Source organism: Rutidosis leptorrhynchoides, chromosome 11, assembly GCF_046630445.1.
Source record: "Rutidosis leptorrhynchoides isolate AG116_Rl617_1_P2 chromosome 11, CSIRO_AGI_Rlap_v1, whole genome shotgun sequence".
NCBI classification, from domain to species: domain Eukaryota; kingdom Viridiplantae; phylum Streptophyta; class Magnoliopsida; order Asterales; family Asteraceae; genus Rutidosis; species Rutidosis leptorrhynchoides.
The window spans coordinates 402,934,514-403,078,692 of NC_092343.1; the positions used below are offsets into that span (position 1 = coordinate 402,934,514).

Consider the following 144,179-nt stretch of genomic DNA (forward strand, 5'->3'; position numbering starts at 1 on the left):
CTCGCAGAATTACCAACACTTACCGCGCCAGTGACAGGAGAAACGCTTACGCTGTACCTTGCGGCATCGAAAGAGGCTATCAGCTCAGTTCTTATCGCAGATCGGGGAAAGGTAATCTACTTTTATTTACATACATTATTTATTTCGCAGAAAATTAACGCTGAGGTTTTCTCAGACGCAAATGCCAGTCTACTTCGTAAGCAAGACGCTGACATCAAGCGAAGTAAACTATTCACCAATAGAAAAGCTAGTATATGCGCTAGTCCACACGGCGCGGCGTTTGCGCCGATACTTTCAAGCACATCCAATTGTGGTTCTAACTGATCAACCGATCAAACAGGTTGGTAAATGCCTAATTTGCGGCAATGTCCGGGGTTACCGCATTGACTAACGCAATCATTTTTTTCAGGTGTTATACAAGCCTGAGATTTCTGGCCTAATGGCTAAATGGCCAGTTGAGTTAGGAGAACATGAAATAAATTTTTCCTCGCGAAGCGCGGTTAAGGGTCAAATACTTGCGGATTACCTTGCAGAGTTACCTGCGGATGTTGAAGCATCTGCAGAACATCAGGATACGCCTGTGCCACCTTTGTCACCATGGGAGTTATACACCGATGGTGCCTGCAGTGCAGCCAGCGCGGGTGCAGGTGTAATTTTAACTGGCCCAGATGGCGAAGAGCATACATATGCGCTGCGGTTTAATTTTGCTGTTACGAACAACGAAGCAGAATATGAGGCTTTGTTAGCAGGCATGCGTATTGTGCATAAATTAAATGTTAAAATTCTGCACGCTTACGTGGATTCAAAGCTGGTATGCAGTCAGGTCAGCGGAGACTTCGAAGCGCATGACATAGCCATGCAGCAGTATTTATCGCTTGTTCATAACCTCGCTGACCAGTTTGAGGCTTTTCAAATCTCCCACGTCATGCGGGGGCAAAATAAAAAGGCGGATGCGCTTAGCAAATTGGCTGCTTTGGCCTTTGATCATCTGGGGAAGAAAGTTCTTATAGAAGAACTGCATGCGAAATCTATTGTTATGATGCCTTTAGTGGCACCTGTTGAGGAATCCAGCTCAACATGGATGACACCTATTATTGCTTTCCTGCGGGAGGGCACCTCACCTGCGGATTCCGTTGATGCAAAGAAAGTCCGCACTAAGGCACCACTGTACGCCCTTGAGGGTGACGTCCTATATCGAAAAAATTATTTAGGGCCGCACCTAAGGTGTATTGGTCCGAAAGAGGCAGAGGAGGTTATACGCGAGGTGCATGAAGGTGCATGCGCTCTTCATTCGGGGCACAGGTCTATTGTGTCAAAAATTATGCGGCTAGGTTATTATTGGCCCACTATGTACGCAGATACCGCGCGAATAGTTAAGCAATGCAAATCTTGCCAAATACATGCACCTATCAGCAGGGCACCTGCGCATCCAATGATACCAGTCTCCTCACCATGGCCATTCTGCAAGGCCATTCTGCAAATGGGCGATTGACATAGTCGGACCATTTCCTAAGGGGCGAGGAAACATCAAATTCTTGATTGTTGCAATCGACTATTTCACGAAATGGGTTGAAGCACGACCGCTGGCAACAATATCAGGAAAAAGGGTGCGTAATTTTGTATGGGAAGACATAGTTTGTCGATTCGGTATACCAAACGAAATTGTTAGTGATAACGGTACGCAGTTTGCAGGAGATCCTTTCCGCAGATGGTGCGCGGAGCTTAATATTAAGCAAACTTTTACATCCGTCGCGCATCCGCAGGTGAACGGCCAGTGCGAAGTCACCAAACGGGACATAGTGGCTGGAATCAAAGCTAGGTTGGGCCATGGTAGAGTTGGTTGGGTGGACGAACTGCCAAAGGTTTTATGGGCGCATAGAACAACACCAAAAGCAAGCACTGGTGAAACTCCGTTCAGTTTGGTCTACGGGTCAGAGGCTGTTGTGCCCGCAGAAATTGGGGTACCAACGTTCCGCATACAGAATTTTGACGAGCAAAATAACTCAGAAGCTTTGCGGGAAAATCTTAACTTGCTGGAAGAACGCAGACTCTCTGCGGCGATAAACGAAGCCAATAACAAGCAGAAAATTGCAAAGTACTAAAATCAGCGTGTGCGTTCGCGCTCTTATAAGTGCGGGGACTTAGTTTGGCGTCAGAACGACGCAAGTCATGTGGAGGATACTGGGAAATTGGGCCCCCGTTGGGAAGGTCCATACAGGGTAGCAAAAGCAAGCAACACCGGGGCATACCATCTCGAGACATTAGATGGAAAACCTGTGAAACGCACTTGGCACGCGACATTGTTGAAAAAATGTTATATGTAGGTGGATGGACCTGATCACTCCTATTTATTTTAGCACATTATTTTTTCTATGCATTTTCCGTCCGTTTGGATGTGTCGCGGTTGTAATCATGATTAATGCCAATTAAATATTTACTCGCGCATACTTTTATTGTTTATTTCTTTTTGTATGCGGTTCCTGCCTACTTAAGGGGTGTCCTCTAGCCCCCGTGCGGCAGAAGCCTGTTTGGTTACAAGGCTAGACATTAACGGCAGGCGAAGGGAATTGGTTTTCCCCTAGCCAAGCGCCACGCAGACTAGATGGCTGCCAAGTCGACTTAAAAATACAAGCATTGGTTTGCTTGTGCGTAATTACTCTCGCATTGGTTTGCGTGAGGAACTCTTAAGCATAAAAGCATTGGTTTGTTTTTAGTTGCGTTGCTTACCATACAGCTAAAGTGCACCCCTAGTACATGACAAAGCAATAACGCAGTAGCTTTTGAGTCTAAGTTGTTCAAGGTACAATCGCTAAAGTATTGGTTTATTTTACGCAGTACTTGAGCATATGCATCAGTTTTGGTTAACTATGCGCATTGGCATGCGGTTAATTCTTTGTTTTGATTCGCAATATATAAACAAATTAATACACTACGCATGCATAACACGATAATATATACATAAAGTAAAGTTATTACATATGATAATTGTTTCAAACGCCTGCCCATCACGGGACTTAAGGCCCAAAAATTATATTTACAATTTCCTGCCTAAGCATAGGACTTACGGCGCAAACTATTACAACAACCTAATAATCCTCCTTGAGGAACCCATCAATCGACATGTTAGGGTCTGCCGCAAACGCATTAATTAGGGGGATCGGGATGGCAGTGATGGCTTCTTCCGCTTCCATGAGCACCGCAGCCGTACCCTCCTTCAATTTTTTCTGCACGACGTCGGGGTACGGCGGTGTGAGACCGCAGGCTTGGATCACCTCTAGCACGGCCTTGTTGATTTCGTGGTCTTTAACTGCGTCAACATAGGCGTTGAACTTGTCCGACACGGGTCCGGAATCCATCACCTTCTGCGCAATGGTAGGAAGGGCGGTGCGAAGCTTTGTCAAGTCCGCCTCTGCTAGCTCGCGGCCAGTCACCGCGTCATCCTTCTCCCTAGTAATCTTTTCTAGCTCCATCCGCAGGCGCTCCGCCTCCCCCTTGGACTGGTCAACCGCCCCAACCAGCTCGCGGTTTTTCTTTCTCTCTTCAATCAATGCGGTTTTGATTTCCGCCGCAGTTAACTCTACAGCCTTGCGCGCTTCTTCCGCGGCGTCCCTGTCTTTCTTAACCTGATCAACCCCCGCTTGCAGCAGCCCTGGTTCTGTTTCTTTGCACAGGGCCAGCTGGTACATATTTGTAGAGCGGCGGGCTTGATCCGCAAACATACCGAAGAACACCAAGCCGTTCTGGATAAAGGTATTGTGCGCCTGGTTGAACGGCAGCGCGGCTAGCTGCTCGCGGAATTCAGCAGGAAAAATTTGTTGCAGAAACTCTGACTGCTCTGCGGCGTTTTCGGCAGAGGATTGAGTGAGTTGGTTGAGGTTGGCAAGGCGGAAGCTACCGCGGGGAGGAGTTAGTGTGGAGTCCGAATCCAGATGTATCGCCTTATCTCTCGATGTGGCGGTGGCTTCGAGCTCTGGATTGACCCGCGGTGGGGTGTGATGCGTCTCCTCAACGTGCTCTGCGTATTAGTAAATGGTTAAATAAATGCAAACTTAAGTATGTGGTATGCGCGCAGGGGAACGCTTACCAGAGGGTGGGGGAGGTAGATCCGCAGAACGGGGTTCGATGGGAACGAAGTTGTCGTTCCGCCTGTCTTCCCTCTGTTTGGGAGTGAGTTTCTTCTTCTTCTGTTGGGGTTGGGAGGCTTCGGCGGCCTTGCGCTTATTACCGGAGGTGGCAGGTGCGTGCTCCACATTCTCGACAGTTTTCTCCTGCTCCAACTGCTGATTCACATCCTGCTTGCGGAAGGAGATGCTCGCGATCTCCTCCGCAGTCAGTACTTTCATCTTCATCTCTGCAAACATGCACGCATGCGTTAGAATATATAAATAGCAAATTGTTATGTTAGTACGTGATTATACTATTCCTACCCTTTCCATCCGGTCCGACTATGGTTGGACGCACATCTTCATTCGGGGCAGAGGAGGTTATACGCGAGGTGCATGAAGGTGCATGCGCTCTTCATTCGGGGCACAGGTCTATTGTGTCAAAAATTATGCGGCTAGGTTATTATTGGCCCACTATGTACGCAGATACCGCGCGAATAGTTAAGCAATGCAAATCTTGCCAAATACATGCACCTATCAGCAGGGCACCTGCGCATCCAATGATACCAGTCTCCTCACCATGGCCATTCTGCAAGGCCATTCTGCAAATGGGCGATTGACATAGTCGAACCATTTCCTAAGGGGCGAGGAAACATCAAATTCTTGATTGTTGCAATCGACTATTTCACGAAATGGGTTGAAGCACGACCGCTGGCAACAATATCAGGAAAAAGGGTGCGTAATTTTGTATGGGAAGACATAGTTTGTTAATTCGGTATATCAAACGAAATTGTTAGTGATAACGGTACGCAGTTTGCGGGAGATCCTTTCCGCAGCTGGTGCGCGGAGCTTAATATTAAGCAAACTTTTACATCCGTCGCGCATCCGCAGGCGAACGGCCAGTGCGAAGTCACCAAACGGGACATAGTGGCTGGAATCAAAGCTAGGTTGGGCCATGGTAGAGTTGGTTGGGTGGACGAACTACCAAAGGTTTTATGGGCGCATAGAACAACACCAAAAGCAAGCACTGGTGAAACTCCGTTCAGTTTGGTCTACGGGTCAGAGGCTGTTGTGCCCGCAGAAATTGGGGTACCAACGTTCCGCATACAGAATTTTGACGAGCAAAATAACTCAAAAGCTTTGCGGGAAAATCTTAACTTGCTGGAAGAACGCAGACTCTCTGCGGCGATAAACGAAGCCAATAACAAGCAGAAAATTGCAAAGTACTAAAATCAGCGTGTGCGTTCGCGCTCTTATAAGTGCGGGGACTTAGTTTGGCGTCAGAACGACGCAAGTCATGTGGAGGATACTGGAAAATTGGGCCCCCGTTGGGAAGGTCCATACAGGGTAGCAAAAGCAAGCAACACCGGGGCATACCATCTCGAGACATTAGATGAAAAACCTGTGAAACGCACTTGGCACGCGACATTGTTGAAAAAATGTTATATGTAGGTGGATGGACCTGATCACTCCTATTTATTTTAGCACATTATTTTTTCTATGCATTTTCCGTCCGTTTGGATGTGTCGCGGTTGTAATCATGATTAATGCCAATTAAGTATTTACTCGCGCATACTTTTATTGTTTATTTCTTTTTGTATGCGGTTCCTGCCTACTTAAGGGGTGTCCTCTAGCCCCCGTGCGGCAGAAGCCTGTTTGGTTACAAGGCTAGACATTAACGGCAGGCGAAAGGAATTGGTTTTCCCCTAGCCAAGCGCCACGCAGACTAGATGGCTTCCAAGTCGACTTAAAAATACAAGCATTGGTTTGCTTGTGCGTAATTACTCTCGCATTGGTTTGCGTGAGAAACTCTTAAGCATAAAAGCATTGGTTTGTTTTTAGTTGCGTTGCTTACCATACAGCTAAAGTGCACCCCTAGTACATGACAAAGCAATAACGCAGTAGCTTTTGAGTCTAAGTTGTTCAAGGTAAAATCGTTAAAGTATTGGTTTATTTTACGCAGTACTTGAGCATACGCATCAGTTTTGGTTAACTATGCGCATGGGCATGCGGTTAATTCTTTGTTTTGATTCGCAATATATAAACAAATTAATACACTACGCATGCATAACACGATAATATATACATAAAGTAAAGTTATTACATATGATAATTGTTTCAAACGCCTGCCCATCACGGGACTTAAGGCCCAAAAATTATATTTACAATTTCCTACCTAAGCATAGGACTTACAGCGCAAACTATTACAACCTCCTAATAATCCTCCTTGAGGAACCCATCAATCGACATGTTAGGGTCCGCCGCAAACGCATTAATTAGGAGGATCGGGATGGCAGTGATGGCTTCTTCCGCTTCCATGAGCACCGCAGCCGTACCCTCCTTCAATTTTTTCTGCACGACGTCGGGGTACGGCGGTGTGAGACCGCAGGCTTGGATCACCTCTAGCACGGCCTTGTTGATTTCGTGGTCTTTAACTGCGCCAACATAGGCGTTGAACTTGTCCGACACGGGTCCGGAATCCATCACCTTCTGCGCAATGGTAGGAAGGGCGGTGCGAAGCTTTGTCAAGTCCGCCTCTGCTAGCTCGCGGCCAGTCACCGCGTCTTCCTTCTCCCTAGTAACCTTTTCTAGCTCCATCCGCAGGCGCTCCGCCTCCCCCTTGGACTGGTCAACCGCCCCAACCAGCTCGCGGTTTTTCTTTCTCTCTTCAATCAATGCGGTTTTGATTTCCGCCGCAGTTAACTCTACCGCCTTGCGCGCTTCTTCCGCGGCGTCCCTGTCTTTCTTAACCTGATCAACCCGTGCTTGCAGCAGCCCTAGTTCTGTTTCTTTGCGCAGGGCCAGCTGGTACATATTTGTGGAGCGGCGGGCTTGATCCGCAAACATACCGAAGAACACCAGGCCGTTCTGGATAAAGGTATTGTGCGCCTGGTTGAACGGCAGCGCGGCTAGCTGCTCGCGGAATTCAGCAGGGAAAATTTGTTGCAGAAACTCTGACTGCTCTTCGGCGTTTTCGGCAGAGGATTGAGTGAGTTGGTTGAGGTTGGCAAGGCGGAAGCTACCGCGGGGAGGAGTTGGTGTGGAGTCCGAATCCAGATGTATCGCCTTATCTCTCGATGTGGCGGTGGCTTCGAGCTCTGGATTGACCCGCGGTGGGGTGTGATGCGTCTCCTCAACGTGCTCTGCGTATTAGTAAATGGTTAAATAAATGCAAACTTAAGTATGTGGTATGCGCGCAGGGGAACGCTTACCAGAGGGTGGGGGAGGTAGATCCGCAGAACGGGGTTCGATGGGAACGAAGTTGTCGTTTCGCCTGTCTTCCCTCTGTTTGGGAGTGAGTTTCTTCTTCTTCTGTTGGGGTTGGGAGGCTTCGGCGGCCTTGCGCTTATTACCGGAGGTGGCAGGTGCGTGCTCCACATTCTCGCCAGTTTTCTCCTGCTCCAACTGCTGATTCACATCCTGCTTGCGGAAGGAGATGCCCGCGATCTCCTCCGCAGTCAGTACTTTCTTCATCTTCATCTCTGCAAACATGCACGCATGCGTTAGAATATATAAATAGCAAATTGTTATGTTAGTACGTGATTATACTATTCCTACCCTTTCCATCCGGTCCGACTATGGGTGGACGCACATCTTCCCATGGCCAGTGCGCGGATATCTTCCCTAACCGCAACATCACGTTCCCGTATGACCGGTGCACTAGCTGTGCGTTGGCGCACTCCGCCAATAGCTTTGTTTCCTCGTCATCAAGGGCCGGGGTTTTGTTCACATCCTTCTCCACCTTCTCGCACCATATAAGCGTTTGCGAAAAATTGGTACCAACTACAGTTTGGTCAATGTAAAAGAAAGTTTCTTTCCAGTTACCCGCATTCGACTTTGGGGTTTTGGTGAAATTTTGTCGGGCGAAGAAGGTGAACCAGGATTTGTGGTGATTGGTTAAGCGGTATAGATGACAGAAAACTTTAACCAACGGTACCTTGTTGAGTGCAACGCACCACATCTCGAACAGTACTATTTTACCTATGGCATAAGGGTGTAGTTGCCCTAATCCCACTCTGAAGTGATCTAGTACGCCGAGGAAGAAGTCGGAGGGGGGAACCCTAAAGTTGCCATGCTTGAACGCATGTTCGTAGATGGCCACCTTCTTCTCTGGTGGCTCGTGAGCACGCTGATTAGACAGGGGTGGCACCGGATTGTACTTTGCTAACGGTGGGTATTGTTTAACTAGGTAATCAATGTGTTTCTGCTCTATAATAGATCTAACACTATCTACATAGGTCTCGTTAGCCTTAGTCATTTTCTATAAGAGTGATTGGAGAATAACTAACCTTTAGACGGTGGCCGGAGTATTTAGGATTTGATCGGAATTGAAAATAGCAGCGTATTGGGAAAGCTTGAAGCAGAAAAGTGGAAATGTGTGTGATTTGGGGCTATTTATAGTGAAGATTGGGAGTCATGGGGTGGAATGGTGTGATCGTGGCTGTACACGTGTAACGCAATCAACGGGTAGCATTTTCTGTACGCGCGTGGATGTCAGTTGGGTATGGTTACCTATGAGCGCGTGGCTGACACGCGCCTGCCAACTGCCACTTTACGTCTTGTCAGCCGAATGGGCTTCTGCGACAGTGACAGGCATTAAATGACCTCGAAACGCACGCGAAAAATTAAATGCTAGCCGTTTTCTTGTTTTTTCGCTTAATAGTTTGATATCATATGTCTTGCGCCATACAACATCAAACTGGGGGGACATAATGATACCGCAACCCGCATGCGCACCCCATATGTATGCGGGCACTCACTAGTGTGCGTATGCGTGTGCTTATGCGCGTTATGCGGTATGCGGATTCGTATCTAATGCCTTTGTTCCCGGTACAGCGATTACTTGGCTATCAAGTAAATATCTTTTCCATAATTACATCCGTGATTCGGGGGAGTTTGTTATGGAAAGGATTGCCATTATCTCGGATGATTCTAGAATTAGGGTTTGCCTATATATACAAACCCTAACTATCATTCTAAACACACAATCACATTACGTAACCATCATCTAATACACGTCTTACGTAACCAGCATCGTCTAGCATCTTCTAAAGGTTAACAGGTTAGTTTCTTGATTAACTAGTACCTACGACCTTATTTGGGGCCTTCTAATCGACGATCGTCATTAAAGGTGGACTTAATCACTTGGCCACCCCGCCGACATCATCATGTCGGCCAGGGTTATTCACGGTAGCCGGACCGGAGAGCCTTGTTCTAAGATCCTTAAACTCCACCCTTTTAACGTGTTGAGCAGGCATATTAAACCCCGTGGTAAAATATGCATGATCAAATAATCATAGGTTTTAGTGAAGGTTGTAAAACTCGCGACTCGGGGAGTACTTTGCAAGAGGTTTTTGAGGAAATCTCGGCGACTCGGGGAGAACTTGGGGGAGAACTCGGATGTTGACTTTCGTTGGCTTTTTAGTTTTTATATATATATATATATATATATATATATATATATATATATATATATATATATATATATATATATATATATATATTAAAATTATATAATGATTATGTCATTATTAGGCTAATTTCTTTGTTAAGAAAAAATCAAAAAAAAAAGAAAAAAAATCTAAACCCTTAAGGTGATGTCATTAATCTAATTAATGACTAATTAAATTAAATCTACTTATTTATTTATTTCATGTTTTTTGGAAAAAAATTCACTCTCATTAATTATTATTATATTTTTATTCAAATTTAAATATGAGTTCCCTTTACGAAATTAATTACGTTATATATGTATGCGAAATACACGTCTCAATATAAGGTTCTATGTATACTTTTATGGCAGAAAATAGTAATTGTGATGAAAATTGGAAGATGATGGTGAGAGAATATATGTAATTCATTTATTCCAACCAAATTAAGTACATCAATGTGTCTGTAAAAACAACAAGAAGTTTCTTAATCGGAATCTGTCGGGTCATTAAACTAAATGACTTTAGCGTTTAAATTCACTTAATACCTAAAATATATAATTAAACTGTTTCGTTTAAACAAATCCGTGACTTCACGAGTCATTTCACTAGTATATATATATATATATATATATATATATATATATATATATATATATATATATATATAAGTTTATAATAATGATTTATTACCTTATAGAGCCCATATATTTAATCTCATCCCATTTATTTATATTTTTAACTTTTTCTTCCTTAACTCAAATTTCGGCCACTAACTTCCAATATCAGCCATAAAATTCCATTTTCCAGCCCCCGGGAATATGAAAAAGGTGAGAAACAATAAAAAATGAAACTTTTGCAGGTTTGACCGGCGTTGACCATGGTTGACCGAGTTTTGACCGAGTATGTGGCCGATTTCTCATTTTCTCCATTCTACCGATTTCTCCCCGAGTACTCGGCCGAGTTTTGCAACCATGTTTTTAGTTAGGATAAAGTAAGCGTTAGTCACTTGTTAGTATTAATGTTAGTTTAAATATTGAAGGTTGAATTGGTCATGTACACCACCGAATGTTATGATCAAGTTAGTAGATAAATTAAAAGGCATGTGTTGCTAGAAAATAAGTAGTGGCAAGTGGGGGGTTGTTGCACACACGTTTTAAATCCTTAGCTATTTAAATAGCTAATATCATATGTGAATAAAAGCAGAGAAACCATTAGCAATGTAGTCCCTTTGTTTTTTATGTCTCACATATTCAATAGTTGTGTATTTTTTACTATGTTTCAATAATTAAGAATGAGAGCAAAGTTATGGAACTATATGTTATGTTCCAACAGATGGTTGAAAAGGTTCAAGTGAAGGGTTTAAACTCTTTGTAGATCTCGTGTCATACTCACTTAACATTGAGCAACATACCTAGTATGGGGTTCAAGTTAGTTATATATATATATATATATATATATATATATATATATATATATATATACTATGGCACATAGGGACATAGTTGAGTCTAAATTTATCCATTTTATTCTAGTCTATAAGGTTAAGGGACCCGTTGTGCAAGTCGATGGAAATTTCCGAGTGCAAACTGATTATTCTTTAGTTTATATCGTTTTGTACAAATAGTCTAAAATTAGGGTTTGGTTAATTAATTCTATCCATTCCAGTTTTTTTGGTGTGTGGTTTTGTACAGATAACCATTCACACTTCGTTTACATTAACACAAATTTTAAAAAAGTTTATGTTTTACAATGGTATTTTTGAGGGTATATAGCCAATATTGGAACAACCGAAAGTATATCACATATTTGTAGCTATAATTCTTATATTTAACCTTTACGTTCGAAGTTTACATTTAATAGTTTAAGTCAATTATTATATTGTTATTTTTATTTCATTTAATTCAAACAAATGATAACTTTGGGGGTATATAGCAATAATTATAACAAAACTGGAACTATATCACCTATTTTGTATCTTTAATCCTTATATTTAACCTTTAAGTTCAAAGTCTACATTTAATAGTTTAAGTCAATTGTTATATTGTTATTTTTATTTTATTTAATTTAATTCAATTACCTTCCAGCGTTCGGACACTGTTCCTTCAACTTCAGCTTCAGCAACAACTGTCGACTGTTCCTATAAATTTAAATTGACAATAATGAAAGGTAAGTTTATATAGGCATCGATTATTGACCTACACTATAGATAAAAACAACACAAAAACAAAGAAGCTAAGCTCACAAGTTTCAATTGAAGCTGCAATGCTTTCTCAAGTGCAATGAGAATTTGATCGATATGCGGGCGTTGTGCTCGTTGGTCCTTCAAACAGCAGTAAGCTGTTTCTGAGAACACTTTGTATGATTCCTGGTCCATTTGTTTACGTAGGCTCTGATCAATCATATCATCAAGCGTTCCGTTTTCAAAATGGGATTTGACCAAATCAGATAGCATTATTCCTGACCCTTCGGTCTCCATAAAAGCCCTCCTTCCACATAAGACTTCGAATAATACAACACCGAAGGAATACACATCTGACTTGTGAGTCACACTACTAGATTCAATATATTTAGGATCAACATACCCTTTCATGCCACATGGATGAGCAAAAACATAAAGATCCCTTCCAGCTTTTGTGCTTCTCATGGAAAGTTCAAACCCAGCTAACTTGGGTTGCCAGCTGTCATCTAGTAAGATTTTTGAGCTCCTGACGTTACGATGTACGATGCTAAAATCACGTGCCTCATCATAATGAATATAACTGATTGCACGCGCAATGCCAACACATATTTGCAATCTCTGCATCCACGTAAGAGTAATTGGGTCACCTATGTACCTGTCAAGACTTCCATTGGCCTCATACTTATTTACTAAAATCATCTCATTATTCTCGTAACAAAACCCAACAAAATGTACCAGATTTTGATGTCTGAGACTAGAAAGCATCGAAATCACTCTCCAAAACTCTTTGCTTCCCAACCCATCTAACTTCCGTGCAACGATATCGATCAAATGCTCATGATGATAAAGTTTTGATTGAAACCACACACACAGACTAATTTTAATTGAAACCACCTCACACTATGTAAATTCAGCACTTAGTAATTCATACTTGCAGATTCATCTTCAAACCTACAGCATATCAGTCATCATCTTCATCATACATATACAATAATCACATATACATACAAAACATGGATTGGAGATTAAATCATACCTTTCATGTGGTATCAGAGCAGAAGAAGCTCTCCTTCATCGATCCAGCAGCTGATTTCGTAATCGTAATCTCTGTTCTTCGCAGTTTGACCGTAGTTGACCTTTAGAGCAAGCGTTTGATTCAGCTGATTTTAGATCGAAGTGAAAGTTGGTACAGGTTCACAATCGTTCACTTAAGCTTCGTCAATCAATAAATCACAGCTGGAATTCGAAATCTTGCCAGAATCTGGAATTATTTGATCGAAAAGTGAAAAGAAACAGGTTGAGATTCACAGAGAGTTTCAGATCGATTCACAGGATTCTGTAACTGTAAATGTCTTGAAAATCATCACGTTACCGTACCTGGAGCATCAATTTAATCTGAAAACTCATTTAGATCAGAAGCACAAAGTTGAATCAATTTGTGGCGCTAAACTGCTCTTCGTTTAATTCACTGATATTGTGTGCTTCTTTTGTTGATTGTTATTAGAATTAGATTAGATAGATTCGTACTCGGTAAATCACAGAGATTACTTAGCTTGATTTTCAGCAATAATGTAACAACCCATTTTTATTTTATTTTTTTTTAAGTATATCCGTGAAATCACGGGTTTGTTTAAACGAAACAGTTTAATAATATGTTTAATGTATTAAGAGAATGTAAATGCTAAAGTCATTTAGTTTAATGACCCGTGGAACAACGAATTTCGACTAAGAAACTTGTCGTTGTTTTTACAAATATATTGATTGATATACTTAACTTTGTCAGAATAAATGAACTACCTTGATGTACTTAACTTTGTCAAAAGTCTACATTACAACTTTTTATTGAGACATGTATTTCGCATACATATGTAATGTAATTAATCTCATAAAAGTCAACCATATTTGAATAATAATAATAATATAACTATAATTATAATTATAATAAATAATAATAAAGTTTGTTTAAAAATTGAGTATTTATATTTTTAATAATAATAGTTATATGTAATAGCAAATGTCTCTTGGTAAATTTTTAAAAATTAAAGACAAAATTACACGGGGGTCCCTGTGGTATGTTCTAAATTACAACTGGAGTCCAAAAGAATTTTTTTGACTTGGAAGGTCATTGTGGTATGCACTTGTTTCATGGAGAGTCCAATTCAATAACAGACGTTAACTTTTCTGTTAATTCCCATCACATGCTAGACATGTGAGGGTAAAATCATCAATTTACTCTTTTGCATCCCCAATTTCATCTTCTTCCCTAATTTTAAAGCCTACATTTCTCATCCTCAATTTCCATGTTCTTCCCTAATTATAAAGCCTAAATTTCACATCCTTTTCTTCACCATATTCATAAACATTTCAATTCAATTTTAGGTATAATAATTTGTAACTCAAGATCTTTTCACGATTTGTAAAACTCATTTGTGTGAATTGAATCCGACATCAATATCATAGTTCATCAAACTGAGTATGGAATATTAATTAAAACCAAAATGAGTTCAAGTAAAGCGATACAGTTGGTGACTGACTTTCGAGCAAATAATTACAGATTAGAAGTGGTCCGAGTTTTCCATAGCAACAAGTTTTGGAGGTAAGCACATAAGATCCTGTAACGACCCGTCAAAATCGCTATTGACGCGGCACGTTAATCATTGATTCCACAGTGAGGTTTTGACCTCTATATGATACGTTTTGATAAAATATTGCATTCATTAAAATAAGTGACTTTCTAAACATAGAAAGTTATAAACATATGGGTGAGTGCTTAGGTATAAGCAAATCCTCAAAATACATAAGTTTTTATCATACAGTTTGACATCACAGCCAAATTATTTATTACACAACGTAGTTTTATTTCGAATGCAATAAAATTTATACAAAGCATGAGAGACTCCATGCAGGCAACAAGCACATCACATCGGAAGCAGTCTAAGGACCTGAGAATAAAACATGCTAAAAAGTCAACACGAATGTTGGTGAGTTATAGGTTTAATTGCTCGAGTCATAATTATATATAAAGATAGACCACAAGATTTCATCAAAAGTTTATCAATAGATTCTACGTAACAGAGCACCCTGGTAACTAAACTTTAACGTTATAATGATAATTACCCCATTCGTTTTAATACACGCAAACCAATGTGTCATAAACTCAAATAACATACGTCCGTTAAAAGGCTAGCGCTCTAGCTCGGACGGGGATGTCAAGCCCTATGGATCCATATACAATTATTCGCGCCCCCCAGTCCATATCCTATGTACTGGCAGCTACTAGTTACCAAAGCTAAGAGATTTTCGGTTTAACTCAGTGTAGAATTTAGTATGTACTTGTGTCTTATTGCGTTTAAAATAAATTGCATGTATTCTCAGCGCAAAAATATTTAAAGTATTTAAAAAGGAAGACTATAAACTCACGGTTCAATATTGAGGTTCAATATTGTAGGCAAATTACGTAGACGTAAAGATAGTGGATGACTGTATGGTTGGTCTTGGATTCAAGAACAATACCCCGAACAATACCCAATATTCCTTAGTTTTAAAACGGTTTGAAACTCGAATTAAAAACACCCTCGTATATACCTTATTATTATTAAACTTAAATTATAAATTATAGATTATAATTATAGTTTACAGAAGAAGAAAAGAAAATAAGTGTGTATAACTCGTCGAGCAAGCTGGCCTTTTATAGGCATATTTCCAAAAACTGTAGCCCATGCGATCGCATGGGTTTTCAGTGCTTTTGCCATGCAATCGCATGGCCGCCTGATCAGCCTTTGTTTGCTAGTTCGTCGACATAAAAATACTGTAGCAAATAGTGTTTAATGTAGCAAATAGTGTTACTGTAGCAAAGTCGTTTTCACTGTAGCACTGTAGCAAAGTCGTTTTTTACTGTAGCAAATAGTGTTTTACTGTAGCAAAGTCGTTTTTACTGTAGCAAATAGTGTTTTACTGTAGCAAAGTCGTTTTTACTTGTACATCTTATAATATATATATACATACATATAATTGTTCGTGAATCGTCGAGAGTAGTCAAAAGTAATTGAATATATGAAACAATACTAAAATTTTGAGACTCAATCTAACAGACTTTGTTTAACGTGTCAAACTAATAAATCGTATAGAGAATTGGTTTAAATAAGTCGAAATTTTTCGGGTCATTACAGATCCTCACGAAAAATCTGGCAAATTTCAACAGAGAATGTATACTTATAATTGTAGGTCATGTTTTTTGAATTTCGAGACACAAGTTGCTTGTCATTTCAGCTCTTAATTGCGGCAACTTTCTGCACAAACTCAACAAACTTAAGAGGAAGACAAACGTATCATTACCAAAAACCCACTAAATTATCGAACCACCATCACGACCAATGTCACTACAAAAGCACCATTTCATCTTTATGTCAACTTTCGATTTTGCTCAATAATAAAACTCTAAGTCACTTACTGAATGCTTCTCCTTTTCTTCCCTGCACCGTTCATCTCTCGATTTCAAATCCTAAAGTTTCCCCAAATTTGTACCACCTATTGAATGCTAACTTCAGATCTGGTGTTCTGGTAATACAAAAAATTGATTAATTGATGTATAAGGACAAATCCACTACAACATCAACACTTACAACATCAATTATATACTTGTATAAGTTTATGAAAAAGACAATTGTATATATATAACACTAAATGTTAAAGTTTAAATCTACAAAGCTTTTCGGCAGCAACTTCATATCTCATGTTCATATATGAAACAATCACACCGCTGCTATAAACTATAAATTCTTCGTAATTCGTATTGATCTTGGAAAATAATTTAGAGGCCTAAAAATAAATTAGAGGAGTTTGAAATGATGCAAGTTTGAGATGTATATTTGATCTCAAATTAGGGTATAGAAGACGTAGAGGGATTAATGAAGAATGGGTGCAAGTAATACTTAAAAAAGGGGGTAAAGGAGAAAAATACCAATGTACCCTCATGTGCAACTCATGTACAGCCCTCTACCGTTAAGATATCACGGAAGTTAGGCAAATGGACTCCCCATGAAACAAAGGCATACCACAGTGACCCCCAAGTCAAAAAAAAAAAAAAAATTTGGACTCCAGTTGTAATTTTGAACATACCACAGGGACCCCAGTGCAATTTTGTCAAAATTAAAATATAATTATTATATGAAGGTTGTATAATATACTTCAGAGTTTGTACACATGTTTATAAGGTGATTTGTAAAAGATTGTACAATTTATTTTAAAGTTTATACATCTGGTCATGTGAGTGTTTTATCATAAGGTTTTAGATAATGTTTCAAATATTGTACATATGGTCCTGAGGGTGTTTTACCATAAGGTTGTACATAATGTTTCAAATATTGTATATTTGTAATTAGAGTGTTTTATCATAAGGTTGTACATAATGTTACATATATTATAAAATTAACATGTTAATATTTTTACTAAATACAATTAATTATTTTAATGACATCATCATGAGGGCTTAGAATTTTTTTCTTTATTTTTGAATTTTTTTAAGCTTATATAATCCTTATTTATGATATCATTAAGTAGATTTAATTTAATTTTAAAAATAATTCTATTTATAATATCACCTACATGTCCTCATAATTTTTTGTAACAACCCAAACCAACCCTCGACCAAACCCCGTGAAAATACAAACAAAAAAAAAAAAATTGCTGTACAGTGACCCCGCGCGCCGCGCCCCCTATCTGGCGCGCCGCGCCAAAACGGCCTGTCCCCGGGCTTTTTAAATGCGAAAAAGATAGACTCGTTCCCGACACTTTCAGACGAAACGCTTTTTACAACACATTAATATAAGTAAAACTAACATGATTAATTAATTAAAACGAGTTTTACATCGCGGGGCCCACATATGCCCAAAATACCCCTTTTAATACAAAATACAACTTCGACCCAATGAGTTTAAGTTCCAACAAACTACGAGCATGATGTTGGGAATAAACTACCCAATCCTAGGTCGAATCCAAGCAAGCATCAAAATGGGAAAATCATCTAATCCCGAGCATACCCTTGCCACGTCCGCCTTCGAACCTAAAAATGTAAACAACGAGAGGGTAAGCTAATGCTTAGTGAATGCAATACTTATACGCATACATACATAATCCAATTACTTGCATACACCTACACAACAACACAATAACATTAGCAAACCGCAATAACAAATAAACGATTAATCGTACGTACAACAAGTCAACATCATTAGCATAGAGATCTCAACAATAATACATGCCAAAAACGAATACGTACAATGCTAATAAAATTACACATCCCAATATACCCAATGTCGACATTCGACTCGATGGTGGCCGACGAAGAGTAGTAGGTCAAAATCGTTAACTACTCACCACCCATCGCACGCGTAAGTGGCCAACGAAGAGTAGTAGGTCAAAATCGTTAACTACTCACCACTACGCACCATGAGGCCGACGAAAAGTGCAACCGAAACGTTAACACTTACCTCAATCACAAGGATGGCCGACGAAAAGCGGAACCGCTTACCATCCCACGATAAGTGGCCAACGAAGAGCGGATCCCCAAACGGATAACACTCACCACTTACCCCAACACACATATGTGGCCGACGAAGAGCGATAGGCCAAAATTAATCACTCACCACATATCTAAACATACACATGTAGCCGACGAAGAGTGATAGGTCAAACGTTAATCACTCGCTACATGCCCAAACACACACATGTGACCGACGAAGAGCGATAGGTCAAACGTTTATCACTCGCCACATACGCAAAACAAATATAGTCAACGAAGAGCTATCCACGCGGATATCACTCACTATATTTTCCAACCCCATTTGTGGTCCCCGAAAAGTGAGTCCTAACGGATGTCACTTACCACACCGCACACAAGCAACCAAATTATATACATAAGCGTATAAATATTCCACTCACCTCGATTACTTAAAAAGAAATCCCGCTTGAGCTCCTAATTGTCCAAATGCAATTACCTAAGTAATTCACAAATAAATAAGCTAAACACTCTAGCTTATGCCCAAAACACCAATAAGTGCAATTTCGACCCATTAGCACTTACTTCCACTTTGACTAAGTCAAATCTCGCCCAAAACACCCATAATCACCATTAACTAGTGATTATGTTCCAACAACCTATTTTACTCAAAGTTTCATCATCAAAACATCCTACTTGCATCAATTTATACAAAAACCCATTTTGACCAAATTTCAAGTCAAACACCCATTTGCAAGTTTTCACTAATAATCACTTTTCATTAAGTTAACTAGTGATATTAACACCCGAAAATGATTATTAACTAACCAATTTCATCATCCACCCAAAACCCACCAACAATGGTCTTCAACACCATTTGCTAGCTTAAACATCCATTCACCAACTAGTGGGTCTTATTCAAGAACACATAATCAAAACCCTAACTTTGAATATCAAATCCAATCAATGAAAATCGGAGTTAGAGCTTACCACAACAACCACGACGTAGCCGTGAACGAGAGGAACAACTTTAACACTCGGGCCTTTGATCGATTCAAGCTCCTTCTTCCCTTTCCCAAGCTTTCTCACTCTTCTCTCTCTCTAGAACTTGAGGTTGAAGATGAGAGTGTTTGTGGACTTGAAAATGATCCAAAAGTGGATCTAAAACTGATCTAAAAGCCACAAATCCGTCCACAAGTGAATGGACTATAATACCCTTCATTTAGACACTTAAAATGCTGAAAAAAATGCATCAGACCCATTCGGCGCGCCGCGCCAAAAGGTCGCGCGCCGCTCCACACTGCAGGTCAGATTTCAGAAACTTGTTTTGGCCATAACTTTTTGACCGTAGCTCCGTTTTTGATGAACCAAATATCGTTGGAAACGTAATAAGATATTCTTTCCAATGGTAAGGCTTTGAAATATCAACTCAAACTTTATTTGGGGTTGAAAAGATACGTACACACTTTGTACCTCAAACAACGTCCAGTTTTCTTCGACGTTCGAGCAAGCAACACGTACCTGCTTCGTACACTTCGTATACGCATCGTACACCATAAATACATTATGTACAATAAATATTTGGGTCTTACAACTCTCCCCCACTTAGAATCGATCACGTCCTCGTGATCCTCGTCACTTAAATTAGCAAGTACCAAAATCCATGGTCCTTCGACATACGTCCAAACTCGATGTCCACAACATTTCCCCCAAATTCGAAGATTTCATACAAATCCTTTAGGCGACCTTACACAAGGTTACCTTTCCGTTTAGAATCATCATCCGTGATTCACCAATTCTACCAAACCGAGCACTAAGTCTCGCTTCGTCCCCGAACCGGTACAAACTCATGCCTCGACCGCATGACATAAACAAGCTAACATTCCGTATCCTCGTACCAAGTTAGCAATCCCTTTAGCGTACCCTTATCACGTACATCGCTAAAGTAACAACACACCAATAACATGGCCAATAAACAACACAATGGAGCCGACGAAAAGTGAACCCTCACGATTGGATACCACTTGCCCCACATCCTTACGCGTACGTGGCCGATGAAAAGCGGTAGATCAAACGTTAACCACTTACCACTACGCAACAAGAGGCCAACAAAAAGCGCATCCTTACGGATCACACTTACCTCTACCCACACATGGCCAAACAAAAGCGATCCCTAACGGAAAACGCATTCCACACACCAATAAGTAGCCGACGAAAAGTGAATCTTAACGGATAACACTTACTACTTATCACACTTCAACCGTGGCCAACGAAAAGTGAACCCTCACAATTGGATGACACTTGCCACAATACATATAAACAAATTAAGTATATGTGCATACTTGGAATCATTCCACACATCTAGGAATTTTCGCACACGAAATATCCGCACGCGCGAATATCGCCATCACAACCGAGCAAGAACCACCTATATCGCACATAGGCACAAAACAATAATTCTCTAGAAGAGAATCCGACACACACATCCCTTAACCGAGGGATTTCACCTTGCTCGTCAAACACGTCCATTACCTCTCAACGAGATTTACCACATTACCACCTCGGTGATAATTTAAGTCCAAAATCATAAGTACAATTTTAACCGAATTTGTACTCTACCGCAAACCGACCAAATCTAGGTCCCTACACAAATTTCAGATCCACTATGAGCATCATCCGAAATCTCACACTAAAAACCTATCCTCAAACACTTCGAACGAAAAGTGTACCATAATTTACCCAAACTTTAACCTTGCAAATTCTCCGATTGCCGTAACTAATCAAAGTTTCACCTAGTCACTCATGTACCTAAGGGTTTATCTTTGGTACCCTAAGTACAACATAACCGCATCACCATCGGAGTCGAACACTACGCTTGTAGGTATGGAAAAAGGCACCTAACGTCGCGTCATGTAGACTCCTTCACCAATACACGTCGAGATCAACACTAGATCTCTCGGGTTTTACCCACCCGACGAACCTCACGGTTTAACAACCTCTACACGAGAGCGAACACGCTCTATCATTCGAACACCAAAACCCACCCATGTGGCTTGGTATAAACATTTTCCAAATATCAAGGAATGCTTGGTTGCACCAAGTCTTATGCCCTTCGCCCGACAACCGGATCAACAACATAGGGTAATTCCATGAGGAACACTACCCCTCATTACACTACGCACTAACACAAAATGCAACAAACAACATCATAAGTACGTTTCAATAAGATAGTCGAAAAATTACCTGAACACCATCGTCAGGTTCTCATGCATCACTAACTAAATCCGGACACGTCGACCTTCGGTGTCCCTCCTTTTGACAATTAAAACACATAACCTTGTTAGACTTTGCATTCGTACACTCGCACGACAAATGACCTCGTTCGCCACAATTATAACACGTGGGCACAAAACCACCGGTGCCACTCCTTTTCATGCTCCCGCGGCCCTCGGAAATACTCTTACTTTTCTTGTTCGAATGCATCGTAGTCTCGGACTTCCGTTTACTAACATCAAACACACTTGGCTTCGACACTTCCGGTTCGAAACCCCGAGCCAATTCGAATAGCTCCTCAAAAGACTTAGCCATTCCCCGACTAATTTTACCCTTCAATTCATCATTCATCGTACGGTAAAAATCTTTCATCAACTTGTGATCGTCACCAACGTACTCCGGACAAAAACGAGTCTTTGCTAAAAAGGTAGACTTGAGAGTAACCAAGTCCATCGAACCCTGTCGCAAATTGTGTAACTCGTCCCGGATTTAATCAAGATCGGAAGAAGTTCGGTATTCATCAAAGAACTCCTTTTTGAACTCATCCCATGACAAGCTCATACATTGTTCCTCGCCATACAATTGAATCTTGTCATCCCACCACAACTTGGCTTCTTCACGTAACATACTAGAACCGTACCTCGTTTTCTTCTCGAGAGGACATTCACTAGTACGGAAAGCCCCCTCGATGTCGGAAACCCAACATGTACTCTTCAACGGATCCCTTACCCCATTAAAGATAGGAGGTTGTGCATCCTTGAAGTTTTTGTAATGGAAGCCCCGCCTCCCATTTCCTTCACTCCCTTCACCTCGGGGATAAATATTTCTAGCATCAAGCGCTTCCTCGATTGCGACCTTCACCCTTTCATCAATTAGATCGGTTATTTTCCCATCAACCGATTCCCGGAAAACCTTTCTAACATCCTCGAGAAACTCCGCTTTTTGACGTTTAAAGATGGCCTCAACCTTAGCCGTGAACTCAACGTCTTCGTCTTGATCTTCGTTGGCTTGTTTGCTCCTTGTCGTCATTCTAAGAAATGAACTCGGTTAGGAACACAACATGAATAACTTACACACACCACCACGATCAATCGTTCACAAACATATAATATGCCACCGTTCGTACATCCCATCTAGTTCAACACTTGTTGTACATCACTTGCATGATTTGGCTTGCAACCGTAATAATGTTCGCGACGCATTATTACGCTCACACGCCATGCCGAGCTCATGAATACAACAACCATCTCGCTAGATATTCAACACAAAACCACACGGTTAGTAACAACATAAACCGTACATAGCTAGTTCACCTACAATCTAAGGCACTAGCTAAAACCCGAACCGACCCGTAATCCTACAAGTCCCGCATAATAGCATACACAAAAGTCTAAGTCTAGGCACCTATCTCAAGTCGCCTAAATCCCTTAGACCATGCTCTGATACCACTTGTAACAACTCAAACCAACCCTCGACCAAACCCCGTGAAAATACAAACAAAAACAAAAAATTTGCTGTACAGTGACCCCGCGCGCCGCGCCCCCTATCTGGCGCGCCGCGCCAAAACGGCCTGTCCCCGGGCTTTTTAAATGCGAAAAAGATAGACTCGTTCCCGACACTTTCAGACGAAACGCTTTTTACAACACATTAATATAAGTAAAACTAACATGATTAATTAATTAAAACGAGTTTTACATCGCGGGGCCCACATATGCCCAAAATACCCCTTTTAATACAAAATACAACTTCGACCCAATGAGTTTAAGTTCCAACAAACTACGAGCATGATGTTGGGAATAAACTACCCAATCCTAGGTCGAATCCAAGCAAGCATCAAAATGGGAAAATCATCTAATCCCGAGCATACCCTTGCCACGTCCGCCTTCGAACCTAAAAATGTAAACAACGAGAGGGTAAGCTAATGCTTAGTGAATGCAATACTTATACGCATACATACATAATCCAATTACTTGCATACACCTACACAACAACACAATAACATTAGCAAACCGCAATAACAAATAAACGATTAATCGTACGTACAACAAGTCAACATCATTAGCATAGAGATCTCAACAATAATACATGCCAAAAACGAATACGTACAATGCTAATAAAATTACACATCCCAATATACCCAATGTCGACATTCGACTCGATGGTGGCCGACGAAGAGTAGTAGGTCAAAATCGTTAACTACTCACCACCCATCGCACGCGTAAGTGGCCGACGAAGAGTAGTAGGTCAAAATCGTTAACTACTCACCACTACGCACCATGAGGCCGACGAAAAGTGCAACCGAAACGTTAACACTTACCTCAATCACAAGGATGGCCGACGAAAAGCGGAACCGCTTACCATCCCACGATAAGTGGCCAACGAAGAGCGGATCCCCAAACGGATAACACTCACCACTTACCCCAACACACATATGTGGCCGACGAAGAGCGATAGGTCAAACATTAATCACTCACCACATATCTAAACATACACATGTAGCCGACGAAGAGTGATAGGTCAAACGTTAATCACTCGCTACATGCCCAAACACACACATGTGACCGATGAAGAGCGATAGGTCAAACGTTTATCACTCGCCACATACGCAAAACAAATATAGTCAACGAAGAGCTATCCACGCGGATATCACTCACTATATTTTCTAACCCCATTTGTGGTCCCCGAAAAGTGAGTCCTAACGGATGTCACTTACCACACCGCACACAAGCAACCAAATTATATACATAAGCGTATAAATATTCCACTCACCTCGATTACTTGAAAAGCAATCCCGCTTGAGCTCCTAATTGTCCAAATGCAATTACCCAGTTGCTATTCATAACATTTGTCTGTTAGTTAGTATGTAAATAAATACCCATTTGGATAAAAATTGGGCAGTAACCCCTTCTTCTCATTTCTGGAAGTTTCAAGAAAATTTTAGAGAGAGGAGTAGAGAGAGAGAGAGAGAGAGGGGCGACGGGTTGGAGGTGATCAAACAAGAAAACTTCAAATTTCTTCAACCAATTTAGTTTTTGGGTGTAATCAATCATCCTAACACTAGCTAGGATCATTAGAGTTCAAAATTTCTTCATGTTCTTCATCTCCTTGGTGATTTTGGGGGGTTTTGTAACCCTAGACTTGAGGTATGAGTTTTATTGTTTTAAAGTTGATTTTATGTGTTTAGATGATGTTGTTAGTGTTAAAATGAAATTTATAACTTCATATAAACCCTAACTCGAATTTGTAAATTGAGGTTTTTGTGGGTTAAAAGTTGGGGATGTGATGAACTAGTGAAATTGTGGGTTAAATGGGTTGTGCTCAAAATACTAAAATTTTTGATGAAGTATTGTAAATTCAAGAGGTTTGATTAAATATGGATTTTTGGTTAGTAAGATGATGATTTTGTAAAGAAATGAATTGAAAGTTGATAAAGGGTGACTAGTTGATTTAAGTCAAGAAACTAATTTCACTATGTTGTCTATGAGAAACTTGTGGTTAATGATTTGTTGATTAAGTCTAGAAATATGATTTTTTTACTAAGTGTGACTAAGATGACTTTTAAGTATGAAAGTAAAAAAAAATTATGTTAGGGTATGGTTTGGTAAGACTTGTAGTAATAAGTCTTAGACCATATTTAACGCTGCCGTGTTAGGCTTCAAGTGCTCCCAACACGCCTCCAGCACATGGATAATGGGGTGTGTTGGGGTGTGTGTTAGAGGTGTGCTTCAACCTGGCACGGAGAAACAATGAAGCGTGCAACCATTTTTTCCCCACCCAACTTCCAATTAGATTTTAACACATCACTCAACACGTCAATTACACAGCAGTCTCGCAGCACGCTCATCAAGCACCCCACCCCCACCCAGCAACACGTCAAAACGCCCTTCAGGGATAAAGATGGTCTTAAGATTTGCTAAATGTTGTCAAAAGTGTGTTTTGTGGAGTTTAAAAGATAAACCTTGAGTACATTTGACTTTTTTGACTAAATGGGTTTAGTGAATTAAAATGGGTGAACCCTAGTATGGTTAGACTTGTTGACCTAATGTGATGAATTATGATGAAATTGAGTTTGATAAAGAATTGAGAAGACTTATGAATATTAAGTCTTGTGTTTTGTTAAAGAAGTCAAAATGGGTTTTGTGGGTCAATTTGAGTTGGTGAAATGAGCAGATTTATTTTACTGAGATTAGATGGTTGAGTTTTGGTTCTTTTTTGTTCTTGCAGGCCGTTCCGTTGTTGGAGTTGATTGTTTGGTTGTCTGCGGTTTCAAGTTATTGTTTTTGTATTATTTTTATATACTCTGTATATAATATATAGTACTCCGTATATAGTATAATATATAATATAATATATAATATTTAAAAGAAGACAAGGAAGAATAGATTTGTTGTATATTAAAAGAAATGAGATTTACTTATTTTGTGCTCCCGAATTGACAATTGATATAGTTGTACAACTTGTCTTTTTTTGTTAAAAAAAAAAAAAAAGAAGAAAACTGATGCAAGAGAAACAATACAAACAAACTGAAACAACACCTAAAGCGTCAATTGCTCTAGGGTCCGAGTTCCAAGCCGTCCATTCCAGCCACTAAAACATCTGCCATCGGCTCACTGAACACAGTAACACCAACAACATTAGCTACAACTACCACCACTCACGTTATCCTCAACATCGTTGCCCTGAAAATAGTTTACATAAGCATTAAAACACTTGATCACTTAACAACAAAGTAATAATACCATCTTTCTATAAAAGTAAGTATTACCTGATCAACTGCAACATCAGCTACTATTGGCGCATGATCGTCACCTAATTTCACTAGTGGCTCCTCATCATCCACTCCAAAGTACATCTTGTTTGACTTTTGCATAATGACATAAGAGATGTTATTAGGTTGCAAATGGAGAGCACTAAAAGGCATGAAAATACATGATAAAATGTGAATTGACCTCAAGGGATGAATTCAAGGATCACAACTGCAAGAAAATTGTGGTATAAAAATCTTACTCTGGCCGAAACTCGAGTCCATTGACAATAAGGCCGGGCATGGTTCCTTCATAACTTATGAATTTTAAATTCACAAGAAGACAATCATCTTGATCAAGTTCACGATTCAAGTCAAATTTCGACACATGAACCTCCATCCATCCATCTTCCCTTTCTTTTGGAACCCGAGTAACATCATCATGTATATTCCATGTTTTTTGGGATGTAAAATAAATAATTTCAGGCTCTTTGTTTTCTCGGTGAAGTAGATCTAGTACTTTGACAGGAAATTGCATCCCTTGAGATTCTTCCGAGAGTTTGAACACAAGGAAGCAAATATACTCTGTATCGTGTGACAACTTTTGACTTTCAATTGCGCAGTTGATATAAAAAACCTTTTGTGGCATCAGCTCAATTATCTCTTGAAATCTGCATATATGATGTATCATGTGATTACAAACTTATTAGAAATGAAAAATCACAACTTTTACAAATCATCTGTTGACACATAATGAACTTTTATCACGAGTATAAATTAATGAGGAATGTGGAAGGAAATTAGTAATGGTTAGAATGCGAACATGGATTCCGATGATGGTTTTGACTCATAAAGCTTCATATCAGAAAAGCTATTGAAAGCCGCCATTGCTGAAAGCATGAGATGTTTCTTTCCATTCACTTCGCTAAGCGAGAATAACTATACAATATTTAAATGTGTACTGTTACATAACCACAAATAATGTTATAGTTCTGGTACCGATAGAATTGAAATACAGACCTTTTCATTTTCAGTTTGCAGTATTGGTTGCACGTTCCAATTTGATTTGACGACTTCTTTTACCTTATCCTTATCTTCATTCTCCATGCTATTATTAGAAGTGTAATCTTGATCATTATAGTAATTAAAATGCATTAACCTCCATTACTAAATATAAACAAAAGAAATCAGAAAATGAGCTAAAGAATATATCCAAACTTGCTTTTTTAAGTGCTCGAAACTCAATTCCCTCAATGTATATAGCATAATGATCTCCACAGTAGTAGAATGGGGAAAGACACTGTATTAGACACGTGAACTCAACGTTATCCTTTTCATTCAAGAATCGGTACAGCTCAATCATCATCCACTCGTGGTCTCTTTTTGTTGCAAAATATGAATGTAAGGTTTCGTCCCCCATTTTGTACTTAAGATTAACATATATGGGTTTAATTGAACAGTCTCGTGGTTCACAAAATTTGAAGACTAAATGGACCCCATAAACAACATCCGGTGATAAAAACTGAGGTTTTGTCTCGATTTTGATCAAGTTTGAAATATCCAACATCTCTGCTACTTTATGAAACCTGCGATAAGAGTAGAAATCTCAGTTACTTATAGCCTATATTCTACAAATATACACTTCCATTTCTTAATTAAGTATTTCTTTTAACCTAATTGTTTCATATTTCATTCACTATATTAGTTACAAGAGTTTAAACATAAATATAATTTAGGGTTAAGGCTACTCAAGGGCCATATACTTTTTATTTTGTCCCGATGTAGTCCATATACCAAAAAAAAAAAAAAAATACTATTATAGGCCATAAACTTTAAAAAAATGTATTAATGTAAACCGTTGACCTGATAAATATGGTTGATCGATTTTGTAGGTTGATTTTCAAAAAAGTATAATTTTTTTTGTTCCAATGTAAGCTTTATACAAAAAAAAAGTACTAATGTAGTCCACATACTTTCAAAAAGTATATCGATGTAGGTCACATATTTTCAAAAAGTGTATCGATGTAAACAAAAGGTGACCTGTTTAGCCGGTAACAGGTTACCTTTTGTTTACATCGATACACTTTTTCAAAGTTTATGGCCTATAATAGTATTTTTTTGGGTATATGGACTACATCGGGACAAAACAAAAAGTATATGGCCCTTGAGTAGCCTTAACCCTATAATTTATTATATCCAATAACCATAAAAATGATTAATAAGATTTTTTTTTCATTATAAGAGGCCGAGTACTTTTTATGATTGACGCGTGAAAGGAATGCACACAGTTACCAACTTTTGGTGTTAGTAATTAGTAAATTATTATATATGCTATTAAGCAGCATAACATGTAATGTTTATAAACTCAAAAGGCACTCAGAGCAGAGGACCAAACAGGGGCGCACCAAACAGAATACTTATTGAAAAATAAATCAAGATATGGAATTCCAAGATTCTTGATCTCCCGACACAATAGTTTGAGAGTTTTCTACTTCAGTCATACTGAAGTGTATACATGTGTGTTTCAGTTAAGTAAACTTTGAATAACATCTAACAAAAAATGGACATAATGCAAGTGTAAAGTAACAACAGTGTATGTGAACATGCAGTTATGATTACACCAGGCCAATCAAAGAAACTATAGCAATAAGTACATGTAACAACAATGTATGTGGAAGTGCATGTAAGAATACACATATAGAGAAAGGAAAAGAACCTTGATTCTGTAAGAGACCGCCACTTATGTGGAGAATGGTTTATGCATATAAACTTTGTTGCAGATATCAATTCATTTCTTTCTCCATGACCTTCAAACGAGAGTACCTGTTGTACAACAATAAACCAAAACAAAACAAATCAAATACCGAATGAGAGTACATATGTAGTAGACTTGGAGGTTTTCATAATCATATGACGTGTTCACATGAACCAACCAAAATCTCATATCTCATATTTTAATGATTAAGAGAACGTATAGTCATTGAGAAAGGAAGTTTGGATTACTATGTTGCCCTGTTGAAGAAGGATTCCATTGGAGAAGATGTTGTGTTGTAAAGATCCTCTTTCTTTTTAGCAGAGTAGATTTCTGGTGAGTCTGAAATCTCAATTATTTCCTTGTAGTCTTTTGCCAATTTGGGCTCCCATATTTCAGAATCCATCTGTATAAACATATAAAAATTGAAAAAAAATATATTTTAGTGGATGTATAGTGCATTGTACCAACATTTCGTAAACCTGTTTTCATTTTCGAGTTTGAGTCTGACATCTCTGATTATTTATAAATATACATATACAAATATAATCATAAATATCCAAAAATAAGTTCACTTCAGAACTGTATCATCCTTATTTATCAATATAAAATTTTCTCATCGTTGTCATGTGAAACTTTAGTGTACTACTTGATAACATCTGATTTGTACACATGTCAGATTGTTCTATTTATGATTTTAGTATTTGAGAAGAGACTTGTCTAAGAAAATGAAAAACTTACTTGAAAATCGAGGGCTTCCTTAAGTTGTACTAACACCTCACGGGCTGTTGGCCGTTGTTCTCTCGTATCATTCAAGCATTGATAGGCAATTGCCAGAAATGTAGAAAGTGAATTTGGTACAATTTGTTCTTTTATACCTTCAAACACCAATTCATCAAATCTTCCTTCTTCATAGTGGCGTTTTAATACAGGGGTTTGAGTCTGACATTGTCCATCGATATCTTTGTATATAGTATTTCCACTCAAGTTCTCAAGCAAAACCACCCCATATGAATATATATATCAGATTCCTTTGTTAAGAAACCAAAATTATCATACAGTGTGTCAACATAACCAAATGTACCAACTATTTCCTCAAATTCGTGAATTATTGAACTTATTAGGCAAAACCCAAAATCAGAAACTTTCGCTTTCCAATCGTTCATTAGAAGAATGTTAGCGCTTTTTATGTCTCTATGTATCACCACCTCTTGTGTTGCAGCACCCTCCTGAAAGAACTCCAACACGGTTGCCACCTCAATGCATATTTCAAGCCGTTTCATCCAGGTTAGATGTACATTGTCTAAGTGATCACATAGACTTCCCCGGGACGCATACTCGTAAACGATAATTTTTTCATCTTTTTCATCACAATATCCTACAAGTCCAATGATATTTTCATGTTTATACTCTAAAAGAATTTCATGTTCTGCAAAAAAATGATGTTCTCCTTGACTGCTCAATGATGCTATATCCAACCGCTTTGCAGCAATGATGCTACATCCATTAGCATGAGTAACTTCTCCCCGGTATACTTTCCCAAAAGTTCCTATTCCAATGATATTGTCATTACTGAAGTTCTGTGTGGCCAATTTTATGTCTTCGAGGGAAATCTTTATGTTAGCCTTCTTGCTGTTTACCTGTAAAATATTACTGTAGTTATTAGTTACTTATAAAATAATGATGAATTCTTTTTGTAATCAATAACTTCAGTTACATAATCCCTAATCCGACAGTAAAATGATGGATTACAATTTACGATTGATCATGCAACGATATATATAATCAATTTTCAGTATTTTAGCTAAGTAACTATTTGCATAACACAAAACACAATCACAAACCCATAAGGCCATAACAACAAACCAATAATTAAAGCATAACACAAGGATTTTACGTTGTTATATCCCAACTCCAATCCCATGGAGAAGGTTTAGTCTACGGACGCTAAGCAGAAATTTTTCATTATATTTTTCGTGCACACAATTATAATGAGGCTAGGGGGTTATTTATAGTGATAGAACAAAACCTAACCCTATTAGGTTTACCAATTAGTTTCCTAATCTAACTCCTAAAGGCCCAAGCCTCTTGTTCAAGTCTTCACTAAGCCGAACAATAACGTCATTAATTTTCAATATACGGAGTATTTAATTCTTGTGAAATTAGTCAAAACACTTTTTGGGACTTCTATAACATTTTGGGTGAAAAATTTTACAAACAGTATGCGATCGAGCAATATTGTATGATGTAACGACGTCGGAATTTTCAATTACGAGCATGATTTCTTGGTCAACACACAACACATATACACTATATGCGGTGGCTTGCCTGCAGTGACCAAGAAATTTTTAACCCGAACTCTTTCAAGCACATTTAAACCAAGTTTAACTATTATTTGACACAACGGGTAATAATTAATGGGAAATAAGTCACTGTATTATAAAACACATGCATAAACAGACCTGCGTTTAACAACACTTTTCCAACCCGTCCTGTATAGCAAGTATATTGTATCTAAATACTCATATATTTTAACCATTTACATCTATATACTACCCAAACTAACAAATTTAACCAATTCGTTTATTAACCGAACCTAATGGTTAAATATTTTGATTAACCGGAATCTCGGCTATGGGGCCCTTTTCGTCCCTAATAGTACCTAACCGCCCAATGCACATAGGTGCTGTTCTATTAAGGAGCAACCGGGGTAGGTCGTCCTCAACGAACGAATTTTTTTTAATGTATTTATATATTAAAGTTAGACGTTTAATGTATCTCTATCTTAAAGTTCGGCCGTTTTGACCCGGTTTTTTGCATTTGTTTAATTTTTTAACGTTTTTCACCCGTCGAAAAAACTATCTGGCCGCCACTACATGCACACTTGATATTTCTCAAATCGTACATGTTTTCTATCGCAATATCAGTCCCATTCGTATTAGTTTCTTGCCTTTTATTTAGGTTTTATAGAGGTTATTGTCGATGATAACGCCTTTTGTGTCTAGGTGTTCCTTGAGGTATTTTTGGTGAAATATATGTGTTTTGAAGCTAAAACGTCACCTAGGTTGGTCCCGGTTCGAGTTGGGCATTAAGATATATTTTTGACATTTTTTCTGGGCCAAAATGAGTTTTCCAAAGCTCCCTTTCGCGAGGTTTATTTTTCAGTTCGCGAGAATGACATTGAGTGTTTTTCAAGTCGCGAAGAAAAGCAAAAACGAACGCGAATATGAGTTCTAGTTTCCTCGTGTTCACGAGGCTGTAGGCCATTGTGATTTCGTGTAATTGCATCAAGTGATCTTTGTAATTAGGACTTTATGTGAATTTAATCTAGGTTGAATCTCAACAGCTTAATCAATATATAGTCTGATCTTTTGTATGGGATTAATGTGAGTTGGTCGAATTTGATTGATTGGATTATAATTATCAAAAATTTAATCGGCTTTAATCGTTAAGAACAATCCACTGTAATTGTGAATCATCTGAGTGAAAATTGCTCTTTATCTCAGGTTAACGTTTATTTTATTTTATGCGTTTTAGTTTAATTAAAAATCTATTTTTTATAAAAGAAAGTTGTCGGCATCACCCAGAGGGGACTTGACCACCTTCGCGATCATTTTTCACGCATGCACGCGCTTTCGGGAGGAAACCCAAACCGTATTACAGGGATTCGAACCTTAAACCATCCTTAGGGGCAGGCGGGTCGGACATGGATCCTGAATACGGTCGTTACAACCTCCCTCGGGGCAACCCGGCTTCCAGAAGGTAAGCCTTCCACGAGTATTTTTAAGGAGAGGGACTCGAACTTTAGACCTCTTAGTATTTTTAAGGAGAGGACTGTAGCAGTCATAAAAACCTAATTTTTACAACCTTCTCTTATAACAATTATCAGTTATTTAGCACAGACAATACTAAGAGAGTTGTCGTGAGTGGCCAGCAAAAGTCTAAGACCAAGTTCTTAGAGTAGTTAACTAAATCTCCAACAAATTACCTATAATGATCACAAATACCTATGTCATCGTTTAATCTAAGTTAAGAGATTTTGCTTAAGAAAATAGTGTTTGTTTAAACCAAGTGTATGTAATTTATAAATGAAAATCTTTTGGGAAGCATTATCTCAATGTACTGTTTTTTAATATTTATTTCTTGAAAAAATTAATACAATGGTTTTATCCATGTACTCTATATTCTAATAAATATTGACAAAAAAATAGAAGTGTATACTCCTTCAGTCACGAAAATCCGAAAAGAATGTCCATCAACAATTTTTTTTTTCAATTTAAGATATGATGGTGAATTGTTCATTTTAACCTCCATTTAATAAGTATTCTAATTCTAATTTTAATTAAGTTAACTTTTCAAATAAAGTAACAAATCGATGAAATTAAAAAAAACAATGTTCGTTGAAATTTTCCTTTCCATATATAACGAAGGGTAAATTTGGTATTTCAATGACTTTTTAGTATTATTTCGAGTAAGCGACGATTATTTTGGAACATCTATAAATATTAATGTGAACTTTTTTTGAGACGGACGGAGAGAGTATTATATATAAATAGTTGATGTATGAGTGCATGAAAAGAGCAAATTAATTACTTACCACATATTACTAAAAAAGACTAGTTGCAAAATATAGAAGGCATAAATTTTAATATTGACTAACCTGAGCGTATAACGCTTTCTTGAGTTGATTGATGACAATTTCAATTGTTGGACGATGAGCTTGAGTTTCTGCAACACACTTGTATGCAATTTCTGCAAATGTGTCCAAAGAATCTTGATTGATTCCTTTAGTAAAAACGTTGTCATCATTTTCTTCCTTTATCTTAGGATCTACCATTTTATCTATTATTCTCTCCTCAAAATGACGTCGTGCAATGGATGTCGGTACTTAACAAAGAACCGCGCACAATCGACATCCGGTTCTTTGTTAAGTACCGACAACCGTGGTAGAAAATTTGAACGCAGTGAGAAGAAGGGTAGGAAGAAGTCTAAGAAGAGGCATCCATCGAAAGATAGAAGTGAAGTTACTTGTTGGGGTTGCAATCAAAAAGGGCACTTTCAAAGGAATTGCAAAAATGGTTCCACGAAAGGTGTAAACTTGGCCGAAGGGGAAAGTGATGATGCACTTTTGTGTAGTGTTGAAAATTCTATGGAGTCTTGGATCTTGGATTCGGGAGCTTCGTTTCATGCTACTCATATCAAAAGCATGATGAAGAATTTTCGTTCATATCAAGGCAAGGTGAGATTGGCGGACAACAAGCAACTCAACATAGAGGGCATTGGAGATGTTGTTTTGAAGACTACTCTTGGTTCTAATTGGACTTTGAAGAACGTAAGGTACATTCCTAAATTGAAAAGGAAACTTATTTCGGTTGGTCAATTAGATGATGAAGGTAACGCGGTTACTTTTGAAAACCGCCAATGGAAGGTGGTTAAGGGTAGTAGTATTGTGGCTCGTGGACATAAAAGGGGAACACTTTATATGGTTGAAGTGTTTGATGAAGACACGGTGGTTGCTACGGTTAATGTTGAGTCCGAATCAACTCTATGGCACCGAAGACTCGGGCATATGAGTGAGAAGGGTATGAAGATGCTTGTTTCGAGTGGGAGAATTCCGGATTTGAAGAAGGTAGAACTTGGATTTTGCGAACCATGTGTTTATGGGAAGCAAAAGAAGGTGACTTTTGGGAAATCAGGGAATGCACCTAAGTTAGAGAAATTGGAGCTCGTTCATACGGATGTGTTTGGTCCAACTAATGTAGAATCACATGGAGGTTCTCGTTATTATGTCACCTTCATTGACGACTCCACTCGGAAGGTATGGGTTTATTTTCTTAAATCTAAATTCGATGTATTTAATACTTTTGTGAAGTGGAAAGCTATGGTAGAAAATGAGACTAACTTGAAGGTTAAGTGCTTAAAGTCGGATAATGGAGGAGAATATGGTAGTCTTGAGTTTAAAGACCATTGTGCAAAGCTCGGTATTAGAATGTTGAAAACGGTACCGGAGACACCGCAACACAATGGGGTCGCCGAACGTATGAATCGTACGTTAAATGAAAGGGCTAAAAGTATGAGACTACATGCCGGTTTGCCTAAAATGTTTTGGGCGGATGCGGTTAACACGGCGGCTTATTTGATAAATAGGGGACCCTCAACACCGTTGGGTTTCCGAATTCCCGAGGAAGAATGGCAAGGCAAGAAGGTGAGTTATGGTCACCTTAGGATCTTTGGGTGTAATGCATATGTGAAGACCAAAGATGCGGATAAAGACAAGCTTGAAGCTAAGTCAAAGAAGTGTATTTTCATAGGGTACGGGTCGGATGAAATGGGCTATCGTTGTTGGGACAACGAAGCTAGAAAAGTAATTCGTTCGCGAGATGTTACTTTTGATGAAGATTCGGTCTATGGCAAACCGGAAACGGGGAGTCCTAAACCGAGTCAAGTTACTTTTGACGATGTTTCTATTGATGATCTTGCAGGTTCTAGTGGGAGTACGGGAAACAATGATTTGCCGAATGACAGTGAGGTGTCGGGAAATGCTAATGATGGGGATGATTCGGAAAGCGGTGATGATTCCGAACATAGTGCGAGTTCTAGTGATGAGGAGGTTACAAATGAAACCGGTCCAACCATTTCGGTTAATCCTACACTAAGACGCTCGACTAGAGTGCCCAAACCTAATCCTAGGTATTCTCCATCAGCAAACTACTTGCTCTATACCGAGAATGGTGAACCCGAAAGTTACTTTGAGGCAAGAAAAACAAAAGAATCCATACAATGGGAACTTGCCATGAAAGAAGAGATGGGATCACTTGAGAAGAACAAGACTTGGTCACTAGTGAAGTTACCTCATGATAAAAGGGCATTGCAAAGCAAATGGGTATATAGAATCAAGAATGAGATGGATGGCAAGAAAAGGTACAAGGCACGTTCCTTTAAAAAGAGACAATAATGAAAGGCACGTTTATATACATCGGTTATTGACATACAATTTAGAGAAAAGAAACACAAAGAAGCTGAGCTTACATCACTTTCACGTTTCAATTGAAACTCCAATGCATTCTCAAGTGCAACGAGAACTTGATCTATATGCGGGCGTTGTGATCGTTGGTCCTTCAAACAGCAGTAAGCTGTTTCTGAGAAGACTTTATATGATTCTGGGTCCATTTGTCTACGTAGGTCCCGATCAATCATATCATCCAATGTTCTGTTCTCATAATTTGATTTGGCCAAGTCAGCTAGAAACACTAACCCTTGCTTTGCAGTACGTGAGTATTCAAAATCGATCATGGTGAATATGACATTTTTGGGAGTAACTTCATTTGTGTGTGTACTTGTAGATGATGTCTGGTCGTCCATTTGTTTATTGAGATCTGGATCGACAATTTCATTCGCCTTTTTCTCATGCGAATGTTGTTTGCTCAACTGGGGTTCGCCTGAGATAAAAGCTCTCGTTCCACATAAGATTTCAAATAATACTATACCGAACGAATACACATCTGACTTGTGACTCACACTACCAGACACTTCATATTTAGGATCAACATACCCGATCGAGCCAGCTAAAGGAGCAAGGATTAGACTGCGCCTTCTAGCATTTGTGCATTTCAAAGAAAGCTCAAACCCAGATAACTTTGGTTGCCAGCTGTCATCTAGTAAGATTTTCGAGCTCTTGATGTTGCGGTGTACAACGCTAAAATCACGCGCCTCATCATAATGGATATAACTCAGTGCACGCGCTACGCCAACACATATTTTCAATCTCTGCGTCCACGTAAGGTTTGGGTCGCTTAAGTATCTGTCAAGACTTCCTTTCGCCTCATACTTGTTTACTATAATATACTCAATATTCTCATCACAATACCCAATAAAATCTACCAGATTCTGATGTCTGAGACTAGAAACAATCGAAATATATGTCCAAAACCCTTTGAATACTTCATCATACGTTCGATGTAACTTCCGTGCAACAATATTGATCATTTGCCCATGACGAAAAAGTTGTCCCTTGTATACATCCATATATCCACCTTGTCCAACTAAATTTTCATCAGCAAAGTTGTTGGTGGCGTTTTGTACATCTTCCAAAGGGATTTTAGAGTGACCAAAGACACTAGACATGATGATGTTTATATTACTAAACGTAACTCAAAAGTCAAATCCACAAGATTGAATATAAGTTTCAAAATCCAAGAAGATGGGTTGATCGTCAAACACAAGATTCAACTTTCTAAAGTAAATAACTCCTTTACAGCAACTTCACAACAAGAATCTTAAATTATCAATTTCTAAAATCGATAATTTATCATCATTATTGTGTTAACATCAAAGGCAACAACCATCACCGCCGTCACTGCAGCAACAATTGCATACACCCTTCAATTTTAGCAGTGACCGTAAATGCGGATGAAAACTTACACGTTAAAAAACGAGGGGAAACAAGTACGCCGGAAAAGTATGATTCCGGCGAGGTCTCGTCGGAACGCGTCAGAAGCTCGACAGGGATGAAAATTGTATTAGTGTGTTCGTCACGAGGTTTCGAGGTTAATGTTAGTGGAGGTGACGTTAATTTCGTACGGGATCGATGGTTACAAGACGATTAAAGATTGTGGTTGTTTCTTTGTTATGACGTTAATGTCAACTGGTTTATTTTATGTAATTCAACGGGTTTATTTTAGACCCCGGTCTTTTTAAGTTTTTTAAGGGTGTGATCGGATGAAACTAGCTGAAGCTGGAGCTTATAGTTGTAGCTGGAGCTTATGGTAGCTGGAGCTTACGGTAGCTGGAGCTTATTATTTTTTATAAGTGTTTGGTAAACTAACTGGAGCTTATTTTCCAGTTCACAAGCTCTATTTTTTTTCATAGGGTGTGTTTGGATGAAAGTAGCTAGAGCTGAAGCTTGTAGCTGGAGCTGGAGCTTATGAGATAGAGCTGGAGCTGGAGCTTATTTTTTAAGCTGGTAGCTGGAGCTTATTATTTTTTATAAGTGTTTGGTAAATTAGCTGGAGCTTATTTTCCAGTTCATAAGCTCTACTTTTTTTCATAAGCTACTAAAAGTAGCTTATTTTTTCAAAGCTTATGATTTTCATAAGCTCTACTTTTTTTCTCTACCAAACGAAGCTTATGACTTGAAGCTTATTAAAATCATAAGCTCAAGCTCCTATAAGCTCTCATAAGCTCCAACAAGCTCGTCATCCAAACACACCCATAAGCTACTAAAAGTAGCTTCTTTTTCTAGAGCTTATGATTTTCATAAGCTCTACTTTTTATGTCTACCAAACAAAGCTTATTACTTGAAACTTATTAAAATCATAAGCTCAAGCTCTCATAAGCTCCCATAAGCTCTTGTGCCAAACACACCCTAAGTCTATAAATATTTGAGGGTTGTTTAACTTTTCTATTTTTTATTTATTTATTTATTTATTTATTTATTTATTTTGTAACGGATGTCATCTGACCGGGTTTGGGGTTTGTTCCGAACGAGATGTATGAAGGCCGCGCTACGCAGCGGAAATTCCGAGGCATAAGCTCAATAGTTATCGATATTCGATTGGATAGTTACTTTACATATGTACATTGTTTAACGGTTTCAAAATAAAACGGGCGCAGTTTTATCGACAAAACTATACATAGCAATTGATAAGTCAGGCTCCACGAGCAAACTTGCCAAATGCAGGTAACCGTTCGTCATCATCTGCTACTATAAGCTCATAATCAAACAATGATGGCCTTTTAGCCAATATCTACACACAAAAAGACACCACTGTCAATGTACAATTACATGGTCACTAAGATTATTTCCGATAACATTTATTTAAATGATTTTGGAGCAATTACACATAAAATTGTACCACTATATTGGGAACCTTCGACTCATATGCCCCTGTTTTTCGTTGCTTCTCTTAATTTCCCGATTAACGTGTTCAACACATTCAACCTGTTTATCAAATCAACATGTAACAGATGAAACGTACATTGAATTGGCCCATTGATAAGTCAATGGATCGAAATAGGCTCTTATACTTTAATCATTCAGTTAAAAGACCATACCATGTTTTCATCTAGATAATGTAGTGCTATAGGCTCCGAGATGCTAATTATATATCTCACCTGCAGTTTGGTTGTTTTAATTATGTGACAGTGCTTGAAAAACCAAAAAACATTTACTACTAAGGGATGTGACTTGAAAAAAACTATAATGGTATAATCCATCTAAGAAGTAAGGCATGACCAATCCACCATGAAAATGTTAAAGAAAAGAGCATATTTCAAAAGCTCAACCTAAATTAATGAGCACTATAACCATAAATCGAAAATTCAACAAAGTTCAGGAGTAGCTAACATACCAGGAAGATATAAAAGTTATTGAGATACACGGAGTAATTAAAAAAGAGTAGGAAAAAAAATGAAAATTAGCAAAACATGAGGTTTGGAAAGTCTTTGTTAAATAAACATATTATCAAACGTCGACATGAAATCACTTTTATCTGTTACCTTGTGTTCCCTCTGTAGTACTTCATTTTTATCTGCACAATGTAACACATGGAACTCACTTTATTACAACCTTCAAGAAAATCACAGCCAAAGATATTGGACACATAAAATGAAACTTCGCATCCCAAAAGAACAACGATATTACCTAGAAGACGATTGGTCAACAGAGGCTACCACAACAGTCGAAGAATTAGGGAAAAACAAATAGCAATTAGGTGAACAAATATAGATTAAACACGGAATAAGAAGATGATGGTACCGTAGGATCGCAAAATTTGAATGTTTCACAAAAAGAATATGAAGCGAAGGATCTTGTGTGTTCACATAACCATATCTTGCAATATAGGTGTCAGACGTTAATAAAATATGCAGCATACCTTTCGACAGTAAAAAGAAATATTATTTGCAACAAATAAACATTCATTTTTTTTCAGTCTATGAATTCATAAGATGCAATTACAGTGTCGATGTTCGATCAAAACACACATATCAGCTACAATCGTTTATCGAGGAAACTGAAAGGCCATGTCCAAAAAGGGCAACTGACCTCATGTTAATAGCGGCAACCGGAAGAACAAAACGAACATCCAAACCGGAAGAACAAAACGAACATCCAAACCGGAACACAGCACCACCGCAAACGATAACCATATAAAAACAAAAACGAATAATTTCATTTAGCAAGTTGGTGAAGTCAGATACAAATATGCACCTCATGACATAAAATCAGGGCGTTAAAAAAATTTGTCAGAAGAATACGATTACCAGGTTCGTGCCGAAGATGGCGTCGCAGGCGATGCTAGCGGCAACGGGCAACAACCGCTACCTCACCGCATCACACAAAAGTCAATCGTATATAAAGGGTGTAACGGCACCTCTAATCGTAACCATTTTGTATTTGTAGATGGCGTTTTGACCTACTTCGTATATAAACATTCGTTTTTTATCGCCCAAAGTAACGTGAAGCAACCCTCATCACTGGCTCACTTCCCTAGGGTCTGCTAAAAAATGGTTCCCATTATGTATACACGGGTATCACATCAGATGTGGGCGATACTATAATAGCCAACTATTTTGTGTTCAATATAATGTTCTACTGTTATCTAAAGCCAAGGCAGCCAGTTTGCTTAGCGCATCCGCTTTCTTATTTTGCCCCCGCATTACGTGGGAGATTTGAAAAGTTTCAAACTGGTCAGCGAGGTTGTGAACAAGCGATAGATATTGCTGCATGGCTATGTCATGCGCTTCGAAATCTCCGCTGACTTGACTGCATACTAGCTTTGAATCCACATAAGCGTGCAAAATTTTAACATTTAACTTATGCGCAATGCGCATACCTGCTAACAGAGCCTCATACTCTGCTTCGTTGTTTGTAACAGCAAAATTAAACCGCAGTGCGTATGTATGCTCTTCGCCATCTGGGCCTGTTAAAATTATACCCGCACCTGCACCAGATGCGCTGCACGCACCATCGGTGTACAATTCCCATGGTGACAAAGTTGGTGCAGGTGGGTCCTGATGTTCTGCTGACGCCTCGACATCCGCAGGTAATTCTGCTAGGTAATCAGCAAGTATTTGACCCTTAACCGCACTGCGCAAAGAAAAATTTATCTCATGTTCACCTAATTCAACTGCCCACTTAGCCATTCGGCCAGAAATCTCAGGCTTGTATAACACCTGTTTGATTGGTTGATCAGTTAGGACCACGATTGGATGTGCTTGAAAATATCGGCGCAAACGCCGCGCCGTATGGACCAGCGCATATACAAGCTTTTCTATTGGTGAGTAGTTTACTTCGCTTGATGTCAGCGTCTTGCTTACGAAGTAGACCGGCATTTGCGTCTTTTCGCGATCCGCGATGAGGACTGAGCTGACAGCTTCCTTCGATGCCGCGAGGTACAGCGTTAGCATTTCTCCTGATACTGGCGCGGTAAGTGTTGTTAATTCTGCAAGCACCTTTTTCATCTCCTGAAAGGCTGATTCTGCTTCCTGAGTCCATACGAAGTCTTTTTTCTTCAAACAATTTTTCAAAGTATTGAAGAATGGTAACTGTCGTTCTGCGGCTTTCGACAGAAACCGTGTGATAGCCGCAAGCTTCCCCGTTAGACTCTGCACATCTTTCTTTGTCTTTGGAGATGGCAAATTATCAATGGCTTCAATCTTTTTGGGATTGGCCTTGATACCCCGCGCTGTCACCACATGACCTAAAAACTTGCCTTCCTCTTCCCCAAAACTACATTTAAGCGGGTTAAGCTTCATGTTGATCCTGCGCAGAGATGCAAACATTTCCAGGATGTCCGAAGAGCATGTCTTCTTCGGTGTTACTTTTAACTACCAAGTCGTCGACGTACGCTTCAAGATTTCTACCGATTTGGTGCTTGAATGCTGCGTCAATTACACGCTGATAGGTCGCGCCCGCATTCTTTAAACCGAAAGGCATCTTCGTGTAACAATAAATACCCTGCGGCGTATGAAAAGCAGTCTTGTCCTCATCTTCCGCAGCCATTAAGACTTGGTGATAACCCTTGTATGCGTCCAAAAAACACTTGTACCTAAATCCCGACAGTGATTCTACCTTCCAGTCTATCTCCGGGAGAGGGTAGTTGTCCTTAGGACATGCCTTATTAATGTCTTTGAAATCAAGGCACATTCGCCAGTTACCGTCGGCCTTTTTTACCAACACAGGATTTGCAACCCATGTTTGATAACGCACTTCCCGCAGAATGTTTGCTTTGACAAGGTTGTCCACCTCTGCGCACAACCAATCACTGAAGTCTAGAGCCATATGCCGCTTCTTTTGCCTAACGGGTGTCAATGATGGATTAACGTTTAACTTATGTTCCGCAATATCCCGCGGAACCCCGGTCATGTCTGACTCGCGCCATGCGAAAATATCTGCGTTAGCTGACAATATTCCATGCAACTTGCCCTTCGTTTCGGCTGACAAGCCTGCGCCGATTTTAATTCGCTTATCCGGATGCAAGCGATTAGCTATTACTGCACAGTTTGCAAGTTGCTCTTCTATGCTAGGAGCGCTTACAGAAGCGACAGAGCCACACAACTCGGTTGCTTGATGTGACGCAACTGTGGCGATGCCTCCTACTGTGGGAAACTTAATCAAACCATGCACTACCGATGGTATGATGTTGAAACGCCGTATGAAGTTTCTCCCTAGCAGTGCGTTATATCGTGAAGTTGAACGAACCACATAAAAATCGACCAATTCATGCCTGATCATCTGCGGGTTCCTGTCATCCGCAAGCTCTATCATTAATTCTATCCGACCTAGCGGCCACGAGTTTTCTCCGGAAAACCCTGATAGCCTAATATCAGGCTGGCGTAACTGCGCTTTGACTTCTGCCGGAAGGAAACGATAACAATGCTCATACATAATATCGACACCGCTGCCAGTGTCAACATGCATGCGCTTAATCTGGATTCCGCAATCAGGGATGCGACATTTGATGATAATGGGCTCATTAATAGAATCAATTGACATTACAGGAGGGAAAGTGATTGGGAGAAGCTCCCAATCCTGGTGATCATTGTACTTTCTTCGCTGGCTGATTTTCTCTGCGTCAACCATGTTAATGGTTAAGTCGGCATTTTTCGCTTTGTCAACTTTCTGCCACGCGAAAGTCTTAGACTTCGAAGCCTCTTCTGCGGCCTTTCCCTTATCCTTTTTAGGTGGTTTTAAATGATCCAATTTGCCCGCGCGAAGCGCTTCCAGAACCCGTTCCATCAAGTTTTTACACCGATTGGTATCGTGACCATAGTCGTCATGAAATTCACAATACTTTGTTTTGTCCTGCTTGCCAAATTCTGTAAGTGGAGTTGGAACCGCGAAGGTCGCGCATATTGGCTCCGTTGCCAAAATTTCCTTGGGCGTTTTGGACAAACTTTTGAGCAGCGCATAGTTCTGATTATTGATACCGCGCTGATTATTGTTTCGATAATTGCCACTGGACTTCCCCTTGTCACTCCTGATAGGACCGCCGCTGTGATATCTTCCGCGAGAGTTACTTTCGCGACTTTGATCACGCGATCGATCATCATCATCTTTTTTTCGTTTCGCGAGCTAGCGGTGGGAATATCGTTATCTTCGCCACTCCGCATATAATCATGGCATTCTTTAAGTGCTTCAGTATAAGTTGCTGGCACCGTATGGCGTAAACGCTTAACCAGCATCGGGTGACGCTATGAATTTATACCATGTATGAGCCCTGAAATCTGCTGCTCTGGCTTAAGATCTGGTATGCGCAGGCACTCATTAGTATACCTTGTGAGAAATTCGACCAAAGATTCCTTGGGCTTCTGCACGATGTCATGGCATTCAATGTGAGTGCGCTTGCGTGGTCTCTGATTCTGATATTGCAGTAAAAACTTTGTCCGCAGATCCATAAACCCGGCAATACTACCTGTGAAGACCCGTCCTAATCCATCCGGACGAAGTCCATATCGATTATAAACGAATCACAACAGTTGATTACATAGTGAGGTACTTGACCTCTACATGATACATTTTACAAACATTGCATTCGTTTTTGAAAAGGCAATATTTTATTACATCGAAAGTGGACGGCATGCATACCATTTTATAATATCTAACTATGATTGACTTAATAATAATCTTGATGAACTCAACAACTCGAATGCAACGTATTTTGAAATATGTCATGAATGACTCCAAGTAATATCTTTAAAATGAGTAATTACACAGCGGAAGTTTTCTTTCGTACCTGAGAATAAACATGCTTTAAAGTGTCAACCAAAAGGTTGGTGAGATCATTAGTTTAACATAAATAATCATTTCATAATTTTAATAGACCACAAGATTTTCATTTTCAGTTCTCATAAATATACGTCCCATGCATAGAGACAAAAATATCATTTATATGGATTGAACACCTGGTAACCGACATTCACAATATGCATATAAGAATATCCCCATCATTCCGGGATCCTCCTTCGGACATGATATAAATTTCGAAGTACTAAAACATCCGGTACTTTGGATGGGGCTTGTTGGGCCCGATAGATCTATCTTTAGGATTCGCGTCAATTAGAGTGTCTGTTCCCTAATTCTTAGATTACCAGACTAAAAAGGGGCATATTCGATTTCGATCATTCAACCATATAATGTAGTTTCGATTACTTTTGTCTATTACGTAAAACATTTATAAAAGTTGCGCATGTATTCTCAGCCCAAAAATATAAAAGGTAAAAAAGGCAAATGAAACTCACCATACAATATTTTGTAGTAAAAATATTCATACAACGAAACGGAACAATGCAGGGTTGGCCTCGGATTCACGAACCTATATCATTTGTATATATATATTAAAACCTATAATCGAAATCGAACAATTATATATATACTTTTTATTAGTGATTTTTATATCAATATCTTATATAATTTATATATCCATTGTGTACATTTTAGATAAACAAAGATGTTAATAATCTTACATTATGTATATTAATTATAATCTGTGTTTGCAATTTATTAGTTATAATAAAATTAGAGTAAGTATAATAATAGTAATAACTATTTTTAAATACTAATAATAATAATAATAGCAACAATAATAGTTTTAATAAAAACGGTAGATTTAAAGTAATGATTCTTTTGGTAATAATAATTATAGTAGTAATAATACTGATATTAATATTAACTACAATGATACTTTTATTGCTAGTGATAATAAGTTTAGTAATAACAACGCTAATAACTATGTTAATGATAATAATGTTAATAATACTTATCCTAATAATAATAAAGTGGAAAAATCACATTTGTTAATGATGTTAATAATATTAATTATAATTTTAGTTATGATTATTTTATTACTAATGAATGATTCTTAATACTCATTTTAGCATTTATCATAATATTACTTATAATACTTGTAGTAATAATAATAACTACTAATAACAATACTAATAACAATATAATAATAATTAGTGGTAATAATAATAACATAACAATAACAATAATAATAACATAACAATAACAATAAAAATGGCAATGACAATAATAATAATAATGTTAATAATAATAATAATAATAATAATAATAATAATAATAATAATAATAATAATAATAATAATAATAAAAGTAAGTTAATAAATGAACTACCTTAGTGAAATGGCTCAATAAAAAGGAAAAATAACTGCCATCCGCCGGGCTTGAACTTGAGACCTCTCGCTCACCCGACTACACCCTTAACCACCTCGCTGCTGCTTCTATTTCTGATTTATAACATAGCTAATTAAATATAACCTGTTTACTGTTATTCATCTTCTTCTCACTCACAAACCAAATCAACCAAGGATCGATTCAATCATCACCATAACATATTGGGCTCGTTTTTGTGTTTATAACCTTAACAGAAATCTTTGGTGGCTGTTGAAATTAATTAAAACAACGAAAATAAAAAAAAAGAAAAAAAAAAGACTGAAACAGGTACCGACGGGTCATATGATGTGATGACCCGGGAATTTCCGATCAAATTTAAACTTAATCTTTATATGTTTCCGACACGATAAATAAAATCTGTAATGTTGAGTCTCGAAAACTTTGGAACAATTTACATGAACGCATTTGCCCTTTTGACTATTCACGACGATTCACGAACAATGATTTATAAATAATTGTGTATATATATACATGTAAATGTAAGTATATATAATAAATTGAAATTTTAAAATATAAATTAAAACATTTAAAATTATATAAATATAAAATAAGATACACAATAATTTAGTTATAATGAATCTGTAAACATATATGGTTACAATGCATAATTAATATTATAAATGTTGTGTGTCAAAAATTTCAATATCTATTGCTAGTATAAATAACATAATATCATAAGTAACTATATGCTATTATATAAATAATTATTGAATATTATATATACTAAACTTACTTACAAGACTAGAATATAGTTGCTAAACTATTATTACTTTCATTTAAATAAATATTAATAGTAATATTAATATCAGTATTAACAATATAGTTATGAATAATATAAAATTTAATACATTTAATTTATTATATCATTATTAATGTTAACATTATTAATATCATTATTATTATAGATAGTAATAAAATTACAATTATTATGATTATTAAATATTCTTACTTTCATTACTATTAGAATAAATATCAACATTAATAATATTATGATATAAATATGAAATTCGATATGTGCAAACTAGTATAGTATTACTATTATCATTTTATATAAGTTATATTATTTAATAATACGAATTACTATCCTTATCAGTAGTAATATTAATTATGTCATTACAATTAACTTTATCATTAAAACAATACTAATATCAACAATTTTTTTTTAGTTTATCAGAAACATTATTATTTATTGTTATTAATAGTAGCATTATTATTATTAAGATAATTAAAATTAATACTATTATTAGAATTGTTAATATTATTATTAATATTATTATGTTATTATTAATAATATTCAGTATTGTTCTTATTATTTATTAATAGGATTATTATTATTAAAAATTAAGTTTTATATTTAAAAGTAAATCCAATCTGTTATACTTAGCTGTCTAACTGTTATATATGTGACTTATTATCTCTGATTGATTACAAATGATTCCCAAACACTGAGATAATCCAAAACCTGTCACAATTACACATATGCTTTATTTTTTTTTTTATTATTTATCTCTCTGATTATGATCCTGTCGTTTTTTTTAGACTATATGACTCAATCAAATTTAGAGTAAACAACACCAGACCACCTACAATATCAATTAACAACTTCAATTATCCTTTTACAGCTTTCAAATCGTCAGTTTTAATCAGAAAAATGGGAAGAACAGCAGTACCTGCTCTGTTCTTGTTCCATTTATTAAACAGCTCGAATTCGAAATAGATTTCAAAATGTGTAAACGTGGTTTTGTTAGGAATATTTTGTTTAAACTATCTGCAAAATATAAGCTCCCAATTCTTTTTGTTCACTTCGAATTTAGGGGTCAAAGTTTTAAAATCATAAAGTCAACGATTGTTCTTCAGCCAAATTCGGGCTTTCTGTTTAAATATAGATTAAACTGATAGTTCCAATAGTTTCCAGGAGAGTTTTGAAACATTTTTCATTTTATGATCGTGATCTAAAACAACCTCTAAACTTGAATTTGATTTTTGAGTTCAACGGGTCAGTTTCTTCACTGTTAGCAGTTTTTAATTAAATAAATCTGTTGTTTTAATTAATTTAATCAATCACTAATAGTTTATGAGTCTTAAACTAATCGTGTAAAGTGTTACTAGTGTGAATCGATCCCTGGTATGGTATATTGGAGATTGAGGTGAAGAAGAAAGGGAAATCAGTAATGTAGTGTTAAGTATAATTAGAATCCAACATATTTGAGAAAAAGAAAGAACAGACGGATGGTTAGGCAGGTGGTTGTGGAGCGAGAGGTCTCGGGTTCGAGTCCCGGCTTGGGCAGTTTTGTATATTTTTGAGCTTTTAAAGGTAGTTACTAGTATATTCATTTATTATTATTATTATTATTATTATTATTATTATTATTATTATTATTATTATTATTATTATTATTATTATTATTATTATTGTTGTTGTTGTTGTTGTTGTTGTTGTTGTTGTTGTTGTTGTTGTTGTTGTTGTTGTTGTTGTTGTTGTTGTTGTTGTTGTTATAATTGTTATCATTATTATTGTTAGTATTATTCTTGTTATTATGATTATTATGATTATGATTCATATTATGATTATAATTATTACCATATTTATATTTATAATTATTATAACTAGTAGTAGTTTTAGAATTATAATTATCACAACTATTAATATTATCATAATTATAATTATCATAATTATTATTATTATTATTATTATTATTATTATTATTATTATTATTATTATTATTATTATTGTTATAAACAATACTAATACGTTGATTATGGTTAATTTTATCATTTATGTATTATAACTATTATTACTAATGTATGTATTAATATCATTATGACTAGGGTTATTATTATTATTATTATGGAATATAATACAAGTTATTATTTTTTTTTTTCATTAATATTAGTACTAGTATCACTTTTACAACCATTAGTATTATTAATCTTATAATTAGATAAAAGTATCATTATTAACAATATCATTACTATTATTAAAATTATCATTTTTAATGAAGTTAGTATTAGCATTATTAATAGTATTAGTAAAACGTTGATATCAAAACTATCATTTTTAAACAAATAAATAATTTGAATATAAAAACATACTTATTATACATACTACAATTATATTAATAAACCATATAACTATATATAAAGCATAATAACCTTATAAAAACTTATATACAACAAATTAAGTAGTTTCTAGATATAGACATATTAATATAACTATATAAATAATAATCATTTTCAAATATATATATAAACAAAATATATAATATATGAGGTTATAAGATATGAAATTGCTCGATTACAAGTATATATTTTGATGTATATATACGAATGATATAGGTTCGTGAATCCGAGGTCAACCCTGCATTGTTCAAAGTCGTCATATGTATTTTTACTACAAAGTACAGTACTGTGAGTTTCATTATTCCCTTTTTAAATGCTTTCGCAATATATATTTTTGGGACTGAGAATACATGCGCTATTTTTATAACTGTTTTACGAAATAGACACAAGTAATTGAAACTACATTATATGGTTGAATGATCGAAATCGAATATGCCCCTTTTTATTAAGTCTGGTAATCTAAGAATTAGGGAACAGACACCCTAATTGACGCGAATCCTAAAGATAGATCTATTGGGCCTAACAAACCCCATCCAAAGTACCGGATGCTTTAGTACTTCGAAATTTATATCATATCCGAAGGGTGTCCCGGAATGATGGGGATATTCTTATATATGCATCTTGTTAATGTCGATTACCAGGTGTTCAATCCATATGAATGATATTTTGTCTCTATGTATGGGACGTATGTTTATGATAAATGAAAATCTTGTGGTCTATTAAAATGATGGAAATGATTATTTATGTTAAACTAATGAACTCACCAACCTTTTGGTTGACACTTGAAAGCATGTTTATTCTCAGGAAGGAAAGAAATCTTCCGCTGTGCATTTGCTCATATTAGAGACATTAATTGGAGTCATTCATGGCATATTTCAAAAGACGTTGCATTCGAGTCGTCGAGTTCATCAAGATTATTATTTAGATAATTATAATTAGATATGTTATGAAATGGTATGCATATCGTCAATTTTCGATGTAAGGAGGTTTGTCTTTTCAAAACTAATGCAATGTTTGTAAAATGTATCATATAGAGGTCAAGAACCTCGCGATGTAATCAACTATTGTGAATCGTTTGTAATCGATATGGACTTTGTCCGGATGGATTAGGACGGGTCCTTTCAGTTGGTATCAGAGCGGTGGTCTTAGCGAACCAAGTCTGCATTAGTGTGTCTAACTGATAAGTCGTTAGGATGCATTAGTGAGTCTGGACTTCGACCGTGTCTGCATGTCAAAAGTTTTGCTTATCATTTTGTGTCAAAAATTACCTGCTTATCATTCTTAGAGAATCACTTGCTTATCACTCTTAGTCTAGACACGTTTTACTGCATTGACTGTATGAATAGTGTATAGACAAAAAAAAATTTTCATATCTTAGCGCACCTGCTACTTCATATCTTAGCGTATCGGTTACTGTAACCTTGCCTGACAACTTCCGTAGATTCCTCCGTAACTTATGGGATATTAGTATTATATATGCATATGTAAATTATGTATTGCAGGGTACTAATCTACATCCTATAATCTATTTTTATCGAAATTCCTTCATCTGATCGTACGAGATGAATCCTGCAACCAGTTCGAGTCCCTCAGATTCCAATAGCTATTCCGATAGTTATTTCGACAGCTATTCCGACATAGATGTTCACCTAAGCTCCGAAAACAGCGTCATCGGCATGAATCAACCAATCAGCCATTATCTATTCATCTGATGGGTTCGTAGTCGACTTAATTAATGAAAACGCGTAGAAGGTAATTCCTTCCACCAACCGAATTCACCTCTTGACAATGAACCTGAAGCGTTTACCGGCGAACCTGTTCGAGACACCATTTTCAGTCCCATTTCCAGGGTAACTCGACAAGATTATATTCTATCCACAATTCTGAATCTTATTCATCCGCTCGTTCCAACCGACAATCATCCTAGAGTAATAAGTCAACTAATTTCGTGCTCGAATAATCAATTCGGAGAATATGGTGCAAAATGTACCAGCTTCAGCAACATCACCGGCACCAACAGTACAATCAATAACAGCACCAGTACCATCAACAATCCATTCTTCAATATCATCATATGTACTTTGAATATGATCTTCGTTCTACGTATCGTTCTACCTCATTTATCTTCGTTCGACATGGCGAATATGTAATCTCTAAAGTTTTAGAGATTATTTATTCTAGTTCCAACCGAAAAGCAAATGAGTTTAATATCATATTAACTCATTGAATCCATGAATACATCTGAAGAAAATATACATGTATATATGTTTTCATAAAGTTTGTAATTAAAAATTCTCTTGTATAAACTGTTAATGGTGAAAATATTTTAACGGGTAGGTAATACCCGAGGAATATTTAAATTTCACATTAATAAGTTACATTGTACGTTCTTCGAATCTGTTTCAACAGTCATATACTATCCTATTTACAACCACCCAGATACGTATCCGTTCATCAAATAATAACTATTTTCATTCAAATTCAATTTCATATTTGGATTTTGACCTATCAGAATCCAACAAGTGGCATAATGAAGAAATAATGGACACAATAAAAATTGATTAGAAACAGACTAATTAACAAGATTAAATTTTATTAAGAAACCACGCTAACAAAAATCCTAGCTAACTGTTCCTAGCTAACTGTTAATTCCGTATTACATTTTATTTATTGCAATTTAATTAACGCAATTTATTTTATCGCAATTTATATTCTCGCAATTTTATTTATTGTCATTTAATTTCTGTTATTACTTTATGCACTTTATTTATCGTCATTTAATTTCTGTTATTTATTTTACGCACTTTAAATATCGGGACACATATACAAGATTTTGACATATCATATCGACACATCTATATATATTATTTGGAATCACCATAGACACTCTATATGCAGTAATGATCGAGTTCTCTATACAGGGTTGAGGTTGATTCTATAATAATATATATACTTTGAGTTGTGATCGAGTCTGAGACATGTACACGGGTCACGATACGTATTAATTAATTCGAATATTATATAGTAAACTATATATGAATTATTACTTGTACACTGCTAACTGTGGACTATCAACTGAGGACTATCAACGTTGGACAATTAAAATGAATTAAAATATTGATTATAACATATGAAACTAAACAATTCTTCAAGTTTGCCACTTGATTTCATTCTAAACTTCATTAGTATCTTGACGATTACAATCTGCGTTCAAACCTTTCATGATTATTGAAAACACCTCAATCGATAGGATGAATCAACCGCACTTCATCTACGGAAGAAAAGATTTATGTATATAGTTATGCACCTGAGAAACTATCGGCAACTGAGTAAAAGTTTAACACGTAGCCGCGTCAGATCCTTTGGCATTTATTAGCAAAAATAACTTTGCGATCCCTTTTCAAAGTAGCCAATTTTGTCACAGCTTCAGCAAATCAACTTCGACTTTTCGTTCGAAACAACCTTATTATCACATTGATATATACGCATGCTCTTTTATTGTTACCAGGGAACCTTTCATATTTCACCATATTACCATCAGCGTTTAATCATCTAAAAACACAATTTTCCTGAAACCACCTCGGATTAATAACCGATGATTCGGATATCATTTCATTAAATGCAGAGGAAACAGAAAAATAGTAGATGGTCTAAACAACCAAAAGTTTGATGATAACGAAAGGAGTGTTAGGAACGCTCGATAGAAAATTGGGTATTGAAAAACAGATTGAGCTACCCATGAAGGAGACCAAGGACAAATACAAGGACCAAACCCTATATTCAAAGAATTCAGGTAATTCTGGATCCGTGGAAATCTTTAGAGAATATCTTGCTCAGAAGTCATGTTAAAATCTTGCGGAAAATCTTTCTCCATCAACCATCGAACTTAGAAATTCCAAAATATCATCATCAATATCTTCGATATTTCTGAGGATATTTTCATAAATATTCTCGTTCGAAATTATATACCTCCTCGTGCTTCCTGTGTATCATTATATTGGAAACATTCAATAAAAAAATTTAGTACCGAAAAGCGGATTATGCGAAACTATGAAAGAAGCCGTGGACAAATCACAAAGAATAAGTTTGACTTCAAAGAATCTAAATGATTCAATGTCTGTTGAAGTCCTTAGCGAATATTTTGCTCATTACTCTAAACCCTTGCGGATAATAGTCTTCATCATCCATCGATATTAGAAATTCCAATATATCATCGTATCTTTCATTATAAATATCCTCGATATTTCTGAATATATTTTTATAACTAATACTATCTGAAATCATTTATCTCTTCGTGCTATCAGTGTTACATCATATAGAAACTGTTAGTTTCTATATTCTGTAAACTTTCGAGCTTAAAAATATGAATGTTATTGAAGTAATGTTGAGAACTGATGCATGAGTTAGTATAATATAATGACACTTGATCAACGTGATTATATTACAGTAAGATATGCTGAGTTTCTAAATGGGATATGATGATTCACAGATTATAACGTCATCATGTGTCATGTTACATAACTCTTTCATTCTGATTAACCTCTGAATATATCAAGAAAATATATTCTTGATAGTTCTATTCTCAGCGATTCTGGTAATTTGACAAGTCAAATTGTGCTATTACCATTTCTTTCTCAGGACATTGACAATGTTCATTCTGAAACTTATATCTGCAAATTCTGTACCATTACAAGAGATGCCCAATCGTAAGAAGAAGAAGAAACGAAGGGACAAAGCTCCGAAGTAGAAATTGGGGTATAAATCGCAGCAAATAGGAGGGAGTATTAACTGTGGATGACAATGATTATAGGAAACAGAAAGGGGGACATTGAAATATAAGGAGAGATATAAAGCCCGATAACAACGCATAAATTACAAACCGTGTATATCAATGTTTATCGCAACATAAATACACGGGAGAATTAAAAACATTATAATCCCAAGGGCGAAGTAGAAGAAAGCAGATTCCTCTGGTGGAAGTTGGAAAAAGAGAATGATTGTTGTGATAGTAAGGATGAGGACAATGATCAGAACTGGATTAAACATTTTCAGAATCTTTTGGATGTATGAAACAAGAAGGAAGGTATAGGAATGGTGAGAATAATTGAACGGAAGAGTTTAACTTATAATGGAAATATCTGACAGAGTAATCGAAGCAGATCACCGTATTTAATTAGAAAGATCTTAATTTCCTCATTCGCCGAAGAATCAAATCTTTTAGATTTCGAAGATTTTCCTTAATCCCTTGAATTCTGGAATTCAACCCTCTACGTTAAAAGTTAAGATGCACCTCATTTTCTAAATTCAACCATGACTACGTCAAAAGTTAAGATGAATCCTTACTTTCCTATTTCACTATTTGGTGATAGCTTCATTCGTACTCTTCGAATAATTGAATTATTTTTATCTGTATTATTCAATAATGATAAACTCTATTTATCAGCTCATATTCGTCAGGAAAACATATTTATTGTTAGCCATGACGACCTCACTCAAATTTCGGGACGAAATTTCTTTAACGGGTAGGTACTGTGATGACCCGGGAATTTCCGATCAAATTTAAACTTAATCTTTATATGTTTCCGACACGATAAATAAAATCTGTAATGTTGAGTCTCGAAAACTTTGGAACAATTTACATGAACGCATTTGCCCTTTTGACTATTCACGACGATTCACGAACAATGATTTATAAATAATTGTGTATATATATACATGTAAATGTAAGTATATATAATAAATTGAAATTTTAAAATATAAATTAAAACATTTAAAATTATATAAATATAAAATAAGATACACAATAATTTAGTTATAATGAATCTGTAAACATATATGGTTACAATGCATAATTAATATTATAAATGTTGTGTGTCAAAAATTTCAATATCTATTGCTAGTATAAATAACAGAATATCATAAGTAACTATATGCTATTATATAAATAATTATTGAATATTATATATACTAAACTTACTTACAAGACTAGAATATAGTTGCTAAACTATTATTACTTTCATTTAAATAAATATTAATAGTAATATTAATATCAGTATTAACAATATAGTTATGAATAATATAAAATTTAATACATTTAATTTATTATATCATTATTAATGTTAACATTATTAATATCATTATTATTATAGATAGTAATAAAATTACAATTATTATGATTATTAAATATTCTTACTTTCATTACTATTAGAATAAATATCAACATTAATAATATTATGATATAAATATGAAATTCGATATGTGCAAACTAGTATAGTATTACTATTATCATTTTATATAAGTTATATTATTTAATAATACGAATTACTATCCTTATCAGTAGTAATATTAATTATGTCATTACAATTAACTTTATCATTAAAACAATACTAATATCAACAAATTTTTTTTAGTTTATCAGAAACATTATTATTTATTGTTATTAATAGTAGCATTATTATTATTAAGATAATTAAAATTAATACTATTATTAGAATTGTTAATATTATTATTAATATTATTATGTTATTATTAATAATATTCAGTATTGTTCTTATTATTTATTAATAGGATTATTATTATTAAAAATTAAGTTTTATATTTAAAAGTAAATCCAATCTGTTATACTTAGCTGTCTAACTGTTATATATGTGACTTATTATCTCTGATTGATTACAAATGATTCCCAAACACTGAGATAATCCAAAACCTGTCACAATTACACATATGCTTTATTTTTTTTTTATTATTTATCTCTCTGATTATGATCCTGTCGTTTTTTTTAGACTATATGACTCAATCAAATTTAGAGTAAACAACACCAGACCACCTACAATATCAATTAACAACTTCAATTATCCTTTTACAGCTTTCAAATCGTCAGTTTTAATCAGAAAAATGGGAAGAACAGCAGTACCTGCTCTGTTCTTGTTCCATTTATTAAACAGCTCGAATTCGAAATAGATTTCAAAATGTGTAAACGTGGTTTTGTTAGGAATATTTTGTTTAAACTATCTGCAAAATATAAGCTCCCAATTCTTTTTGTTCACTTCGAATTTAGGGGTCAAAGTTTTAAAATCATAAAGTCAACGATTGTTCTTCAGCCAAATTCGGGCTTTCTGTTTAAATATAGATTAAATTGATAGTTCCAATAGTTTCCAGGAGAGTTTTGAAACATTTTTCATTTTATGATCGTGACCTAAAACAACCTCTAAACTTGAATTTGATTTTTGAGTTCAACGGGTCAGTTTCTTCACTGTTAGCATTTTTTAATTTAATAAATCTGTTGTTTTAATTAATTTAATCAATCACTAATAGTTTATGAGTCTTAAACTAATCGTGTAAAGTGTTACTAGTGTGAATCGATCCCTGGTATGGTATATTGGAGATTGAGGTGAAGAAGAAAGGGAAATCAGTAATGTAGTGTTAAGTATAATTAGAATCCAACATATTTGAGAAAAAGAAAGAACAGACGGATGGTTAGGCAGGTGGTTGTGGAGCGAGAGGTCTCGGGTTCGAGTCCCGGCTTGGGCAGTTTTGTATATTTTTGAGCTTTTAAAGGTAGTTACTAGTATATTCATTTATTATTATTATTATTATTATTATTATTATTATTATTATTATTATTATTGTTGTTGTTGTTGTTGTTGTTGTTATAATTGTTATCATTATTATTGTTAGTATTATTCTTGTTATTATGATTATTATGATTATGATTCATATTATGATTATAATTATTACCATATTTATATTTATAATTATTATAACTAGTAGTAGTTTTAGAATTATAATTATCACAACTATTAATATTATCATAATTATAATTATCATAATTATTATTATTATTATTATTATTATTATTATTATTATTATTATTATTGTTATAAACAATACTAATACGTTGATTATGGTTAATTTTATCATTTATGTATTATAACTATTATTACTAATGTATGTATTAATATCATTATGACTAGGGTTATTATTATTATTATTATGGAATATAATACAAGTTATTATTTTTTTTTTTCATTAATATTAGTACTAGTATCACTTTTATAACCATTAGTATTATTAATCTTATAATTAGATAAAAGTATCATTATTAACAATATCATTACTATTATTAAAATTATCATTTTTAATGAAGTTAGTATTAGCATTATTAATAGTATTAGTAAAACGTTGATATCAAAACTATCATTTTTAAACAAATAAATAATTTGAATATAAAAACATACTTATTATACATACTACAATTATATTAATAAACCATATAACTATATATAAAGCATAATAACCTTATAAAAACTTATATACAACAAATTAAGTAGTTTCTAGATATAGACATATTAATATAACTATATAAATAATAATCATTTTCAAATATATATATAAACAAAATATATAATATATGAGGTTATAAGATATGAAATTGCTCGATTACAAGTATATATTTTGATGTATATATACGAATGATATAGGTTCGTGAATCCGAGGTCAACCCTGCATTGTTCAAAGTCGTCATATGTATTTTTACTACAAAGTACAGTACTGTGAGTTTCATTATTCCCTTTTTAAATGCTTTCGCAATATATATTTTTGGGACTGAGAATACATGCGCTATTTTTATAACTGTTTTACGAAATAGACACAAGTAATTGAAACTACATTATATGGTTGAATGATCGAAATCGAATATGCCCCTTTTTATTAAGTCTGGTAATCTAAGAATTAGGGAACAGACACCCTAATTGACGCGAATCCTAAAGATAGATCTATTGGGCCTAACAAACCCCATCCAAAGTACCGGATGCTTTAGTACTTCGAAATTTATATCATATCCGAAGGGTGTCCCGGAATGATGGGGATATTCTTATATATGCATCTTGTTAATGTCGATTACCAGGTGTTCAATCCATATGAATGATATTTTGTCTCTATGTATGGGACGTATGTTTATGAGAAATGAAAATCTTGTGGTCTATTAAAATGATGGAAATGATTATTTATGTTAAACTAATGAACTCACCAACCTTTTGGTTGACACTTGAAAGCATGTTTATTCTCAGGAACGAAAGAAATCTTCCGCTGTGCATTTGCTCATATTAGAGACATTAATTGGAGTCATTCATGGCATATTTCAAAAGACGTTGCATTCGAGTCGTCGAGTTCATCAAGATTATTATTTAGACAATTATAATTAGATATGTTATGAAATGGTATGCATATCGTCAATTTTCGATGTAAGGAGGTTTGTCTTTTCAAAACGAATGCAATGTTTGTAAAATGTATCATATAGAGGTCAAGAACCTCGCGATGTAATCAACTATTGTGAATCGTTTGTAATCGATATGGACTTTGTCCGGATGGATTAGGACGGGTCCTTTCATATGACCTCTAAATCAAAATCGAAATTTTCGAAGGTTTTAGACTATAATTATAATATGAAAAAGGTTTCATTTCAATCCTATAAACTTTCTATAGCTTCAATTTAACCTAAAACATCGAATTAGATTCGAATTTGGCGATGAACAATATCATTGACTTTTTATTTACAAACTTTGACTCGGAAATTAAAGCTCGATACAATGAATTGATATATGAGATTTTGCAGAAAGATTACATAAAGGATTTCTAACACAATTGTGTTATTACATTTTGAAGTTTCAATCGATTTCAAGCTTTTTATAAAATGGAGTAATAACAGGGGTACCGTAGGTTTTCTTCTGAAATTTTAGTTTGATTTTTCCTGTTTTTAATCGATTTGTTTTAACAAAGTTGTAAATAAAGGTTAACAGGCAATACTACAGCTACTTGACCCAATTGAATTTGTTTTGTAGTTGGATTCGTTCTACATCAAATATTTGTTCAGAATAAATAAATAAAAAGGTATAATGAATCCTGACTGGTTTTGTTGTTATTGAAGCATTTGGAATCAATCTGTACTAGATGATAGACACAAAACAAAATTGATATACAGTTGGAAAGTGATTGTAACAGAATATGAAATCTTTATATATATACATGTATTAAATTGTATTTATTTATTTATATAAAATATATGTAACAGTATTTGTATCTAAGCATGTATATACATCTATATGATTATAATCTGTAATATTCATATATCTGTATTTATACCAGTATTTATATATCTCTTTTATTTATAATGTAAATTTATTTATTAATCTTATTAATAATTAAAACCATAATAATAATTCTCATAATATTATAAATAATAGTATTATAATTTATAGTATAATAATAATATTACAAAGTACATATAGTAATTTCATGTTATAATTTTATTAATACTAATAACACTAATATTAATAATAATAATGAGTATAATAATAATGTAACAATTATAATTAAACTTGTAATCACATTTAATATATAAATATTAAAATTTATTAATTAGATAATATTATATGGTAACATTTATTGAATTTTTTAATATTTTAATATTTTATATCTATTGTACTATAATAATAATTATTAATAGAAGTCATATATATACATATAGATTCATAATAATATCATATATTTATATATATCTATTTATTTTAACTATAGCTTAATTATTCTAAGTATTATTTTATATTTTAGTTTTCAATTAAATAGAATATAATTTACTAATTCAAAATATTATATATATACTTATTTTTATTTATATAAAATATAAACATCCTTATTTACAACAAATGTTCGTGAATCGTCGGGAATAGTCAAAGTCAAATGTATTCATGAAAATAGTTCAAACATTATGAGACTCAGTTTAACAGACTTTGCTTATCGTGTCGAAATCATATAAGATTAAGTTTAAATTTGGTCAGAAATTCCCGGGTATCACAGTACCTACCCGTTAAAGAAATTTCGTCCCGAAATTTGAGTGAGGTGGTCATGGCTAACAATAAAAATGTTTTCATGACGAATATGAGTTGATAAATTGAGTTTTATTATTATTGAGTGATATGAATAAAAATAATTCGGTTATTCGAAGAGTACGAGTGAAGCTATTCACAAAAGAATGAAATGAGAAACAAAGATTTGTTTTTAACTTTTGACGTAGACAGGTTTGAATTTAGAAAATAAGGCGCGTCTTAACTTTCAACATTGTCTTGGTTGAATTCCGGAATTCAAGGGATTTAAAGAAAATCTTGAAGATCTATAAGATCTAATTCTTCGGAATTTATGGAAATTAAGATCTCTTTAATTAAATACGGTGATCTGCCCCGATTACTACGTCTGATATTTCCTTTATAAATTTATCTTTTCTGTTCCATTTATTTTCACCACTTCTATACTCAATTCCCAAATTCAAAGGATTTATGAAAATGCTTAACCCTGTTCTGATCTTTGTTCTTATTCTAACTATCGCAATGATCGTTCTTCTTTTCCAACTCCCACCTGAAGAATCTGTTTATTTCTATTATGCTCTAGGGATTATTGTATTTATAATCCTCCCGTGTCTTTATTTTGCTATACGTACTGATATCCACGGTTTGTAATTTCGGTGTTGTCATTGGGCTTTATATTTTCTCTTATATTTTGGATCTCTTTGCCTTTTTATTATTCTACCGACCTCTAGTAAAGCGAGTAATGGTCCAGAATTCGTAAGTATGGAATTTCGGATAAACATCATGTTCTAAATAAGAAAGAAGGTATTAACAAGATTTGATTTGTTAAATTATCAGAATCACTGAGTATAGAACTATCAAGAATATATTTTCTTGATATGTTCAGAAGTTAATCAGAATGAAAGAGTTATGTAACATGACACATGATGACGTTATAATCTGTGAATCATCATGTTCCATTTAGAAACTCATCATGACTTACTGTAATATAATCACGTTGATCAAGTGTCATTATATTATACTAACTCATGCATCAGTTCCCAACATTACTTCAATAACATTCATATTTTAAGCTCGAAAGTTTACAGAATATAGAAACTAACAGTTTCTATATGATGTAACACTAATATCATGAAGAGATTAATGATTTCAGCTAAAAATACTTATGAATATATCTTCAGACATATGGAGGATATTTATAATGAAAGATACGATGATATCTTGGAATTTCTACTATCGATGGATGATGAAGAAGATTTATCCGTAAGGGTTTAGATTCGGAAGCAAAGTATTCGCTAAAGATTTCATCAGAAACGGAATCATTTGGATTCTTTGAAGTCAAACTTATTCTTTGTGATTTGACCACGGCTTCCCTTATAGTTTCGCATAATCTGCTTTTCAGTACTAAATTTTCTATTGAATGTTTCCAATATAATGATACACAGGAAACACGAGGAGGTATATAATTTTGGACGAGAATATTTATGAAAATATCTTCAGAAATATCGAAGATATTGATGATGATATTTTGGAATTTCTAAGTTCGACGGTTGATGGAGAAAGATTTTTCGCAAGATTTTAACATGACTTCGGAGCAAGATATTCTCTAAAGATTTCAACGGATCCAGAATTACCTGAATTCTTTGAATATAGGGTATGATCCTTGTATTTGTCCTTGGTCTCCTTCATGGTTAACTCTATCCGTTTTCTAGTTCCAACGTTTCTGAGCTTTTCCAACATATTATTCTTTATCATCAAACTTCCGACGGTTAAGGTCGTGTACAGTTTTTTTTTTTTGCTGATGTATTCTGCTTTTTCATAATTTTGTGGTATTGATTTGTAGACTGAATGCTTTTCAGAATTTTGGAATGAAAGATCATAATTCTAAGAGATAAATGTTGTACATATAACTGTTGATGTAAGTATGCTGTGAGTTTTTTCAAGGTATTGATTGCTGATTCTCGGTATTTGGTACGGCAATTCTCGTTATCAGATGCAGATGAGTAGATGATAGGATTTCAATGAATATATTAACTTTTCATAAGGTCAAAGATCAATGATGTTGCTGGTAAATTTGTTGCTAATGTAGTGAGATATAAACGGTTTTCCGGTATTGATGACGAAAGGCATCTTTTATATCAGGGTTATAATAAGGTTGTTTCGAACGAAAAATTGAAGTTGACTTGTTGGAGCTGTGACAAAATTGGTTAATTTGAAGAAAGATTGTAAAGTTACTTTCGGTAATAATAACGCCAAGGAGTTAGCACAGATACGTGTTAAATGTTTACTCAGGTTGCGAGTGTTTTTAGGTGCATAACTATATGTATAAATCCTTCCTTTTGTAGCTGAAGTGTGGTTGGTTCATCCGATCGATTGAGGTGTTTTCAAGAATCATGAAAGGTTTGAACGCAGATTGTAATCGTCAAGATACAAATGAAGTTTAAGATGAGATCAAGTGGCAAACTTGAAGAAATGTTTAGTTTCATATGTTATAATCAATATTTTAATTCATTTTAATTGTCCAATGTCGACAGTCCATATTTGATAGTCCAAATTAACAGTCCGATAATACATATATAGCTTAATATATAATATTCGAATTAATTAATACGTATCGGGACCCGTGTACATGTCTCAGACTCGATCACAACTCAAAGTATATATATTATTATAGAATCAACCTCAACCCTGTATAGAGAACTCGATCATTACTGCATATAGAGTGTCTATGGTGATTCCAAATAATATATATAGATGCGTCGATATGATATGTCAAAACCTTGTATACGTGTCCCGATATTTAAAGTGCGTAAAATAAATAACAGGAATTAAATAACGATAAATAAAGTGCGTAAAGTAAATAACAGAAATTAGATGACAATAAATAAAATTGCGGGAATGTAAATTGCGATAATTAAATTGCGATAAATAAAATGCGATAAATAGAATGTAATCAGTTAGCTAGGAACAGTTAGCTGGAACAGTTAGCGTGGTTTCTTAACAAAATTCCATATTGTTAATTAGTCTGTTTCTTATCAATTTTTATTGTGTCCATTATTTCTTCCTTATGCCACTTGTTGGATTCTGGTAAGTAAAAATCCAAATATGAAATTGAATTTGAATGAAAATGGTTATTCTGTGGTGAACGGATTCGTATATCGATAGATGTAGGTAGGATGGTAATCGACCGTTGAATCAGATTCGAAGAATGTACAATGTAACTTATTAATGTGAAATCTTAAATATTTCTCGGGTATTACCTACCCGTTAAAATATTTTTATCATTAACAGTTTGTACGAAAGAATTTTTAATCACAATCTTTATGAAAATATATTTACATATATATTTTCTTCAGATGTAATTATGGATTTAATGAGTCAATGTGATATTAAACTCATCAGATTTACGATTAGAACTATGATACATAATCTCTAAAACATTAGAGTTTACATAATCGTCATGTCGAACGAAGATAAATGATGTAGAATGATTCGTGGAACGATAATTAAACTCTAGGTACATAATGAGATGTTGAGGCATGGATTGTTGAAACTTGGGTTGTTGGTGGTACTGGTGCCATTGGTGCTGAGGCTGGTGATGTTACTGGTGTTGGTGATACTGTTGATGATTGCAAATTGTATACCGTGCTCTCTAAAGTTAATACTAGAGCTCGGAGTTCTCTAACTTCTTCTACTAACCTTGGTTGTTTATCAATGTGAGGTAGAGATCGGATATCTTCTCTAGTTCCATTAATGGTAGTTTCAAGATGAAAAATTCTTGCAAATAGGGTATAAACGGTATTGCGAACGGGTTTGCCGGTGAGCGGGTCAAGTACTCCAAGGTTAGGTGGTAGATTTGATTCATGATATGGAGTACCTTCTTCCTTTCTCTGTAGGGTGAGTATGTCGCGAACCCACCCCCATTTTCTCCAGTAATCACAGTAGTTGATTGGTTGGTGTGCTCCTGTCACGCTGTCTTCGGAGTCAGAGGAACTTGGTCGATTCGTAGAGGCCATCTTACGCGATCTCAGGAAAGATTTTTGGTATGAAGAGTTTAGTGACAGCATCAATGTATAATTTGCATAGATATATATAGTACCAGGATCCCTTAAATTAAGGAGAAATTTACGAGAGATATCAGGCAAGGTCTACAGTAACAGATACACTAAGATATGAATTGTCAGATACGCTAAGATATGAATTTTGTCTATACACTATTCATGCAGTCAATGCAGTAAAATGTGTCTAGACTAAGAATAATGAGCAGGTAATTTCCTAAGGATGATAAGCAGATGATTTCCGATAAAAATGATAAGCAAAACTTTTGACATGCAGACACGGTCGAAGTCCAGACTCACTAATGCATCCTAACGACTAATCAGTTAGACACACTAATGCAGACCTGGTTCGCTAAGACCTCTGCTCTAATACCAACTGTGAAGACCCGTCCTAATCCATCCGGATGAAGTCCATATCGATTATAAACGAATCACAACAGTTGATTACATCGTGAGGTACTTGACCTCTACATGATACATTTTACAAACATTGCATTCGTTTTTGAAAAGGCAATATTTCATTACATCGAAAGTGGACGGCATGCATACCATTTTATAATATCTAACTATGATTGACTTAATAATAATCTTGATGAACTCAACGACTCGAATGCAACGTCTTTTGAAATATGTCATGAATGACTCCAAGTAATATCTTTAAAATGAGCAATTACACAACCGAAGATTTCTTTCGTACCTGAGAATAAAATGCTTTAAAGTGTCAACCAAAAGGTTGGTGAGTTCATTAGTTTAACATAAATAATCATTTCATAATTTTAATAGACCACAAGATTTTCATTTTCAGTTCTCATAAATATACGTCCATGCATAGAGACAAAAATATCATTCATATGGATTGAACACCTGGTAACCGACATTCACAATATGCATATAAGAATATCCCCATCATTCCGAGATCCTCCTTCGGACATGATATAAATTTTGAAGTACTAAAACATCCGGTACTTTGGATGGGGCTTGTTGGGCCCGATAGATCTATCTTTAGGATTCGCGTCAATTAGGGTGTCTGTTCCCTAATTCTTAGATTACCAGACTAAAAAGGGGCATATTCGATTTCGATCATTCAACCATATAATGTAGTTTCGATTACTTGTGTCTATTTCGTAAAACATTTATAAAAGTTGCGCATGTATTCTCAGCCCAAAAATATAAAGGGTAAAAAAGGCAAATGAAACTCACCATACAATATTTTGTAGTAAAAATATTCATACAACGAAACGGAACAATGCAGGGTTGGCCTCGGATTCACGAACCTATATCATTTGTATATATATATATTAAAACCTATAATCGAAATCGAACAATTATATATATACTTTTTATTAGTGATTTTTATATCAATATCTTATATAATTTATATATCCATTGTGTACATTTTAGAAAAACAAAGATGTTAATAATCTTACATTATGTATATTAATTATAATCTGTGTTTGCAATTTATTAGTTATAATAAAATTAGAGTAAGTATAATAATAGTAATAACTATTTTTAAATACTAATAATAATAATAATAGCAACAATAATAGTTTTAATAAAAACGGTAGATTTAAAGTAATGATTCTTTTGGTAATAATAATTATAGTAGTAATAATACTGATATTAATATTAACTACAATGATACTTTTATTGCTAGTGATAATAAGTTTAGTAATAACAACGCTAATAACTATGTTAATGATAATAATGTTAATAATACTTATCCTAATAATAATAAAGTGGAAAAATCACATTTGTTAATGATGTTAATAATATTAATTATAATTTTAGTTATGATTATTTTATTACTAATGAATGATTCTTAATACTCATTTTAGCATTTATCATAATATTACTTATAATACTTGTAGTAATAATAATAACTACTAATAACAATACTAATAACAATATAATAATAATTAGTGGTAATAATAATAACATAACAATAACAATAAAAATGGCAATGACAATAATAATAATAATAATAATAATAATAATAATAATAATAATAATAATAATAATAATAATAATAATAATAATAATAATAAAAGTAATAATAATAAATGAACTACCTTAGTGAAATGGCTCAATAAAAAGGAAAAATAACTGCCATCCGCCGGGCTTGAACTTGAGACCTCTCGCTCACCCGACTACACCCTTAACCACCTCGCTGCTGCTTCTATTTCTGATTTATAACATAGCTAATTAAATATAACCCGTTTACTATTATTCATCTTCTTCTCACTCACAAACCAAATCAACCAAGGATCGATTCAATCATCACCATAACATATTGGGCTCGTTTTTGTGTTTATAACCTTAACATAAATCTTTGGTGGCTGTTGAAATTAATTAAAACAACGAAAATAAAAAAAAATAAAAAAAAAAGACTGAAACAGGTACCGACGGGTCATATGACCTCTAAATCAAAATTGAAATTTTCGAAGGTTTTAGACTATAATTATAATACGAAAAAGGTTTCATTTCAATCCTATAAACTTTCTATAGCTTCAATTTAACCTAAAACATCGAATTAGATTCGAATTTGGCGATGAACAATATCATTGACTTTTTATTTACAAACTTTGACTCGGAAATTAAAGCTCGATACAATGAATTGATATATGAGATTTTGCAGAAAGATTACATAAAGGATTTCTAACACAATTGTGTTATTACATTTTGAAGTTTCAATCGATTTCAAGCTTTTTATAAAATGGAGTAATAACAGGGGTACCGTAGGTTTTCTTCTGAAATTTCAGTTTGATTTTTCCTGTTTTTAATCGATTTGTTTTAACAAAGTTGTAAATAAAGGTTAACAGGCAATACTACAGCTACTTGACCCAATTGAATTTGTTTTGTAGTTGGATTCGTTCTACATCAAATATTTGTTCAGAATAAATAAATAAAAAGGTATAATGAATCCTGACTGGTTTTGTTGTTATTGAAGCATTTGGAATCAATCTGTACTAGATGATAGACACAAAACAAAATTGATATACAGTTGGAAAGTGATTGTAACAGAATATGAAATCTTTATATATATACATGTATTAAATTGTATTTATTTATTTATATAAAATATATGTAACAGTATTTGTATCTAAGCATGTATATACATCTATATGATTATAATCTGTAATATTCATATATCTGTATTTATACCAGTATTTATATATCTCTTTTATTTATAATGTAAATTTATTTATTAATCTTATTAATAATTAAAACCATAATAATAATTCTCATAATATTATAAATAATAGTATTATAATTTATAGTATAATAATAATATTACAAAGTACATATAGTAATTTCATGTTATAATTTTATTAATACTAATAACACTAATATTAATAATAATAATGAGTATAATAATAATGTAACAATTATAATTAAACTTGTAATCACATTTAATATATAAGTATTAAAATTTATTAATTAGATAATATTATATGGTAACATTTATTGAATTTTTTAATATTTTCATATTTTATATCTATTGTACTATAATAATAATTATTAATAGAAGTCATATATATACATATAGATTCATAATAATATCATATATTTATATATATCTATTTATTTTAACTATAGCTTAATTATTCTAAGTATTATTTTACATTTTAGTTTTCAATTAAATAGAATATAATTTACTAATTCAAAATATTATATATATACTTATTTTTATTTATATAAAATATAAACATCCTTATTTACAACAAATGTTCGTGAATCGTCAAGAATAGTCAAAGTCAAATGTATTCATGAAAATAGTTCAAACATTATGAGACTCAGTTTAACAGACTTTGCGTATCGTGTCGAAATCATATAAGATTAAGTTTAAATTTGGTCAGAAATTCCCGGGTCATCACACTACCTGCCGGCAACTTATTAAACCACTCACGAGCAATACCGTGTAGTGTCATAGGAAATATCTGACACGCAACCAGATCCACCCAGCCTTGAGTGCGCATTGCGCCTTCGAAACGCTGTAAAAAAATCATCTGGATCGGTCAAGCCATTGTAAGTACCCAACGTGCTAGGTATCTTTGGTGCTGATGGAAACGGGTATGCGGTTATATGCGGAGGAAACTTGTCAAAGGTAGTCGGTAGCTCGAAGGGTGGTTTAACAGGATCCCCTTTCAAGTTCGCAAAGAAACGCTTCATCATGTCCTGAACAAAATCAGGTTGTGAAAATAAGTGAACCATATCAGGAGGTGCGGCTTGCATGAATTGACTTGCAAGATTTGCCTGCCCTTAAACATTTTGCCAAGGTTGACCCTGCGTCTGCGGATATAACCAAGGCTGCTGCGTTGGAAAAGAGGGATAACTTGAAGACGCAGAGTACACAGGTGGCTGTAAAGGAAGTGAAACCTGTGGCGCAGATATCTGCGAAACTTGAGGATACACACTTAAAAGCCCAACTGTATGCGCTGTGCTTTGCTGCTGCGCTGTTATCGGCACCCAATGAGTGTTTGCATCTGGGATGACACCAAACCCCCAACTATTAAGTAACGCCTGCGCATCCACAGGAGTTAAAAATTGTGAAACTGGGTGCGGTGGTTGCCAAGGTTGCAACGGTGTAAATGACGAATTCTGCTGAATGCTCTGCGTATGCAGAGGTATTGAAACAGTGGTACTGTAAATAGGTACATGGCCGCAGCAAACCACATGCGGCCCCGTTGTTCCACCACTAGTGCCTGCAAAGATGACCCTTTGATCCACTGACGAAAAGTCCAGCCGCGTGGTTGTGACTGGTGAGTTTGCTCTTGGCGGTGTAACCCCGTCTGAATATATCGGCTTATACCTCTGAAAGGGTTCGCCGGATATAGGTGGAGGGTACATCGTGTACCCCGCCTGAATAGCCGCCTCCGTAGTCATAACCGGTGTCTGTTGACTACCAGACGGTGCGTTCTGAACTTCTGTTTGGGTATGTTCCGATGATTCCTCGGAAGTCATGATACCGTTAAAGAAAAAATTCAAAAATTTTGTAAATAATGAGTCATACAATTCAAAACCTTAAAAGAAAAAGCAATTAAACAGTCTTGAATTAATTCGACTCTCAATGAAAGCACCACTTGATCATGCATATTTTAACCGTTGGGTTTAATATGCTTGCTCAATACATAAAGAGGGGTTTAAGGATCTTAGAACGTGGCTCTCCGGTCCGGCTACCGTGAATAACCCTGGTCGACATGATGATGTCGGCGGGGTGGCCAAGTGATTTAGTCCACCTCCGATAACGGTCGTCGATCAAGAGGCCCCAAATAAGGTCGTAGGTACTAGTTTACAAAAGACTAACCTGTTAACCTTGAAAAGATGCTGAATGATGCTGTTTTACGTAATGTGTATCGTATGTGATGGTTACGTAATGTGCCGTGTCCGGTGAATGATGATTAGGGTTTGTATTTATAGGCAAACCCTAATTCTAGAACAGTCCCAGATCATGATAATCTCATCCATAACTGACTCCCCGAATCACGGATATAATTATGGAAAAGATATTTACTTGACAGCTAAGCAACCGCCGTACCGGGAACAAAGGCAATCGCACGCCGCATACCGCACACAAGAACACGCATACGCACAATAATGATTGCCCGCATACATATGTGGTGCGCCTGCGGGTTGCGGTATCATTAGGCTCACTTCCCTAGGGTCTGCTAAAAAATGGTTCCCATTATGTATACACGGGTATCACATCAGATGTGGGCAATACTATAATAGCCAACTATTTTGTGTTCAATATAATGTTCTACTGTTATCTAAGTTGCATACAGTTTTATTAGCTAAGCTAAACATACAACTAACATAAGGCAATAGGCAAAAATAGAAAAGAATATAAAATAAATATAACCTGATGAATGGGTGCAAAAATAGTATATGATATTCCTAGTACTTGAGCAGCTGGAAATAAACCATTACAACAATAACAGAGATGACAAAAGTAGAACACCTAAGGAAGTATAAGAAATGCAAATTATATGTGACAGAGCATCATACCACTTGAATAAACCATCATAGGAGGAACAGCACACGAAGCACCATCACCTCCCGCACAACCAAATAAGATCTGGTAGCGATTTGTGTTGAAGAAAAGGATGACGATTGAAATACAGCATCACCTCCCACATAACCACCATCAACATTTATAATATCCTTACCTTTTTTCTTTTTCTTCCACGTCCCATTATTATAGGCAGCAAAACAAATATGAAGGCAAAAAAATACGATGCTATAAACAACATATATCAGGTTAAAACGTCGCAGACTAACATGTGTTAAAAAAAACCACAGCCGATGAGATTGAAGACCAAAAACGAAATTTTGCTAATTTGCGTTGTCAACAAACAACGGCACGTAAAACATATGTAGCGAAACCGTAACGTCAGAGGGGCTAAACATATTTCGGATTGCTCGAACAGCAACCCTAACTGAAAAATTAAAGAAAACACGGAGCAACGCTTTCTATTAGATAAGAATAGAAACAAATTGAAACAAATTCAGAGCAAGGGTTTTGTTTTAGATAAGAATAATTGCAGATGGTTGAAACCTGAGGATGAAACGATATGAGAATCGAAACAAATTGAAACAAATACGGAGCAAGGGTTAGGGTTTTTTTCTGGATAAGAACAATTGGGAAATGGAAGTGGCTGAAACTTGAGTTGTGTATATACTCCGTATATGTTTATTGAGTGAACAGTAATTCGCCGAATCGGAAGGCAGGGGTCACTCTTGTTATTGGGTTTTTATGTAATATAAGTAATGTTATAATTCAGTAGGATTATAACTACCTTTAGTGGTTTGATTCTTGATGTTATAATTCAGTAGGCTTATAACTACCTTTAGTGGTTTGATTCTTGATTAAGAATGCTAATAATGAAGTGTAAGAACAAAGATGATAATGGAGAGAAAGAAAGAAACACTTTGTAAGTGTGAGAAAATGGTGCAAGTTTAATGCTTGCATTCATGGCTATTTATAGCAAAAATATCACAAGTTTAGGTAATACAATAATATTACTTTTGTGTATCAATAATTGACTATCCATTTATATATATATTTATATATTATAACACTCCCCCTTGGATAGCAATTTTGTTTGTTGAAGATCAACTATAAGTTACTGCCTCATTAAAAACCTTGCTAAAGAAAACCCAGTGGGAAAAAAACTTTAGCTAAGGGAAAAAGAGTGCAGCATGGAGTTAACTCCTCCTCAAGTAGACATCGCTTCAGTTGTTACATCTTTTGAACATGTCTCATACCAATGTTATGAACGTGTGTTCTAAAAATAGCAGTTGGAAGTGCTTTCGTGAAAAGATCAGCAGAGTTTTTGCTGGATTGAACATATCTCATTTCAATCTCGTTGTCCTTAATGAGATTTTGAGTGTATGAGAAGAATTTAGGAGGTATGTGTTTGGTTCGGTCACTTTTGATATACCCTTCTTTCATCTGTGCTATGCAAGCTGCATTATCTTTATAGATAATTGTTGGACTTTTATCGCGTTCTAGTCCACAAGAATCAGTAATGATTTGTGTCATTGATCTCAACCAAAAACATTCCCGAGTAGCTTCATGTAATGCAATCACCTCGGCATGATTTGATGATGTAGCAACAAGTGTTTGTTTTTGAGAACGCCATGATATTGCAGTACCTCCATTTAGAAATACATATCCAGTTTGAGATTTAGCTTTACGTGGATCAGATAAATAACCTGCATCAGCATAACCAACCAAATCTTGTTTTGATTTGTTAGAATAAAATAATCCTAAATCAGTAGTTCCTCGAAGGTATCGAAATATGTGTTTGATCCCATTCCAGTGTCTTTTGGTAGGAGCAGAGCTGAACCTTGCCAACAAATTAACTGCAAAAGAAATGTCAGGTCTTGTATAATTTGTAAGATACATAAGAGCTCCAATTGCACTAAGATATGGTACTTCTGGTCCAAGAATATCTTCATGATCTTCACATGGACGAAATGGATCAGTTTCAACATTGAGTGATCTAACAACCATAGGAGTACTTAATGGTTTTGCCTTGTCCATATTGAAACATTTCAGAATCTTTTCAGTATATGTTGTTTGATGTACAAGTAAACCATTAGGAATATGCTCAATTTGTAAACCAAGGCAATACTTGGTTTTTCCGAGATCTTTCATTTCAAATTCTTTCTTTAGAAGTTGAATGGCTTTATGGATCTCTTTATTTGTACCTATGATGTTAAGATCATCAACATAAACAACTATGATCACATATCCGGATGTTGTTTTCTTAATGAAAACACAAGGACAAGTAAGGTTATTTGTATACCCTTTGCTTATCAAGTAATCACTTAATCGGTTATACCACATACGTCCTGATTGTTTTAACCCATATAAAGATCTTTGTAATTTAATCGAATACATTTCTTTGGGTTTTGCATTTGATGCTTCTGGTACCTTAAATCCTTCAGGTATCTTCATATATATATATCACTATCAAGTGATCCATATAGATAAGCAGTCACAACATCCATGAGATGCATTTCTAAATTTTTAGAAACTGCCAGGCTGATTAAGTATCTAAAAGTAATTGCATCCATAACAGGGGAATAAGTTTCTTCATAATCAATTCCCGGTCTTTGAGAAAAACCTTGAGCTACAAGTCTAGCTTTATACCTTGTAACTTCATTTTTCTCATTTCTTTTTCGAACAAAAATCCATCTGTATCCTACAGGTTTCACATCTTTAGGAGTGAGAATGATGGATCCGAAAACTTTTCTTTTATTGAGTGATTCTAATTCAGCTCGTATTGCTTCTTTCCATTGAGCCCAATCATGTCTATTTTGACATTCAACCATAGATGTTAGTTCTGGATCATCATCATTATTCATGATGTCATATGCAACATTAAATGAAAATTTCTCATCAAGATTTTTCATTTCATTTCGGTTCTATAATATTTTTGAATGTGCATAATTGATTGCAATTTCTGTATTGACATCATCAATCTCCTCTGCAGTAGGAGTACTGATTTGTGGTTCTTCTTGAACACTTTCTTTTACCTTATTATCAGCTGATTTTCTTTTTCGAGGATTTTTATCTTTGGAACCAACTGGTCTCCCACGTTTCAGACGTGGCATAGATTCTTGAGTGACTACATTATCAGTTTTCCGATTTGGAATCTCAACTCGAGCTGGAGTATTAACTGCTGGTATATATGATTTAGTCACCCTTTTTGTATCTGTGAATGCATCAGGCAATTGATTTGCAAGTTCCTGTATATGCATTATCTTTTGAACTTCTATCTCGCATTCTTTTGTGCGAGGATCAAGATACTTTAATTGAGGTTCACACCATGAAACATCATTTTCTTTATTTTTTAATTCTCCCCCTAATCTAGGAAACAATGTTTCATTAAAATGACAATCAGCAAAACGTGCTGTAAAAACATCACCTGTCATAGGTTCAATATACCTTATGATTGAAGATGTTTCATATCCAACATATATTCCCAACCACCTTTGAGGACCCATTTTTGTACGTTGTGGTGGCGCAATTGAAACATATACTGCACAACCAAATGTTCTAAGGTGGGAAATATTTGGCTCTTGACCAAAAGCAAGTTGTAGGGGGGAATATTTATGACTTGCACTTGGTCTGATGCCAATCAATGCAGCAGCATGTAAAATTGCATGACCCCATATAGATACAGGGAGTTTTGTTCTCATTATCAATGGCCTAGCGATTAACTATAAACGTTTAATCAGTGACTCGGCTAAACCATTTTGTGTATGCACATGAGCAACAGAATGTTCAACAACAATTCCTATAGACATGCAATAGTCATTAAATGCTTGAGATGTAAACTCACCAGCATTATCAAGTCTCACCTTTTTAATGATGTAATCAGGAAAATGTGCTCTCAATTTAATAATTTCGGCAAGAAATTTTGCAAATGCCACATTACGGCTTGATAACAGACAAACATGAGACCATCTACTAGATGCGTCTATTAGGACCATGAAATATCTAAATGGTCTACATGGTGGATGAATTGGTCCACAAATATCACCTTGAATTCTTTCAAGAAACATTGGTGATTCTTTCTCAACCTTAAGTGGTGAGGGTCTAGTTATCAATTTTTCAAGAGAGCAAGATATACATGGAACCATTGTATCATGAAGGATTTTTCTATCCTTCAGTGGATGTCCATGTGTACATTCAATAATTCTTTTCATCATTGTTGATCCTGGATGGCCCAATCTGTTATGCCATAAATTAAATACACCAGGATCAATATACTTTTCTTTAATCACCATATGTGCTTCTGGTACATTTATATGTGTATAATGTAATCCAGAATTAAGTCTTGGTAGTTTTTCAATCACGTGATTCTTGTTAGTGATACTTAAATATTTCTCATTTTCTGCCGTTACTGACTAATAATCATATCCATTAAGGTATATGTCAGAAAAACTCAATAAATTTCTGCTTGACTTAGGAGAGAATAAGGCATTATTAATTAAAAATGTTGTACCGTTTGGTAATATGAATTTTTCCTTTCCTATCCCTTCTATCAAGTTAGCAGCACCTGATATTGTATGTATAGTTCCTTCCGTTGGTTTCAAATCAATGAAATATTTTTCAGATTTAAGTATAGTGTGTGTAGTACCACTATCTGCTATACAGAGATCTCCACTACTTGATTGATGTTGTGTTCCAGCAGAATTCATATTAAACTTCATATATAAGTGAAGGTATTTCGTATGCCCGAGAGACATATTAAATTAACGTGGCCACTATGTTATGATCCAAGTCGGGTCATACCCAATAACAAGCTTACCAACACTTTATATGTATTTATTTTAACGGTTGGATTGTTAAATGAATACGCGACGCTTGAACATTAGAAAATCGGTTTTCTAAATTATGATCACTTGAGATAAATTATTTGGATAATTTATATATGATGTGGATTTAATTATTTATAGGTTTAAATAATTATGTTGTGTTATATTTTATAAAATGGTTTATAAAATAATTACAAGTAACAAATACATGTTTATTTTATACAAGTTTTATAAAATAAATACAAGTTTTATAAAATAAATCTTGTTATAAAATATATATATGGTGTGCAGAATTTTGGTCTCCAAGATGCCACTCCCATGCTTGTATTTGTTTATTTTAAGACCACACAAGTGCCAAGGTACATGCCTATTAGTTTACCAAGGCCTTGACTCAACACATACATGCAATACACATCAAATAAAAAAAAAAAACTGTATAAAAAACCCTCTCCTGCAGCTGTTCCAGCCGTGGGCTGTTTGCATCACAAAGGGGTTCTAATTTTGCATTTACAAGCTCACTTCAAGTGTAAAAAAAATCCTAACAAAAGTACTAGGTGTTGGTATAAAGCTTGGGGTAATATCTCTTGAGGTTTCATGGTTTTGAAGCTTGCATTCTCATCATCATTCTAGCTACTGCTGTCCAGTTTTTCAAGTGCAATCAAAAGGGTTTTGAGCTTGGTTAATTAGTTAGTTAAGTGTCTAAATCTTAACTAATTTAAAGGGTGGTGTTGGTGCTTCAAAGGTTTAGGATTTTACACTCTTGTTCATCATCTTCATCATCATTTTAATCTCCTAACTTGGAGAAGGTATATCCTCTTTACTAGCTCTTTTACTTTGTAAGCATATTTTCTAGACTTGATATGGTTTTGGAATTCATGTTTAAAAGGTTAAACTTCATATTAATTTGTTTATAAATATGCTTCCGCTTAATGTCAAATCGGGTTTTGACACATATATGTTCATGTAACTTGTCAATATAATGAATTCCAACAATGGTATCTAGAGCCGAGGTCATAGAAATATGCTTCTTGTATTTGGCTTGAAAACCCATTTAGATTACAATCTAGTAACATGCATGAAACTAGAATGTAAAAATTTTGGGTTTTGGGTGAGATATATTTTTGGCCGAATTTTGGGGTTCCAAAAAGGGGTTTGGAACTTCAAGTTTGGTCATGTTTTGTTGTTAGTTGTTGTTCACAATCAAGCCTTGGCCTTGTGGTTGCATGTGTGTATGTTTGGTTGATTTATTCATTCTTATGGTTTGTAATATTTATTCATTCATTTGGTTTGTAATAATCTTGTAATTTGGCAATGTAATTTATTTTATTTTGGTATGTAAAATAGATTAGGTTGTAATTTCTTTTTCCTAGAAAAAATGTATTAGGTTGTATATTTTTTGTAAAAAGAAATGAAGATTCAAGATGAATGAAGAACACAAGATGGAGCATATGGATGCAAGAGTTAGTGGGAGTTTTGAAATCTCTTACTTTGTGTTTTAACCCTTTACCGGTAACACTTGTTTTCGGCTAAACAAGTGTTCACCACTTTGGCTTGATTGTGAACATTGTTGTTATGCATGCTTGTATGATTATTGTGTTTGTATGTTTGGATGATACAAGTAAAATCACATGTTAACAACTTGCAAAATGACATTATAATTGATTATATTAGATACAACAAAAGGATAACATATAAAATGGTTTATACAAGTTTATTGGATATAAAACTTGACATGAAAAATGGATTTTCAAATGGACCACACACTAAATGCATGTTAGTGTATGGAAATTGTGTTTTCTTATACTAGAATAAAGAAAACTTTAAAAATCCCTTTAATACTAAAACAAGGCAAACAAGTTAAACGCCATCCTTTTGTGTGACACTTAGGCATATTAGGGAACTCATGATGGGATAAAGGTCACCTAACCATTATGAGCAAACTAATATGATTAAGGTAAATTTCGCATACAAGTGGGATAAAGGTCACCTAACCGCTTGTTTGTTAAATTTACAAGTTTACACAAGTAGGACAACTTGATTTGGGAATCATGAACTTAGGGTCACCGAAGCATGAGGAACAAATAGGCGTTGATGGGATAAATATGCAATGTAAAAGGATTGCATGATCCCATAATTTAGAAGTTGCAAAAGGATTGCAATTGTCATTATGACTACCTAGCTAAATCAAATAACGGGATAAAGGTCACCTAACCAAAATTTGATTTACCGTTGGATTCTAATATTTAATATGTCAATCAAAATATAAAAGGGTATTGTTTATTAAATTTAAAATCAATACTTAAATGAACTTTGTTAAATTTTGTAGATGGCCGCCAATAACATCAACAACACGCAAAATGCACCAATTAACTTACACAACCTATCATTAAGGTCTCTCCTCGAGAAATACAAACTCAACCATACGAACTTTATGGATTGGTTCCGCAATCTTAGGATTGTCCTCAAACTCGAGGATAAGGCGTATGTGTTGGAGGACCCCATTCCCGATCAACCCGACGAGGATGATACGGAAGGCATGGCTTATTGGGATAAGTATTGCGCCGATTCGGTGCAAGTCGCTTGCCTAATGCTTGGGACTATGATACCCGAACTCCAAAAGGATTTCGAGCATCATAGTGCATATGACATGATTACGCAATTGAAGGAGATGTTCCTTCAACAAGCTCGTGTCGAGCGCTTCGAAACGGTTCGAGCGCTACATGCATGTCATATGGATGACACCCAATCCGTCTCATCTTATGTCCTCAAAATGAAAAGCCTTATTGATCGCGCAAACCGTCTTAACCTCAACATATCTAATGAGCTAGCCACCGATCTTATCCTAAACTCCTTGTCAAAGAGGTTTGACCAATTTGTAATTAATTACAATATGAATGGGATGGATAAGACCATTGGCGAACTTCATGGCATGCTCAGGACGGCGGAAACTAGCATGGGTAAGAGGGCTTCACCCGTACTAATGATCAATGATGGTGGGTCCAAAGGTAACAACACCTCTAAGCCAAAGGCGGCTAAGAGGAAAGGACCCGCCCATCAAGGCAAGGGAAAGGGGAGGATGGTTACCTCAACCAAAAACAAGAACAAGAAGCAAAAGGTTGCCGGACAAGCAAACCCCAAGGAAGACCCGTGCTTTGGTTGCGGTGAAATGGGTCACTGGAAACGCAATTGCCCGGTCTACCTTAAGGATTTGAAGGAAAAGAGGGATGCGGGGCAATCCTCAGGTAACATATATATGGTATATATAGAGCTTAGTATTACTTCTTCCAATACATGGGTATTAGACACTAGATGTGGAACTCACATTTTCAATTCTTTGCAGGGGTTCAAAAGAAGTAGCAAGCAAACGGGAACATCAAGTCTCTTTATGGGTAATGGAGCCAAAGTGCAAGTGAAGGCTCAAGGAGACTTTGTATTAAAACTTCCAAGTGGTTTGGAACTTATTTTGAACAATGTTTTGTATGCACCGGATTTATGTCGAAACATTATTTCAGTTTCCCGTTTAAAACAATGTGGTTTTTATCTTAATTTTGTTAATGATGATATCCACGTTTATTTAGATAATGTATTTTATTTTAAGGCTTCGCCTTCAAATGGAATTTATGAATTGGTTAATGATGACACATCATCTAGTAGCTCAATATACCATACTAGCACCAAGAAACTCAAAAGGGATTTGAGTGATTCCTACTTATGGCATTGTCGCCTTGGTCACATAAACAAGAATCGAATGCATACACTCCAAAAGAATGGCCTTTTGAAATCAAATGAACTAGACTCGTTTGATGTATGTGAGTCTTGCTTACAAGGCAAAATGACTAAAGCACCTTTCAAAGGGACCTATGAAAGGGCTAAGGACTTATTGGGATTAATACACTCAGATGTATGTGGACCCTTTAAGCCTATAACTAGGAATGGTGAAAGATACTTCGTTACCTTCATTGATGACTTCAGTCGTTTCGGATATGTCTACTTATTAAGACACAAGGACGAAACTTTTGAGGCATTCAAGGAATATCAAAACGAAGTACAAAATCAACTCAATAAGACAATCAAGGTACTTCGTACTGATAGAGGAGGTGAATACCTAATTGATGCTTTCCAAGATCATCTTAAAAGTTGTGGGATTATCTCGCAACTTACTCCACCCGGGACACCACAACTTAATGGAGTTTCCGAAAGGAGGAACCGAACCCTAATGGATATGGTTCAATCTATGATGGCTAGAAGCTCGTTACCTCTATCATTTTAGGGTTATTGTCTATGCTCTGCGGCTCGTATTTTAAATATGGCCCCAACCAAGAAAGTGGAACGAACACCTCATGAGATGTGGTTTGGAAAACCTCCATCTCTATCATACTTAAAGGTATGGGGATGTGAAGCTTACCCTAAGCGTTATGTCCCTAATAAGTTGAATGCTCGATCCACGAAGTGTATCTTCATAGGATATCCCAAGGATGATATGGGATACTATTTCTATGATCCTTCCGAGCAGAATGTATTTGTTGCTCGGAAGGCTGAATTCCTTGAAACTAAGTTCCTAATGGAAGGCAAAAGTGAAAGGAAGATAGATCTTGAAGAGGTTCAAGATCAAGTAGATGATACACAATTGGCTGACACTAGCACTCAACATGAAAATGTTGAGAGTGATCAGATGGATGATCAAAATACACAAGACGTTCGCAGATCTGGTAGGATTAGTAATCCTCCTGAGAGATATGGGTTTCTCATGGATGGTTGCTATGTGGTTGATTTGGATGAACCAATAAACTACCAAGATGCTTTATCAAGGATTGATAAAGATAAATGACAGGAAGCCATGAACGCTGAGATGCAATCCATGTATGACAACCAAGTTTGGGAACTTGTTGCGCAACCTCCTGGCTCTAGGCTAGTTGATTGTAAATGGCTGTTCAAAATGAAAACCGACATACATGGAAACTTGGATACATATAAAGCTAGACTTGTAGCAAAAGGTTTCACTCAAACTCAAGGGGTTGACTATGATGAAACTTTTTCGCCTGTGGCGATGCTAAAGTCTATTAGGATATTACTTGCCATTGCTGCTCATTATGATTATGAAATATGGCAGATGGATGTCAAGACCGCTTTCCTAAACGGACATCTTGAGGAAGATGTCTATATGGTTCAGCCTGAGGGTTTTGTTGATCCGAAATATCCTAAAAAGGTATGCAAGTTAAAGAAGTCAATCTACAGATTGAAACAAGCATCTAGAATGTGGAATCATCGTTTTAATGAGGAGGCCAAGAAATTTGGCTTCATTAAAAATGGTGATGAAGCTTGTGTATACAAGAAAGCTAGTGGGAGCACTATCATGTTCCTTGTACTATATGTGGATGATATATTGTTATTTGGAAATGATATTCCGGCAATGCAAGGTGTTAAAACTTGGTTAAGCAAATGCTTCTCCATTAAGGATCTTGGAGAAGCACAATACGTTTTGGGGATTGGGATCTACAGGGATAGATCCAAGAAACTGATAGGTTTAAATCAAAGTGCATACATTGAAAAGATCTTGAAAAGGTTCAAGATTGAGAACTCTAAGAAAGGTTTGGTACCTATTCAAAAGGGAACACTTCTCAGTTCATCTCAGTGCCCCACCACGAAAGATGAACATGAGAGAATGAAGAAAGTCCCATATGCTTCTGCCATTGGGTCAATCATGTATGCAATGATATGCACTAGACCGGATGTGTCATGCGCTCTTAGCCTGACAAGTAGATACCAGAATAACTCAGGAAACAGTCATTGGATTGCTGTTAAAAGTATATTGAAATACCTTAGGAGGACTAAGGATATGTTTCTTATATACGGGTCTGGTGAGGAGGAACTCGCTGTAAAAGGTTACGTGGACCCGAGTTTCCAAACTGATCGTGATGATTCTCGATCACAATCAGGTTATGTCTTCACATTAAATGGAGGTGCGGTCTCTTGGAAGAGTTCAAAACAGGATGTTGTTGCATTATCCACTACAGAGTCGGAGTACATTGCCGCATCATTGGCAGCTCAGGAAGCTGCATGGATGAAGAAATTCATCGACGACTTAGGAGTTGTCCCTTCCATTCAGGACCCTCTTGAGGTTTTTTGTGACAACGAGGGTGCGATTGATCAAATCAAAGAACCTCGTGCTCATCAAAAGACCCGTCACATTGAGCGGAGATTCAACTACATAAGGGATGAAGTTGAAAAGGGAAAGATATGTATTCGAAAAGTTCACACAGATCTTAATATAGCGGATCCTCTCACGAAGCTCTTACATGGAGTGAAACATACTGGACATGTTTGTGCACTTGGGCTTCGATATTCTAGTGATTGGTCATGATCTGTTTTATGTATTGTAACGGAACGAAGTTGAAATGTCCCGTTCTTATTGATTAAAAACGTTCCATATTAATTGATTTCGTTGCGAGGTTTTGACCTCTATATGAGACGTTTTTCAAAGACTACATTCATTTTAAAACAAACCATAACCTTTATTTCATCAATAAAGGTTTAAAAAGCTTTACGTAGATTATCAAATAATGATAATCTAAAATATTCTGTTTACACACGACCATTACATAATGGTTTACAATACAAATATGTTACAACAAAATAAGTTTCTTGAATGCAGTTTTTACACAATATCATACAAGCATGGACTCCAAATCTCGTCCTTATTTAAGTATGCGACAGCGGAAGCTCTTAATAATCACCTGAGAATAAACATGCTTAAAACGTCAACAAAAATATTGGTGAGTTATAGGTTTAACCTATATATCAAATCATAATAATAGACCACAAGATTTCATATTTCAATACACATCCCATACATAGAGATAAAAGTCATTCATATGGTGAACACCTGGTAACCGACATTAACAAGATGCATATATAAGAATATCCCCATCATTCCGGGACACCCTTCGGATATGATATAAATTTCGAAGTACTAAAGCATCCGGTACTTTGGATGGGGTTTGTTAGGCCCAATAGATCTATCTTTAGGATTCGCGTCAATTAGGGTGTCTGTTCCCTAATTCTTAGATTACTAGACTTAATAAAAAGGGGCATATTCGATTTCGATAATTCAACCATAGAATGTAGTTTCACGTACTTGTGTCTATTTTGTAAATCATTTATAAAACCTGCATGTATTCTCATCCCAAAAATATTAGATTTTAAAAGTGGGACTATAACTCACTTTCACAGATTTTTACTTCGTCGGGAAGTAAGACTTGGCCACTGGTTGATTCACGAACCTATAACAATATATACATATATATCAAAGTATGTTCAAAATATATTTACAACACTTTTAATATATTTTGATGTTTTAAGTTTATTAAGTCAGCTGTCCTCGTTAGTAACCTACAACTAGTTGTCCACAGTTAGATGTACAGAAATAAATCGATAAATATTATCTTGAATCAATCCACGACCCAGTGTATAAGTATCTCAGTATTGATCACAACTCAAACTATATATATTTTGGAATCAACCTCAACCCTGTATAGCTAACTCCAACATTCACATATAGAGTGTCTATGGTTGTTCCGAAATATATATAGATGTGTCGACATGATAGGTCGAAACATTGTATACGTGTCTATGGTATCTCAAGATTACATAATATACAATACAAGTTGATTAAGTTATGGTTGGAATAGATTTGTTACCAATTTTCACGTAGCTAAAATGAGAAAAATTATCCAATCTTGTTTTACCCATAACTTCTTCATTTTAAATCCGTTTTGAGTGAATCAAATTGCTATGGTTTAATATTGAACTCTATTTTATGAATCTAAACAGAAAAGTATAGGTTTATAGTCGGAGAAATAAGTTACAAGTCGTTTTTGTAAAGGTAGTCATTTCAGTCGAAAGAACGACGTCTAGATGACCATTTTAGAAAACATACTTCCACCTTGAGTTTAACCATAATTTTTGGATATAGTTTCATGTTCATAATAAAAATCATTTTCTCAGAATAACAACTTTTAAATCAAAGTTTATCATAGTTTTTAATTAACTAACCCAAAACAGCCCGCGGTGTTACTACGACGGCGTAAATCCGATTTTACGGTGTTTTTCGTGTTTTCAGGTTTTAAATCATTAAGTTAGCATATCATATAGATATAGAACATGTGTTTAGTTGATTTTAAAAGTCAAGTTAGAAGGATTAACTTTTGTTTGCGAACAAGTTTAGAATTAACTAAACTATGTTCTAGTGATTACAAGTTTAAACCTTCGAATAAGATAGCTTTATATGTATGAATCGAATGATGTTATGAACATCATTACTACCTTAAGTTCCTTGGATAAACCTACTGGAAAAGAGAAAGATGGATCTAGCTTCAACGGATCCTTGGATGGCTCGAAGTTCTTGAAGCAGAATCATGACACGAAAACAAGTTCAATTAAGATCATCACTTGAAATAAGATTGTTATAGTTATAGAAATTGAACCAAAGTTTGAATATGATTATTACCTTGTATTAGAATGATAACCTACTGTAAGAAACAAAGATTTCTTGAGGTTGGATGATCACCTTACAAGATTGGAAGTGAGCTAGCAAACTTGAAAGTATTCTTGATTTTATGAAACTAGAACTTTTGGAATTTATGAAGAACACTTAGAACTTGAAGATAGAACTTGAGAGAGATCAATTAGATGAAGAAAATTGAATAATGAAAGTGTTTGTAGGTGTTTTTGGTCGTTGGTGTATGGATTAGATATAAAGGATATGTAATTTTGTTTTCATGTAAATAAGTCATGAATGATTACTCATATTTTTGTAATTTTATGAGATATTTCATGCTAGTTGCCAAATGATGGTTCCCACATGTGTTAGGTGACTCAAATGGGCTGCTAAGAGCTGATCATTGGAGTGTATATACCAATAGTACATACATCTAAAAGCTGTGTATTGTACGAGTACGAATACGGGTGCATACGAGTAGAATTGTTGATGAAACTGAACGAGGATGTAATTGTAAGCATTTTTGTTAAGTAGAAGTATTTTGATAAGTGTCTTGAAGTCTTTCAAAAGTGTATGAATACATATTAAAATACTACATGTATATACATTTTAACTGAGTCGTTAAGTCATCGTTAGTCGTTACATGTAAATGTTGTTTTGAAACTTTAGGTTAACGATCTTGTTAAATGTTGTTAACCCAATGTTTATAATATCAAATGAGATTTTAAATTATTATATTATCATGATATTATCATGTATGAATATCTCTTAATATGATATATATACATTAAATGTCTTTACAACGATAATCGTTACATATATGTCTCGTTTAAAAATCATTAAGTTAGTAGTCTTGTTTTTACATATGTAGTTCATTGTTAATATACTTAATGATATGTTTACTTATCATAGTATCATGTTAACTATATATATATCCATATATATGTCATCATATAGTTTTTACAAGTTTTAACGTTCGTGAATCACCGGTCAACTTGGGTGGTCAATTGTCTATATGAAACATATTTCAATTAATCAAGTCTTAACAAGTTTGATTGCTTAACATGTTGGAAACATTTAATCATGTAAATATCAATCTCAATTAATATATATAAACGTGGAAAAGTTCGGGTCACTACAGTACCTACCCGTTAAATAAATTTCGTCTCGAAATTTTAAGCTGTAGAAGGTGTTGACGAATCTTCTGGAAAGAGATGCGGGTATTTCTTCTTCATCTGATCTTCACGCTCCCAGGTGAACTCGGGTCCTCTACGAGCATTCCATCGAACCTTAACAATTGGTATCTTGTTTTACTTAAGTCTTTTAACCTCACGATCCATTATTTCGACGGGTTCTTCGATGAATTGAAGTTTTTCGTTGATTTGGATTTCATCCAACGGAATAGTGAGATCTTCTTTAGCAAAACATTTCTTCAAATTCGAGACGTGGAAAGTGTTATGTACAGCCGCGAGTTGTTGAGGTAACTCAAGTCGGTAAGCTACTGGTCCGACACGATCAATAATCTTGAATGGTCCAATATACCTTGGATTTAATTTCCCTCGTTTACCAAATCGAACAACGCCTTTCCAAGGTGCAACTTTAAGCATGACCATCTCTCCAATTTCAAATTCTATATCTTTTCTTTTAATGTCAGCGTAGCTCTTTTGTCGACTTTGGGCAGTTTTCAACCGTTGTTGAATTTGGATGATCTTCTCGGTAGTTTCTTGTATAATCTCCGGACCCGTAATCTGTCTATCCCCCACTTCACTCCAACAAATCGGAGACCTGCACTTTCTACCATAAAGTGCTTCAAACGGCGCCATCTCAATGCTTGAATGGTAGCTGTTGTTGTAGGAAAATTCTGCTAACGGTAGATGTCGATCCCAACTGTTTCCGAAATCAATAACACATGCTCGTAGCATGTCTTCATGCGTTTGTATCGTCCTTTCGCTCTGCCCATCGGTTTGTGGATGATAGGCAGTACTCATGTTTAGACGAGTTCCTAATGCTTGCTGTAATGTCTGCCAGAATCTTGAAATAAATCTGCCATCCCTATCAGAGATAATAGAGATTGGTATTCCATATCTGGAGACGACTTCCTTCAAATACAGTCGTGCTAACTTCTCCATCTTGTCATCTTCTCTTATTGGCAGGAAGTGTGCTGATTTGGTGAGACGATCAACTATTACCCAAATAGTATCAAAACCACTTGCAGTCCTTGGCAATTTAGTGATGAAATCCATGGTAATGTTTTCCCATTTCCATTCCGGGATTTCGGGTTGTTGAAGTAGACCTGATGGTTTCTGATGCTCAGCTTTGACCTTAGAACACGTCAAACATTCTCCTACGTATTTAGCAACATCGGCTTTCATACCCGGCCACCAAAAATGTTTCTTGAGATCCTTGTACATCTTCCCCGTTCCAGGATGTATTGAGTATCTGGTTTTATGAGCTTCTCTAAGTACCATTTCTCTCATATCTCCAAATTTTGGTACCCAAATCCTTTCAGCCCTATACCGGGTTCCGTCTTCCCAAATATTAAGATGCTTCTCCGATCCTTTGGGTATTTCATCCTTTAAATTTCCCTCTTTTAAAACTCCTTGTTGTGCCTCCTTTATTTGAGTAGTAAGGTTATTATGAATCATTATATTCATAGATTTTACTCGAATGGGTTCTCTGTCCTTCCTGCTCAAGGCATCGGCTACCATATTTGCCTTCCCCGGGTGGTAACGAATCTCAAAGTCGTAATCATTCAACAATTCAATCCACCTACGCTGCCTCATATTCAGTTGTTTCTGATTAAATATATGCTGAAGACTTTTGTGGTCGGTATATATAATACTTTTGACCCCATATAAGTAGTGCCTCCAAGTCTTTAATGCAAAAACAACCGCACCTAATTCCAAATCATGCGTCGTATAATTTTGTTCGTGAATCTTCAATTGTCTAGACGCATAAGCAATCACCTTCGTTCGTTTCATTAATACACAACCGAGACCTTGCTTTAATGCATCCCAATAAATCACAAAATCATCATTCCCTTCAGGCAATGACAATATAGGTGCCGTAGTTAGCTTTTTCTTTAATAACTGAAACGCTTTCTATTGTTCATCATTCCATTCAAATTTCTCCCCTTTATGCGTTAATACAGTCAAGGGTTTTGCTATTCTGGAAAAGTCTTGGATGAACCTTCTGTAGTAACCAGCTAGTCCTAAAAACTGGCGTATGTGTTTCGGAGTTTTCGGGGTTTCCCACTTTTCAACAGTTTCTATCTTTGCCGGATCCACCTTAATACCTTCTTTGTTCACTATGTGACCGAGGAATTGAACTTCTTCCAACCAAAATGCACACTTTGAAAACTTAGCGTACAATTCTTCCTTCCTCAATACTTCTAACACCTTTCTCAAATGTTCACCGTGTTCTTGGTCATTCTTTGAGTAAATAAGTATGTCATCAATGAAAACAATGACAAACTTGTCAAGGTATGGTCCACACACTCGGTTCATAAGGTCCATGAACACAGCTGGTGTATTAGTTAAACCAAATGGCATGACCATAAACTCGTAATGACCGTAACGTGTTCTGAAAGCAGTCTTTGGAATATCATCTTCTTTCACCCGCATTTGATGATACCCAGAACGTAAGTCAATCTTTGAATAAACAGACGAGCCTTGTAGTTAATCAAATAAGTCATCGATTCTCGGTAGTGGGTAGCGGTTCTTGATGGTAAGTTTGTTCAACTCTCGGTAGTCGATACACAACCTGAATGTACCATCTTTCTTCTTGACAAACAAAACAGGAGCTCCCCACGGTGATGTGCTTGGTCGAATGAAACCACGCTCTAAAAGTTCTTGTAATTGGCTTTGCAGTTCTTTCATCTCGCCGGGTGCGAGTCTGTAAGGAGCACGAGCTATTGGTGCAGCTCCTGGTACAAGATCTATTTGAAATTCAACGGATCGATGTGGGGGTAATCCCGGTAATTCTTTCGGAAATACATCGGGAAATTCTTTTGCAATGGGAACATCATTGATGCTCTTTTCTTCAGTTTGTACTTTCTCGACGTGTGCTAGAACAGCATAGCAACCTTTTCTTATTAGTTTTTGTGCCTTCAAATTACTAATAAGATGTAGCTTCGTGTTGCCCTTTTCTCCGTACACCATTAAGGGTTTTCCTTTTTCTCGTATAATGCGAATTGCATTTTTGTAACAAACGATCTCTGCTTTCACTTCTTTCAACCAGTCCATACCGATTATCACATCAAAACTCCCTAACTACTGGTATCAAATCAATCTTAAATGTTTCGCTAACCAGTTTAATTTCTCGATTCCGACATATATTATCTGCTGAAATTAATTTACCATTTGCTAATTCGAGTAAAAATTTACTATCCAAAGGCATCAATGGACAACTTAATTTAGCACAAAAATCTCTACTCATATAGCTTCTATCCGCACCCGAATCAAATAAAACGTAAGCAGGTTTATTGTCAATAAGAAACGTACCCGTAACAAGCTCCGGGTCTTCCTGTGCCTCTGCCGCATTAATATTGAAAACTCTTCCGCGGCCTTGTCCATTCGTGTTCTCCTGGTTCGGGCAATTTCTAATAATGTGGCCCGGTTTTCCACATTTATAACAAACTACATTGGCATAACTTGCTCCGACACTACTTGCTCCGCCATTACTCGTTCCGACACCATTTGTTCCTTTCGTTCTATTAACCCCTGGTCCGTAGACCTCACACTTCGCCGCGCTATGACCATTTCTTTTACACTTGTTGCAAAATTTGGTGCAGAACCCCGAGTGATACTTTTCACACCTTTGGCATAGCTGCTTCTGATTGTTGTTGTTGTTGTTGCGGTTATTATTGTTGTTGGGATGATTGTTGTAGTTGCTGTTGTTGTTGTTGTTGTTGTTGTTGGGCCGTTTGTTGTAGTTGCGATTGATGTTGCGATTGTTGGGATAATTGTTGCGATTATTGTTGTAATTGCTGTTGTTGTTGTATTGGTGATTCTTATCACCGTTTTCCTCCCACTTTTTTTGACTTGCTTCACATTGGCCTCTTCAGCAGTCTGTTCTTTAATTCTTTCTTCAATCTGGTTCACTAGTTTGTGAGCCATTCTACATGCCTGTTGTATAGAGGCGGGCTCGTGTGAACTTATATCTTCTTGGATTCTTTCCGGTAATCCTTTCACAAACGCGTCGATCTTCTCTTCCTCATCTTCGAATGCTCCCGGACACAATAGGCACAATTCTGTGAATAGTCTTTCGTACGTGGTAATATCAAATCCTTGGGTTCGTAACCCTCTAAGTTCTGTGTTGAGCTTATTGACCTCGGTTCTGGGACGGTACTTCTCGTTCATCAAGTGCTTGAATGCTGACCACGATAGTGCGTACGCATCGTCTTGTCCCACTTGCTCTAGATAGGTATTCCACCATGTTAACGCAGAACCTGTGAAGGTATGCGTAGCGTACTTCACTTTGTCCTCTTCAGTACACTTACTTATGGCAAACACCGATTCGACCTTCTCGGTCCACCGTTTCAATCCGATCGGTCCTTCGGTTCCATCAAATTCCAAAGGTTTACAGGCAGTGAATTCTTTGTAGGTGCATCCTACACGATTTCCTGTACTGCTAGATCCAAGGTTATTGTTGGTATGTAGCGCAGCCTGTACTGCGGCTATGTTTGAAGCTAGAAAAGTACGGAATTCCTCTTCATTCATATTCACGGTGTGTCTAGTAGTCGGTGCCATTTCCTTCAAAATAGTCAAATGGAACAAGTTAATCATACAGAATATTAAGAGTAGTTAATAGTATTTCGTAGCATAATATGAACTCATTTATAAAAGCTTTTTCTTCATATTAGCGTTTTATAAGTTTAAATTCGGGTAGTACCTACCCGTTAAGTTCATACTTAGTAGCTAATATACAATTCAACTACTACAATTCTATATGAAAAACTGATTATAATAATATTTCGCGTTCAAACTTTTATACAATATTTTACAAACTTACAATACCGCTTATTTTACATAAAGCATGAAATATAGCACACAATAACTTTGATACAAGATAGTTGTCAAGATAATTCTAGCTAGTACACAAGTCGTTCAGCAAAGACAATAAAGACACGTAATTCATACGTCCAGAAACAAGTCATGCATTATGGTTTTACTAGGATTACTTCCCATCCTTGGTCTTGTGGAACATAACCGTTATGGCCGTTGATAAGACAGCGTGTTGTAACATCGTCAAAAGGACGAGGGTTACGTAATGTCCAACAGTCCCGTAACAATCTAAAAACCTCATTTCTTACCCCAATTACCGACTCCGTCACTTGTGGAAACGTTTTGTTTAATAGTTGTAGCCCGATGTTCTTGTTCTCACTTTGGTGAGAAGCGAACATTACTAATCCGTAAGCATAACATGCTTCTTTATGTTGCATGTTAGTCGCTTTTTCTAAATCACGAAGTCCAATATTCGGATATATTGAGTCAAAATAATTTCTTAACCCATTGCGTAAAATATCATTTGGGTTCCCCGCAATATATGCGTCAAAGTAAACACAACGTAACTTATGGATTTCCCAATGTGATATCCCCCATCTTTCGAACGAAATCCTTTTATAAACCAAGGCATTCTTGGAATGTTCTTCGAATGTCTTACAAACTGATCTCGCCTTAAATAGTTGTGCCGAGGAATTCTGGCCGACTCTAGACAAGATTTCATCAATCATGTCTCCGGGTAGGTCTCTTAAAATATTAGGTTGTCTATCCATTTTGTGTTTTTATACTGTAAAATAGACAAGAGTTAGATTCATAAAAAAAAAATACTTATTAATACAAGCAATTTTTACATATATCATAAAGCATAAGCACACTATATTACATATATTACACCACACGAATACAACTATCTTATTCCGACTCGCTTGCTTCTTCTTCTTCGGTTTTGGTTCGTTTTGCCAAGTTTCTAGGGATATATGATGTTCCCCTAATACGAGCCATCGTTTTCCACATTGGTTTAGAAAAACCTGGTGGTTTAGAGGTTCCCGGGTCATTGTTACAACTTAAGGACTTCGGGGGTTGACGATACATATAAAGTTCATCGGGGTTGGAATTAGATTTCTCTATTTTTATGCCCTTTCCCTTATTATTTTCTTTTGCCTTTTTAAATTCAGTTGGGGTAATTTCTATAACATCATCGGAATTCTCGTCAGAATCCGATTCATCGGAGAATTGGTAATCCTCCCAATATTTTGCTTCCTTGGCGGAAACACCATTGACCATAATTAACCTTGGTCGGTTGGTTGAGGATTTTCTTTTACTTAACCGTTTTATTATTTCCCCCACCGGTTCTATTTCTTCATCCGGTTCCGATTCTTCTTCCGGTTCCGATTCTTCTTCCGGTTCCGATTCTTCTTCCGGTTCCGACTCTTCTTCCGGTTCCTCTTCGGGAACTTGTGAATCAGTCCATGAATCATTCTAATTTACATTTGACTCTTCATTATTATTAGGTGAGTCAGTGGGACTTGTTCTATAGGTAGACATCTATCACATAATATCAAACGCGTTAAGAGATTAATATATCACATAATATTCACATGTTAAAAATATATAGTTTCCAACAAAATTTGTTAAGCAATCATTTTTCAAGTAAACACGGTCGAAGTCCAGACTCACTAATGCATCCTAACAAACTCGATAAGATACACTAATGCAAAATTCTGGTTCTCTAAGACCAACGCTCGGATACCAACTGAAATGTCCCGTTCTTATTGATTAAAAATGTTCCATATTAATTGATTTCGTTGCGAGGTTTTGACCTCTATATGAGACGTTTTTCAAAGACTGCATTCATTTTAAAACAAACCATAACCTTTATTTCATCAATAAAGGTTTAAAAAGCTTTACGTAGATTATCAAATAATGATAATCTAAAATATTCTGTTTACACACGACCATTACATAATGGTTTACAATACAAATATGTTACAACAAAATAAGTTTCTTGAATGCAGTTTTTACACAATATCATACAAGCATGGACTCCAAATCTCGTCCTTATTTAAGTATGCGACAGCGGAAGCTCTTAATAATCACCTGAGAATAAACATGCTTAAAACGTCAACAAAAATGTTGGTGAGTTATAGGTTTAACCTATATATCAAATCATAATAATAGACCACAAGATTTCATATTTCAATACACATCCCATACATAGAGATAAAAGTCATTCATATGGTGAACACCTGGTAACCGACATTAACAAGATGCATATATAAGAATATCCCCATCATTCCGGGACACCCTTCGGATATGATATAAATTTCGAAGTACTAAAGCATCCGGTACTTTGGATGGGGTTTGTTAGGCCCAATAGATCTATCTTTAGGATTCGCGTCAATTAGGGTGTCTGTTCCCTAATTCTTAGATTACCAGACTTAATAAAAAGGGGCATATTCGATTTCGATAATTCAACCATAGAATGTAGTTTCACGTACTTGTGTCTATTTTGTAAATCATTTATAAAACCTGCATGTATTCTCATCCCAAAAATATTAGATTTTAAAAGTGGGACTATAACTCACTTTCACAGATTTTTACTTCGTCGGGAAGTAAGACTTGGCTACTGGTTGATTCACGAACCTATAACAATATATACATATATATCAAAGTATGTTCAAAATATATTTACAACACTTTTAATATATTTTGATGTTTTAAGTTTATTAAGTCAGCTGTCCTCGTTAGTAACCTACAACTAGTTGTCCACAGTTAGATGTACAGAAATAAATCGATAAATATTATCTTGAATCAATCCACGACCCAGTGTATACGTATCTCAGTATTGATCATAACTCAAACTATATATATTTTGGAATCAACCTCAACCCTGTATAGCTAACTCCAACATTCACATATAGAGTGTCTATGGTTGTTCCGAAATATATATAGATGTGTCGACATGATAGGTCGAAACATTGTATACGTGTCTATGGTATCTCAAGATTACATAATATACAATACAAGTTGATTAAGTTATGGTTGGAATAGATTTGTTACCAATTTTCACGTAGCTAAAATGAGAAAAATTATCCAATCTTGTTTTACCCATAACTTCTTCATTTTAAATCCGTTTTGAGTGAATCAAATTGCTATGGTTTCATATTGAACTATATTTTATGAATCTAAACAGAAAAGTATAGGTTTATAGTCGGAGAAATAAGTTACAAGTCATTTTTGTAAAGGTAGTCATTTCAGTCGAAAGAACGACGTCTAGATGACCATTTTAGAAAACATACTTCCACCTTGAGTTTAACCATAATTTTGGATATAGTTTCATGTTCATAATAAAAATCATTTTCTCAGAATAACAACTTTTAAATCAAAGTTTATCATAGTTTTTAATTAACTAACCCAAAACAGCCCGCGGTGTTACTACGACGGCGTAAATCCGGTTTTACGGTGTTTTTCGTGTTTTCAGGTTTTAAATCATTAAGTTAGCATATCATATAGATATAGAACATGTGTTTAGTTGATTTTAAAAGTCAAGTTAGAAGGATTAACTTTTGTTTGCGAACAAGTTTAGAATTAACTAAACTATGTTCTAGTGATTACAAGTTTAAACCTTCGAATAAGATAGCTTTATATGTATGAATCGAATGATGTTATGAACATCATTACTACCTTAAGTTCCTTGGATAAACCTACTGGAAAAGAGAAAAATGGATCTAGCTTCAACGGATCCTTGGATGGCTCGAAGTTCTTGAAGCAGAATCATGACACGAAAACAAGTTCAAGTAAGATCATCACTTGAAATAAGATTGTTATAGTTATAGAAATTGAACCAAAGTTTGAATATGATTATTACCTTGTATTAGAATGATAACCTACTGTAAGAAACAAAGATTTCTTGAGGTTGGATGATCACCTTACAAGATTGGAAGTGAGCTAGCAAACTTGAAAGTATTCTTGATTTTATGAAACTAGAACTTTTGGAATTTATGAAGAACACTTAGAACTTGAAGATAGAACTTGAGAGAGATCAATTAGATGAAGAAAATTGAAGAATGAAAGTATTTGTAGGTGTTTTTGGTCGTTGGTGTATGGATTAGATATAAAGGATATGTAATTTTGTTTTCATGTAAATAAGTCATGAATGATTACTCATATTTTTGTAATTTTATGAGATATTTCATGCTAGTTGCCAAATGATGGTTCTCACATGTGTTAGGTGACTCACATGGGCTGCTAAGAGCTGATCATTGGAGTGTATATACCAATAGTACATACATCTAAAAGCTGTGTATTGTACGAGTACGAATACGGGTGCATACGAGTAGAATTGTTGATGAAACTGAACGAGGATGTAATTGTAAGCATTTTTGTTAAGTAGAAGTATTTTGATAAGTGTCTTGAAGTCTTTCAAAATTGTATGAATACATATTAAAATACTACATGTATATACATTTTAACTGAGTCGTTAAGTCATCGTTAGTCGTTACATGTAAATGTTGTTTTGAAACTTTAGGTTAACGATCTTGTTAAATGTTGTTAACCCAATGTTTATAATATCAAATGAGATTTTAAATTATTATATTATCATGATATTATCATGTATGAATATCTCTTAATTTGATATATATACATTAAATGTCTTTACAACGATAATCGTTACATATATGTCTCGTTTAAAAATCATTAAGTTAGTAGTCTTGTTTTTACATATGTAGTTCATTGTTAATATACTTAATGATATGTTTACTTATCATAGTATCATGTTAACTATATATATATATCCATATATATGTCATCATATAGTTTTTACAAGTTTTAACGTTCGTGAATCACCGGTCAACTTGGGTGGTCAATTGTCTATATGAAACATATTTCAATTAATCAAGTCTTAACAAGTTTGATTGCTTAACATGTTGGAAACATTTAATCATGTAAATATCAATCTCAATTAATATATATAAACGTGGAAAAGTTCGGGTCACTACAGAAGTAGTTCAAACTCATTAATATAATTATGGCATTAATTTATCTTGAGTTATGTTCCTATTTTGCATATTTTATCCATGAATAAGTCATTATTCTAAATTTCGTAGTCGATCACATTTGTGGGAACAAGTGTGAGGTTTAGACTATTATGAACTTGGATTGGTATACATTCACGGACTGAATATGGGGCAAGGTTGCTACCAAGGTTCATAGATATTTGTGGGATGCAAATATTGGAAGACCCGCCATCAAGATTTACTAAATGGAGCCTTTGTGGTTGATCATATGTAATCTTGAGTAAAGGCGAATATCATTGTATCCTCTGACCTGAGGTACATATTGGGTTCGGATATTTACCAAGTGTTGTGCCTTGATTCTTTCTTTCGCTATTCTGAAATATGGTAGTTCATAAGGAAGAGCTCAGGTATAATGCAATGTATATATTTAGGACGTATGTAGTCAAGATGGAATTTGTCCCTCTTATTCGTTGAGAGTCAGATGTCTAAGGCCTGATAAAGTTAAATCTAGAAGAGAGTGATCACTCTGTGTCTCTTGGATTTAACATGACATCTAGGACGAAAGGATATAATGAAAAGATTCACCTATTTATATTCGAGATGGGAACTCGAAAGGGATGATGTTATTGAATGGCACAAAGTCATAACATATTGGGGGTGATGGACGGTCGTTAGGTGGTATCCATCACTTGCATTAATTTCTTATGTTTCTCGTGCAAGTGGGAGATTGAAGGTATTTCGTATGCCCGAGAGACATATTAAATTAACGTGGCCACTATGTTATGATCCAAGTCGGGTCATACCCAATAACAAGCTTACCAACACTTTATATGTATTTATTTTAACGGTTGGATTGTTAAATGAATACGCGACGCTTGAACATTAGAAAATCGGTTTTCTAAATTATGATCACTTGAGATAAATTATTTGGATAATTTATATATGATGTTGATTTAATTATTTATAGGTTTAAATAATTATGTTGTGTTATATTTTATAAAATGGTTTATAAAATAATTACAAGTAACAAATACATGTTTATTTTATACAAGTTTTATAAAATAAATACAAGTTTTATAAAATAAATCTTGTTATAAAATATATATATATGGTGTGCAGAATTTTGGTCTCCAAGATGCCACTCCCATGCTTGTATTTGTTTATTTTAAGACCACACAAGTGCCAAGGTACATGCCTATTAGTTTACCAAGGCCTTGACTCAACACATACATGCAATACACATCAAATAAAAAAAACTACATAAAAAACCCTCTCCTGCAGCTGTTCCAGCCGTGGGCTGTTTGCATCACAAAGGGGTTCTAATTTTGCATTTACAAGCTCACTTCAAATGTAAAACAAATCCTAACAAAAGTACTAGGTGTTGGTATAAAGCTTGGGGTATTATCTCTTGAGGTTTCATGGTTTTGAAGCTTGCATTCTCATCATCATTCTAGCTACTGCTGTCCAGTTTTTCAAGTGCAATCAAAGGGGTTTTGAGCTTGGTTAATTAGTTAGTTAAGTGTCTAAATCTTAACTAATTTAACGGGTGGTGTTGGTGCTTCAAAGGTTTAGGATTTTACACTCTTGTTCATCATCTTCATCATCATTTTAACCTCCTAACTTGGAGAAGGTATATCCTCTTTACTAGCTCTTTTACTTTGTAAGCATATTTTCTAGACTTGATATGGTTTTGGAATTCATGTTTAAAAGGTTAAACTTCATATTAATTTGTTTATAAATATGCTTCCGCTTAATGTCAAATCGGGTTTTGACACATATATGTTCATGTAACTTGTCAATATAATGAATTCCAACAATAAGAAACAAACAGTAAGTATATAAATGTTACACAAAATGTTTATTACACACAAATAGATAAAACTGAAACATTTGACATACATAGAATTGAAACATCAAACATAGAACTGGAACATTTGATAAAACATATAGAACTGAAACATTTGAGAAAACATGATGACAAAGGTTAAATCGTTTTATTTATAAAAGAAACATATTAATTTAATTCAAGAAATCTTCATATAAATCAGATGGTTGTTCAGTGACTGTTGGATCAATATTATCCACAAAATTTACTTCCTTTTCTTTACCTTTCAGCGAATCCTGATACATCTTAACAAGATGTTTAGATGTTCGGCAAGTATTAGCCCAGTGGCCCATTCTACCACATCTGTAACAAGATTCTTCAGAATTTTTAGAAGAATTTTCTTCAACATCTTGTTTAGTGGGCTTGTTTTGTGGTTGATACTTATATTTTCATGGATTATTATTCCTTTGACCACCACAGCCACGACCACGGCCACGTCCACGCCCATTCCCATTACCATAAGGATGGTTTCTACCATAGTTATGGCTTTTGGCATGATGATGGCGATGATTATTATAACCACGACCTTGCCCGCGTCCTTGTCCCTGTTTATAATTATTGATTGCAAGTGTACCAGTAGGACGGGATTGCTGATTTTTCATTAATAGCTCATCATTTTGCTCTGCAACCAAGAGATATGAATTAAGTTCAGGATATGTGTTGAACTTTAGCATTCTCAAATTTCTTTGCACTGTAATGTTGGCAGCATTCATTGTGGAGAAAGTTTTCTCCAACATGTCTGCATCACTTATTTCATGTCCACAGAATTTAAGTTGTGAGACTGTATTATACAGAGCTGAGCTGTATTCATTTACTTTCTTAAAGTCTTGGAACCTTAATGTTCTCTATTGATCCATAGCAGCTGGAAGTAAAATTTCTCTTTGATTATTGAATCTGCTTTTGAGACCTTCCCATAAAACATGGGGATCTTCTACAGTCACATAATTATTTTGTAAGCATTCATCAATATGTTGATGAATAAAGCAACATGCCGTTGCTTGTTCTTTTTCAGAACAAGTGTTGTTTTCATTTATGGTTTCAAGAATGCCCATTGATTTAAGATGCATTTTTACTTTTATAACCCATGGCATGTAGTTGTTTCCCGTTGATTCTAAAGGAGTAAATTTAAGCTTTTCCAGATTCGACATTTTCTATTATCAAAAATTAAAACAAACAACATGATAAATTAGAGTCAATTTATATTCATAAGTATATAAACATTAAACATAAATTTAATATAACATAAATGATAAGTAGGCGACAGTGTCGACCATATGTAAGCAATCATAAATAAATGTTATATAACGTAAATGATAATTAGGTGACAGTGTCGACCATATAAATGTTAGATAATAGAAATATAAATGTTAGTAACATAAATGATAATTAGGTGACAATGTCGACCATATATTATTCAGGTGGTATAACCGACCATATATCATTTAGGTGGCAGAGCCAACCATAATTAGTATTAAGATTATCGTGCTGATAACGTGTTATAATTCAGTAGGCTTATAACTACCTTTAGTGGTTTGATTCTTGATGTTATAATTCAGTAGGCTTATAACTACCTTTAGTGGTTTGATTCTTGATTAAGAATGCTAATAATGAAGTGTAAGAACAAAGATGATAATGGAGAGAAAGAAAGAAACACTTTGTAAGTGTGAGAAAATGGTGCAAGTTTAATGCTTGCATTCATGGCTATTTATAGCAAAAATATCACAAGTTTAGGTAATACAATAATATTACTTTTGTGTATCAATAATTGACTATCCATTTATATATATATTTATATATTATAACAAGTAACTAGTTTAAAACCTGATTAAAAATCCGCCCAAACTTGGTTTTATACCGACGGAACTCAAATTTCCTTCCCAACTATCAGCTATAAGTAATCTCATCTCCATTTTTTTTCTTCGAAAAGCAACTTTTTATTAAGAGACCACAAAATATACAAGGCTTATAACCTATACAACTTAAATACTATACATCTCAAATTCTATATAAATATATACATCGCAACACCTATATTGTAATACAAGGGATTCTTAACCCGAAACACGATTGTTGAGAAGTGGAAAGTTTAGATTACTCGGATGTAAAAGCCATTGATGCCAATCGATTTGAACCATATTCGAACGGTTGTTAATCCACTCGAAGGACTTTGTTTAAATTTCGTTGATGATCTTCGGTGTAGCCCAATTGTCATTTGTGAAAACTTTAGTATTCCTATTCTTCCAAATATAGTAGCCCGTCACCCATTCAATTGCTTGCCATATTTTCGTTGAGTGATTAGGTGACCCCATTAAACTTGTAAGATCCTGTTTTCTCATAAGGCTGGGACGCCGTCCAAATGTTGGGACGCCGTCCAAATTTGAAGGGCAGGACGTCGTCCAGATAACTGGACGTCGTCCAGATGAATTGGCGAGCCAGCTGTTTTGTTTTTAGATATTACAAAGGGGTATTTTGGTATTTTCACTTTGTGGACGAATTTAAGGCACTAGATCAGTTGGGGGAGCCTCATTTACACCACTTTCACCAACCTTATCCCTTTCCACTTGAATTCTAGAGAGAGAGAAAGATCTAGAGTGAGAGAGCTCAAATCAAGGAAGAAGAAGGTCGAATCGGGGCTTAGTGTGAGTTCTAAAGTTGTTCATCTATTCCCTAGCTACATTTTAATTGTAGTGGTAAGTCTTAACCTTGATTTCCTTGTTTTAAATTGTTTAAGGGTTAGGTTTTAGGTTAGTAATGAACATAAAACTCAATTGTTAGTGTTTTGGGGGTTTTTGGGTAAGTTTGGGTCATGAGGACTCAAAGATGACTAACCTAGGGTTTTGAAATGTTAAATTGTGTATATGGGTCTTAAATGTTAGTAAATCTCTATCACACTTAGTGGTTAAAATGAATGGGTGTATATGGGTATGATAGTGACCCAAATGAGTGTGTTAACCTTGAAATGGGTCAAATGAGTCTTTGATGACCTAAGTGGGTTAATGGGTGCGAAAATGAGATAACTTTGTGTTAAAAGGTGTATTAAGACCATAATCGAATTTTTGGTAAGGGTGTGACATAATTCCGACCTAGTGTTAGAATGAATGGTGCAAATAGGTCACGTTTGCACTATGGGCCAAATTACACTTGTATGGCGAATAAGTTGGTTGACCAACTTGAATGAATAATTGATATATGTACTTAATGTATTAGGTACTTTGCTTTGAAGTGTACGAAAGTGTTTAATCATCACCGACGTGTAAGGTGAGTGGAATAGTTATGCGTGTACGTATATAATGTATTTATTTGTGTAGTGTGGAATGTGGAATTGTCGCAGTGTCCAAGACACCACATTCTACGTAACGAGTGGAATTGTCGCTGTGTTTAAGACACCACTCATTGGCTTGATTGACATGTGGAATAGTCGTGGTGTTTAAGACAACACATTGTCATGGGAGTGCAATTATCGCGGTGTTCAAGACACCACTCATTGGTTTGATTGACATGTGAAATTGTCGCGGTGTTCAAGGCACCACATTGTCATGGGGGTGAAATTGTCGCGGTGTTCAAGACATCACCCGAGGGATTAGTAGTTACGCGTCGTATGTACACTAATGGATGTTATGAACTCCGATGGTCTCTAGCGAGTACCGTTCCCTTGTACGATTGGTTAACCATGGTTGTGTGAATTTTGTATTAGCATATTTAATTGTGAACTATATGCTTTTGGTGTCGCTAGCTTATTATGAATTGCGGATATTGGTTTATGCACAATGTTTGCATAGTTGTCGAATTGCTAGCTTGTATGCGGTATTGTGTAAGTGATTGCAAGTAAGTAGATTATATATGTATGTGTATAATTATTGCATTCACTAAGCGTTTTGCTTACCCTCTCGTTGTTTACTCTTTTTAGCCTCCGGCGTGGACAAAGGTAAGGGTGTTCGATTGGATTAGAGGCCTCCCGCTCATTTTGGATAAGGGGACGCTTTTGGAAAGTTTAGTTTTTGAAGTTTGGCCAAGATGTGGGTAGTTTAACCCCAAACACCATGCTCTAGGTGTCGTTTGGAATTTAAACTCTTATGGTCGAAACTCGTAATTTTGAACGAAATTCGTAAAACGGCCGATGTGGGCCCGATGTTGTAAAACTTGGTTTTATTGTGGAAATCTTTTAATTTTACTTATATTGACATGTTGTAAAAAGGGTTTCGTTTGAAAGTGTCGGGAAGCGAGTTTTCCGCTTACGAAAGTTGAGCACGGGGAGCAGAAATTGGCAGTTCATTGGGACGACATCCCAAATGTTTGGACGCCATCCTGGCCTTCAGAGCTGGACGCCGTCCAGATGTACTGATCCAAAATTTTTTTTGGGACGTGTTTTTGGTATAACGAGGTTTGGGTCGTTACAAGTGGTATCAGAGCATGGTCTAAGGGATTTAGGCGACTTGAGATAGGTGCCTAGACTTAGACTTGTATTGTGTATGCGCTTTATGCGGGACTTGTAGGAGACGGGTCGGACCGGGAATTCGTTAGTGTCTAAGTTTAGGTGAACTAACTATGCGTTAATTGTTTTGGGTTGTGTTTTGTGATCATCAAGCGAGATAGACGTCGTACTAGCAAGTTAATACGACGTGCTCGCGTAACAATGATTAACTACCATTGTTATGGGTTTAAATCGTGTCAAACAAGCGATGTACGACGATTGTTGAGCAAGATGGGGCGGTGAGGTGTATATGTATATATTTGTGTCTTGTCCTCTCGTTTCATTGTTTAATCTAATTCCATTTTATAGTATGAAGACGAGAAACGGACTCGAGAACAATGATGGAGGTACGAGTGAGGATGTTGAGTTCACGGCCAAAGTTGAGGCCATCTTCAAACTTCAAAAAATGGAGTTTCTCGAAGACATTAGGTAAATGTTTCTAGATTCAATTGACGAGCAAGTAGTCAATATGGTTAAGGAACAAGTTAAGCTTGTTCTACAAGAAGACAATGTGGGAAGGCGGGACTTCTTTTATAAGAATTTCAAGGATTCTCAACCTCCCACTTTCGATGGCGAAAGGGATCCGCTAAAAATCAATCATTGGATCTCCGATATGGAGGGGGCTTTTCGAACTTGTGAATGCCCTCTCGAAAAGAAGACGAGGTATGGTTGTAGCATGTTACGGGGTGATGCCAAGTTGTGGTGGGACGCGAAAATTCAACTTTACGGTGAAGAACAATGTATGGATTTCACTTAGGACGAGTTCAAGGCAGAGTTTTTCAACGAGTACCGAACTTCGGCCGATCTTACTAGACTTAAGGACGAGTTGCGTGCCTTGAGGCAAGGGTCAATGAATTTGAACACTCTCAAATTCGTTTTCTTGTCAAAGATCCAATTTTGCCCGGAGTATGTCGGGAACGATAAAATGTTGAAGGAAGACTTTTATCGAATCTTGAACGACAACTATCAAGATAAGATTAGTGTACACGTGGTGAAAAGTTTTGATGAGTTATTTGATATGGCCAAAGGTTTTGAGTCGCTCGCTTTGAGAAATAGTGGCTTTACTTTTGGCAAGAGGAAGTTCGAAGCTACTAGTCATTAGAGCAAGAAGAGTAAAGGTGCAACCGAGAGTGTCGGTAGTGTGAAGAAAGGTGCTTCCGGAGCTTTTCCTTATTCTTGTCACAATTGTAGGCGAAGGGGACATATGGCCCGTGATTGTACCAAACCATCTACTACAACCAAACTCACTTGTTATAATTGTGGTAAAGAAGGACACTGAAGGCCGGAGTGCCCCGATTTGAACACCGATCATGTTAAATGGTTGGAGAAAGCGGCGGGCATGGCTAGGGGTCGTAACTACTTGATGATGAATGATGAAGCTAAGCAATCCAATGAAGTTGTCTCAGGTACTTTCATGGTTAACTCTAATCCTGCAAGGATCCTATTTGATAGCGGTGCTAATTTGTCGTTTGTGTAGTGACCCGAACTCTTCCATGTTTATATATATTAAATGAAATTGATATTTACATGATTAAGTGTTTCCAACATGTTAAGCAATCAAACTTGTTAAGACTTGATTAATTGAAATAGGTTTCATATAGACAATTGACCACCCAAGTTGACCGGTGATTCACGAACGTTAAAACTTGTAAAAACTATATGATGACATATATATGATTATATATATAATTAACATGATATTATGATAAGTATCTCATTAGGTATTTTAACAATGAGTTATATACATAAAATTGTGTTTATTGAATTAAGAAACTCGAAACGATATATATAATGATTATCGTTATAACAACGTCTTACTAAGTACATATGAATCATATTAAGATATTGATACACTTGGTTAATTATGTTAAATGAGAAGTAAATATATCATTAAGTGTATTAACAATAAATTACATATGTAAAAATAAGACTACTAACTTAATGATTTCGAAACGAAACATATATGTAACGATTATCGTTGTAACGACATTTAACTGTATATATATCATACTAAGATATATTATATATCATAATATTATGATAATGTAACAATTTAACATCTCTTTAGATATAATAAACAATGGGTTAATAACATTTAACAAGACCGTTAACCTAAAGGTTTCAAAACAACATATACATGTAACGACTAACGATGACTTAACAACTCAGTTAAAATGTATTTACATGTAGTGTTTTAATAGGTATTCATACACTTTTGAAAGACTTAAAGACACTTATCAAAATACTTCTACTTAACAAAAATGCTTACAATTACATCCTCGTTCAGTTTCATCAACAATTCTACTCGTATGCACCCGTATTCGTACTCGTACAATACACAGCTTTTAGATGTATGTACTATTGGTATATACACTCCAATGATCAGATCTTAGCAGCCCATGTGAGTTACCTAACACATGTGGGAACCATCATTTGGCAACTAGCATGAAATATCTCATAAAATTACAAAAATATGAGTAATCATTCATGACTTATTTACATATAAACAAAATTACACATCCTTTATATCTAATCCATATACCAACGACCAAAAACACCTACAAACACTTTCATTCTTCATTTTTCTTCATCTAATTGATCTCTCTCAAGTTCTATCTTCAAGTTCTAAGTGTTCTTCATAAATTCTACAAGTTCTAGTTTCATAAAATCAAGAATACTTCCAAGTTTACTATCTCACTTCCAATCTTGTAAAGTGATCATCCAACCTCAAGAAATCCTTGTTGTTTACAGTAAGATATCATTCTAAATCAAGGTAATACTCATATACAAACTTTGATTCAATTCCTATAACTATAACTATCTTAATTCGAGTGATAATCTTACTTAAACTTGTTTTCGTGTCATGATTCTACTTCAAGAACTTTCAAGCCATCCAAGATCCTTTGAAGCTAGATCATTTCTTGTCACTTCCAGTAGGTTTACCTACTAAACTTGAGGTAGTAATGATGTTCATAACATCATTCGATTCATACATATAAAACTATCTTATTCGAAGATTTGAACATGTGATTAATCACTAGAACATAGTTTAGTTAATTCTAAACTTGTTCGCAAACAAAAGTTAATCCTTCTAACTTGACTTTTAAAATCAACTAAACACATGTTCTATATCTATATGATATGCTAAATTAATGATTTAAAACCGGAAAACACGAAAAACACCGTAAAACCGGATATACGCCGTCGTAGTAACACCGCGGGCTGTTTTGGGTTAGTTAATTAAAAACTATGATAAACTTTGATTTAAAAGTTGTTCTTCTGGGAAAATTATTTTTCTTATGAACATGAAACTATATCCAAAAATCATGGTTAAACTCAAAGTGGAAGTATGTTTTCCAAAATGGTCATCTAGGCGTCATTTTTTCGACTGAAATAACTACCTTTACAAAAATGACTTGTAACTTATATTTATGACTATAAACCTATACTTTTTCTGTTTATATTCACAAAATAGAGTTCAATATGAAACCATAGCAATTTGATTCACTCAAAACGGATTTAAAACGAAGAAGTTATGGGTAAAACAAGATTGGATATTTTTTTTTTATTGTTGTAGCTACGGGAAATATTGTAACAATTCTATACAAATCATATCCTAGCTAAGTTATATTGAATTATACATGTATTCTAATATATTATGTAATCTTGGAATACCATAGACACGTATGCAAATGTTTTGACATATCATATACTCTATATGCAGTAATGTTGGAGTTAGCTATACAAGGTTGAGGATGATTCCAAAAATATATATACTTTGAGTTGTGATCTAGCCTGAGACGTGTATACACTGGGTCATGGATTGATTCAAGATAATATATATCGATTTATTTCTGTACATCTAACTGTGGACAACTAGTTGTAGGTTACTAACGAGGACAGCTGACTTAATAAACTTAAAACAGTAAAACGTATTAAAAATGTTGTAAATATATTTTGAACATACTTTGATATATATATATGTACATATTTGTTATAGGTTCGTGAATCGACCAGTGGCCAAGTCTTACTTCCCGGCGAAGTAAAAATATGTGAAAGTGAGTTATAGTCCCACTTTTAAAATCTAATATTTTGGGATGAGAATACATGCAGTTTTATAAATGTTTTACGAAATAGACACAAGTAATTGAAACTACATTATATGGGTGAATGATCGAAGCTGAATATGCCCCTTTTGCTTGGTAACCTAAGAATTAGTAAACCGATCTACTAATTGACGCGAATCCTAAAGATAGATCTATTGGGCCTAACGAACCCCATCCAAAGTACCGGATGCTTTAGTACTTTGAATTCGTTTATATCATGTCCGAAGGATTTCCCGGAATGATAGGAGATATTCTTATATGCATCTTGTTAATGTCGGTTACCAGGTGTTCACCATATGAATGAATTTTATCTCTATGTATGGGGTGTATATTGAAATATGAAATTTTGTGGTCTATTATTATGATTTGATAATATATAGGTTAAACCTATAACTCACCAACATTTTTGTTGACGTTTTAAGCATGTTTATTCTCAGGTGATTATTAAAAGCTTCCGCTGTTGCATACTAAAATAAGGACAAGATTTGGAGTCCATGCTTGTATGGTATTATGTAAAAACTGCATTCAAGAAACTTATTTTTGATGTAATATATTCTTATTGTAAACCATTATGTAATGGTCGGGTGTAAACGGTATATTTTAGATTATCATTATTTGATAATCTACGTAATGCTTTTTAAACCTTTATCGATAAAATAAAGGTTATGGTTGTTTTAAAAATGAATGCAGTCTTTGAAAAACGTCTCATATAGAGGTCAAAACCTCGCGACGAAATCAATTAATATGGAACGTTTATAATCAATATGAATGGGACATTTCAGTTTGTTTCTCCAAGATTCGTGCCTAAACTAAATAAGCCGTTAGCTAAGTTGAGTCATCCGGTAGAAGTTGAAATAGCGGATGGTAAGACGGTGCTAGGGGTTAATGTGTGTAATGATTGTGATATTGTGTTTGGTTCCGAAATGTTTAAAATTGATCTTATCCCGATGACCTTGGGTGAATTTGATATTGTCGTTGGTATGGATTGGCTCGATCGTTATAGGGTCGATATTGCATACAATGAAAAATCTATTCGTGTGAAGACCCCAAGTGGGGGAGAGTTAATTATTCATGGCGAGAGACAGAGAAGACTTGTGCCACTATGCACTTATGCACGGGCACGTCGTTTTCTTGTTAGTGGTGGCATGACTTTTCTTGCCCATGTAGTTGATACTCGTGAAGAGCCACCATCCATTCGTGAAATTCCGGTGGTTAGTGAATTCGAAGACGTTTTTCCGGATGAATTACCGGGTGTTCTGGCAGAAAGACAGGTTGAATTTCGCATTGAGTTGGTTCCGGGGCTACTCCCATTGCTAAAACTCCTTATCGTTTAGCACCAACGGAGATGCAAGAGTTGTTAAATCAAACCCAAGAGTTACTTGAAAAGGATTTTATTCGACCGAGTGCTTCACCATGGGGCGCTCCGGTTTTATTCGTGAAGAAGAAGGATGGTAGTATGCGGATGTGCATCGATTATCGGGAGTTGAATAAAGTGACGATAAAGAATCGTTATCCATTGCCTCGGATTGACGATTTGTTTGACCAACTCCAAGGTGCGACGTATTTCTTTAAAATTGACTTACGGTCCGGCTATCACCAAATGCGGGTCCGCGAGGAAGATATTGAGAAAATGGATTTTCGAACGCGTTATAGGCATTTTGAGTTTGTAGTTATGCCTTTTGGTCTTACGAATGCACCTACGGCATTCATGGATCTTATGAACCGAGTGTGCCAACCTATGTTGGACAATTCAGTGATTGTGTTCATTGACGACATACTTGTCTATTCGAAGAGTATGAAGGAACATGAACATCATTTGCGTGGTGTGTTGAAGACGTTGCGGAAGGAGAAGATATATGCAAAATTCTCCAAATGTGAATTTTGGCTAAGGGAAGTTCAATTCCTTGGCCATATTGTGAACAAGGATGGTATTCAAGTAGATCCGGGGAAGATTGAGACGGTAAAAAGTTGGGGACGACCGACTACGCCTACGGAAATCCGAAGTTTTCTCGGATTGGCCGGTTATTATCGTTGGTTTATCCAAGACTTTTCTAAGATCGCTTCTCCATTAACGAAATTGACGAGAAAGAACGCGAGATATAATTGGGAGAATGAGCAAGAAATTGCTTTTCAAATGTTAAAAGAGAAGTTATGTCAAGCTCCGGTGTTAGTATTGCCGGAAGGTGTAGAAGACATGACGGTTTATTGTGATGCATCTTTAAATGGGCTCGGGTGTGTTCTAATGCAAAGAGGTAAAGTCATCGCTTTTGCCTCTCTACAATTAAAGGAACACGAGACGAGATATCTGACTCATGATCTTGAGTTGGCGGCGGTTGTTCATGCATTGAAAATTTGGCGCCATTACTTGTATGGTGTCAAATGTACGATATATTCGGATCACAAGAGATTAAAACATCTTTTTGATCAACGAGATTTGAATTATCGTCAACGTAGATGGATGGATGTGGTAAAAGATTACGATTATGAAATACTTTATCATCTGGGTAAGGCGAATGTGGTCGCGGATGCATTGAGTCGGAAGAGTCAACATCCGGCGATACGAGTAGGATCGTTACGCATGATTATTATTAACGATTTTCTTGTAAAGCTCGGTGAGATTCAAATTGAAGCTTTTGTTAACAATAAGCATGAGGAACGAATCGTGGGACAAACGGAGTCTATTACTTTAGGTCCGCATGGTTTGTTATCCTTTCAAAGACGAGTGTGGGTGCCTAGAATGGGAGATTTCCGACGAGTGCTACTTGATGAAGCACATAAGTCAAAGTATTCCATTCATCCGGGCACGACGAAAATGTATCTTGATTTGAAGAAAGAGTATTGGTGGCCGGGCATGAAACGTGATGTCGTAAAGTATGTTGAACAATGTGTCACGTGTTTGCAAGTTAAGGCCGAGCACCAAAAGCCGTATGGTAAGTTACAATTGTTGGAATTCCCGAAATGGAAATGGGAGCACATTACCATGGACTTCGTTACAAAGTTACCAAAGACGGCGAGAACCCAATTTGATTCAATTTGGGTGATAGTTGACCGATTGACGAAAAGTGCTTTGTTTCTTCCTATTCGGGAAACGATATCGTCGGAGACTTTGGCTAAAATATTTACCAAGGAGGTGATATCGAGACATGGAGTTCCTATATCTATTATTTCGAAACGAGATACCCGTTTCACATCTCGGTTTTGGGAAAAGTTTCATGAAGATATGGGTACACAATTGAAATTGAGTACGGTGTACCATCCTCAAACGGACGGTCAAATCGAACGTACGAATCAAACATTGGAGGATATATTACGGGCGTGTGTTATTGATTTCGGAGGTAGTTGGGATGAACACTTACCATTGGTGGAGTTCTCGTACAATAATAGTTACCATACTAGTATCGGAATGCCACCTTATGAGATGCTCTATGGGTGGAGGAGTCGAACTCCGATTTGTTGGGGTGAAGTGGGTCAAAGAGAAATCGGGAGTACCGATTTGGTTTTAGAGACGAATAGCAAGATTGATATGATTCGGACTCCTTTGAAAAAGGCCCAAGATAGACAAAAATCTTATGCCGATAAGCGTAGACGACAAATTGAGTTTCAAGAAGGTGACATGGTGATGCTTAAAGTTTCACCATGGAAAGGTGTTATTCGGTTTCGAAAACGAGGAAAGTTAGCTCCTCGGTTTAGTGGACCATTCAAGATTTTAACTCGCGTTGGTGAAGTTGCGTATCGTTTGGAATTACCCGAAGAGCTTGCGGGGATCCATAATACATTTCATGTTTTCCATCTCCGTAAGTGTCTTGCGGATGATTCTTCATGGATGCCATTAGACGAAATTGAACTAAACAACAAGTTAGAGTATGTTGAGGAGCCGGTTGCTATACTCGATGAAAAAGTGAAACGTTGAGAAATAAAGAGGTGGGAACTTTTAAGGTTCAATGGCGTCGAAGTATAGGTTCCGAGTTTACGTGGGAATCCGAAGAGTTTGTGTTGGTGTATCTTCCTGCTTGTCATGTGTAACATCCCGCATTTTTCCGTTAATTCATTTTAACGCCCGCCTTTTTTTTTTAAATAATCTTTCGTCATCTATATTCGTATCCCCCGTTAATAAGTGTTTCCAATATTTTCGTTATTTAATTATAACATCTCTCTTTTACTTTAGCATTTTTTTTAAAATAATTCGTTTGGTTAATTCACGCACTCGCTTTAAACTCGAGGGACCAAAGTTGTCTAGTGGGCAAACTAGTTGACTAAGTCAACTAGTCAACCCACCATCTCCACCATTCATTATCCACCTCTTTCTTTTTCTTTTTTCTTAATACTTCTACCATTTCTCTCAAACTCTTCATACAAAGAATCATCATCTAAATAATTTCAAGGAAGCAAACATCAAAACAAATCGTACTTTTGGAATCCTCTCTTCATCCTCTACAACTTGATACTAATTTCATCTCATTTGGGTAACTTTATAAAAACTCTAGATTTTATGTTCTTAGTGTTTTTGACTTGAAATGGTGTTAATTAGTGTCTATGGCTCATTGTGAGGTCGTGTATGTGATTTGTATGCTCGATCTTGTTATTTGGTGTAACTAGCATGAACACTTGAAATGATTTAGTTTAATCTTTGATTTTGATTGATTTAATGTTGTTAGATATTAAACCTATTGTGTTAAATGTGTTACTAGCATCATTAGCTTCAATTTGATATGTTGATTGGCTTTGTAAGACCTCATTAACATGATTATTGATTTCATGATTCTTGGTTAGGGTTTGATAGATTTTAAAATGAACTCTTGATGCACCAAATGTTTTTCAATGTTGTTAGTAAGTGTTTAGTTGCATTGTATGCGTAATTTCCTTCGAAACGGCATATCGTATGTGTAAATTGGATTCCCGAATCATCTTATGCGTTTTACGAACTTAAAACTTTGATTATGAACTTTTAACGATCATTCGACAAGGTTTTTGTTGTTGTAAATGATTAACTTGATTGTTGATATGTGTTTAGTTGTATTCCTTGTCAAAATACCTTTCCAACGATATAAGATACGTGTCTTAAGTGCTTTCGGTTCATAAATTGCGTTTGATTGAAGTTTGGCTCGACACTTAGGAAATTCTCAGCATTCAGCAACCCAGGTGTTTTGGACGCCATCCCATCCCTTGGACGCCGTCCTACCCTTCGCTTCTAGATGTCTTCCCGCCATTCCGGACGCCGTCCAGATGATCTATCAGGGGCTATCTAAAATTTTCATTTTTCGTTTAATTCTAACTATGCTACGTACCTCCGATTAACATGAAACTTGGCCAGCATGCTCACATATGATTATATAACTTAGAAAAATTGTCGGACACCCGACCCGACCCCATTGACTTTGACTTTGACCAAGTTTGACTTTTAGTCAAACTTAACCAAAAACTTATGCAATCGTTCTAATCCTCTTTTATACTTGATTCTTGCATGAAACTTGACAACTTGATTCACATGCTATATAATCGAGTCGTAACGAGCCATAGGACTAATTGAACACATTTCGCCCGACCTTGTGTCGTAACCGGTAATTGATACGACTTATTTGTTTAGGTCAAGGCTAAGCAACTTTCATTTGCACAACGTTTAATTACAAGTACTTTGGCATGCAACTATGATGAGATCATAGTCCCACCTTTTCAACAACTTTTACTCTTTAAACATGGGATAAGAAACATATACGTATCATAATTTTATGCTTTGAACACAAGTATGAAAACAAACATTCCACAGCGAGTTAGAACAAAAAGTCTCAATTCAATTATCATTAGTTACACTTGCAGGGTGTAAACGTGAACTTATGTTATGTGATCACATGGGCTTGACGAGCCCTCATTCGGACGGTTCACTACCGTTAGCGGATGAAATATATTTTCGAGTATAGTGTATGTTCTAACACTACGTAACAGGGTACAAAACAGTTAAGTTTAATAATTGGGTGCTCGCGAACATACTTTTGGAATGCAAACGATTCAGATAATCAACGTTATGGAAATACAAAATCTTGTGGTTCAAAACAAAGTTTACAAATACACCTATGATTTCACCAACGTTTTTCGTTGACAGTTTTCTATATGTTTCTCAGGTTCATACTTGGCTACTTGATACATGCTTCCGCACACTTTGATTATTTGCTTGGGGTTAAGCATACATGCATACGCTAGTGATAGCACCTTTGGATTCAACTTAAAGCATACATACTTACGCTATTTATAGCAACCGTGATTTTCAACTAATTCGCAAGTTATTTCATTTATACTTTATAACTTTTGTAAACTTAAACTCTTTTGTCGAACCATTTGGTAACTAAACTTTGTAAGTCTTACACGTTTCAAATGAATGCGACATAATTTTGGTCAAACGCGTCTCATTTAGGGACTATGACCACGCAACGAGACCTAAGTTAACGGCGCCATCAATGATGATTTTGTCGGGTCGTTACAGATGGTATCAGAGCGTTGGTTGTAGGGAACTAGGATATGAATTAGTGTGTCTGACAGAGTCGTTAGGACGCATTAGTAAATCTAGACTACAATCGGATAGTTAATCATTGCATTCTAACTTGCATTTGCTATAGATAGTACTTACTTGACTACTTGTGCATTTATACTTGAATCATTCTTAGGCGAACTTCTTAATGGTACCAAGTTTTTCATCATACAAACTCGTACTCTGCCACTTTCTGATAACACATGTAAATTCAAGATTTATACGCGTAAGGATGACGACGACTTCATTTGTTACACTAGTTCGGGAACTTTGTCTCCCAGGTTGTTATTCACCACCGTTCCAGCTTACTATCCACAAGTGCTGTAACGTTTCCACCACTATGACAATAATTAACCACTACCGATGTTACACCGGTGTTCTTCACTACCTACCACTTCTTGTTACTACCGCCACTACTCTAGGTGGGTATCGTCATCACTACTCATCACTACGGTTGCGTACTACTTGTTATCATAATTCGTTACTCTTTTTGTGCCTAAAGACATTATTGTTAGACTTGAACCACATTGACGTGAACAATCATCTATACACTTCCCTCGGGAAACGCTTCTTCAGAGTTGCACAAATTCTTACGATTCGATACGAGTCACGTTAGAGATGCCGTTACCTTTATTCATTTTAAATCTTCACGATTACATGAACTTGATTCTATGGAGTGATGTGGGAATGGAGGTATGAGTTAACATAATATAACGACACTCGATCAACGTAGTTATATTATGGTAAGTCATACCAAAGTTCTAATGACTCGTGATGGTGATTGGACTCGATCAACCTAATCACCATCATGTGCCATGTACATGACTTTATTTTTCCTTGTTGCCATCCAAAAACTTTGAGAATATTGTTAACAACCATACGAGGGACACATCTTTGATTATTGCCAAAACATATTTACACTTCCGAATGAATGACGAATTCTTTCAACTTCAAAACATATGTTACACGTGTATACTATCTCGTCTTCGCACACTTTTATCGACGAACTACGAAACGCTTGATATGCTCACATCGAGGCAGAAACTTCCCTCGCATTACACTCGTACTTTCGTGTAAGGAAAACCTTTATCTAAATTCTCAATGGAGAGAGAGACTCTTCACGTTACACTAGTATTCGCCACGAGGGTGAATAGTCCTAACAAACATTTTTCGGAAACTAATAAGAAACTTATTCTAACAAACGTCTTTCAGAAACCAACAAGATGGGAAAGACTTGTACAACTATACATTTTAGGAATTCTATCTCGACAAGGTGTGCCATTGTCATTTATTTCGGATTGAGATACTCGTTTCACTTCTAAATTTCGAAGTGCCTTACAAGAAGCTTTGGGAACACGTTTAAACATGAGTACCGCGTATCATCCATAAATCAACGGACCAAGCAAACATACGATTCAAACCTTAGAAAACATATCACGAACTTGTAATGTTGCCTTTAATTTATTCCTCTTACAACGATAGCTATCATTCGAGTCTTAATGCCACGCCTTTCAAAACTTTATATGGCCTCAATGTCGTTCTCTTTTTCGTTGAACCAAAGTAGGTGACAAGTAAACCACCAGACCTGAACTCATTCATGAAATAACCGTTAAGATCGTTCAAATCCATGAAAGACCAAGACGGCCCGAAATCGCCGCTATGCCGATGTTAGACGTAAGCCTCTCGAATTCCTAGTGGGTGACCGCGTAATATTAAAAATCGTACCTCAGAAAGGTGTAATCTGGTTCGAAAAACATAGAAAGCGAAATCCGCGATATTTTGATCCTTTTGAAATCTTGGAGCGTATTGAACCCGTTGTTTACCGTTTCGATCTCTCGACTCAATCGAATTACATTCATCCTACATTCCATGTATAAAACTTAAAGAGACGTCTTGCCGAACAAGCACTTGTTATTCTTTTCGTTGAGCTTAAAATCGATGACAAACTCCATCTCCTAGGAGAACCGGTTGAAATTATGAATCGTGAAACAAAACTCTAAAACAACGTAAAACCTCGATTTTCGAAGTTCGTTGAAATACCCAAGGAAGTACCTTTACTCATTCGTAGAATTGGCAACGCAAGATTTCGAGGAAGAAACAACGACTACTACATCCAACTAAATTTCGTGACGAACTTTCTTTTAAGGTGTAGGTAATGTAACATCCCGCATTTTTTCGTTAATTCATTTTAACGCCCGTCTTTTTTTTTAAATAATCTTTCGTCATCTATATTCGTATCCCCCGTTAATAAGTGTTTCCAATATTTTCGTTATTTAATTATAACATCTCTCGTTTACTCTAGCGTTTTTTTTAAATAATTCGTTTGGTTAATTCACGCACCCGCTTTAAACTTGAGGGACCAAAGTTGTCTAGTGGGCAAACTAGTTGACTAGGTCAACTAGTCAACCCACCATCTCTACCATTCATTATCCACCTCCTTCTTTTCTTTTTTCTTAATACTTCCACCATTTCTCTCAAACTCATCATACAAAGAATCATCATCTAAATCATTTCAAGGAAGAAAACATCAAAACAAATCGTACTTTTGGAATCCTCTCTTGTGATGACCCGAAAAATTTCGACTTATTTAAACCAATTCTCTATACGATTTATTATTTTGACACGTTAAACAAAGTCTGTTAGATTGAGTCTCAAAATTTTAGAACTGTTTTATATATTCAATTACCTTTGACTGCTCTCTACGATTCACAAACAATTATGTGTATATATATATATATATATATATATATATATATATATATATATATATATATATATATATATATATATATATATATATATATATATATATATATATATATATATATAAGATGTACAAGTAAAAACGACTTTGCTGCAGTAAAACACTATTTGCTACAGTGAAAACGACTTGCTACAGTAAAACACTATTTGCTACAGTGAAACCGACTTTGCTACAGTGAAACACTATTTGCTACAGTTAAAACGACTTTGCTACAGTAAACACTATTGCTACAGTGACACTATTGCTATAGTACACACTATTTGCTACAGTGAACACTATTTGCTACAGTATTTTATGCCGAAGAACTAGCAAACAAAAGCGGATCAGGCGGCCATGCGATCGCATGGCAAAAGCACTGAAAACCCATGCGATCGCATGGGGACCAAATTCAGGAAATATGCCTATAAAAGGCAGTTTGCTCGACGAAGTTATACACACAATATTTCTTTTCTTTTTTTTCTGTGTTTATATTTATAATTATAATTATAATTTTAATTTAAGTTTAATAATAATAAAGTATATACGAGGGTATTTTAATTCGGGTTTCAAACCGTTTTAAGCTAAGGAAATATTGGGTATTGTTCGGGGTATTGTTCTTGATTCCAAGGCCAACTATACAGTCGTCTACCATCATTACATCTACGCAATTTGTCTACAATATTAAATCTAAATAATGAACCGTGAGTTTATAGTCTCCCTTTTTAAATACTTTAAATATTTTTGGGCTGAGAATACATGCAATTTATTTTAAACGCAATAAGACACAAGTACATACTAAATTCTACACTGAGTTAAACTGAAAATCCCTTAGCCTTGGTAACTAGTAGCTGCCAGTACATAGGATATGGACTGGTGGGCACGAATAATTGTATATGGATCCATAGGGCTTGACATCCCCGTCCGAGCTAGAGCGCTAGCCTTTTAACGGACGTATGTTATTTGAGTTTATGACACGTTGGTTTGTATGTATTAAAACGAATAGGGTAATTATCATTATAGTGTTAAGTTTAGTTACCAGGGTGCTCTGTTACGTAGAATCTATTGATACACTTTTGATAAAATCTCGTGGTCTATCTTTATATATATTTATGACTCGAGCAATTAAACCTATAACTCACCAACATTCGTGTTGACTTTTTAGCATGTTTTATTCTCAGGTCCTTAGACTGCTTCCGCTGTGATGTGCTTGTTGCCTGCATGGAGTCTCTTATGCTATGTATAAAGTTTATTGCATTCGAAATAAAACTGCGTTGTGTAATAAATAATTGGACTGTGATGTCAACCTGTATGATAAAAACTTATGTATTTTGGGGATTTGCTTATACCTAAGCACTCGCCCACATCCTTATAACTTTCTATGTTTAGAAAGTCACTTATTTTAATGAGTGCAATATTTTATCAAAACGTATCATATAGAGGTCAAAACCTCACTGTGGAATCAATGATTAACGTGCCGCGTCAATAGCGATTTTGACGGGTCGTTACTGTTGGTATCCGAGCTTGAGGTTATAGGGAACCATAATTTGCATTAATGTGTTTAACTGGTAATTGTTAGGATACATTAGTGAGTCTGGACTATGACCATATCTGTTTTTACCGATTTTTGCTTATCATCTTGTCAAAAACATTATATGTGATATATTTATATACTAACGTAATTGTTGTTTCAATTATGTGATAGATGACTTCTTCTAATCCTATCATTTTATACGACTCGGAATCAGACACTGAATCTATTCTATCCACAACTGAAAAGGGCATTCCAATACCTATTAAAGAAGAAATTGTGTTAGCTGGGGAATCTCAACTTCAGGTTAACCCAGAGGAGGTCCCAGCTCCACCCAGCTCTAGTTTTCTAGAGCCACAGTATCGTTGGAATGGACCCATGATCCCTGGAATAAACGAGGATCGTCCATTTCTAAACGAACATGGACATTGAGCCAGATACAACGCCGACGGGCGGGTTGTGCCTATTACGCCTGGTAGATATCGGTTCATGACCACCAGTACATATTCTCCTACACATGACTCAGACAGTTCATTAGGTGAGATCAGTGAGGAGGAGGAGGATGAAGTAAAGGATATTACTGAAAAAGAATTTAACAAAGGAAAGGAATTCAAACTTGCTATAAAGAACCACAAAAATAAAAAGTCCTTAATTATTAAAAAGGAACAGGACCATTCAATCCGTAACCACCCTTATTGTATTAAACCCACTGAGGCAACGGGTACCTCAAAACCCCGACTAAAAATTAAGTACACTGCTAGAATGTCTGTCGGACCATGCACACACAAACAATTGGCATAGAGAACCAAATGGGAAGAAGTTTCTGATAGTTCTGAATAAACGACCTCGCAACCATAAATCTTCCATGCGCTATTCTATTGCTTATGTGTGCTACTCTATCTTGTTATGTAGAATAAGCATATGTAAAATATCGGTATTGTATGGTATTGTATTATTTTGGTTTATTAATAATAAATGCATGAAATGATTATTTGTATTATTACATAATAACGTAGTAACTCGCTATAATTTTTCATAGTGGAATATTATTAGGATTTTTAGTAGTTAATTCCTTGTACTAGCTATTATGTATGAACTTAACGGGTAGGTACTACCCGAGTTATAATTATAAAGTGCTAATAAAGAAGAAACAGCTTTTATAATAATGGGTTCATATTATTAATATGCCATGATGTACCATTAATTACTTGCTACATTTATAATATTCTACGTGATTAAAATATCTTATATGTTTATTGAAGAAACATGTCTCAAATGTCGGATGCTGAGTTCGAGGAACTAGTCGAGAAACGTGTGAATGAAAGAATTTCTGCAGCCGAGGCAGCAAAAGCAGCAACTGAAGCAGCAGCCAAAGCAGCAACCATGAACACAAACTCACGAAACGGATGCTCATACAAAACTTTTAAAGAATGCAAACCACAGACGTTTAGTGGGACCGAGGGACCAGTCGGTCTAACCCGATGGTTTGAAAAGATGGAGTCCGTTTTCAAAATCAGTAATTGTGCGGACGGAGACAAGTCAAAGTATGCTTCGTGCACGTTGCAAGACGGTGCACTTACTTGGTGGAACAATTATGCTAAAGCAGAAGGAGTAGATATGGCATATGATATCTCTTGGGAAGAAGTGAAAAAGATGCTAATCGAGGAGTACTGTCCTCGAAACGAGATCAGAAAAATGGAATCTGAGTTACGTAATCTGAAGGTTTTTCAGCGCGAATCTCAATAACTATGAAAAGCGTTTCATGGAACTAGCCTTGTTGTGTCCCGAATTGGTGCCAAACGAGAAACGAAAGATAGAAATGTATATTGACGGTTTATCGATCAATATCAAAGGAAATGTTACATCGTCTAAACCTAATACGATGCAGGAAGCCATGACAATGGCACACCAACTCATGGACTAGATCACAGAGAGTTCGATTAAGGCACCAATTACCGAAGTCAAGACAACTGAAGGAAAGAGGAAATGGGAAGACTATAAGGGCAAAAGTATTCACCTGAAGAAGCAAGAAACTCTTAAAGGTAAACAAGATGGGGCAACTGCTAGTCCAAACTATAAGGGACCCCATCCGTTCTGCAAAAGATGTTACACACATCATGCAGGTTATTGCCAAGTGGTCTGTGATAAGTGCAACAAGAAAGGACATGTGGCGAAAGATTGTTATGCCACCGTTTCTGAAGTAATGACAAAACTGACCGATGTCAAGAAATTTTTTCGATACGGGAAGCCTGGCCACTTTATAAATCAATGCCCTGATAAGGAGAAGAACAAAGAACCCGCACGTGGGAGGGCATTTAATGTTAGTGCCAGTGAAGCACGTGAGGATCCTAATCTTGTCACGGGTATGTTTACCGTTAATAATCAACTAGCTTCTATTATATTTGATACGGGTGTTGATAGAAGTTATATGTGTAAAGACTTTAGTTCTAAACTAAAATGTGCATCATTGCCTCTTGACGATAAATATACTATTGAATTAGCTAATGGTAAACTGATAAAAGCCGATAAAATTTGCCATGGTTGCGAAATAAATCTCGCTGGTAAAACCTTCAAAATCGATTTGATACCCGTAGAATTAGGAAGTTTTGACGTAATCGTTGGCATGGACTGGATGTCCAAAACAAGAGCGGAAGTTGTTTGCGCTGAGAAAGCAATCTGTATCCCTCGTAAGGATGAAACGTCATTAATGATTTATGGGGAGAAGAGCAACTCGAAGCTGAACCTTATCAGCTGTATGAAGGCCTAGAAACTTATAAGAAAAGGTTGTTATGCTATTCTCGCACACGTAAAGAAAATCGATACTAAAGAAAGAAGCATTGATGACATGTCGGTTGTAAGAGAATATCCCGGAGTATTTTCAAAAGAATTACCGGGGCTACCTCCACACAGATGTGTAGAATTCCACATTGATCTCGTACCAGGAGCTGCACCTGTAGCCCGATCCCCATATAGACTTGCACCTTCAGAAATGCAAGAATTACAAGACCAGTTGCAAGAATTATCGGACCGTGGATTTATTCGTCCCAGTTTTTCACCTTGGGGTGCTCCTATTCTGTTCGTCAAGAAGAACGATGGATCTATGAGAATGTGCATAGATTACCGAGAATTAAACAAATTAACGATCAAGAATCGGTACCCATTACTGAGGATTGATGATTTGTTTAATCAATTGCAAGGATCAAGTGTTTATTCTAAGATTGATCTACGCTCCGGATATCATCAGCTGAGAGTTAAGGAAGAAGATGTTCCTAAAACCGCGTTACAAAACCCGTTACGGTCACTATGAGTTTCTAGTCATGCCTTTTGGATTGACTAATGCTCCAGCAGTATTCATGGATCTAATGAATCGCATCTGTAGACCGTATTTAGACAAATTTGTCATTGTTTTTATCGACGACATATTGATTTACTCGAAGAACAAGGAAGAACATGAGCAACACTTAAGACTGGTACTATAGATACTCAAGAAAGAAGAATTGTACGCAAAATTTTCAAAATGTGATTTCTGGTTACAAGAAGTACAGTTTTTGGCCCATGTTGTCAGTAAACATGGAATTAAAGTTGACCATGCCAAGATTGAAGCCATTAGTAAATGGAAAACACCGAAGACTCCAACACAAATCCGCCAATTCTTAGGTCTTGCTGGTTACTACTGAAGATTCATTCAAGATTTTTATAAAATCGCCAAACCCTTAACTACATTAACTCAAAAGGGAAAGAAGTATGATTGGTCCACGGAACAGGAATCCTCATTCCAGTTATTAAAGAAGAAGTTAACTTCTGCACCCATTTTGTCATTACCAGAAGGAAATGATGATTTCGTGATCTATTGTGACGCTTCGCACCAAGGTGTAGGATGTGTATTAATTCAACGCACAAAATTTATCGCATATGCCTCACGACAACTAAAAATTCATGAGAAGAACTATACGACGCACGATTTAGAACTTGGAGCAGTAGTTTTTGCACTCAAAATATGGAGACACTATCTATATGGAACCAAGTGTACAGTGTACACCGACCATAAGAGTTTTCAACATATTTTTGATTAAAAACAACTCAATATGAGACAACGTCGCTGAGTAGAGTTGTTAAACGATTACGATTGTGAAATCCGTTACCACCCCGGAAAGGCTAATGTTGTAGCTGATGCCCTAAGTCGGAAAGAAAGAGTAAAACCTCTTAGGGTCTGAGCTTTGAGCATTACAATTCGTACTGATCTCATAAATCAAATTCAAGCAGCACAGTTAGAAGCTTCAAAAGAAGAAAACGAAAAAGGAAAAATGAGCAAAGGGTTAGAAAAACAACTTGAACTAAAAGCCGATGGAACCCTTTATTTTGCTGGTAGGATATGGGTACCAAGACATGGTAACCTAAGGCACCTAGTACTAGATGAAGCACACAAAACGAGGTACTCAATTCATCCAGGAAACGAAAAAATGTACCACGATCTCAAAAATTTCTATTGGTGGCCTAATATGAAGACAGAAATTGCTACTTATGTAAGCAAATGTTTGACATGTGCGAAGGTCAAAGCTGAGCACCAAAAGCCGTCAGGATTACTGCAACAACCAGAAATTCTGCAGTGGAAATGGGAAAGAATAACCATGGATTTCATTACAAAATTGCCAAGGACTGCAAGTAGTCATGATACTATTTGGGTGATAGTTGATCGTCTAACTAAATCAGCTCACTTTCTACCAATAAAGGAGACATACAGTATGGAGAAATTAGCACGCCTATATTTGAAGGAAGTAGTTTCCAGGCATGGTGTACCTATCTCCATCATATCTGATCGCGACAACCAATTCACATCACATTTTTGGCAGTCATTACAAAAAGCATTGGGAACTCGATTAGATATGAGCACCGCTTATCACCCACAGACAGATGGTCAAAGTGAAAGAACTATACAAACATTAGAAGACATGTTACGGGCATGTTTGATTGACTTTGGAACTGGTTGGGATCGACACTTACCGTTGGCAGAATTTTCATACAATAACAACTATCATACGAGCATCAACGCAGCGCCATTTGAAGCACTTTACAGTAGAAAGTGCAGATCTCCTATCAGTTGGAGTGAAGTAGGAGAAAGACAACTTACTGGACCAGAAATTATTCATGAAACCACCGAAAAGATCATTCAAATACAACAGCGATTGAAAACGGCCATGAGTCGCCAAAAGAGTTATGCTGATGTAAGAAGAAAACCGCTAGAATTTCAAGTGGGCGACAAAGTCATGTTGAAAGTGTCACCCTGGAAAGGCGTTGTACGATTCGGTAAACGAGAAAAGCTAAGTCCTAGGTACGTTGGACCCTTTGAAATCACCGAAAGAATTGGAAAAGTTGCTTATCGATTAAAGCTACCGCAAGAACTTAGTAGTGTTCATGACACATTTCACGTGTCAAATTTGAAGAAATGTTTAGCTGAAAAGGATGTCGTAATTCCTCTTGACGAAATACGAATCAATGATAAACTCCATTTTATCGAAGAACCTGTTGAAATCATGGACCGTGAGGTCAAACAATTAAAACAAAGCAAAATACCGATAGTTAGAGTTCGTTGGAACGCAAGACGAGGACCCGAGTTTACTTGGGAACGTGAAGATCAAATGAAGCAAAAGTATCCACATTTGTTCACTGATATCGCTCATAAAACAGGTACTACTCAAAATTTCGGGACGAAATTTTCTTTAACGGGGAGGTACTGTAATGACCCGAAAAATTTCGACTTATTTAAACCAATTCTCTATACTATTTATTATTTTGACACGTTAAACAAAGTCTGTTAGATTGAGTCTCAAAATTTTAGAACTGTTTCATATATCCAATTACCTTTGACTGCTCTCGACGATTCACGAACAATTATATGTATATATATATATATATATATATATATATATATATATATATATATATATATATATATATATATATATATATATATATATATATATATATATTATAAGATGTACAAGTAAAAACGACTTTGCTACAGTAAAACACTATTTGCTACAGTGAAAACGACTTTGCTACAGTAAACCACTATTTGCTACAGTGAAAATGACTTTGCTACAGTAAACACACTATTTGCTACATTAAACGCACTATTTGCTACAGTAACACTATTTGATACAGTAACATTATTTGCTACAGTACACACTATTTGCTACAGTAAACACTATTTACTACAGTATTTTTATGTCGATCAGGAGGCCATGCGATCGCATGGCAAAAGCATTGAAAACCCATGCGATCACATGGGGACCAAATTCAGGAAATATGCCTATAAAATGCAGTTTACTCGACGAAGTTATACACACAATATTTCTTTTCTTTTCTTTTTCTGTGTTTATATTTATAATTAAAATTCTAATTTTAATTTAATTTTAATAATAATAAAGTATATACGAGGGTGTTTTAATTCTGGTTTCAAACCGTTTTAAGCTAAGGAAATATTGGGTATTGTTCGGGGTATTGTTCTTGAATCCAAGGCCAACCATACAGTCTTCTACCATCATTATGTCTACGCAATTTGCCTACAATATTGAATCTCAATATTGAACCGTGAGTTTATAGTCTCCCTTTTTAAATACTTTAAATATTTTTGGGCTGAGAATACATGCAATTTATTTAAACGCAATAAGACACAAGTACATACTAAATTCTACACTGAGTTAAACCAAAAATCCCTTATCTTTGGTAACTAGTAGCTGCCAGTACATAGGATATGGACTGGTGGGCGCGAATAATTGTATATGGATCCATAGGGCTTAACATCCCCGTCCGAGCTAGAGCGCTAGCCTTTTAACGGACGTATGTTATTTGAGTTTATGACACGTTGGTTTCTGTGTGTTAAAACGAATAGGGTAATTATCATTATAGCGTTAAGTTTAGTTACCAGGGTGCTCTGTTACGTAGAATCTATTGATAAACTTTTGATAAAATATTGTGGTCTGTCTTTATATATATTTATGACTCGAGCAATTAAACCTATAACTCACCAACATTCGTGTTGACTTTTTAGCATGTTTTATTCTCAGGTCCTTAGACTGCTTCCGCTGTGATGTGCTTGTTGCCTGCATGGAGTCTCTCATGCTATGTATAAAGTTTATTGCATTCGAAATAAAACTGCGTTGTGTAATAAATAATTGGACTGTGATGTCAACCTGTATGATAAAAACTTATGTATTTTGGGGATTTGCTTATACCTAAGCACTCGCCCACATCCTTATAACTTTCTATGTTTAGAAAGTCACTTATTTTAATGAGTGCAATATTTTATCAAAACGTATCATATAGAGGTCAAAACCTCACTGTGGAATCAATGATTAACGTGCCGCGTCAATAGCGATTTTGACGGGTCGTTACATCTCTTCATCCTCTACAACTTGATACTAATTTCATCTCATTTGGGTAACTTTCTAAAAACTCTAGATTTCATATTCTTAGTGTTTTTTACTTGAAATGGTGTTAATTAGTGTCTATGGCTCATTGTGAGGTCGTGTATGTAATTTGTATGCTCGATCTTGTTATTTGGTGTAACTAGCATGAACACTTAAAATGGGTTAGTTTAATCTTTGATTTTGATTGATTTAATGTTGTTAGATGTTAAACCTATTATGTTAAATGTGTTACTAGCATCATTAGCTTCAATTTGATATGTTGGTTGGCTTTGTAAGACCTCATTAACATGATTATTCATTTCATGATTCTTGGTTAGGGTTTGATAGATTTTAAAACGAACTCTTGATGCACCAAATGCTTTGAAATGTTGTTGGTAAGTGTTTAGTTGCATTGTATGCGTAATTTCCTTCGAAACGGCATATCGTATGTGTAAATTGGATTCCACAATCATCTTATGTGTTTTACGAACTTGAAACTTTGATTATGAACTTTTAACGATCATTCGATGAGGTTTTTGTTGTTGTAAATGATTAACTTGATTGATGATATGTGTTTAGTTGTATTCCTTGTCAAAATACCTTTCCAACGATATAAGATACGGGTCTTAAGTGCTTTCGGTTCATAAATTGCGTTTGATTGAAGTTTGGCTCGACACTTAGGAAATTCTCAGCATTCAGCAACCCAGGTGTTTTGGACGCCGTCCCATCCCTTGGACGCCGTCCTACCCTTCACTGCTGGACGCCGTCCAGCCATTCTGGACGCCGTCCAGATGATCTATCAGGGGCTGTCCAAAATTGTCATTTTTCGTTTAATTCTAACTATGCTACGCACCTCCGATTAACATGAAACTTGGCCAACATGCTCACATATGATTATATAACTTAGAAAAATTGTCGGATACCCGACCCGATCCCGTTGACTTTGACTTTGACCAAGTTTGACTTTTAGTCAAACTTAACCAAAAACTTATGCAATTGTTCTAATCCTCTTTTATACTTGATTCTTGCATGAAACTTTACAACTTAATTCACATGCTATATAATCGAGTCGTAACGAGCCATAGGAGTAATTGAACACATTTCGCCCGACCTTGTGTCGTAACCGGTAATTGATACGACTTATTTGTTTAGGTCAAGGCTAAGCAACTTTCATTTTCACAACGTTTAATTACAAGTACTTTGGCATGCAACTACGATGAGATCATAGTCCCAACTTTTCAACAACTTTTACTCTTTAAACATGGGATGAGAAACATATACGTATCATACTTTTATGCTTTGAATACAAGTACGAAAACAAACATTCCACAGCGAGTTAGAACAAAAAGCCTCAATTCAATTATCATTAGTTACACTTGCAGGGTGTAAACGTGAACTTATGTTATGTGACCACATGGGCTTGATGAGCCCTCATTCGGACGGTTCACTACTGTTGCGGATGAAATATATTTTCGAGTATAGTGTATGTTCTAACTCTACGTAACAGGATACAAAATAGTTAAATTTGATAATTGGGTGCTCGCGAACATACTTTTGGAATGCAAACGATTCAGATAATCACCGTTATGGAAATACAAAATCTTGTGGTTCAAAACAAAGTTTACAAATACACCTATGATTTCACCAACATTTTTCGTTGACAGTTTTCTATATGTTTCTCAGGTTCATTGATAAGGCTAAAAAGGAACATATATTTCATAGCAAAATCCCCCAAGAAAGACAAGATTTTAGTTGCAATTGTTCCATTTTCAAGTAATATTCGTTTATTTTAAATAAGTGCGAAGACAAAAGGCGAAAACGACGAATTGAAGACACAAAGGTCCAAAAAGCTCAAAAGTACAAGATACAATCAAAAAGGTTCAAATTATTGATGAGGAACGTCTAAAAATGACAAGAGTACAAGTTACAAAACGCAAAGTACAAAATATAAAATTGTACGCAAGGACGTTCGAAAATCCGGAACCGGGACCAGAGTCAACTCTCAACGCTCGACGCAACGGTGTAAAAATTACGAGTCAACTATGCACAAGAATAAAATATAATATTTAAATAATTCATAATAAGATTAATATTAAATAATAAAAAGTTGTTAATTGAGCATAGTTCAGGGGTCATAAGTGAAAATTCAATTTCTAAATTCGCCTATAAAAGGCTTTGTAATCGTAATGTAAAAACACACCTTTTTCTATCTTTTTCTTATTTATCAATATCAATTATCAATATCTATATTCTATATCTCTATCATAATGTTAACTTAATAAGATATAACAATAATCTTAATTTTAATTTTAAATTATGATAATAATAAGATTTATGATAGAGATCGTTTGAGTGTGTAAGTCGAAATTCTGTCCGTGTAACGCTACGCTATTTTTAATCATTGTAAGTTATGTTCAACCTTTTTACATTAATGTATCGTAACTAAGTTATTATTATGCTTATTTGAGCCGAAGTAATCGTGATGTTGGGCTAAAATATTAAGAAGGGGTTATTGAACTTTGGACCATAATTAAGGTTTGGGCAAAAGACCGACACTTGTGGAAATTGAACTATTGACTATTAATAGATGGGGGGTATTGTCTAATTGAGTGACAACTCATTGGAGTCTGTCGAACCTATCTTCAAATTAATTAACCTAATAATTAATAATGATTATGGTTGTCCTATTTAGTGATGTTCATATGGAATCTGTTATAATCATTTAATTAATCAATTGGGTTGGGTAATTGATTATTCATTCTGATCAAGTGGATGAATTAATATTCATAAACTAATTAAAACAGGGGTGGATTACATACAGTGATAACTGGTGTAATTGTTGACAGAAGTGATAACTGCGTCACAGTTTAAATCCTTAATCAGTTGGAATATTTGACTTCGGGTATAAGGGTAATTTGACGAGGATACTCGCACTTTATTTTTATGACCGATGGACTATTATGGACAAAAACCAGATAGACGTATCAAATAAACCAGGACAAAGGACAATTAACCCATGAGCATAAAATTAAAATCAACACGTCAAACATCATGATTACGGAAGTTTAAATAAGCATAATTCTTTTATTATATTTCTCATCGTATCTTTATTTACTGTCATTTTATTACTCGCAATTTTATTTACTGTCATTTTATTTATTGTCATTATTTTACGCACTTTAATTATCGTCATTTATCTTTACGCTTAAAATATAGAATCGACAAACCGGTCATTAAACGGTAAAACCCCCCTTTTATAATAATATTACTACTAATATAATTATATATATTTTGTATAAATATAGTTAAAAATATAGTAAGTATCACCAGCTCCCTGTGGAACGAACCGGACTTACTAAAAACTAACTACTCTACGATTAGGTACACTGCCTATAGTGTTGTAGCAAGGTTTAGGTATATCCCATCCGTAAATTAATAAAACTTGTGTCATATTTTGTAGTATTTTGTATTAAAAATAATACTATTTCGTACCCTCACGCTACATCATCAAGTTTTTGGCGCCGCTGCCGGGGAGCGCTAAAACGCTATATTTTTAATTATAATAATATTGAAATAGAATATAATAATATAATAATATTGAAATAGAATATAATAATATAATAATATTTTAGAATATATTTTGAATCGTAAAAGTTTTAAAAAGTCGTATTTATTAAATACTTCAGGGGTATATTATGTAAATTGTAATTAATAATTTCTATCATGTCGCTTTCATGTGAATAGTAAATTAATTAATTTCTTTTCATTTACTATTCATGAATAGTAAATGAATTAAAAAAAAAGTTTTAAAAAAAAAATGATAATTATAAAAAAAAGTATTAATTTGTAAAAAAAATCATTTTTTTAAAAAAAAAAAAAAATTGAAAAAAAAAACGTTTTTTTTAGAAAAAAAAATTCGTTTTTTAAAAAAAAAAACGTAAAAAAAAACAAAAACGTAAAAAAAAAAAAAAAACGTAAAAAAAAAAAAAATTATTAAAAAAAAATATATATTTTTTAAGATTTTGTCTATAAAAAAAAATTTATTTTTTTTTAGTTTTATTACCTTTAGATTTTTAGACTATAGTCGCAACTTTTAGTATTAAGTTTAGTTTTGCCATAGTTATTTTTACTTCTAGAATTTTTAGGCTTTGCCGTAAAATCCCTTAAGTGCTTATTCCTTAGATTAAGTTTTAGGTGTTTTAGAATTTTACGACGCCGTATTTCGCACTACTTTCTTATTTTTATTTTTCGACGCCTATTTTTTGACCTTTTTATTTTTCGACCTTTTTCGACGCGCAATCTTTTTCTTTCTTATTTCTCGCCATTCTAGTTTTTAGGACTTAGATTTTTTTCTACTTCTTCTCTAAATTTCTTAAAATTACGAAAATTTATTTTAAGTGGTTAAATTGATAGACATCAAAATTTTCTGGTTCGTAGTAATAGTTGGATTTGTACGTGGACCGGGTTATTGGAGCCAAACAGTACTCAATTATATTGAGACCAAACGAATCCTGCCCCTCTGCTGCATCTTTTGGCTATTCGAAACGTGGGCAAAATCAGAAAAGTCTATTGATTGGACAACTTATATAAGTTTTTCTTATTTTTATAACTAATAGGATATTCTGTGAATGCACCGAGCAAAACGTTCACCACCTTTCATACGTTCACCACCTGTAACTCGATCAAGACATCTAGCAAATATTGTCGCCGTTGATTTTTCTTTAGAATCGTCATCTAGTCGAACAAGAACTCCAACTCAAATTTCCGATAATCCATCTTTTGAACCCGACTTCACAATTAAGAACCCGGAGCATATTCAAGGACAATTCCAAGATCCTGAACCACTAATTATTCCTCCTGAGCCACAAACCATTAAATCAGAATCCTCTAGTGATTCGTATTCAACAAATTCAATTATGGAAGTAACGGAACCTCTAAGTATGGAAGATCGAATGAGAGCCACACGCACGGGCCAAGGTCACGCCATTATTAAGCCAGAAGTTAATGCGCCAGATTATGAAATCAAAGGACAAATTCTACACATGGTAACTAACCAATGCCAATTCAGTGGTGCACCGAATGAAGATCCTAACGAACACCTTCGTACGTTTAAAAGAATTTGTACACTATTCAAAATCCGAGAAGTGGAAGATGAGCAGATCTATCTCATGTTGTTTCCCTGGACTTTAAAGGGAGAAGCCAAAGATTGGTTAGAATCGTTACCTGAAGGGGCGATTGACACATGGGATGTTTTAGTTGAAAAATTTCTTAAACAATTCTTTCCGGCATCCAAAGCCGTGAGACTTCAAGGAGAAATTGTTACGTTCGCGCAAAAGCCAAATGAAACTCTATATGAGGCGTGGACAAGATTTGGAAAGTTGTTGAGAGGATGTCCTCAACACGGTTTAGACACTTATCAAATAGTACAAATATTCTACCAAGGTGTCAACGTTGCTACACGAAAAGACATCGACATAACAGCTGGTGGTTCCATTATGAAGAAAACCGCAACTGAAGCTTACAAAATTATTGATAACACAGCCTCCCACTCTCATGAGTGGCATCAAGAAAAAGATATTTTTCGTTCATCTAAAGCGGCTAGAGCCGATTCTAGCCATGACTTTGATTCCGTTTCCGCAAAAATAGATGCTTTCGAAAGACGAATGGAAAAGATGAATAAAGATATTCACGCAATACGAATCAGTTGTGAGCAATGCGGTGGACCACACTTAATGAAAGACTGTCACATTGAACAAACGATGGAACAACGTGAGAATGTTGTCTACATGAACCAAAGGCTGGAAAATAGTTATCAGAATAATTATCAACCGCCAAGGCCAAACTTCAATCGAAATCAAAACATTCTTTACAATCCAAAAGGACCCGACAATAACTCGTATAACCAACAAGGTCCGAATAACCAACCAACTCAAAACAACACTTTCAATCAACAAAGACCTGGCTTGTATAAACCACCACAACAAACCGACGAGAAGAAGTCAAATCTGGAAGAAGTGGTATTTAAGCTAGTTGAATCTCAAACACAATTTATTGAAACTCAAACCCAAACGAATGAGAGGTTTGAGCAGTCATTTAGAACTCAACAAGCTTCCATTTTGAATCTAGAAAAACAAGTAGGTACTCTTGTTAGATTGATGAGTGAAAGGGAACAAGGAAAGCTACCGAGTAATAATGAAGTAAATCCTCGGAATGAAAATGTTAACATGATATCAACAAATTCTGAAAAACCAATACCAGAAGATGGGAAAGTTTTAGATGTAAGTAACAATGAAGAAGTTACACCACCACCACCACCCGAGTATGTAAAGCCAGTGGTGGCACCATACAGACCACCCATCCCGTTTCCAAGAAAAGGAGTTGAGTATGAGCAAGTAATAGGTAATAAAGTTTGTGATACCTCTGAAAAGAAGAAGAAGAAGAATAAAAAAGTGCAAGAAACAAAAACAGTAGAAGTAAACCCGGTGAAGACAGTTCCACCAAATTCTCCACCTAGGGTAGGTGATCCGGGTGAATTTATTGTTCCTTGTCTACTTAGTGACTGTGTCATGTATGATGCACTAGCAGATTTAGGTTCAAGTGTGAGTGTTATGCCTCTTTCATTATATAAGAGATTAGGTGTAGGTGAGTTAACTCCAACGGATATGAGTGTTCGACTCCTTGATCAAACCATTAAGCACCCAGTTGGAATTGCTGACAACCTACCCGTTCAAGTAGGTAATTTAACCTTTCTAGTCGAATTCATTGTCATTGACATAGAAGAGGACTCAAACGTTCCTCTAATTTTAGGTCGACCATTCTTAGCGTCCACCGGGGCGTTATTTGATGTAAGAAAGGGTAGAATGACACTTAGTAATGATGAGAAATCGATCACCTTTATGATTCGAAAGTCTAAATATCCACAAACCAAAACCGTTGAACCGACAAAAACGATTGGTAAGAACCATGTTGTTTTACCAACTCCAACGGTAATGCTTAACAATAATAGAACGCCTAAGTGTGGGGAAAATGAAGTAACACCTAATGATGACTTGATAATAAAGAACCCCATAGTTGATACGAAATTAAATAACCCCGTTATTAACAGTTCAATGAAGAAACTTTTTAAACGGGTTATTGATGCTAAAAGTAAGGGAAACTTTAGGTTATATAACCGGTTAGTATCCAATCTGTCGCCTAAAGAAAAGGCGAAGCTAGTTGAATTTGTGGATATTACGGAAAAAGCTGGTCACTGGCTTAAAGCAAAAGTCACAGATATGCAAGTTGATTATGGTCCAAGAGAAATTGACGATGAAGTTAATCACAATTTCGACACCACATCTACCTAAGTGTGAGGAGATTCAAATATTCTAAAAAGAAAATGCTGTTTGGAGTTAGTTGTTCTGTTCTCGTGTAGTTCCGAGAATGGAATTCGATTGGTCTTTTCCGCTAGCAGACACTAAAGAACTAGTTTTCTCCCCCCATTCTGAATTTTTTTTGTTTTTTAGGTTTTATATGAAATTAATATGTTTTCTTTTTAAGTTTTGTGTGAATTTAAAAACAAAAATTTACTTTATTCCATTAAGTTGAAAAAAAATGATTTCTAAAATTCGTCGTGAGTTGAAGACTAGGCCGTTGAGCCGAAATTACTTTACCCGAGGGCGGGGCGAAAAATTTTTTCATCATTATTTTTAATTTTATTGATTTAAAGTATGCCAAAAAAAAATATATTTGATTTTATAAATTTTTGAACGTGGGGTAATATACCCAACTTTAAAAATATGTATATATGTTCGTATTTTATCATGTAAACAACAGGGTAAAACAACGCACTTTCAAAGACTAACATTAAGTTCAGCAAAAGGTACTGATTTTGACGACAAGATGCAAAACAACAAATGTGATATAATAAATGAAGGAATGAACGATGAGGCGCGCCATCTATCATTCGACGAGCTTTGTAATTACAAACTGGGTATTTTTAATCACTTTTCTACACTAATCACCCTCATGAATTAATAATTATAGTCTGATTTCATGCAAATGAGGGCATTGCATGATCTCAAGTGTGGGGAAGGGTTATAAATTCTCTCGGGTTTATACTTGGCTTATTTTCTAAATATTATGAAAATTTTAAAATTTTTTAACTAAATGAATTCAAAATCATGTTTATACATATTTATGAACGATAAAACTAGGTGTTAATGCCGAAATTATCGTTACCTCGGAAAGGACATAAATTGAGAAACAACCTAAAATGCTTGAATTCATTTAAAATGGAATAAAGGAGAATAAAAAGGCAAAGAAAGAAACTAAGTGTGGGGAGAATGTACCAAGTTATTCAATTAAAAATTATCTATCACATATCTTTGTACAAGATTATTGCAGGTACTTTTGTTTTGGATGATACTAATCAGTTTTACCCGGTTTACTGTAATATATTTGAAAGAAAGATGGATCTACACGATGAATCAATTCCATCATTAAAAGGAAGTAAAGTCTTCCGAAAAAGACACGCGCTTCTTGATTTAGGTCAAGAAGTTGTCGTCCAGACCAGCTGTAGGTTGACGAAAAATCTAGAAAAGTCATCTCTAAAATTAGCAGGAAATCCACGGACCTCAGCATCAAACAGGGTCGCCAAGTGGTCAGATTTATCCTAACCATGAGAAGGATTTATCTCGTACAATGGGGAGGCACCGTGCAAATTAGCTTGATAAGACTAATGAATCAGATCCCCAGAAAGGATAATCTCCTTAAAGATTAAAAATCAGCTTTTAAGACTGATATTACTCAATCCTTGAGATTGACCTTAAAGATTGAGAATTCAAACTCATGGAATTCAATGATATCTAAACTCGAGCTTGAACGAGAAAATATTTTGATCAAAAATACAAACCGATTTGTTTTCTGAAAACCCATTTTCAATGCGTTCATTACCATTGAACGTAAAATCCTAGGAATTCACCTAGAATTCATTAGGTCACCTGAACCAAATCGGGTGTCAACCGTAAGAACGGTGGTTGCATAGCATGGTCGGAGACAGGACCTTGTGCCAGACCGAAAAATCATAGGATGATCTTTACTATCGCTCCTACCAAGGATAGTTCTAGCATCCGACACGTTAAAAGACCATAATCATCTGCATGTCACGGGACATTGCCTTAACAGTTTCTTGTTCATCGCTTTCCTTTACAACCGGACGGTAGTTTACCGAAAGATAATATACGGAACAAGTAAACTGGATGTGTACTTTCCGATACCGGGATATCAGTGGATTACACGAACCTAAAAGTTTTAGCCAAAATATTGATCCACAAATATATTTTGCAACACCGATGATGGATCAAATCAGAAAACTTGTCTAGGGTAAAATCTAGCTTGAATTTTCAAAAGATCAAATGTTTTCATAAAGATCCAATTTCCTTAAAGGATCTAAATTTTTATAGTCATGTGGGACTGTAAACCGCCTTTCAAATGTGCACTTTGCTTTGGAAACCGAAAGTAAATCGGCTATTTGATTGCAAGTGTCGTTGTCCTAAACCCAAGGCAACTGTGGATGACACACCCACCTTTAACCATATCGTTACTATCATTGTTTATACAGCTCTATCAAAATCACTGATGTACAAAGTGTGAAGAATAAAGAAGTGATTCGTGTGATGTATTATATTATTTCAAGACTGTATTGCTTGAGGACAAGCAACGCTCAAGTGTAGGGATATTGATAAGGCTAAAAAGGAACATATATTTCATAGCAAAATCCCCCAAGAAAGACAAGATTTTAGTTGCAATTGTTCCATTTTCAAGTAATATTCGTTTATTTTAAATAAGTGCGAAGACAAAAGGCGAAAACGACGAATTGAAGACACAAAGGTCCAAAAAGCTCAAAAGTACAAGATACAATCAAAAAGGTTCAAATTATTGATGAGGAACGTCTAAAAATGACAAGAGTACAAGTTACAAAACGCAAAGTACAAAATATAAAATTGTACGCAAGGACGTTCGAAAATCCGGAACCGGGACCAGAGTCAACTCTCAACGCTCGACGCAACGGTGTAAAAATTACGAGTCAACTATGCACAAGAATAAAATATAATATTTAAATAATTCATAATAAGATTAATATTAAATAATAAAAAGTTGTTAATTGAGCATAGTTCAGGGGTCATAAGTGAAAATTCAATTTCTAAATTCGCCTATAAAAGGCTTTGTAATCGTAATGTAAAAACACACCTTTTTCTATCTTTTTCTTATTTATCAATATCAATTATCAATATCTATATTCTATATCTCTATCATAATGTTAACTTAATAAGATATAACAATAATCTTAATTTTAATTTTAAATTATGATAATAATAAGATTTATGATAGAGATCGTTTGAGTGTGTAAGTCGAAATTCTGTCCGTGTAACGCTACGCTATTTTTAATCATTGTAAGTTATGTTCAACCTTTTTACATTAATGTATCGTAACTAAGTTATTATTATGCTTATTTGAGCCGAAGTAATCGTGATGTTGGGCTAAAATATTAAGAAGGGGTTATTGAACTTTGGACCATAATTAAGGTTTGGGCAAAAGACCGACACTTGTGGAAATTGAACTATTGACTATTAATAGATGGGGGGTATTGTCTAATTGAGTGACAACTCATTGGAGTCTGTCGAACCTATCTTCAAATTAATTAACCTAATAATTAATAATGATTATGGTTGTCCTATTTAGTGATGTTCATATGGAATCTGTTATAATCATTTAATTAATCAATTGGGTTGGGTAATTGATTATTCATTCTGATCAAGTGGATGAATTAATATTCATAAACTAATTAAAACAGGGGTGGATTACATACAGTGATAACTGGTGTAATTGTTGACAGAAGTGATAACTGCGTCACAGTTTAAATCCTTAATCAGTTGGAATATTTGACTTCGGGTATAAGGGTAATTTGACGAGGATACTCGCACTTTATTTTTATGACCGATGGACTATTATGGACAAAAACCAGATAGACGTATCAAATAAACCAGGACAAAGGACAATTAACCCATGAGCATAAAATTAAAATCAACACGTCAAACATCATGATTACGGAAGTTTAAATAAGCATAATTCTTTTATTATATTTCTCATCGTATCTTTATTTACTGTCATTTTATTACTCGCAATTTTATTTACTGTCATTTTATTTATTGTCATTATTTTACGCACTTTAATTATCGTCATTTATCTTTACGCTTAAAATATAGAATCGACAAACCGGTCATTAAACGGTAAAACCCCCCTTTTATAATAATATTACTACTAATATAATTATATATATTTTGTATAAATATAGTTAAAAATATAGTAAGTATCACCAGCTCCCTGTGGAACGAACCGGACTTACTAAAAACTAACTACTCTACGATTAGGTACACTGCCTATAGTGTTGTAGCAAGGTTTAGGTATATCCCATCCGTAAATTAATAAAACTTGTGTCATATTTTGTAGTATTTTGTATTAAAAATAATACTATTTCGTACCCTCACGCTACATCATCATTCATACTTGGCTACTTGATACATGCTTCCGCACACTTTGATTACTTACTTGGGTTCGAGCATACATGCATACGCTAGTGATAGCACCTTTGGATTCAACTTAAATATACATACTTATGCTATTTATAGCAACCATGATTTTCAACTAATTATGTCGCAAGTTATTTCATTTATACTTTATAACTTTTGTAAACTTAAACTCTTTTTCGAACCGTTTGGTAACTAAACTTTGTAAGTCTTACACGTTTCAAATGAATGCGACATAATTTTGGTCAAATGCGTCTCATTTAGGGACTATGACCATGCAACGAGACCTAAGTTAATGGCGCTGTAAATGACGATTTTGTCGGGTCATTACATCATGCGGCTTGGATCGCGAGGTCGCAATCCGGTTCAAGTGGGGGAGAGTTGTAAGATCCTGTTTTCTCAGAAGGCTGGGACGCCGTCCAAATGTTGGGACGCCGTCCAAATGTTGGGACGCCGTCCAAATTTGAAGGGCTGGACGTCGTCCAGATAACTAGACGCCGTCCAGATGAACTGGCGAGCCAGCTGTTTTGTTTTTAGATATTACAAAGGGGTATTTTGGTATTTTCACTTTGTGGACGAATTTAAGGCACTAGATCAATTGGGGGAGCCTCATTTACACCACTTTCACCAACCTTATCCCTTTCCACTTGAATTCTAGAGAGAGAGAGAAATATCTAGAGTGAGAGAGCTCAAATCAAGGAAGAAGAAGGTCAAATCGGGGCTTAGTGTGAGTTCTAAAGTTGTTCATCTAGTCTCTAGCTACATTTTGATTGTAGTGGTAAGTCTTAACCTTGATTTCCTTGTTTTAAATTGTTTAAGGGTTAGGGTTTAGGTTAGTAATGAACATAAAACCCAATTGTTAGTGTTTTGGGGGTTTTTGGGTAAGTTTGGGTCATGAGGACTCAAAGATGACTAACCTAGGGTTTTGAATTGTTAAATTGTGTATATGGGTCTTAAATGTTAGTAAATCTCTAGCACACTTAGTGGTTAAAATGAATGGGTGTATATGGGTATGATAGTAACCCAAATGAGTGTGTTAACCTTGAAATGGGTCAAATGAGTCTTTGATGACCTAATTGGGTTAATGGGTGCAAAAATGAGATAACTTTGTGTTAAAAGGTGTATTAAGACCATAATCGAATTGTTGGTAAGGGTTTGACATAATCCCAACCTAGTGTTAGAATGAATGGTGCAAATGGGTCACGTTTGCACTATGGGCCAAATGGCACTTGTATGGCGAATAAGTTGTTTGACCAACTTGAATGAATAATTGATATATGTACTTAATGTATTAGTTACTTTGCTTTGAAGTGTACGGAAGTGTTTATTCATCACCGACGTGTAAGGTGAGTGGAATAATTATGCATGTACATATATAATGTATTTATTTGTGTAGCGTGGAATGTGGAATTGTCGCGCTGTCCAAGACACCACATTCTACGTAACGAGTGGAATTGTCGAGGTGTTTAAGACACCACTCATTGGCTTGATTGACACGTGGAATAGTCACGCTGTTTAAGACAACACATTGTCATGGGAGTGGAATTGTCGCGGTGTTCAAGACACCACTCATTGGTTTGATTGACATGTGGAATTGTCGCGGTGTTCAAGACACCACATTGTCATGGGGTGAAATTGTCGCGGTGTTCAAGACATCACCCGAGGGATTAGTAATTACGCGTCGTATGTACACTAATGGATGTTATGAACTCCGATGATCTCTAGCGAGTACCGTTCCCTTGTACGATTGGTTAACCATGGTTGTGTGAATTTTGTATTAGCATATTTAATTGTGAACTATATGCTTTTGGTGTCGCTAGCTTATTATGAATTGCGCATATTGGTTTATGCATAATGTTTGCATAGTTGTCGAATTGCTATCTTGTATGCGGTATTGTGTAAGTGATTGCAAGTAAGTAGATTATATATGTATGTGTATAATTATTGCATTCACTAAGCATTTTGCTTACCCTCTCGTTGTTTACTCTTTTTAGGCTCCGGCGTGGACAAGAGTAAGGGTGTTCGATTGGATTAGAGGCCTCCCGCTCGTTTTGGATAAGGGGACGTTTTTGGAAAGTTTAGTTTTTGAAGTTTAGCCAAGATGTGGGTAGTTTAACCCCAAACACCATGCTCTAGGTGTCGTTTAGAATTTAAACTCTTATGGTCGAAACTCATAATTTTGAACGAAATTCGTAAAATGGCCGATGTGGGCCCGATGTTGTAAAACTTGGTTTTATTGTGGAAATCTTTTAATTTTACTTATATTGACATGTTGTAAAAAGGGTTTCGTTTGAAATTGTCGGGAAGCGGGTTTTCCGCTCACGTAAGTTGAGCACGGGGAGCAGAAACTGACAGTTCATTGGGACGCCGTCCCAAATGTTTGGACGCCGTCCTGGCCTTCAGAGCTGGATGCTGTCCAGATAGCTGGACGCCAGATGTACTGATCCAATTTTTTTTTTTTGGGACGTGTTTTTGGTATAACGAGGTTTGGGTCGTTACAAAACTAGAACCACGAAAGATGTTGTTAGCCCTCAAGATATATCTCGCATTCGGATCCCACCATTTGAAGATGCCCTCCCAAACCGATCTTGCATGACTACATGCAAGTAAAGTATGTTCTACGGTTTCATTTGCAATACCACATAAGGGACAAAGAGATGACTCAATATTGATGCCTCGCTTCACTAACTCTACTCTAGTCGGTAATCGATTTTTAATAGCCCTCCACACGAAAATCCCTAGTTTTTGAGGAAGGAGATTATTTCGTAATGTTTCAGGCTCGGGAGAATTACTTTCTAGAAGTAGATCGTTGATAGTCGAGGCGATCAATTTTGATGAATAATATTCTTCGCCACTTGGTTTGAAAATCCATTTGCTTTCACCATCGTTTAGGCCCATGATCGACTTGATTTTTGTTTCGATATTCCGCTGCTCACCAATTGCTCTTCCTGTTAGTGGTCGTTTCCAGCCCCACGAGCAGCCCCAGAAACAGCAAACGTACCCGCTGGTCGAATCAGTTTTTAACAGCACTTTTAATAAAATGTACAAAACTTTGAACGAGTGTATATGATTCAAGAAAAATCGAAATGACCCGATTCTTGAGTCTAAATTCAATAGCTTTTCGATGTCTACAATCCTATCAGCCCAGGTTTTTAATTACACCTCCTTAATCATGTCAAAAACGTACTTTTTCAGCCTATCCCGGTACCTTATTTTAATCCTAACTTTTGACTTAATAATTTTTCAAGCTCTTTTCAAATATCATCTTGTCAAGAACAGATTGTAAACTCAAATTTTCCAGAATCTCAATTTCAAATACGAATTTTCAAACCGAATTCAATTAATCATAACTTTTGATCTAGAAATCGAATTCATGCAATATCTATATGAAAAATTAACTATTTTTCAAGAGCTATTCAGTTATATAACTTTCATATGCAGATTATAACATATTCATATCAGTGTCATACAATATAAAAACGGGATTTAACAATAATTCATCAAACGATCATATTATCGACTAAAATCAAGCATACAAACATGGAGTTGAGCACTAGACACTATATCCACCCTAATAGGTAACAAAAATATGAAAACCCAAAAATTAGAGTTTTTAGAACTTACCCTAATTATGAAATTGTTGGTATGGATGTGTAGAGCTCTTCGAGAGGAATCCGAATATGTAAACAATTTTATGATTAAGCGATTTCTTGAAGGTGTTCTTGAGGATAAATGATTGATGATGATGATGAATAGTAGATGGGTTTTCTTTGAGAGAGAGAGGAAGAAGAAAGAAACGTGTGTTTGATAAAATGAATCTAGAGATCGAGGGTAATAATATAGATAGATTAGATAAGGTTACGGGTGTTTTACTTGTTAATCACGGGTATAGATATAATACGGTATAATAATTAAATAAACTCGGGTATTAAATGTGTAGTCACAGGTTGGTATTTAATTTTTATCTGTTATGTAAAACTCAGTGTATTTTGTCTTAACATGTTTCACTAATTGATAAATTTTATATTTATAAAAAAATACATCTAAATATATTATTCAAAACCTTTTATTTTTAATTCCAATCAATTATTAAGATTATATTTAAATATCACTTTTATATTTTAATTATGTATTAAAGTAATTATAATTTTTATAAATCATGTGTTACGTAATTTATGGGAGTAAATGGCAAGTGGATCACAAATTTTGTATCCATCAATTATATAATATATAATAATATAATAATAAACTAAATTATTAGTTTGAATTATTAAACCAAATTATTAAATTTAATTATTAACTCAATTATTAGTTTGAATTATCAGTGTATAAAACTATGCACATACATGTAGAAACGTTCGTATAATGTGCGTATAAATACTTGTTGAATACCAATAAAAATATAAGTATTGTCATCCTACGTAATTAAAATGATTTTTAAAACTCAATTGTTATATAACATAATTATTAAAATTAATAATCATACATTTTGTTGTCTTAAAATATATTTTTCTCGTTTTCACTAACCGTAGTGTTTTCAGAAGAAAAAAAATGTAACCAATATTAATAATAGTAAAATTACATACAAAATTGTAAATTTTAAATAATGGTTGTTAAGTTTTTAACGAAAAATTAACGGAAAAGTCGGGTTATTACAACGAGTACGAGTAAAACATTATATTTGCCGATGGAGCGCGGGTATATACTACCCGTCGCGGGTAAAACCCGATCCACTAATCCATGATTTTTTTTTAATTTACCGCGAGTTTACACATACAATTACTAACTTTTAAAGTAAGTTTACTCAAAATATAATAATGATTAAATATTAAATATATAACATTACATATAATAAGTAAAATACTTATGCCCCGTTTGGCTCACAAAATTCAATGAAATTCTGGCGGAATTGAAATTGAATTTAGACACAACGTGTATCTAAATTCAATTTCAATTCCGCTGAAATCCCATTGGAATTCGTGAACCAAACGAGGTCTTAGTTTTAGGTTATTTTACATGGTAGATAAGATTCATAATTAACAAAACTAAAAATTATTTCCCTATTTAATTTTCTTTAACTAAGTTGTTTATTTTTATTACCAGGTTTACTGGCGCGTTGTGAGTATCTTCAAGTTACTGAGATTAGCGAAACCCTTTTACTCGCGGGCGGAAAACGAGTCCCAGCGAGTAAAAAAATCTTATGGACGAATTGCGGGTACAAAGGATCTATAATCGTAAACTGCGGTCGCCCATGACAGTAGCTTTATTTTTGTTAAGGTTTTTCCCATATTCATCCATTCCTTTAGACTACTCGTATCGGCCCGCCATTGGAACCCGCCATTGGGTCCGCCCATAAGGGCGCCGATACTAGCAAAACTGCCTTCCACCGCCCTTGATCGACCGCCATTTAAATTGCTTGGCTTTGACAATTTCCATTACGGAGTAAATACAAATAAACAGCTATTTTTTTTTGCAACTGCTACTGAACCATCTTTTTTCACAACTACAATCTTATTTAGCACACATTTATCTCATTTAAACACATACATCTATCTCATTTTCACCAACATTCAACACCCATTCTCATATACTTCTATCACCTTCATTGTCAAACCCCGTCCAAGACCCCCTGGACAAAATCATCAATATCTGGTTCCATAGCGATGATCGACTCCAAGTAATGTCTTTAGTATAAGCTAATGCACAGCGGAAGACCTAATTTGTACCTGAGAATAAACATGCTTTAAAATGTCAACATAAAGTTGGTGAGATATATAGGTTTGATGCTAGCAGCGTTAAACTATGGACCACAAGATTTCATATATAAAAAAATATAATACACTCGCAAGTGTATGAAAAGCATTCCAAGCAGTGGGCACCCGGTAACTAGCCTTAACAAGAGTGTGTACCCCTGAGTTATATAATATGTGCACCGAATCAAGTGCGTTCCGTTAACCTCAAAGTACTAAACACCCGTTCTTATAGTTTAGTAGTGACTAGAATAACATCTGGGTGGGGGTGTAAAACCCGATAGATCTATCTTTAGGATTCGCGCCTACCAGTTCATAAACCAATAGTTAAAGTTACCAAGCTAGGGGATTTTTGATTCAAACCCATGTAGAACATAATTTTAGTCACTTGTGTCCATAACGTAAATCATTTATAAAAATAGCGCATGTATTCTCAGCCCAAAAATATTTAAAGTTTAAAAGGGACTATATACTCACCTAATGTATTTTGTAGTAAAAATACATATAACATCGTTGAACACGTATAAGATTGGCCTTCGATTCACGAACCTATATCAGGTATATATGTTAACACATAATTGAAGTCAACTAATTTCACCTATTAATTATGAATACCTATATAATAATTGTTAATGTTTATTTAATATTTCATGTAATATTACGTATCAATATTTTTAGATGTATTTAGAAATATTGTTAATAATAACGAAAAAAAATAATGATAATTTAATAATAATGAAAATTATAATAATAATAATAATAATTTTTTTTTTTAGTAATAATAATAATAATTCAAGTTTCAATTCTAATTTTAATTCTAATAACAATAATGATAAAAATAATAATAATAACACTTTTAAAATTTTAATCTTAAAAAAAAGTTTAATGATAATTTTAATATTAGTTTTAATGATAATACCAATAATTATAAAATTTTAATAAAACTACATTTATTAATTTTGATATGGATAACAATAATAAAAAAAATAATACTAATAATATCATTTTATACCTTGTATCATTAAAATTATTGAAACTGCCCAAGACGGGACTCGAACCCTAAACCTCTCGGTTGCACCAACACACGTCCCACCATCCCTCTACTTCCCATTTTTCTGTCGTAACTTGTAGTTTGATTTTATTTAACACATGGGAATCAGTTTAACATTGCCATATATCATTATCAAATTCCATATCATATTCATCATCAGATTTTCGTTCACCAACAGCAAGCATAACAAATTCATGGTCCAGGAACACGGCCCAACTACAATAGAATTTGGCCCAATACCATAAATGGGTTTAATTTGGTAATATAGACCGCAGGAAAAAAAAATTACGCTGGAAATCCCTATTTCATTTAAACCTAACCCACAAATCAATAAATGTGTCATCTGTTTCAAAACTGTCGGCCATAAAGGGAAAAGGAAAGGAAGCGTGAAAAAAAAAAATCATCAATTGTCATTAATCTTTATCTTCCTCTTTATTATTAACTTCACACCAACATCCTCATCATTCACGTCAAATTAATAACACAGAAAGGAGAGTATTAAAGTAGCAGCCTGAATTGGTTGATGTGGTGTTTTATTTCGACAGAAAACAGAAATAATAATGTTGTTGGTGATGGACTGATGATGTTTAGGGGGATCGAGTGGGTTTTATGGCAGAATTGCGAGTGAGAGGTGAAGAGAGAGAGAAAGAGATGGTGGTGAGTTCTTTTGGATGTCGACGAACAGAAACAGAAGAAACAGAAGCAAATAGCTGTAATGATTAAAAGATGTAGAAGTAAGTGGGTTTGTGATGTTATTGTTCTCGATTACTAGTTATAACGAATAGGAGGCCATAGATGGTGGTGTCTGACCGTGACCATACAGCAGCAATAATTAAGAAAACAAGGTGGTAGGGGTGTCGACAAACAAGTGGGTTTGTGGTGAGTTGTGGTTGATCGATGGTTGTTTGATTCAGTTGGGTTGTTTAATCGAAGAACACGAATGAATAATAAAGGTGTGGTGTATCACGATTTGCAATAGTGCAGTAGCAGGTTTGGTTCGTTTAATGATGGGTTTAGAAAGAAAAAGATAGGTAAACAAGAACAGAGAGTAAGTGAAGATTGGAGTGGTGGTTGGTTGTGAGGTGTTCTTGGTTAACAATAATCATGTGGTAGCAACAGACATGGTAGACGTGGTGATGGTTAGCGATGGTTACAGCTAATTCTGTGATCGAAGGGTGGTCCTCGGTTGTAGGGGTTGTGAAAGTGATGATCAATCTTTGATGATGGCGTTTGTTTGTGATAGAAAGACAGATACATAAAGTTAATTTATAATAGAGATTACTAGAAAAATTTTGGATGTTAATGAGATAAAATTTCAACAATTAGGTATAGTGATTACCAATCAGATACAGTGTTGAGAATGATAGGAAAATTAGAATCCTGATTGCCTGAGTTATATACGGATCATATATATCTATTTAGCCGTATTTATTCATATTTATATATATCTGTAAAAATATTTGTATATAAATATACTGTATTATGTATATGCATTTATATATATCTGTACATATTAGTACTCATATATCTGTATTTATATTCTTATTTGCATTTCGTTTATATTTATATATTTAATAACAAGTTATAGACAAATTAATAATAATAATACTAACTAATTATATTAATAATACTCATAATAATACCGGATAATGATAATGATATTAACTAAAAAAAATTGGCAGTGATAATATTACACATAATACTAATTATAATGATATAACAAATTAAATGTATCAATTCTATAAATTTAGATAATAGTATACTAATATTAATAATGAAAGTAAATAATATAACATTTATATATTAAAAAAAAAAAATTAGATATAATAATATTACAGTTTAGTATTCATAAATATTTAATATATTTAAACACGTTTTAAATATACATTGCACGTTAATTATATATATTCTAATAACTACTATTCCAATTTACATTATCTAACCAAGACATGTTAATATACAAGTTCTATTATATTGAACAAATATCGAACCAACACGTTAAAATAAAGTATTATACAGTTATTATATTATTATTATTATTCATTTTTTTTAATTACTATATCTACATATCATATATTTATATATCTATATATATATATATATATATATATATATATATATATATATATATATATATATATATATATATATATATATATATATATATATATATATATATATATCTATATTCACATAAATATTCGTGAATCGTCAGGCATGGTCAAAAGGTAAATGATTATCCGAATATAGATTTCAAACTTTCTAGACTCAACATTAGGGTTTTTGCTTATCGTGTCGGAAACATATAGAGTTTAAAGTTTAAATTTGGTCGGAAATTTCCGGGTCGTTACAGTACCCACCCGTTAAAGAAATTTCGTCCCCGAAATTTAATCGAGATCGTCATGACTAACAATGAAATGTTTTTATGACGAGTATGAATTGATAACTAGAGTTTTATCACCATTTAGTAATAGTGGTAAAATAATTCGATTATGTGAAGCGTACGAGTGAAGCTGTCACAAGAGATTGAGATAGAGATTTAACTTTTGACGTAGTCACAGTGAATTTCCGGAATTCAAGGAATTTAAAGAAAATCTTCTAAAAAGAAAATGTAATAGCACGATTCATTAGCGATTGTTGGAATTTCGGAAAGGATAGAAATATGAAGAGAATATTTTCTTGATATGTTTAGAGGTTAAATAGAATGAAAGAGTCTTGTAACATGGCAAATGATGATGGTACTGTGAATCATCACATTCCATTAGAAACTCAACATGACTTACTGTAATATAATGAAGTTGATCAAGTTTCATTATATTATACTAATTCATGCATCAGTTCCCAACACTGCTTCAGAACATTCCTATATTAAACTCGAAAGTTTTAGAACTTAGAAACTAACACGGTTTCTTTTATGTTGTAACGCAGATGTTACGGAGAGATAAATGATCCTAGATAAGAATAGTTGTGAAAATATCTCCAGAGATATGGAGAATATGTATAACGGAAGATATGAAGATACCTTATAATATTTAAGATAAGATGATGATGATGAATATCATCTGGAAAGGTTTAGAATAAGGA

General features: G+C 35.2%; 3 protein-coding genes and 4 long non-coding RNA genes across 7 annotated transcripts; all 7 read right to left on the minus strand.

The window, feature by feature from the left end:
- Positions 1 to 4,038: 4,038 nt before the first annotated feature.
- On the minus strand, positions 4,039 to 12,561 carry LOC139877494 (receptor-like protein kinase HERK 1). The gene is made up of 3 exons (XM_071864924.1): positions 11,778 to 12,561; positions 11,613 to 11,672; positions 4,039 to 4,351 (listed from the first exon to the last, which is right to left on the minus strand). The coding sequence occupies exons 1-3, from the start codon at positions 12,477 to 12,479 to the stop codon at positions 4,346 to 4,348; spliced, it is 768 nt and encodes a 255-aa protein (XP_071721025.1). The 5' UTR covers positions 12,480 to 12,561; the 3' UTR covers positions 4,039 to 4,345.
- Positions 12,562 to 25,960: 13,399 nt separating this feature from the next.
- On the minus strand, positions 25,961 to 26,379 carry LOC139876720 (uncharacterized). Its single transcript, XR_011768257.1, has 2 exons — positions 26,249 to 26,379; positions 25,961 to 26,162 (listed from the first exon to the last, which is right to left on the minus strand). It is a non-coding gene; the product is annotated as an uncharacterized lncRNA (long non-coding RNA).
- Positions 26,380 to 27,454: 1,075 nt separating this feature from the next.
- LOC139877704 (uncharacterized) lies at positions 27,455 to 29,325 on the minus strand. The gene is made up of 3 exons (XR_011768730.1): positions 29,231 to 29,325; positions 28,944 to 29,050; positions 27,455 to 27,813 (listed from the first exon to the last, which is right to left on the minus strand). It is a non-coding gene; the product is annotated as an uncharacterized lncRNA (long non-coding RNA).
- A 247-nt stretch (positions 29,326 to 29,572) lies between these two features.
- Positions 29,573 to 30,262, minus strand: LOC139876139 (probable receptor-like protein kinase At2g23200). Its single transcript, XM_071863441.1, has 3 exons — positions 30,025 to 30,262; positions 29,721 to 29,941; positions 29,573 to 29,638 (listed from the first exon to the last, which is right to left on the minus strand). Exons 1-3 carry the CDS (start codon positions 30,260 to 30,262, stop codon positions 29,573 to 29,575), a joined length of 525 nt encoding a protein of 174 aa, XP_071719542.1.
- A 4,551-nt stretch (positions 30,263 to 34,813) lies between these two features.
- Positions 34,814 to 37,103, minus strand: LOC139876140 (receptor-like protein kinase HERK 1). Its single transcript, XM_071863443.1, has 2 exons — positions 36,009 to 37,103; positions 34,814 to 34,819 (listed from the first exon to the last, which is right to left on the minus strand). Exons 1-2 carry the CDS (start codon positions 37,101 to 37,103, stop codon positions 34,814 to 34,816), a joined length of 1,101 nt encoding a protein of 366 aa, XP_071719544.1.
- Positions 37,104 to 38,625: 1,522 nt separating this feature from the next.
- Positions 38,626 to 39,882, minus strand: LOC139877708 (uncharacterized). The gene is made up of 3 exons (XR_011768735.1): positions 39,033 to 39,882; positions 38,834 to 38,919; positions 38,626 to 38,725 (listed from the first exon to the last, which is right to left on the minus strand). It is a non-coding gene; the product is annotated as an uncharacterized lncRNA (long non-coding RNA).
- Positions 39,883 to 40,092: 210 nt separating this feature from the next.
- Positions 40,093 to 70,343, minus strand: LOC139877758 (uncharacterized). Its single transcript, XR_011768763.1, has 3 exons — positions 69,722 to 70,343; positions 69,576 to 69,625; positions 40,093 to 40,474 (listed from the first exon to the last, which is right to left on the minus strand). It is a non-coding gene; the product is annotated as an uncharacterized lncRNA (long non-coding RNA).
- Positions 70,344 to 144,179: the final 73,836 nt, after the last annotated feature.

What these genes read in the sequence shown, in the direction of transcription:
- LOC139876140 (XM_071863443.1), bottom strand. Translation starts at nt 37,103, where the DNA reads ATGTCTAGTGTCTTTGGTCACTCTAAAATCCCTTTGGAAGATGTACAA.
- LOC139877494 (XM_071864924.1), bottom strand. Translation starts at nt 12,479, where the DNA reads ATGCTTTCTAGTCTCAGACATCAAAATCTGGTACATTTTGTTGGGTTT. An exon ending in TGCAGCTTCAATTGAAACTT is followed by an intron (nt 11,673 to 11,777) that starts GTGAGCTTAGCT and finishes TTAAATTTATAG; the next exon opens with GAACAGTCGACAGTTGTTGC.
- LOC139876139 (XM_071863441.1), bottom strand. Translation starts at nt 30,262, where the DNA reads ATGAAACGGCTTGAAATATGCATTGAGGTGGCAACCGTGTTGGAGTTC. An exon ending in CACACTGTATGATAATTTTG is followed by an intron (nt 29,942 to 30,024) that starts GTTTCTTAACAA and finishes CTATATACAAAG; the next exon opens with ATATCGATGGACAATGTCAG. An exon ending in AGGAAGCCCTCGATTTTCAA is followed by an intron (nt 29,639 to 29,720) that starts GTAAGTTTTTCA and finishes TGTACAAATCAG; the next exon opens with ATGTTATCAAGTAGTACACT.